This window comes from Neltuma alba, unplaced genomic scaffold (assembly GCF_004799145.2).
Source record: "Neltuma alba isolate B1F8T4 unplaced genomic scaffold, ASM479914v2 tig00010087_pilon, whole genome shotgun sequence".
NCBI classification, from domain to species: Eukaryota; Viridiplantae; Streptophyta; class Magnoliopsida; order Fabales; family Fabaceae; genus Neltuma; species Neltuma alba.
Window position 1 is genome coordinate 225,198 of NW_021635044.1, and position 142,402 is coordinate 367,599.

General features: G+C 34.5%; 2 protein-coding genes and 2 pseudogenes across 5 annotated transcripts; all 4 read left to right on the forward strand.

Moving 5' to 3' along the window:
- The first annotated feature begins 47,506 nt into the window (after positions 1-47,506).
- LOC114754137 (diphthine--ammonia ligase) lies at positions 47,507-77,800 on the forward strand. Of its 3 annotated transcripts, none has more exons than XM_028942898.1 (13): positions 47,507-47,712; positions 48,496-48,589; positions 48,707-48,778; positions 49,466-49,545; positions 52,624-52,849; positions 52,958-52,990; positions 53,323-53,405; positions 53,496-53,568; positions 73,219-73,546; positions 73,649-73,980; positions 75,250-75,587; positions 76,094-76,448; positions 77,264-77,414. In XM_028942898.1, the coding sequence occupies exons 2-13, from the start codon at positions 48,512-48,514 to the stop codon at positions 77,360-77,362; spliced, it is 2,097 nt and encodes a 698-aa protein (XP_028798731.1). In that variant the 5' UTR covers positions 47,507-47,712; positions 48,496-48,511; the 3' UTR covers positions 77,363-77,414. The 3 variants fall into 3 exon arrangements, with proteins under 3 accessions (XP_028798731.1, XP_028798730.1, XP_028798732.1); XM_028942897.1 differs by having other exon boundaries at positions 47,510-47,712; positions 77,269-77,800; XM_028942899.1 differs by lacking the exon at positions 47,507-47,712 and having other exon boundaries at positions 48,544-48,589; positions 49,466-49,571; positions 77,269-77,800.
- An 11,856-nt stretch (positions 77,801-89,656) lies between these two features.
- LOC114754164 (pre-mRNA-processing factor 17 pseudogene) lies at positions 89,657-93,132 on the forward strand (annotated as a pseudogene).
- Positions 92,740-96,488, forward strand: LOC114754165 (proteasome subunit beta type-2-A-like; annotated as a pseudogene).
- Positions 96,489-103,845: 7,357 nt separating this feature from the next.
- LOC114754162 (chaperone protein ClpB4, mitochondrial) lies at positions 103,846-111,478 on the forward strand. Of its 2 annotated transcripts, XR_003741123.1 has the most exons (11): positions 103,846-104,259; positions 105,587-105,805; positions 105,880-106,117; positions 106,574-106,769; positions 107,576-107,630; positions 108,329-108,479; positions 108,712-109,020; positions 109,172-109,437; positions 109,518-110,447; positions 110,886-111,327; positions 111,401-111,460. XR_003741123.1 is itself a non-coding variant. In XM_028942927.1 (10 exons), exons 1-10 carry the CDS (start codon positions 103,963-103,965, stop codon positions 111,192-111,194), a joined length of 2,970 nt encoding a protein of 989 aa, XP_028798760.1. In that variant the 5' UTR covers positions 103,846-103,962; the 3' UTR covers positions 111,195-111,478. The 2 variants fall into 2 exon arrangements, 1 of the variants encoding a protein (XP_028798760.1); XM_028942927.1 differs by having other exon boundaries at positions 110,886-111,478.
- Positions 111,479-142,402: the final 30,924 nt, after the last annotated feature.

The window sequence follows — 142,402 nt, forward strand, 5'->3', positions numbered from 1 at the left end:
GTTGCTATGATAGTTTTGTGGGTATTAATTTAATAGGGATAGTGTTAAATGGCTTCGGATGGTGAAAATGATAGACTCGACGGTGGTCCCAATCTTGAGTTTTTGTCAAAGTTGGAAGCTTTAATTACCGAGTTTAATGCTACGAAGAAAGCAATATAAGCTACAAAAGCACATCTTTGGGAGGGTCATGAATCAATTTCTGCGTCAATCTTAACATGTATATCATCGAATGTGTACAGGGGGATTGAGTTGGGTGAGTCGAAGAAGGACAGAGCCAGGGTATCTTCTATTGACAGGGTTGGTGACATAAGAAAGGGTGATAATAATGAAGTTGAGCAAAATGGGGGAAAGGGCAAAGTTAAGTGTGTTGTTCAAGTGTCAGATGATGAGTTAGAGGAGATGGATTAGAATAAGGGGGTATGTTCTTATTAGAGTTTGATAGATGAAAATGATGAGAACCACAAAAAGGTATATGAAGAAAATTGGGAAGAGATTGAGAGGGAGGAGTGGGAATGTCAGGCGTATTTGAGGAAATGTGAGGAGGAAGATAGAAATACAGAACATCGTCTTGTAATTGAGGCATGGCATGATAATAGAGAAAATGATGGCTTGAGTAGAGGAAGTGAGGTGGAGGGGGAACATAATGAAGATGAGATTGATGGGGAATGCACTGATAGTGAGGATGAGAGGGACGATTTTGATGGTGAGGATGAAGACTTTTGCCTGAGAAGAGAAGATGTGTTAGTGGATGAAGGTGGCGAGGACACCGAACTTGAAGATGAGGAATTGGGCCTAGTTTATTGGCTTCCAGAAGAAGTTATGGCCCATGAAGAACGGACTAGTGACAATATGAGGCTTTTTTTCATGCTAGATCAAACTTATGCTAACTAGGCCAAATTGTTAAAATCAATTGATAGGCATGTAATCAAATTGGCAGTGAAGATTTAGCTTGTTAAAAGTGAGCCATTTAAAGTAAAGGCTTGGTACGAGGAGGGTTGCCCTTTTGTCTTCTATGCTTCGAAAGATGGGTTAAACCTTGGGCTACTACTAAAGACACTTTGCTTGGAGCACAGATGGGTAAGGCTTTTCAAGAACTCCAGGGTTAGAGTGAAGTGGTTAAATTTACACTTCAAGAGGAAGGTGCAGGAGATGTAACAATATAAGGCATTTGACATGAATAAAGATGTTGAGGATGAGTACAAGCTTTATATTAGCATATTTAAATGCAAAAGGGCAGAGAGACTGATTATGCAAGACATAGAGGGCAGTTATGTGGATGAATTTAACAACCTTGAAGCATATTGTCAAGAGTTGAGGACTTTGAACCTTGGATATGATGTGTCAATTGAGATAAGCAAGGAAGCTTTAAAGAATAGGAAAAGAGTGTTTATGAAACTCTATGTGCACTTTAACACCTCAAAGGTTAAGGTTTTATGGTTTCTTTTGTAACATCCAAAGTTTTAGGCCTAGAAGTACCAGTAATAGCCTGAATTAGATAGGCTATCAGACCCCTGTGAGCAGAAGTCCCAAAGACGAGAAAGGAAGTTAAAGCAGTTTCAGGGACTAAACTGCAAAGAAAAAGTTTTCAGGGGCTCGAGTATAATTAAGGTTAGAGGCTCCAGTAAAGTCTCGAAGGCCCAAAAAGAGAAAAGAGGCTAGATACCGGCCAATGGGTAAGTTAGAAACCTCAAAGAGATGGTTCTATGAGGTTAGGCTTAAGCAGGGGTAAAACCGTAAATTCAAAAAGTTATAACCAGCAAGGGTAAAAATGGAAGAGTACACAGAGAATTCCAAGAAAAATCCTAGAAAGTGGGAAATAATATTCTAAGACTCTTCTATGAAGAGAAAAGATGAAAATACCCCTGAGGCAGCTTAAATGGAATTTATGAGGTTGTGACCGGTAAAAAGTATACCGTTTGAGGTAATTATTTGAAATAGCAAGAGACCTCAAAAGTGTATACAAAAATGAGGTTAAATGGTTGAAAGGTTGTACTAATTTATAAAATTAGTCCCGCAACCAAAAGACCAGTGGAGTGGCTTTAATAAATTAAAGAGCCGGTTTTGCCGATAAAAGGGTATTTTGGTAAATAAATTTTTATGCAAGGTTTAAAGGAAGTGTTATGGCCTAAGAAAATTCATAGATATTCTCTAGAATTAAAGGGAATTTATAAAGCAGACAGAATAATTTTCTGAGCTCGAAAGGCCATAAAGAAAGCCGGAGTAAAAGTGCACCAATAAAGTATTAATCAGAGTCTTGCACTTTACTTGGGCCACAAGTCGCCACTTGTCAAGCCTTTAATGGATGGTAATTAAAGCTTTCCAAGTGTCAAGCTACCAATGGAGAGGATCTTGACTTTGGAATTTAATTACATTATGATTTAAGTTAATTAAGAGGGAGGATTAAGATTAAGTAGGCTAATGACACTTGGCATAACATTAATGATGGTTGGTGCGATATTTTGAACACATTAATGAGCTCATCTCTCCCCTAAATCAGATGGTAATTTCGTGCAAGGCATGAAGAGAGGGAAAAAGAGAGAGTTTTGAGGGAAAACCAAGAGAAAGGCATCAACTTTGGTCATACAATCAAGGTTCAAGGTGAGTTCTTGGCTCTAGATGTGTTCTTGCCTTGGTTTCTTTCTCTTTTATGGTTGAAAATATGTCTTCTCTCCCTTTTGATGGCTGGTCGAAATGGTTGATGAGTGGGGAAGGGAATTTGGTTGTTAGATCTTGCTAGAACACCTCAAAGTATGGTACATCCAAGTGGATCTATGTGAAAATTGGAAGAATTACGTGCTGATTTGATGGCTTTTTCGAATTAGTTACTGTTCATATCTGGTTCTGAAATTTGGCATGCTTAAAGTACACTCTATGAGCTTTAAATCCATGGGTAGAACACTTTATTTGGATATGTGTACGATTTATGGTGATTTTTCAAAGTTAGGGTTTGAAATCTGGAAACAGTGTTGAACTTTTGGGAGATTGTCGAGTTCCGTACAATTCTGGTACTGTTCTGAGTAGAATTGGTTCCTGAAACTATTTTTCTTTTAAATTTAACTTAATTAGATTTCAGTGAGACTTGGAAGCACTCAATTTGGAGTTTTCTAGATTTAATTATGAATTTTCAAAGTTGAGCAAAAATTCTGGAGATTCTGCGTGAACAGTACCCGCGAACCAAAATTTCCAGATTTGGTATTCTTGAATCTAAAGCCATCTAAAGTGGTCCTAATTGATAGAAAATAGATCATAAGGATGTAAAATGATAAGATTTATATTAGAAAAGTTAGAAAGAAAACCCTAAGACTAAGAGAAAGGGGTTGAGGTTCAAGAAAGCTAGTCTTGAACTTTATGTAATCTAATGGTCCTAATGGATTGTGTCATCATTATGGTTATGTTTAGGACCTTTGGAACATCCAAGAGGATGTTTAGTGATGTTGATCGAATGCCCACATGGTTGGAAAGTCAAGGGAGTCAAAGGAAAAGTAAGAGGAAAGCTTGAGGTGCAAGGTAGTGAACTTACCCTTTATGTGCTTGACATGGTATGCTTATGTGTTGGTTTGTATTTGTTGTTTGAATGATGTTGTGACATGATGATTGTTGCTGGAAATGCTGTTTTTAATATGTTCCCATGGCCATGCATTTTTATACCAAGCATAAAGCATGATGGCATGTCACTAGGTAACTTAAGTTTATGAAAAACTACATACCATACACTAGCATCTATCTTGTGCATGTATGTGGTAATGTTTGCTACTGAGATTCCCCCGAATCTCACCCCCTCCCTAACCAACCATTTAGGTGAATCAATGATGGGCACTAATGGCATGAGAAGCAAGGAGAAGAAGTGGAGAATTATTAAGGCAAATGAATGATATTATTATTCAATGTATAATTCTCCTATGCTGTAAATTATGTTATGAATGCCATTACTTCAATGTATATGCTTAGGATGTTTATGGCATGAATGAAAGTATATGAGTATGAATGAGAAAGATTAAGCCCATGCTATGTATGTCAAAGAAATAAAAAGAATTAAAGTAAGGAGATATTAAAGGATAAAACGTAGGTTCTGAAGCAGTTAGTGTTGAGCTTCAGTTTGACCTACCAAATGAATGAGTTAAATCACGAGATTTGGTAGACCTATAGTGCACATCCCAAGCTTCAAAATGAGTGGTAAATCACCTCATTTGGATGTGTATACGAAGAGATATGAATTTTCAAAGTTAAGGCGCAGAATCTGGAAAGTCCAGATTTTACCAAATGAATAGTAATTTTTAATCCAATAAACTGTACGTTTTCAGTGAGGATGAGTTCAGTTGAATATTTTTCCCTCAAAGAGCATTGAAAGAGCTTTCCGTAGAATTTTGGAACACCTCCATACGATATTTTTAGAATTAGTTATGATTTTTCAAAGTTAGACCTGTAATCTGAAAACTGGACAGTGAACAGTAATTTTCCGAAAATTAACGTCAGAATTGAAATTTTTAAGCTTAAGACCATCCAAAGTGGTCTGGAATGGTTCTAAATGAATGCTAAGGTATTATATAAGTAAGGTGTGACATCTTTTGTCTATTTTTGCTCTATACTTATTTCTTCAAAGTTAAATACTTTTTTGCTAAGATTTGTTAGTTTTCTGTTTGTTAGATTGGCTAGAAGCAAGGATTAGGTCAATAATAAGAGTAGATGGCACATTTCTTAAGGAAAATGTGTCACACCTTACTATTATATTGTCTTAAGTTCCTTTCAAAATCATTTTTGACCACATTGGATGGTCTTGGGCTCTCTTTTTTCCACAAAAACGCTAATTTTCGGATTTTTACTGTTCATCGGGTAAAAATCCAGTTTTTTCTGGCCCAACTTCAAAAATTCATAACTTATTCTACAAAAATCCAATTTGGATGATTAAAAATTTTACTTAAAGCTCTTTAAATCCTTTTTCAAGGAAAAATAATCTCATTGCCCAATTCCTTATGATAAAGCGTCAGGTTTTTTAGAAGAGCAACACTGTCCATTTGCCAAAAACCCTGATTCTCAGATTCTGACTATTATCTTTGAAAAATCATTATAAATCGTATAGTAGGCCATTTTTAACGTATTAGCTATCAAATTGAAGCTCAGGATGTTATCTTTCATCATGCCAAATTTCATGATTAAAAAAGTTTGGGAGCATAATCAAAAAGTCACGTGAACCAGTCAGTGTCAGTGTGCTTCCAGCACTGTTAGTTTAATATTTACATAACCAAAATGAGCTCACGAATTTTTGTGGCTAAACCCCACAAATTAGCCTTCAATCTGCAGCTTCCCCTTGGAGGATTCAGGTCCTAAAATGTTACATTATTTTTGAGGGATGAGATTTTTGAAAATCTCAGTAGCAAATTAACCAACTATAACACCAAGCAAGCATCATTATTATGCATGATCATATTAGCTACTATTGGTGAACTAACATGCTTATCATTTGGCAAACTCAAACATGCAAAGGCCAAAGCAAGATACTAAAAAGAGCAGCCACATAACAATCAAGAAAGCTGAACCACAATAATAGTAATTAACCATACAATAATCAACAATGCTAGTTAGTGGTAGTAGCTAGGTTTAACTTACTACCTTGCTCCAAAAGTCTTAGCTTTTCTTCCTTCTCCTCTTTCCCTTGACAAATATCAAACCCTAACCATATAATCCATCAACAAAGGCAGCCATAATCATTATCCAACCATGAAAAAGCAAGAACATACATCAAAATGATTTTTAAACCATAAAGCTCCCTCCTTTGTTCACTACTTTTAGACTTGGTTCTCTTTAACTCTAAAAATCACACATTGACCTAACCCTACATGGTTTTTCATGTAGATTCCAAAAATGGGCTTAGATTTATGAAAATAAAACTGCTTCTTCTGGCAACAAACTGACTGAACCACTAGAGGTTTTGACCCAAAATTTTCAGCTTTGCTTTTAAACTTCCAACACTTGTTTCTTTTTAGTCTACCCTACACCATTTCTCATTTTAACCATCATGGAAGCCTTAAAACAATGAAAAACTCATCCTAGGGTCCAGTTCGCCTCTTGGCCGACAAGAACTCTCACAACAACAACCATGAAAAAATGCTTTAAAACCACTTAAACTCACTTGCAAACACTAGAACCTAGCTTGTATAGTTGTGTCTTAGCAAGTGTAAAAACCAAAACTCCTTTCCCCTTTTTTAACAACCAGTTCGGTCCACATTAAGAGAGGAAAGAGACAGATTTTAAACAATAAAAATGAAAGAAAACAAAGTAAGAACACCTTTAGAACCAAGATCTAACCTTGAAACCTTGCTTGGATGATCAAAGGTGCTTGCTTTCTTCTTGTTTCCTCTCAAACTCTCTCTTTTTCTCTATTTTTCTCCCTTGGATGAAATGTAGGTCTGAAAATGGGGAGAGAAGAGCTGATTAATGGCTCAAAATATCTCAACCACCCTCTTTCATGATAATCCAAGTGTCGTTACCCTACTAAGTCTTGATTCCTCTTTCCTAATTAACATAATTCCAAATGAAATTAATTATTAAAGTCAAAATCCTCTCCATTTATGGAATGACACTTGGCTAATTCAAATATTCTTCTTCAAGAGCTTGACACATGGCTCAATAGGATCCCTTGGATTTGCAAGACACCAATCTTGCTTTATCGGTATATTTAGGCTCTGAGTTTAACTTCTTTTCTATAATTACAGTAGCTTAGCCTCTGTAATTATTTTTTGTCAGATTCTTAATTTATTCTTCTCATTATTATCTTCCCAAATTTCCCTCTTTGTCTCAAAATTAAGTTCCTAATAATTAAATATAAAGGAAAATTAATTTCCTTCTCTTTAGGGATTTTTCCACTTTTCACATTTATTTGGAAAAATCTTGGGCACTTGAGGGTCTTCATTTAATTCTATAATTTCTTATAATTCCTTGGGATCTCATAGGAATTTTCTTGGAATTTTATTCCTCTTAAAATATTTATTTGGAATTTTCCAAATAAAATCCCTTAATTAGCCTAAATCACCCTTAAATTCTCTTATAATTTCTCTAAGGGTAATTTAGTCATAAAACTAACTTTATAATTTCATATAACCCTCAAAGGATATTATCCCTATTTTTTCTTATTTACATTTGACCAATTTTCCTTAATTAGTCAATTTCCTATAATTGGCTTGGAAAATTACTGTAATTATTTTCCACCAAAATCCTTTGACTTTTCCTTATCATTTTTTAATCCTCAATAATTTAAGAATATTTCTTATCTCTAATTACCATAATGCTGGATGTGAAAAAATGCGAGAGGGATCATGCTCACTACTGGACTTGATGTTGATGATCCCTTGTAGCCAATAGCTTTTGCAACCACTCAAAAGGAAAATACTGCGAATTGGAGATGGTTCTTTCAGTGGTTGAAGAAATCACTAGACCTTGGAAATAGAGAGTGTGACAATTATGTCAGGCATGCAAAAGATCTGTTTTTTTTAAAAATATTTTTGTGTGTAATTTTATTACTTTAATTTTTGTATACTTTATTTTTTTTGGGAAGAAATCACTAGATCTTTAATCTGCGATATGATTACTTTATTTATTTTTTTGAAACAACGTGGTTTAATAATGTTTGTAATTGATGCAGGGATTGAATGTTAATATGTCGAATGTGTCACTAAATGTAGAGTATAGATTATGTGCTAAGCAAATCTATGCAAATTGAAGCAAGAGATGGAGATGGGGTCTTTTTGAGGTCTTTTTTTGCTTGTGCCTAGAGCACTTTTGAGGGCTAATTTAGGGACAACCTTGAGACATTAGGAGCTCTACGTAAAGATGTAGCAACAATTATTTGTCTTACCCTGTCTAATCATTGGTAAGAGTTTATTTCAGTACTCGATGCCTATCTTAGATTATTCACAACAACTGTAGTCAAAGTCTAAATGCTTAGATAGATGACTTTAGATATTTGCGTATAATCAAAATGAAAAATAGTATTAGGGTGAATTGATGAATAAATGGGCTGAGACTGATAGGAATTTAGATAGGTGGAAAGGAAACTTAAGTACAAGGTGGGTGTCTTTGTATGAGGACAATAAGCTTTTTCTCATTGGTGTGCAGAGTGTATTTTAATAGGGATGACATATATGAGGTAATTGACGGTAATGATAGGCACATCGTGTTTATTAAATAGGAAGCAGTGCACGTGTAGAGCGTGTGATCTCATTTTCCATGTCACCGTTCCATTTGTGCAATCTTTAACGGCGGATTTGATCCATTGATGTTTGTATCTTGATATTGCCAAAAGGATGCATACCTAGCTAGTTAAAGGATGAAATTTTAACATGCTAGAGAGAAAATTTTTTGGCCAATTGATAGGTTTTAACTAATAGAACCTCAGCCAATTTAAAATTATTACATTACATACATATAATATATGTGTGGGTGAATGTATTATTTAATAAAAGATTATATTTCTATTAATCATTTTATATCTAAACTTACTTTTCAATTAATCATCTAAATAAGTTTTAGTTTCTCAAATTGATTTTTTTTATTATAAAAGTTAATCCAAACATCAATCATATTATACTAACTTTTACCCTGACTTGAGTTTGTAAAAGGTAGATGGAATAAAAGTCACTTTTTCCCTCGCTCACCCAAACATACTACCCCCGGTCCTTAATATAATAGTTAGTTTGACTTTTAATTAGGTCTCAAATATAAGATTCTAATCTACTTTGTCTATCATATTTATCTAATTTTTCAAAATAGTTATTATAGTAGTTGCATATCTTAAAGATTCCATCAAATAGTAATTATAACTAGTAAACATGATTAGCAAGGGTATTTTAAGAAAGACAACACCTAATTATTCCAAATAACTAACTTAATAAACTTTTTAAATCTACTCAAATTAATTAACTATCTCGTATATTAAGAACTTAGAGGTCATACCTTATATCATTCATCTCTCATACATGCTAAGATTCCCATTGCATTGAAGCTCAACAAAGGTCCACAAAAGTGCCAACAAAATACATACATCATTCTACTTTCAATACGAAAATGTTAATTCCTGATTTATCAAACATCCTTCCATTTACCCTCTTTAGCATGTGTCTGGAAGTGTAACAGTTTAAAAGGATCATGAAATAAGCCCGTGGATTGAAATTCACAAATTTGATTCTCGGGTTACTATTCATTGGTAAATTTCAAATTTTTTGTCCAACTTTGAAAATTCAAAACTAATTATAAAAAAATTATATTGAGGTGATCTATGAAACATCCTGAGTTTTATCGGGTTTTAATAACTTCTTTTGGTTGATTTTGAGGATAGATTAGTGATTTAATATTGATCTTAGTGTTTGGGTTGGAATTGAGGTATGTTGGAGGAATAGGTGAATAGACCCCTCTCAGGGTTTGTTCGCCGCGGCGAACCGGGAGTTCCAGGGGGGATGTCTTTTCGGAAAGGTTTGGCCGCGGTGAAGTTGTGACAACCGTTCTTTTAAAACCCATTTAGATCAAAATTTTCAATTTATTCAAACGATTAACCATGATAGAAAAGAAGAAACCTTAAAATTTTAAAATCGCTATCATGGTTAAAAGAAATAAACTTATAATAAGAGTAACATTGATCGTTACCTTGGGCCTTGGACTTCCAAAGTCCAGAAATATCATTCAACCATTAGCCCAAACCAAACTTATATTTTCAACATACGAACTGATAAATCAGTTTAATATAAACTATAGAGCTCATTAGTCAAAAGTCAACACTTTCAAAAGAGCGTTACACGCAGAGTCTAAAATGTCTCGGGCCTCCTCACTGCCCTATCATACCAGATAGTAGTAATTAAGAGTATTATTTTACAACATGATAGTAGATGAGCCCTATGTGGCAATATATAACAAGTCAGCACATACAACAAAAGCAGGGAGGCTATACAAGCTATAACAGCACACTATGCCTCCGGAGCCTTCCCTGATGGGCCACCACCTGAACTATCGCCTGAAAATGTTAAACCACGGGGTGAGACCAACGCCTCAGTAACCAACTTTCCAACTCATCATACATACTAACACGTGCTCGTGAGGTGTCAAGTGGGATATTTATTAATTCTCGAGAACTAATGATATATCCATAGAAATATAATTTCAATAATCCAAACCCTCACTATGGGGGCCAACACACAAGCCACATAAGTCTATCCCTCACTCTGGGGGATCAATCAACCATATGGGCCTATCCCTCACTTTGGGGGACGACTAAGAAGCCACAAAGGCCTATCCCTCACTATGGGGGACGAAAGAAGAAGCCAATCAATGTGCACCAATGGTGGCCTTACCACGTGGTAGGATAGGACTCAATCCAAAATTCAAATAACAACCAATCATTCACAATATAATAAAAATGTCTCAATCTTTTCTCAGTATAATTCATAAGATATAAATCATATATCTTTTCCAAACTTCTCAATCACAATTCCAAAAAATCCCACAAGACAATTTTCATAACTCAAAAGATATAACATATCTACTCAAGTTTCAAATATCAAACATTATTCTAAAAATAGCAAAATACTCACAAACAACATATTAGCACATATAACAAGTGGAAAGTGGTTACCTCTCGCCAAAGCAATACTAAGGATTACCACAAGGTCAATCCTTTGCTCAACCAATAATTAATCTACACAATTAATATAACCACATATTAATATAAACTAATTAATTAATTAATTAAACTTCTCTATATTATTTAAATTTCTGATTTAATTAAATTTTTACTTTAAAATCCCTCAACTCTCATAACTCAAAAATTATTAAGTATTTTAGAAACAACTTAAAATTTCTAACAAGCCAAAATATTTATTTACCACCTCCAAATTATTTATCTTAATAAAAAGGATTTTCCAACAATTTCTAAATATAAAATTATTATGTTATAAATTCTAAAAACTCTCTTTTTCAGTTTAAAATTCAAAATCAAACTCTCAAAAATTTAATAATACTTCAAATATTTATAACTAAATAATCTAATCAAAACTTTAATGGCACAACTACCATATATATATATATATATTTTTCCATAAATAATAGACTTTTTAGCTACAATAATTATTTTAAAACCTCCAGTCACCCAATAAATAAAACTAAACCGATTAAAACCTCAATAATATATCAAACAATCCAAATAAATTGCTTAACTTGAATTTAATCGGTAAAAATATAATATAAATCATATATGACCGATTTTTCAACTAGAAAAATTAATTTAAATACTAAAAACCAACAAATGGACAAATCTAACCGATTAAAATTAACAACTCATTCACTTCTAAATTTCTATAGTCATCTTTTGTCAAAACTCAATACTTATATCATATATAAGTCTCAAAATTTTCTCTAATCACTAGGGTAATACTACTATTAGGAAGCATAAAATATATATGAAATATTTATGAAGAAATTTTGATGAAAAGAGATAATTTCATGTACCTAAAATATCTTCAAAGCTTGCCCTCTGCTTCACCGGTATGATTCTCTCGCTCACACACACTTCCTCTCTCTCTCTCCCTCTCTCTTGCTCCTTCTTGCGCCTGCCGTGGAGGGGAAATGGGTTGTGGGGGGTATTTAACACCCCCACACAATTATTGGGGGAGGGGTTTGTTTTTCAAACCCAACCCCAAATTTCCACCCCCCTCCAACTTTCCACCGAAATATCGGTGGAAAGTTGGACTTTTGTTTTTTTTTTTATAATAACATATTATTATATTATATTATAATATATTATATTATATTTTTCAATTACTTTTTTTTTGAATGTTTTTTTAAAGGATATTACAATTCTCCCCACCTAATAAGAATTTTGTCCCCAAAATTCAAACAACTACACACAAGAAATAAAGACAAAAGTAACTCAAAGTGCTTACTAAGAAAACAGGTAAGGGTACTCATAACGCATCTGTTCCTCTGTCTCCCAAGTAGCATCACCGGGACTCATGCCCTTCCAAAAGACTTTAACAAGACAGATAGTTTTGTTCCTCAATTGCTTGTCCTTAAAGTCCAAAATCCGCTCTGGTTCTGTTGGTAGGTCAAATTATCTCGCAACTCGACCTCTTCGGGTTCAATAACATGAGACGGATCAGGTTGATACTTTTTCAACTGTGACACGTGGAACACGTCATGTAAACTGGAAAGATGTGGCGGCAGCGCAATTCGATATGCAACAGGTCCAATCCGCTCCAAAATCTCATAAGGACCCATAAATCTGGGTGTAAGCTTCTTGGCTTTGATGGATCTACCAACACCAGTGACAGGCGAAACCTTTAGAAACACATGATCACCCACTTCAAATTCTAAAGGTCTCCTTCGACGATCCGCATAACTCTTCTGTCGACTTTGGGCCATCAATAACTTCTGCTTGATCAGCTCAATCTTTCTGGTTGTGATGTCCACTAAATCTGGGCCAATAATTGTTCTTTCACTTAATTCAGTCCAACAAAGTGGAGATCTACATTTCCTCCCGTATAAAGCCTCATATGGTGCCATCTGAATGCTAGTGTGATAGCTGTTGTTATAGGCAAACTCAGCTAATGACAAGTGAGTGTCCCAACTACCCTTTAGCTCTATAGCGCAAGCCCTCAACATGTCCTCGAGAGTCTGAATCGTCCTCTCAGTCTGTCCATCAGTCTGAGGATGATAAGCAGTACTAAACTTGAGCTTGGTGCCCATGGCTTCATGTAATGACTGCCAGAAGTTCGATGTAAATCTCGGGTCCCTATCTGAAATGATAGACTCCGGCACTCCATGAAGTCGAACAATCTCATCTATATACAGCTTTGTCAATCGTTCTAAAGAGTAAGTACTCTTGATAGGCAGGAAGTGCGCTGACTTAGTCAATCTATCTACAATTACCCATATCACATCATAGCCAGCCGGGGTTCTTGGCATACCAGTAATGAAATCCATAGAAATGCTGTCCCATTTCCATTAGGGAATATCGAGATTCCTTAATAGTCCTGGAGGTCTCTGATGTTCTATCTTGACCTTTTGACATGTCAGACACTTCAGCACAAAATCTGTGACATCCCTCTTCATTTTTGGCCACCAGTAGTTCTTTTTCAAGTCTTGGTACATCTTGGTTATCCCTGGGTGTATTGTGTAATTACTTCGATGCGCCTCTTCTAGAATAGTCCTTTTGATTTCCTCATTATTAGGGACACAAATCCTCTTCTTGTACCTCAGGATTCCTTCTTCACCAATTTCATAATCAGGGACACCATGGGTCTCCACTTCCTCTCGGATGCTTAGTAACCGGTCATCCTCCATCTGTGCAACCTTCAAGTCTCGAAAGAACTCATAATCACCCAAAATTGATTGTAGAGTGGCTGGAGCCTCATGCACTACTTGGAGATCTCTCAATCTCTCTAAGCAGTAGTGTTCCTCCAAACTCATGTGAAACACATGCACCGTTTTCCTACTCAAAGCGTCTGCAACCACATTGGCTTTACCCGGATGATACTTAAGCTCAAAGTCATAGTCCTTGATGAATTCCATCCACCGGCGTTGTCTATTATTTAGTTCCTTCTGATCTATTAAATACTTCAGGCTCTTGTGATCGCTGAAGACTTCAAACTGTGATCCATATAAGTAGTGCCTCCAGATCTTCAATGCAAAAACCACCGCCGCTAATTCCAAGTCATGTGTAGGATAATTTTCCTCATGTGGCCTTAATTGCCTAGATGCATAGGCAACCACCTTTCCTTCCTGCATCAGGACACACCCTAAACCCTTAAGTGAAGCATCAGTGTAAAGGGTGTACGGTTTACTAGGATCTGGAATAGTCAACACTGGAGCCGTGGTCAACTTAGCCTTCAGTTCTTGGAAAGCCGCCTCACACTTTTCACTCCAGATAAACGGTTGGTCTTTCTTGGTCAACTTAGTTAGAGGCATGGCGATTTGAGAAAATCCCTTGATGAATCTTCGGTAATACCCAGCTAAGCCCACGAAACTTCTTACCTCCGTCACAGATTTTGGTGTTTGCCATTTCAATACGGCATCGACCTTGCTAGGATCAACAGCTACTCCCTCGGCAGATACTACATGGCCTAAGAACTTCACTTCTCTAAGCCAGAACTCGCACTTGCTTAACTTAGCATATAACTGATGATCCCTCAATATTCGCAATGCAATGTGAAGATGCTCTCGGTGTTCTTCCTCATTCTTAGAGTATATCAGGATATCATCTATAAACACCACAATAAACTTGTCCAAGTACGGCCTAAAGATCCAGTTCATATAGTCCATAAACACCGCTGGAGCATTCGTCAAACCAAAAGGCATTACTAGAAACTCGTAATGTCCGTATCTGGTACGAAAGGCCGTCTTTGGGATGTCCTCTGCTCTAACTTTTAATTGATGATATCCCGACCTTAAGTCAATCTTGGAAAACACCGCTGACCCCATTAATTGATCTAGCAAGTCATCAATCCTAGGCAAAGGATATTTATTCTTGATAGTCACTTTGTTCAACTGCCTGTAATCTATACACAATCTCAAGCTCCCATCCTTCTTTCTCACAAACAGTACTGGTGATCCCCATGGTGAGACACTTGGTCTAATAAATCCTTTTTCAAGTAACTCTTCGATTTGCTTTTTCAGTTCTGCCAATTCAAAAGGTGACATTCTGTACGGTGCTTTAGAAATTGGAGCTGTCCCTGGTACTAGCTCAATGGAGAATTCAACTTCCCTTTCAGGAGGTAAACCGGATATTTCCTCAGGAAATACCTCAGGAAACTCCTTTACTACCTCAATTTGGTCTATACCAACTTCTTTATCCGTACTAACGGAAAAGAAAACAGCATACGCCTGACAACCCTTCTGAATACACTTAGTTGCTTGAGTAGCAGACAACCACAAACGACCATTAATAGCCTCAACTATCGTAGTGCACAAAGGAAGAGTTACTATCTTCCTTTTGCAATCCAGAATGGCATTATTTGCTGATAGCCAATCCATACCAATAATCACGTCAATACCCTTGAGGGGTAGACAAATCAAATCAATCACAGACTCACGATTCTCAAATTTAAGCACAAGACTTAAACACGCCTGTGTGGTTAACACAGTGGCTCCCGCTGGAGTTGACACTTTCAACATGTAAGACAAATCATGCATGGGAAATTTAAACTTTTGAGCACATTCCGCAGCAATAAAAGAATGAGTGGCACCAGAATCAAACAACACAGGTATATTATGTCCTTGAAGAGAGACAGTACCTCTAATCAGATTAGGAGACATACCAGCTTCCTCTCTAGTCAAAGCAAAAACTCTCCTTGGCACCGTGGATCTGAAACTAGGAGTTTGCTGCTGCATCTCTGGACAATTGCGAGCTATATGTCCAAACTTATGGCATCTGTAGCATTCCCAACACTGTCCTGGGTGATTTCTCCCACATCTCATGCAAGGACCACTAACACTTGGTGTAGATCTAGCAGGCTCATGGTGGACACTCCGATCTTCCCCTATACGACTCCCCTGAGCCTGTCTCCTTTGCATAAAGCCTCCACGGGCTGAATTCTTCTGATTCTGGCTCTTGCCTCTGCTTGAGTTACTTGAGCTCCCATAACTGTAGTTATTCTTTTTATTGATTCCTCCCATTGGCCTCATAAAACCGGAGAATCTACCCTGGTTATCCCGACGTCGGCTCTCCTCTGCCTCTCGAGTTCTGCGAGCTGTCATCCTGAGTTTCGTGCAGGCATCCTCGAAACTCTTAAACTCATATAAGGCCATTTGCTGCTTCAACTCTGGCCTCGCCCGTTCTATCAATTGTCGAGCCATCCACTCTGGGTTATCATTATGCTGCAGATAGGTAACATGCTTGGAGAGGTCAATATACTTAGCAATAAACTCATCCTCATGCATGTTCTCTTGTCGAAGAGCATAAAAAGCTGTTTCTTTTTCTTGTCTCATGGCTGGAGGAAAGTAGTGATCAAAGAACATCTGTTTGAATTCGTCCAAGAATCCCGAGTCATCTATGCCGCTTACGCTCCTCCACCACCTTTTAGCTCGGTCCCTCAGTAAAACTACCGCTGCTTGTACCTTTTGGTAGGTATTACAGCCACAAGCTTTAAATATTGTCTCCATGTCATCTATCCAAGCCTCAGCTTTGTCAAGATCCATACCCCCATCAAACGTCTTTGGGTGATGCCGCTCTATGTCCTTCCATACGCTTTTAAGGTTCACCGCTGCTTCTTTTCCTGGTCACCTTTGTGAACTACTCTCTTCTCTGGTTCCTTCAATAGAACCCCTGTGGGTGACAGAATTTCCCACCGACGGTCTAGGAAGCCCATTCCCTTCAAACTCTTCCACAGCTTTCTTGACTCTTAAATCTTCCTCCATCTTTCTTACTCTCTCATCTACCACCGTAACTACCACTTCCCTTAACTATTGCAGTAAAGTCTCCTGGTTAAACTGCAGAGGATTCGGTGGTTGATTAGGTGGGTTTGTGGATTCATCTCCACCTTGATCAGTTTGTCGGGATCGCGTCCGTACCATCCTCCCCACCTAAGGATGGAACCCACCAAAAGAAACACAAAGTAAGGACAAACACAGACACAAAGTAACAGGGAAGGTTATGTGAGATTATTATATATTGCCACTAAATGCAATGCAATGCAACCCACTTCACAGAATCTTTAGCTCTGATACCAAATTGCGACAACCGTTCTTTTAAAACCCATTTAGATCAAAATTTTCAATTTATTCAAACGATTAACCATGATAGAAAAGAAGAAACCTTAAAATTTTAAAATCGCTATCATGGTTAAAAGAAATAAACTTATAATAAGAGTAACATTGATCGTTACCTTGGGCCTTGGACTTTCAAAGTCCAGAAATATCATTCAACCATTAGCCCAAACCAAACTTATATTTTCAACATACGAACTGATAAATCAGTTTAATATAAACTATAGAGCTCATTAGTCAAAAGTCATCACTTTCAAAAGAGCGTTACACGCAGAGTCTAAAATGTCTCGGGCCTCCTCACTGCCCTATCATACCAGATAGTAGTAATTAAGAGTATTATTTTACAACATGATAGTAGATGAGCCCTATGTGGCAATATATAACAAGTCAGCACATACAACAAAAGCAGGGAGGCTATACAAGCTATAACAGCACACTATGCCTCCGGAGCCTTCCCTGATGGGCCACCACCTGAACTATCGCCTGAAAATGTTAAACCACGGGGTGAGACCAACGCCTCAGTAACCAACTTTCCAACTCATCATACATACTAACACGTGCTCGTGAGGTGTCAAGTGGGATATTTATTAATTCTCGAGAACTAATGATATATCCATAGAAATATAATTTCAATAATCCAAACCCTCACTATGGGGGCCAACACACAAGCCACATAAGTCTATCCCTCACTTTGGGGGATCAATCAACCATATGGGCCTATCCCTCACTTTGAGGGACGACTAAGAAGCCACAAAGGCCTATCCCTCACTATGGGGGACGAAAGAAGAAGCCAATCAATGTGCACCAATGGTGGCCTTACCACGTGGTAGGATGGGACTCAATCCAAAATTCAAATAACAACCAATCATTCACAATATAATAAAAATGTCTCAATCTTTTCTCAGTATAATTCATAAGATATAAATCATATATCTTTTCCAAACTTCTCAATCACAATTCCAAAAAATCCCACAAGACAATTTTCATAACTCAAAAGATATAACATATCTACTCAAGTTTCAAATATCAAACATTATTCTAAAAATAGCAAAATACTCACAAACAACATATTAGCACATATAACAAGTGGAAAGTGGTTACCTCTCGCCAAAGCAATACTAAGAATTACCACAAGGTCAATCATTTGCTCAACCAATAATTAATCTACACAATTAATATAACCACATATTAATATAAACTAATTAATTAATTAATTAAACTTCTCTATATTATTTAAATTTCTGATTTAATTAAATTTTACTTTAAAATCCCTCAACTCTCATAACTCAAAAATTATTAAGTATTTTAGAAACAACTTAAAATTTCTAACAAGCCAAAATATTTATTTACCACCTCCAAATTATTTATCTTAATAAAAAGGATTTTCCAACAATTTCTAAATATAAAATTATTATGTTATAAATTCTAAAAACTCTCTTTTTCAGTTTAAAATTCAAAATCAAACTCTCAAAAATTTAATAATACTTCAAATATTTATAACTAAATAATCTAATCAAAACTTTAATGGCACAACTACCATATATATATATATATTTTTCCATAAATAATAGACTTTTTAGCTACAATAATTATTTTAAAACCTCCAGTCACCCAATAAATAAAACTAAACCAATTAAAACCTCAATAATATATCAAACAATCCAAATAAATTGCTTAACTTGAATTTAATCGGTAAAAATATAATATAAATCATATATGACCGATTTTTCAACTAGAAAAATTAATTTAAATACTAAAAACCAACAAATGGACAAATCTAACCGATTAAAATTAACAACTCATTCACTTTTAAATTTCTATAGTCATCTTTTATCAAAACTCAATACTTATATCATATATAAGTCTCAAAATTTTCTCTAATCACTAGGGTAATACTACTATTAGGAAGCATAAAATATATATGAAATATTTATGAAGAAATTTTGATGAAAAGAGATAATTTCATGTACCTAAAATATTTTCAAAGCTTGCCCTCTGCTTCACCGGTATGATTCTCTCGCTCACACACACTTCCTCTCTCTCTCTCCCTCTCTCTTGCTCCTTCTTGCGCCTGCCGTGGAGGGGAAATGGGTTGTGGGGGGTATTTAACACCCCCACACAATTATTGGGGGAGGGGTTTGTTTTTCAAACCCAACCCCAAATTTCCACCCCCTCCAACTTTCCACCGAAATATCGGTGGAAAGTTGGACTTTTGTTTTTTTTTTATAATAACATATTATTATATTATATTATAATATATTATATTATATTTTTCAATTACTTTTTTTTTGAATTTTTTTTAAAGGATATTACAGAAGTTGTTCAAGTGAGCGAGGTTTTCCTCTCAGGAAGGTCTCGCCGCGGCGAAGTTAGGGCATGCCGTGACGAAGTTTTTTTGGGCGAGTAAGAGTTTCCTCTCGGGAAGCTTTCGTCGCGGCGAAGTCAGGTTTTCAGGCAAGTAATCCCTCTTAGGATTAGTTTGCCGTGGCGAAGTTATGGGTTCGTCGCGGCGAAGGGGGTCGAATCTATATAGTAGCGGGAAGGGGTCAGATGTGTGAAAATTAGAAAATCTGAAGGAAGAGACAGAGGCTCTGCTAGGGTTTCGAATTTTTGGCTTCGAGGGGGCATTTCTAAGGATCCATTACCTCATGTAAGTGATTTTAACCTCTAATCTACTTTCTTTCTTAGAATTTCTGAGGATTTATGGTGAAACCCTAGACTTCTCTAGGTTGTGATGGAATTGAAATTTTTGACTGATTGCTTTGTGTTAGTCTAAATATTTAATCGATGTAGTTTTCTTAGATTTAAAGAACTTTGAGTTTTTGAAGTTAGGGTTTATGAAAATGGGAGATTTGTGATTGAGGATGATAATGTGGAGGTTGATTTTGAGTTTTGTGATTTGGGTTATGTTAAGGAGGGTTAAATTGGATGTTTAATCAGTTTAGAATGTTGTTAAGACTTCAATTGTGCAAATGGGATGTTTGGGTGTTGAACTCCTATAGTGGGTCCTTGAGGTTATGAGTTTTAATTTATGTTTGGAAAGGAATTAAGGTTTTAATGGATTTTTATGACCTTGGAGTGTTGCCTTGATAGTTATACCCTTTTTAGTTGGGTAGAGTTTTGATTGGAGCTAGGAATTTTATGTCCCCAAGTGTTATTTTGGCCACATTATTAGTTGAAAGCTAATACATGAAGGTTGTGTGTTTGTGTGCTTGTGTAGACTGGTTGTGAGCCTAGTTGGTGCACAGGGCCGTGTTGTTGGTTTGTTATTCTTTGCTCAGACGAGAGGTAACCACTTTCCAATCCTTTGTACATGCTTTTGTGGTATTGTGAGTGGATTTATGTTTTGTGCTCCGAGTAACAACTGTGTTCAAAGTGTATGTTGTATATAGAAAAGGAAAACCGTCTTGTGGGGTTTAAATTGATATTGATTGAACCTGGATCTTGTGAAAGATAGGCCACTGAAAGAAGTTAATTGTGAAATGATCATTTACTCTTTGATTACGGTTTGAGCATGATGCATGAATTGGGAATTGGTAAAAGTTTTGATTGTTACTGCCACGTGGTAAGGCCTCCATTAATCCATGATGGTTGGCTCTTTATGTCCCCCATAGTGAGGGATAGGCCTTTTGGCTCCCTATGTCCCCCAGAGTGAGGGATAGGCCTTTTATGGCTCCTTACGTCCCCCATAGTGAGGGATAGGTCGGGTTCGGCTCTTGAAAATCCCCCAAAATGAGGGATATGGTTGATGGGATTGCATCATTGCACTTGCATGACTTGTTGTGGCTATCATTTATAATATTACTTGTGAACTGCCCCACTTGACATCTCACAGCACCTATTTAGTTGTACCTTGAATTGGAAAGGCTGGTTACTGGGACGTTGTCTCACCCCGTGGTTTAAAATGTTTCCAAGTGAAGGTTCTGGGCGTGTGTCATCGGGAAGAGACGCAAATGCTTGAGCTTGGTTAGCTTTAGGCTTCTAGCCCTTGTATATGTATAGCTAGTTGCATATTGCCACCTTTAGGGCCCTTTTTGAAGCATTTTGATTACCCGGCCTTATTGTAAACTGGAGGGAATGTTGTCTCCTTATTTTGGTTGGCTGGAAGCCAATTCTAGTGTCTTATGAAACTTTGATTTATTTTGTTGGAAACCTTTTGGATGGGTTGATGTTGATGTCTTTTATTACCCGAGCCGGAGGCTCGAAGGCCCAGTGGATGTTAATGAATGATTTTAGTTGCATGCAATGGAGTTTGAGTTTGAACCGAGTTTAAATGTTAATTTCTAAAATTATGCAATTTCTTTCTACTATAGTAGTATGTTGTAACAGCTTTCCTTTTCTACCATAGTAGTGATTTTATAACGAGTTTATAATGTTTTGAGGTTAAGGGTTTTACAATCTAAGTCTCCATTTAAAGACCTTTCAATTATATAAAGGAAAAAAATATAGATCTAAACTTAACCCTTTTCAATTAGTACAGTTAATTCGTATGAGTTTACTATTCATTTGGTATAATATGTACTTTCTAGTTTCTCTGCTCTAATTTTAAACAGTCATAACTCTCAGTACACGTATTTATTTTAAGTGATCTACCACTTGCTTTAAAACTCATGATGTGTACTTTAAGCATACCAAATTTCATAAGCAAATTCTATTGTTTTCCTCATTTTCACTTTGTCAAAAATTCATCACTCATTTAAGGATAATTTATCCCCCTTACTTATATTAGTAATTCATAATTATTTCTTGCATACATATAATCATTCCAACACTGTATAATTATTTCTCATACATTATTATATTCAATCTCACATATCACCATCATTATTTATCATCACATAACATTAATGGCATATTCATATCATATATTGACATACAAATTGTATAATGTAATACAATACATTTCTTCAATTGTTTTCCTCTTTTCCTTTCTTTCACTTTATACATCCTCTTGCTTGCTCATTAACACCTATTAGGATTGGTTAAGGGAGATTGAGATTTGGAAGAGTCTTGGTAGTAAACAATTACCCATATGTAGTGCTTGGTGGATGGCATGCTTAGTTACATGCTTTCATGCTTTAATGCTTATAAAACGACATGCATTAATGCTTAATGTTTCATTCACACATGGCCATAAAATATTGAAGAAACAAAGCAACATTCAATCTTTCATATTCCAAATCATTACCAAGCAATGTCGACACAAAAGCATACATATCAAACACACAATAAGAGTAAGTTCACTACTTTTTGTCTTTAAGCTTTCTCTTGCTCCATTTGCTTCCAACGATCAAGGTTGCTTGATCAATATTTCCATTTCTCTTTCTTAATGTCTCATGACCCTAAATACATCAATACACATTAATAACTAATTTATTAGGAATACAAAAATCATTAACAACCCTTACTTTCAAACTTGAGTCCTCTTTAACCTTAACTTTTCACTTTCTTATTCTTAATTTCTAAGTCAATTATATTGACTATTTCCTACTCAATTTTTCATGAGAAATTCAAATATGAGCTCGGATGTAACAAAATCTAACTAATTCTCTTTGAATCTCACTTGGCCGAGGGGTTAGGAATCCAAAATTTTCATTTTCAATTCTAATGCTTCCAAACTTATCTCCTCACTTGTACCCCACACAATTTTCATTCTAAACTCATTGAAAGTATCAAAATCATCAAAAACCAATCCTAACCTCAAGAGCTAGCCCGGGCCAAAATATAACCCTAGGTATATAATGATGAAATCTTTCACAAATCATCTTAAAATCACTTGATTCTTATTCCTTTTAAACCTTTAAACATAATTATAGCATCAATCAATCTTTTTCATAGTTTAAAAATCATTGAATAGCATCTTAACTTAGGGTTTCAAGTTTTCAAAATCCATCAAAACCATAACTAAGCTCAACATGACAAATAGCAAGATAAACTACATTAAAAACCGTAAACATACCTTATCTTGATCTTGCATGGTTTTCCTTGCTCTTTCTCTTTTCCTTCTTTCCATCATATTTTCGGCCTCTTCCCCCTCTTCTCTTGTGTTGGTCAAAAAACTCTTGCAAATGGGAAAAATTTACCTTATGGTAATCCTTTAATTGTACCATTTACTTTTACCATGGACAATTGTATAAATCTTACTTCATTTCCCTTGTGATTTGGCCACATAAACCCTCTTAGGTGACCCTATTATTTAATGCCCAAGCCACCTCATGGGATAAGTCATATGCCACCTATCACATATGTGTGCCAAACATAACATTTTATTATATAATTCCATCCTTTCAAACTTGACCCTTAAACAAATGTATTATTTCATCCATGTCCCCTCATCAAATTTTCATAAGGATAGGGAGCAAAATAAAGAAAAATTCGTGCATGACCATACCCTTGGCTATTCCTCTACCTATTTTATGATTTTACGTCATATTGGGTATTTTTTTCAGGTCCTGACTTATCCAGTAATCCTGGGACATGTTTTGGCACCCTTTCTTCACAACAATTAACCTCACATGACATTGTATAACATGCCCACTCTTTCTTTTGTTATTTCATTAAAACATTTAATAATATTTATTTTAAAGTAACTTAACCAAATTCTCTTTATCGATCCATAACTTTGGGAATTTGTCTCTGGGTATCAATACTAATTTTTCATCATGGAAAATTTCTCTAATTTTTCTCAAGTCAAAAGTCAACCCATAGATGATTTATTTTGACTTTTCCTGAATGGAGTCTAAATAGGCTTTAAATTCTACTAAAGTCAACCTCTTTGATCATTTTTAAAACCTATGATAATTCTTTAACTATTTATTCACTATTTACCTCCAATTATCTGAGGTCTTCTTCAATTTTAAATAACTCTGCTTAAGCTAATATTCATAATTAGCCAAACTCTGGGGATTTTCATTGTAACATACTACTTAAAAAAATCATAATAAAAAATATAGAAATAAAATATTATGTTATTATTATTAAATTAAGTTTTTTAAATTAAAAAAAACAACAAGCTTTTCCACTGATTTCGGTGGAAAAGCTGGAGCATTTATTAAGAAGGAAGAAATTTTGGGTGGAGAGAGTATTTAATTGAGAAAGGAAAAATGGGAGAAGGGGTAGTTGAAAGATGGACGGAGATAAAATATAAAAGAGAGCGCAGAAGAGAAAGAGAGAGTGGAAGGCAGAAAGGGAGAGCATGAGAGAAACAGAAGTGTTAGCATTTTGAAGGGTAATACAAGCTTTGAAAATCATCTAGGTATATCAAAATACTTCTTTTTATCATATTTTCTTTATGAATATTTCCTATATATTTAGAACTTTATATTATTAATATCATTATAATGTTTAGAGAATTTTATAGTTTGGGTATGGAGTAAGTATTGAATTTTGACAATATATGGCCATAGTTTGTAGAAATTTAAAGATATATTATTAAGAAATTTTAATCAGTTTATATTTGTTCAATGATTATTTTGAAAATTTTAAACTAAGATTTTAATTGAAAAATTTATTATTTAAGACTTATAAAATGTTTTTACCAATTAAATTTAAGTTAAAAAAATTTATTTGGGTTATTTAATATATTATTGAGATTTTAATCAGTTTGAAGGGGTGTTTGGATAAAAACTAAACTATGGTTTCAGAAGTGCTTTTACGGATTACGTAGTAAATATGTGGAGGATATTACCTCGTTTTACGGAAAAGTGCTTCTGAAACCACGGTTTTGAGAATGCCAAACACCCCCTGAATATTGCATAGTTTAAAGATATTTTTTTTGAAATAATTTTTTAAAACTTGAAGAATTGTAAATTGAGATTTTTATAAAAAATTAAGGTTTATTTATACTTCAAAGAAGTCGTTTGGCTTAGGAAAAATTTTAAATGAGACTATAATAAATAATTGAGATTTTAATATAAAATATTTATATTTTAGGTAATAAATATATTTATTTAAGTTATTAAATTTAAATAGTTTTATATGGAAATTTTGTTTTCAAAATAATATTGTATCTATTATAAATAGTTTGATATGTGGGAGTTAATATGTTTATATAATTTTGGTTTAAAGAGTAGTCTTAGAATTTTAGTGTTGTTTTAGAATAGTTTTGAATTATACATTAATAAATATTTATATGCAATTTTGTAGTTAAATATCCTTTTTTTAACCCCTCATAGTACGCATTTAAAAGTGTTATGGTTCAAGTAATTTATGTAACAAGCCTGTAGATTGAAAATTTGGAATTGGTTCTCAGGTTATTGTTCACTGGTTAAATTCCAGATTTTCAGTCTAACTTTGAAAAATCATAACTAATTATAAAAAAATTGTATTGAGGTGATTCAAAATTCTATTTGAAATTCTTTCAGTTTTCTATAGGGAAAAAACTAAGAATGGACTCAATCCTTGCTAGTTCGTACAATTTATTCGTTGAAATTTACTGTTTATTTGGTAAACATTGCTCTTTCTAGTTTCTCTGCCCCAACCTTGATCAAGCATAAATCTTAGTACATATATCTATTTTAAGTGATCTACCACTTTTTTTAAAGCTCAGAATGTGTACTTTAACCATATCAAATTTCATAGGTAGAATCAACTGTTTACCTCACTTACACTTTGTCACTATTTTGTGATTCACTTAGGGATAACTTATCCCTCTTATTTGCATTAATGATTCACAATTCATTTTTTCCATACATAATACTATTCTATTTATACATTAACCATTCCCGTACATTATCTCATTTAGTTATACATGTCAATATCATTGTACATAAATGCATACTATCCACAACATATTTATGAATATATCATCATAACATATTACATAGCATAATGTAATATTTATTTCTATCTTCTTCTCTTCATTCTTGCACCTCCACTTCTTGGTTTCTTCTCCCATGGTCTTTGCACCTATTGTGATTGGTTAAGAGAGAGTGAGATTTATGAATCTCAGTAGCAAATATTACCACATACATGTACAAGATAGACACTAATGTATGGTATGTAATTTTCTATAGACTTAGGTTAACTAGTGACATGCCTTCATACTTTATGCTTGGTATAAAAATACATGGCCATGCAAACATATTAAGAACAGCATTCTCAGCAACAATTGTCATGTCTCATCATCATATAGTCAACATATACAAACCAACATATAAGCATATCACATCAAACACATAAAGGGTAAGTTCACTATCTTGCACCATAAGTTTTCTGTTGTTCTTCAACTTGCTCCTTAAGCTTCCCAACCATGTAGCTTTCAGTCAACCACATCCAAACCTTCTCTTGGATGTCTTAAGGTCCTAATCACAACTATAAGGGTCACATTACTCACTAGGACTAAGAACTACACAATGTGGAAGACTTATGTCCTTAAACTTAATCTCTTTTCCTTAATTTATAATTTAGTGTTCTAACTTTGTAAAATTTGTTTCCTTTGGACAATCCTATATAATTTTGCCTAAGGAATCCAAATATGAGCTTAGATTCATAAAATACAGCTCCTTCTCCGGGTTCTAGGCCAAAACCGAAATCTACCACTTAAATTCTAGTTTTGATTATAATGCTTTTGATTATAATGAAGTTGGAAAACTTCATCCTTTTATCTTGTTCCTACACAATTTTTCATTCTAAATCTATTGGAAGCCTTAGAATCAACAAAATCATATCCTAGACACAAGAACAAGTCAAGCCATGGCATCCTCTTTGGTTCCAAAGTCATGTAATTTAATTAATACAAAGCTAGAACCACTTGAATCCCACTCCATGCTATCCCTTAAACATAGATCTAACATTAATTTCATCTTTTTCTAATTTTATAAATTTCATGTAGCATATCCCCTAAGGGTTTTAAGCTCTCAAAAATCATTAAAATCCATAACCAAGCTCAACAACAACAAAATAGTGAAAACTACATCAAAAAAACCATGAATATACTTTGTTTTAGAGCTTAATCTTGCATGAGATCACTTAACCTTTCTCTCCCCTTCTTCTTTCTCTCTCTAAAATTCATTTTGTAAGAGTTTTTCCAAGGTTTCAAGAGCCTTGGACGAAATGAGGGGAGGAGAGGGGGTATATATAGACTTTGTGAACAAATCCTACCTGTTGATCATGAAATTGCAAGATTAAATCTTGGCCATTCATTTTTTTCTTCTTTGTCTTGTGGTGACAAGTGTCCTCATAACCAAGGTTTAAAAACCCGGACTAATTAGTGAACCAAATGAGACACTGGTTTAAGGGTTAATGGGTTAGATCGGAATCAAACCGATAGTAATTAAAATAATTTAATTTAATTAAAATGTATAAAAATATTTATATTTTAATTATATAATACATAGTTTTTAATAAGGATATATTTAGAAAATATTTATCTATAAATTTTTTCTTTTTTTGTTGTTTTTCTCCTTCTCTCTTCCTCTTTCTTCTCTCCCCCACGTGAGCACCCTCATTCCAGCATTCCCATCAATCTTTTCTATTTTCTCTTTCCTCCTTTAACACTGAACACAACTGACATGGTCTCATTTAATTTCTCCCCAAAACACGCATCATTAGACCTCTTTTTTCTCTTATTTCTCTCTCTTCCTCACTTCCTCTCTCCACGCCTCATTCATCTCTCTCTATATTATCTTCCTCATTTTCTTCCCCGTCTTCAGTCTTCCGTGAGCAGAGGGAGAGCACGAGCTTCTTCGGCGAGAAAGAAGGTAAGAAAATAACCGGCAACCCGCCTAACCTAGCGGGTTTCCCGGTTTTAAGCAGTTTTTCCCGAGTTAGTACGGGCTGATCGGAAGGCTGGTTTACATACCAAACTAGACCGGACTAAATGCCAATTTGCCGGTTTCCTGCTTAAACTGAATGGTACGGTCTGGTTTTTTATACTCTGCTCATGACATCATGCTTGCCTCATCATGCTTACATCATCAAGCCACATGTCTTGCATCTAACCGTACACGTGTCTTGCATCCAACCGTACACGTGTCTCTTCCATCTAACTATACACGTGTCTCTGCCAACTAACTATACACTTGTCTCTTCCATGTCCCTTCATCATTTTGGCATTAAAATAATGAGGAAATTAATGGAAAATTCATGCAAAACATAGCCCCTAGGTATTCCTCCATTTATCTTGCTATTCTACATCGTATCGGATACTTTTTCGGGTCCCGACTTTTCCGAGACTACTGGAACATGTTCTAAGACCATTCTCTCACCTCAAATAAGTCCATATGGCATTATATAACATGCCTAAAGAGGAAGTGATGCTCTTCCTTTGTTCTCTCATTAAAATAATTAATAATATTTATTTTTGAGTGAAATTGACCGAATTCTTTCTACCGGTCCACGACTCCGAGAATCTTTCTCTAGGTACCAATACTATTTATTCATCACAGAGAATTTTTCTAATTTTTCTTAAGTCAAAAGTCAATCTCTAGATAGTTTACTTTGACTTTCCTTAGATAGTGTATAAATAGGCTTTAAGTTCTATTAAATCCAACTTCTTCGATTTTTGGGGACGGAATTATTTTTAAAACCTATGATAACTCCTCAAGTATTTTTTCCTCATTTTCTTCCAATTATTTGAGGCCTCCTTATATTTTAAATAATTCAATTTTCGCTAATACTCAAAATTAGTCAAAACCCTAGGAATTCTACAAATTCCTTTCAGGGGTATTTTCATCATTTTTAATCTCATACAAGCCTTTGGACCTCATTTCTATTTTTTTGGAATTTTTTTGAAGTATTTAGGCCCACTTTCCATCACTGCCTCTTTTCGGCTTGAAACTTTCCAAATTTGCGCTTTAGATCCTCGCTTGAGTTTAACCTCAGGAATCCTCTTACTAAGGTTTCTAGTACAATCTTTAATCCTTAATTACCTCAAATCCTTATACTGGACCCCTAAACTTCCCATATAGGCCTTAACATGTCGTTTCTCATTTTCTAAATTTTTTCTGGGATTTTCGGGCACAATTTTCATTTTTGCCCTTATCAGCCTGAAACTTTGCAAAATTATGATTTTGCCCTTAATTTGGCTTAACCCCATAATTCACCTCATTGATGCCTCTAACATAACCTTTCGCCTACATTCATCTCCATTTCTCATTCCTGGCCCTTCAGACTTCGCTAGAGTCTCTAACTTTCTCTTTTCTCAGTCTCAGAAAACTTTTCTTGTGCAATTTAATCCTTAGGAATCCCTCTATTCCTCCAAGAAACCTTTGGGACCTCTGCCAAAAAGGGTCTAGTAGTCTGCCTATTTCAGATTAATTTTGGTACTTCTAGACCTAAAATTTGGGATGTTACATGTGGACTTTTGAAAATTTTAGAGTAATCATTGTGTGAATATTTGTGAGCTAAAGAGTAACAGATAACTCTAAAAATTCTTTCATGTATATGTGATTGTGTATGATTATATTGTGGATTTACTAGTTTTTATATCATATTAAAATATGTGTATATATTATGAGTTTTCATAAATGTTTTAATATATTACTTTATTTTGTTAAGATTTATTGCTATTAGTTATGATTAATATTTAAATATATTGATAGCTATTAAATTATAATGAGTTGTTGTTAGTTGGTACAAAATTTTTATCGTTATCTTATTTTAATAATATATTTGAGGACATGCTTCTGATGTAATATTTATGCATTGTTGGGCTAAGGATAGAAAGAGATTTGCATGGATATAAAATTGCCATGTGGTATGCCATCACTCGGTGCACAATGGATAAAACTTGTTAGGGCCCCTTCTTTCATGTTTTCCTTTGGCTGGGAATTCATTGGAGCCGTAGGACATGTGACATCTCCTTATTTTTATTTTCAAAGGAGGAGAGCCATAGTCTGAACTTAAGCTCTATATCTTTGGCCAGATATATCTCAAGTATTAGTGAGCTTGGAATAATGCAGTAAAATGGATTAATTCCTATTGGACTATGTGTTAGCTTATGGCTCCAATCAGCAGTATAAGGGTGGACAGTGATATAAGGGAAGATGCATATTGCATTATTTTTGGATATATTGGAAAATGATGTTGGTATATTGTTGAATTAAAAATGAAATTGACTTGAATGTATAAATCTGTGATTTTCATACGATATATATATACATACACATATAATCGGATTTTTGCTTGTCATATATGATTTGTTTGTATATGTTAGCATTTTAGTAGTTACTGAGATGTTAGATCTCATCCCTCATATTAACATTTTCAGGTGAAAGATTTAGTAGGAATCTAGAGAAGGCACTGATAGAGTGAACTGTGAAGGCTCTGTGTTCCTCAAGCACATGCTATGTTATATTTTTATTTTCCATGACCATAAGACTTTAATGGTTAATTTTGTTATGTTAGAAAAATATTTTGAAATTATGATTTATTTTAAATGCTAAAAATACATATGTACTTTTAAATGAACTGTTTTTATCGTGTATATGGATATAATTATGTGAGATGTTACATTCATCAATTTGCTTCAATGGTATTTTCATCATTTTCACCCTCACACGGACCTCAGAACCTCATTTCCCTTTCTTTTTTTTAGAATTTTTTGGTATACTTTCCATCACTACCCTTTTTGCCCAAACTTTCTAAATTTATGATTAGATTCTTGCTCAAATTTATCCTTAGGAATCATTTCACTAAGGTTCTCAGCACAATCTTTGGCCATTAATGATCTCCAATTCCTAAAGAATGGTGGCCAAGGTCGAGTTTTGGGGCTTAAAACCTAGAATTTTTTAGCTTAGTTGAGCTGTGTGTTTTACTGTCAGTGACTGCCTAAAAATTTTACGCCGCGGCCAAGTTTTTCTCTATTTGAGTTGGGCTGCAGCCAAAATAGAATGCGTCGTAGCTCATTTTGCCTCTGGAAAATTTTGCTCTTTCAGCTCAAATGAAGAGTTTTACCCATAATTTGGAGTTTATTTGTTTTCTTTTATCACCATAGTGTAATTCTAAAGCAAACTTTATTCTTAAATACTTCTATAAGCTTTCCAAGTGGCTTGACATAATCACTCTTAATGCCAAAATATACCTTGCAAAAGTGACAAACTTTATAAGCTCAAAAATAACAAGGATAAATGCCAAAATATGAACAAATACATCTAAGAGTGCATAAAACTTAAAGAAAAAGTGATGAAATGACATGAAATTCTAGAGATTGACAAGAAGGAAGAATTATTAAATTCTTTATTGGCTTCTAAGCTGGGAGTTAAGGGTATAAAGGCTACGAATGATATTAAGAGTGAGGTCGAAGAAGATTAGGAGGAGGAAAAGGAGGTATGTGATAGGGCATATTAGGAGAGAAGAGAAGCTTATTTAGAAACTGTAAAAGTTGATTCTGAAGAGAGGAACATATATTTTTAGGAGTAATTAAGTGGGAATGATGATCATAGTGATATAGGGGAACCTATAAATATTAATGTGATTGAAATAGGGCATGGTAATAGGAAAATGATTTTCCAGTTGAGTGAAGAGAAAGAGGAATTGTTGGAGTCTTATAGTAAAGATAAGGATTTTTGCCTAAGAGATAACGAGGTGTTAGTGGATAAGGGAGATGATGATAGTAGGCATGAACAGGAGGATTTGATGAATGAATTGAACCAGAGTACTAGTGACGGGCATGAAGCAAAAGTGAGAGACCAAGAAGTAATTGGGTCTAAAAAAGATGCTATGTTTTATGTTAAGGACAACTCATGTCAATAAAGAGGACTTGCTGTTTGTATATGACAGTATGCAAGTAACGTTAAAGTAAAAGTAAGACTCATTAAGAGCAAGCCCTTAAGAGCAAAGGCTATTTGTGAGAAAGAATGTGTTTTTTTGTTATATACATCAAAGGATGGGTTGAATCCAGGGCTACTCTTGAAGACTTAGGTTTTGGAACACAGATGTAGCAGAATTTTTAAGAACCCTAAGGCCACAATGAAGTGGGTTGCTTCATTTTTCAAAAGGAATGTGCAGGAAATACCATAATACAAGGTTGGTGACAAAATGATCTAAAACAAGACTTAAGGCTAAATGCGAGTATTTACAAGTGCAAAAAGGCTAAAAGATTAATTATGCAGCAAATGGAAGGCAACTATATAGATAAGTTTAAGAACTTGAAAGCATATTATAATGAATTGAGGACTTTGAATCCTGGCTTGGATATGTCTACTGAGCTAAGCAAGGATGCGATGAAAAATAGAAAGGTATTCAACTATATGTATGTGTGTTTCAATGCTTTAAAGGCGAGAACTTTACTATATTTAGTTAACATTTTATTCTTTAATGTCATGATTAGCATGAAATGAACAATTTTCTTTTGCTTGCAATATGTAGACTAATTGGAAAATAGGATGCAGGCCCATTATAGGAGTGGGTGGCACCTTTCTAAAAGGAAATTCGAGAGGAATCTTGCTCATAGTAACAGGATTATATATTGATAACTATCTCTATCTTATTGTTTTCAAAGTCACACAGAAAGAAAACACAATTAATTAGGTGTGGTTTTTCTAATAGCTAGGCAAATCTATGGATTTGTGGAATGGAAATCGTATCACTCTTATATCAGATATGCAAATAGTTTAATTTTATATTTATTACTTAATATACCTATGATTTCTTATTTACCTGTTCATAATTTTTTCTTCAATTCTAGAAGGGGGTGGAATGTGGTGACATCTAAAATGCTACGAAAGGTTAAGCATAGCATATGTGCTAAGCACATCTATGAAAATTAATTCAAGATATAGAGAGGAGGTGAATTGAAGAGGAAATTTTTCACATGTCCATGAACTATGTTTAAAGAGTGGTTCAAGGAAAATTTGAAAGCATTTGGAGGACTAAAACACAAAAGCAACATATGCAACTATCTCATATCTTGTTCAGTGCTAGGTAAGGGCGTACTTTAATGCTCGGTGCTGTTCATGGATGGTCGACAATAACTTGAGTGGGAGTTTGAACATTTAGTTAGATGAGCATAAGTATTTTCTGATTATTAGAACAATTAATGGAATAAGATTGAAATTAATGCAAAAGTAGGCAATAAGTGAAAAGCAATGTTGATAGGTATAGAGGGAAGTTTAGCTTAAAGTGTGTAGCATTGTTTGAAGTTAACATAGACTTGTCAAGCTCATGTAGATTGTTTTTCTATAGTGATGATGGCTATGAGGTGTGTTGAGGTGATGATAGGCATATTGTCTTCATTAATAGGAGATAATGCTCTGACTTAAAAAAAAACAGAGATAATACACGTGTAAAGTTTGAGATTGGACTAGCATTCCATGCCAACATGTCATTTTTGCTCTATACTAGGCTAAGACAAATCCATTGATAATAATCTCCAGGCTTTACTATAGTGAGACTGATGTATCCCTATTTTATAATATATTTTTATATACAATTAAGAGATTTTATAATCTTTAAAGGGGTTTATAATGCAATAGATACTCATAATTTGAATTAAGAAAATTATATAAATTAATTGTTCAAAAGTGCATTTTTTATTGTATTTTTATAATTTCCCTTTTGAAAGGTCTCTTAACTTTACTTCTAGGGAATATTCCACTGAACAAAACATGGACCCCATGGAAACTACATTTGTGGTGGACACTTGGAATTAAGAGAAAATTTTCCAATTATCTAATTGAAAATTATCCAAAATATCTTACCAAAATATATCTTACCTTCCACCATAAATTAAAGAGTTTGAATAATTAATTTCTTTTATGAATAATTCTTTTATTGTATTTTGAATTTGAATAAATATTTTATTCACATTTTTCATTTAATTTCATGCCATATCTACCATATATCCATATATCCATTACCCATTTAATTTTCCAAATATCCACATTATCTTTATTCCTAAACCTAACCCTAATTCATCCTCCCGCCATATCTTTATTCAAATTTGAAATAGTATCCTTTTATCCAATATCATTTAAATCCAAAAGCTCTTCCTTTTGGTTGCCATGAAGATCACACCAAATCAAGAGACTTTAACTTCAAGTTTTATGTTTTGATTTCAAAATAAAATCCTTTTCCTCAAAGGCAAGAGATCAACAAGATTAAAGATAAAAAAAGATATAAAAATCAAGTTAGAAGTTTCAAGGGTTTTCTCATTCAATTAGGACGGATTTAAAAGCTATAAAAAGAGATTAAGCGAGCCTTAAAGAAGCAACAAAGCCATCTACACTACATAAGCACAAGCATACACTTGGCTTTCTCTTTGTGTCTAGTTGTTTCACCGTCTTCTTCTTATTTTCTTTTATTAATATGGTGTCATCTAGCCATGTATGTGGCTAGTCTTCTTTGTTCCAAAGATCAAGATGACATGGTTTGAGTTCCTATTTACATTAGGGAGTTTATTAGTTTTCATATTTCAATTCATGAGTACATTGCTTTCATGAATTTCCTAGGTTAGGATTCTATTTTTATGGATTGTTATAAAATTTGTATTTCAATTGAATAATTATGTTTTGAAGTTTTCAATAAATATATTTTTAGTTTCCTCATGGTTCTATGAGTGTTTATCTTTATAGATTTCTGTTTTGATTGGCACAAGTAGTCCATGCTCTGGGGTTTTTAATATATAACTGTTTAATTGAATTCACAAACTAAGTGGTTTTTAATTGATTAATTAAAAGATAATTATAAGTTAGATCTCTGGGTATAATTGTTAATTAGTTAATCATAACCTAGATGTTATTTAGGGTTTTCTTTTGACTTAGTAATTATTTTATATAAACTATTCATCCTTTTAAACCATGGTAGCCATGCATCAATATTCTTGGGAAGTGCATCATTCTGGTAAATTCTTCATTCTTTTCTACTTTCTTTTAATTTTTGTTCTTTTCCCTTTTTCTCAATTTATTTTCCTAAAAAATCAAATGACTTTCTTTCCTACTCTTTCCTTCTCTACATCACATTTTTTTAATTAAAAAAGTTTTCAAAATTTTAACGAAGCTTCTCATAGAGAAAGACGACCTAAGTTGACCTCTACACTTATAATTATATTTCATTAAACATTTCACATAACAAGAAAAGGGTAAATTCGTCTATATATAACATTTTCCCTTCCTTCTCCTTATGAACCAAACAGAATAAGATTAAAATTACTTCCTTCCCCTTCCTTTTATTAAAACCCCTCTCATTCATTTCTCTTTCATTCTCTCTATTAAAATCCCTCCCTCTTTTCCCCTAAGTTGAACCAAACAAACTCGTGTGTTTGACTCAACTAAGGGAAGAGGAGGAAGGATTTTAATGGAGGGGAGGGGAGGGGAGGGGAGGGGAGGGGAGGGGAGGGGTTTTAATGGAAGAAAATGAAGGAAACAGATTTTAATGTTATCTTGTTTAGTTCAAGAGGGGAAAGGAGGAAACGTATTTTTATATAGGTAATTTTATCCTTATTAATTTTTATAAGATAAAATATTTTTGTATGTATTTTAATATGCTTACTAATTTCATTAATATGTTTTTTAAATATCTTTCACCTCTCTAAAAATATGATAAATTATAAAATTGAGTAGGAGAAAACTATTTCAATAAAATAAGAAAAATTAGATTACAGAATTTTAATTTCAAAATCAAATTTTCAAATAAAAATTGTAATTTGTTCATAAACAAAGCTGATTCTAGATTAAAAGATTTTGTATTCAAATTTGCTTTCTCAAGCATAAGTATGTTGCTTACAGACAAATTGAAAGAGTTGGTGGCATCATCCTCCTTAACCAGCATAAGGAGATTTTTGGTCTTTTTTCATATATCTTTCTTGCAATTTAATATCATTTTCACAATTCTTCATTCATCTCCAAAAGGCATTTAGTTGCGCATTGCATATCAGTGTTAGAATCAATAATAGCATACAATGATTTAGGAGTCTTCTTGTTGATATTACAAATTCTCCAAGTCGAAGAGAATGAAAAGAAAAAATAGGTTATAGTCATATGGATAAATTTGGGATATTAAAAAAAATAACATGGACAATTTTAGTTAGAATTGGTTGATTATTTTGCTCCCCAATAAAAAAAATCTTGATTTTGTAGGGAGAAGGAGGAATGGAGGGGAGCGAAAAAAACACAAGATTTTTTTTCCTCCCTTCCCTTTCATTTTTCCTAACTAGACACACCTTTTCCCCTCTTTTCCATTCCCTCCCCTTTCTTGAAAAAAATCCCAGCCAACCAAAGGGTAAATGCTATTAAAATTGTCTCATATTATTAACCCCTTTTTGGTTAAATGTATGGTGGTCCAGTAGTTGAAGATTATTTGTAGGGTATAATTTTTTTGTCAATGCAATGATGGCCCAGTTGTACTTTATTGCTGTGGTGTACGTCATATCAATAAGAAAAATAACTAGCATCTTATTTTTTTATATGATATATGTTTCAATAAAATAAAAAATCATTTGCCTCTTATATTTGAAAGCCAATGCAAAACTATGAAATTCAATTTAATTGGTAGAGTTGTGATATTCTATACAGTATAGGTTTCTAATACAAATGCAATAAAAACTTAATACTTGCAATATAATGGAAAATTCACACTGCAAATTAACAGAAATTAATACTATGAATTTTTCATTTTTGTTGTAACATTATCATTGCAATCCTAAGTCTCTTTTCTATCTTCTTCTCACCAACAAATGTAGCAAGCTTTGCTTCAATATTTGGACCCAATCTTTCATCATCGCTATATCTTCTCTACCTCATATTCTCATCATACAACCCATTAACATAGCCAAACAACTCATTTATCACTTCTGTCGACTTTTCACCCTTGTAAATAACCCTGTTATTCTATATCAAAATCACAACGAGGCATTTACTTTAATTACAAAAAAAAAAGTGAAATGCTTACCTCTAGACAACGAAAGCACCGCTACCCAAGTTAAGCTTCATCTGTGAAGTACATGGAAGAACCACTAACCCACAAACAACATAGCCTCATCGGATTCTCATACTCATCCTCTCAATCATGATGTCTCACACAAACAATCCTTCTTCTGCTTCCACTAGTTGAAGATGCTATTGAGACCCCTATTGCTATTGTCTCTTTTAGACCATCAAGTTGCGAATAACTTGCGGAATGATTTGGTGGGGATTGGTAAGGATATAAGTGCTCATTGTTAATGCTTCTAACCCAATGAAAGATAAAGAATTATGTTTCCAATCCAAAAACTGTTCAATGGCTTGCCAACATGGAAGCAACCTGGAGTATTACCAACCACTCATCCCACATAGCAAATGTTCATTAGGGTCTCTGTCTGCTCAGGGTGACATTGCTACATTTTGTAAAGTTTCAAGGTAACATTACTCCAAATAAAATTTTCAAATACTCACAACTTCTCAGTGAAAACTTTTGGGGTAAAAATAGATCTTAACCCTTTATGGAATTAAATGATCAAATTAAAACATATTATAAAATTCAAAGACTAAAGACATATATTTTGCTAAAAAAATTATATTGTGAGAATCATGAAGAGTGTTTAAAGGATCCTTCATGAAGGGAGGAGATAATGTCCTTGATTTAAGGAATCAAATTTATTCCCTTTGTAATGTTTTGAAAAGACTGGTTTGAAAAGCTGGATTAAATCAATGCAGTCATTAATATAATTAGAACAAGTTAAAAATAATTCATTGACTGGATATAGAACAAGCAAAAGACCAATTACATTTGTTAAAATTTATATAATTCACTTCCTTTTGCATTAAATCAACTATATCAAACTGCCATTTTCAAAATTAGAGTGCTTTCAAATAGTCCTCAAGGTTTGTTATCTCAAATTTGTTCCAGTAGAGGATTTCTAATTGCCATAAGAACATGTATAACATTATTTTAGTTAAATTTTATCTAGTTACACACACACTTTTTTACCTTGTGCTTTGGTCATTGGCATCTATGATTCTGTGTAAACAATGTGAAACAATAATTAGACAAGGTGAAGGTCAACAAATGGTTAAGTAGCTTGTACATATAGGGTGAGTTTTAATTGTGATTGCTCTATTTATTATTGGCTCTATGTGAAATATGACTTTTTTTTGCATGAAAATATACAACTTTGTATCTATAGTTCAAGACTAAAGGAACCTTGTACACTTGAGGAACATACACATGTGTTGAGATAGGACATTTAGTAATACTAATATATCTTGCTTTACTGTCTTGGTTTTAAACTAATTCAAGGAAGAAGTTTATAATGAACCCATAGGAAAAAAAGCTTGAAAGATTATTTAAAAGAATATCTAAGTTAATTACAAGTGTATGACAAGGTAAGAAGTTAGGGGATAAAAAAAGAAATCCTAGAAGCTGCAAGAAGTGGATATCTCAATACAATAAAAACCAAATTTGTTATGAGAGGATGTGAAATGATTGGGAAATTTGTGTAAATTTTCTCTCCTACACCTTTATGTTATTTTCTACTTGTAAGTTTTCTTTTCATCACTCTTAATCTGGTTATGTTTAATCATTTTTTGTACTAATAATACTTCCCTTTAACATTATGTGTTTGAACATTGAGACCATTGGGGAAGGATTTTTCTCTCTAAGGAGTTCTTTCTATCTTAAAGGTTCTTTGGAACTCATAGGGTATCATACCTTTGGTTTCTTACTTTTCTCAGTTTTCCTTTCAGTTTCAACCTAGTTTCTCTTTCTTTTTTTGCTCTTGTATAACTTGGTTATTTGGTTCCTTCTATAGTTGGTGTTCTTTTTCTTGGGAATGTTTTTTTTAAGACTTATAAAATGCGTCTTCTAGCTTGTGATAATACTCATTTTTCTTTTTGCCAAAATCACTTTTTTTTTGGGTCAATGTTGCAAGTTATAAAATTCCAGTCCTTAATTTTCATATTATTGTCATATTAAAGGTTTTATTAGAGTGGTTCAAAATGTTGATGATAAGTTAGTTCTATGTTTTGAACATTGTTAAGAACAAATTGCTACACTAAGTTAGGGAGTATGGACATTATAAAGCTTTTCTATTGCAGTATATGATTGGCTTCTTAAAACTTTGATGGATTCTGTTAGCTTTCCAAAGGCTTATATATGAATTAAATTCTATGGAATTCCATTTGATTGCTACTGATGGGTTAGGCTATTCTGTCAAGAAATCTTTAAGTCTTTAGAACCTAAAAGGTTTCACTGGTTTTCAAGTAAGCATACGTGGTAAGGATAATTCTAAACAAGATGGCCAAAGTCCTCAAATTACCACACGGAAGCATAAAATTGAGGGCAATGAGATCATGCTTTCTTCAAAGAGAAATAAGCGTTAATGTAATGATGTTTTTTTGAGAAATTTGGTTCATTGCGTGCGGATGATATCATCCTCCATGGTAACTTTCTTTTTAATTTGGTTAATTAAGAATTGTTATAAGTTGATACCTATATTTCATTGCCTAACTCTGCACTATTGGGATGCCACAAGACTCAGTTCCCCTTTCATGCATGAACACATAATACTACTTGGAAGAATTTTCTTGAGAAGAGAGCAAGAATTTTTAGGTACCAATACTTAAAATATAAATATAGGGGTGATCAAAGGTTTCATGCAAATATGAAGTTCAACTATTCTTCTCTCTCTTTAATGGAAACTCGGCACTTTCATCATTTTTGTGAAGTCCAATTCTGTTAATGGCTTCACCTTTGGCTTGATGACGCTCGTTATGTACTTTGGATTGCTATCAGAAACCTCATGGTGATGCTAGAGCATGATGTTATAGAGGGTAGGACCGGACCAATTGCCATTAAAAGAAACTATGTTTGTCCTAGTTTACTTTATTGGTTTTAAGGCAGTATCTTTGGACTCATTAGATATATTGTGTTTTTAGGCTGTTTAATCTTGTTAAGCCATGATAGGAGGAGCTTAATACTGATGATAATAATATTTTCATACCCACCAATCACTATATTGACTAACTGAGAGAGTTGTATTGTGATATTCACATCCCTTATCCTATCAAACTCAACAACCTCTACTTTTTCACAATTAATGTACAGACACCTGCATGGATGTTTTTGCTTTGATTAGTCTGATAGATTCATTTGGTTTGGGAGGACCATTTGAACGCCATCTAATGGACCTTGCTCAAACTAGTTTTAGTCTTCTCAATTCCAAGGGTTTTGTTTCTCAGGTGTGCTTCTATAAAGCAAGAGAAAAGCATGCACAAGAGAATGGAGAAGCTTCATTGGGATCCCTAGGTTTCTTCAAGCTTTGCGCCAAACAAGCTTAAGTAGAGGAGATATGATTCTTTGGCACTACTCCAAGCACAAAATGGGTAGTGCTATGCTTATGGTTACAATTAGTAGGTTATTCATTTATGGTTTTAATTGTGAAGTGTTGTTTATTTCTCTATTTGGGTAGAAGCATAAAGTTTTGTAATGTTTTTCTTTTTGGTTTAGTTCCCTAGTTATTTATCGAAAGATTCTCAATTTGAGCTATGTCTCTGGTATGCTTCTCTTCATAACATGAGTTACTGCCTTTGTCTCAATCATTGCAATGGTGATTGCCTCTATTAATTCCCATGGGAGCCTATTTTGAAAACTTGAATTCGGTTTGTTCAAAAGGATGAGTAACTCAACTTCTCACCCTTACATGTCAATGATCAACTTGTTCAAGTGTGGATTTGTGAGTGCACAATAGCTTAGTGCTTATATTGGGGTGTTTGTGTATTTCTATTTGGCTAGTTGTACTTCTTTTGGTTTTCTTTTCTTATAACTTTGGGTCAGCCTATCAATTTGATGTATTTGGGCTTTGGTCAAACTGACCAAGCTTAATATGTCATGAAACATCCTTTTATTTATCCCTTTTTGTACGCATCCAACAACATTGCAGTTCAAACAGAATATAAAATAAGCATATAGATTGAAAATTTGAAATTTGATTCTCGGGTTACTATTCACTAGTAAATTCTAAATTTTCAGTCCAACTTTAAAAATTTATAACTAATTCTAGAAAAATAATATTAAGGTGATTCAAGCCTTTATTTAATACTCTTTCAATTTTCTACAAAAAAAATATATAAATATGGACTTAAACCTTCTCAATCTATACATTTAATTCGTCAAAGTTTACTATTCATTTGGTTAAATAATACCTTTCTAGATTCTCTATCCTAACTTTGAGCAATCATATTTTTTAGCCCACACATATATTTTAAGTAACCCACCACTTGTTTTAAAGCTTAGGATGTGTATTAACTGTTCATTCAACTTTCATCAGTAGATTCATTCGTTTACCATACTTTTGCTTTATCTCATATTCATTGCTCATAATGGGGAAATTTATCCCCTTATTGCAATTAGCATACTAAAATTAAACTTAATCGTGCATGCAACCATTTCCACATTTTATGTAACATCCCAAATTTTGGCTTATAGATACAAATAATAGCACAAAGAAAGGATGATTACCAAGTCCAATGCAATGAAAGTCCAGAAGATTCCTCGAAAGGAAAAAAGAGATTTTCTAAGGGCAAATGTGTAAAACAATAGTGTTTGGGAACTAAAGAATGATGAAATGGAAACAATTAAGGGTCGGAGGTTATGCCAGAAACTTATAAGTGATGGTTCTGAAGGTTAGGCCTAATGAGGGACCAAATTACAAAGAAACGATTCCTAGGCTAAGTAGGAACCTAATTATAAATAATAAAAGTTCTGGTCAACCAATGCTTAGAATTAGCAAAAATGGTCCAAATGACTTAGAAAAATTCCAGAAAAATGAGAATAGGATCCCAGAGTCGATATAAGGCTAGAAATGACGGAAATGCCCTGAAGTCATTCTAGGGTTTTGGACAATTTGAGATAGTAACTTAAATTAAATTATGTAAGCTATGAGACGGCCTCAAATAATCAGGAAAAACTGGGGAACAATAGTTGAGGAATTTACACAGATTGTAAAATTAATTCTGTCCCCAGAAATTGACAAGGTTAGCTTTAATTAAATTTAAAGCCTATTTATACCCTACCCAAGGAAAGTCAAAATAGCTGTCTAGAGTTTGACTCTTGACTCGAGAAAAATTAGAGGAATTTCCCGTGATGAAAGGAAAAGAATAAAACCCAGAGACAGATTAACGGAGTTACGAGCTGATAGAAAGAATTCAGAGAAGGTAACCTCGATTAAGTATTATTTAATAATATTTCTGGGAAAATGAAAAATAAAATATCTAAAGACCATCATGATAGCGCTGAGTCAGCATGCTGAGTTACCAAATGCAATCATGACACCTACGAGTCATCATGCTGAGTCACCAAATGCAATCATGACACCTACGAGTCATCATGCTGAGTCACCAAATGCAATCATGACACTTACGAGTCATCATGCTGAGTCAGCAGAAGATCTTTATAGATAGCATAAAAATCAAAATGTAGTACGGGAATATTTTAGACAATCCTTTGTCTACCCGTTATAATGAAATCTCTACTGCGTGACTCAGTAAGGTTAAGTAGCCTGTCCGTATAGCTAATTATTTTCATCTATACTCCTCTAAGATGGTGCCATATATGTCCTTAATTAAGATGAGACAATGGTGTTAGAACATGTTCCAGTGGTACCAGGTCAGTCAGGACTTAAAAAAGTACCCGATACGGTGCAGAATGGCAAAATAGGTAGAGTAATGCCTAAGGGCTATATTTTACATGAATTTTATATTAATTTTCTCCTTATTTTAATGTCAAAATGATGAAGGAATGTGGAAGAGACAAGTGTATGGTTAGATGGGAAAAGAAGGTATTATGTGTACGGTTGGATGCAAGACACATGTACGATCGGATACAAGACACATGTGCGGTTGGATTAAAGACATGTGGCTTGATGATGTAAGCATGATGTCATCAAGATGAGGTAAGCATGGTATAATAGGACACGTGTCATCACAACATAAAAAGAGAAAATGGACGGTCCAGATCAAGCCACGTATTTTTAAGATTAACGGTCGAGATTCGGTCTTGTTTTCTATAAATACCCCTCTCCTCCCTCTCATTTCGTCCTAAGCCATAGAAACCTTAGGGAAGTTCTTGCAAAATGGTTTCTAGAGAGAGAAAGAAGAGGGAGAAAGAAAGGCCAAGTGATTCCAAGCCAAATCAAGCTCTAAAACAAGGTATGTGTGTTGTTTTTGATGTAGTTTCTACCTTTCTTGTTATTTTTGAGCTGGTGGTTGGTTTGATTGGATTTTTGATGATTGAAATCTTATGGGGAGGTGCTGCACAAAATTTATTGGAATAGGAGAAGATGATATGGATGTTAAAAGCATGTTTAAAGGCTTGGAAACAATAAGAATCAAGTGGTTCTGTGTTGATTTTGTAAGAAATCCAACTTTCCCTTAGTTTGTGATTCTGTTCGGCCTTGACTGTTTTCAATGGTTAGGATTGGATTTTGATTGTTTTGAGCTTGGAAATAGATTCTACATGCAAAATTATATGGGATTAGTATGTGGAAATAATTTTAGGAAGGTTGAAATTAAAACTCAAAAGTTAAAGTTCAAGTATGTTCAAGAAAGAATCAAGTAGAGATAAGTTGATGACTTGATTCTAATAATTGTTTTGCATCATTTATTGATGTGTTTAGGACATTGGAACATCCAAGAGGATGTTTAATGGTGTTGACCGAAAATCTATAGGGTTGGAAAGACAAGGGAATCAAAGGAAAAGCAAGAGGAAAGCTATGTTACAAGGTAGTAAACTTACCTATATTATGTGCTTGATATGTATGCTTGCATGATGTGGTTGTGTTGTCATGATGTGACTAAGCTATGATGAGATGTTTGCAAGTTTATGTTATGTTTTGCCTTGGCAATATGTTATGGAAGCATGAAATGCTTTAGCTTACTTTCCATGGTATTTATGTGTTAATGTTATAACATGTCATGCATGTGCATTGTATTTTGCATGCTTATGAGTAGTGTTTGCTACTGAGATTCTCCTGAATCTCACCCCTCCCTAACCAACTATTTAAGTCAATCAATGGTGGGCAATAATGGCATGAGAGGCAAGGAGAAGAAAGTGGAGGATTATTGATGTTAACGAATGATGTTATTATTCAATGTATAATTCTCCTATTATGTAATTATGTTATGGATGCCAATGATGCCATGTATTTAATTACAATGTTTGTGGGATGAATAGAAATGTATGAGGATGATTGGGAAAGTGTAAACCCAATTTATGTTTGTCTCCCATTTAAACAATTAACACAGGGACAAAAACTTTTGTTATAAGCATTCCTTTTAATAAATTCAATAAATTCTTCTACCCTATTCTCATACTCCTTAGATGTTCTCAAAGCATTATCCAACTACGATCCATTTTGTTAATATATAAGTAATTCTAAATAATTTAATTTAATTCAAGACTAAAATCAACAAATAAAGAACATAAATGAAAACCTTTAACAAGAAATTAAATATTATCTAATATTCCCTCCGTTCCTTATTATAAGAGACAAATAACCGAAGTACATTGATCAAAAAAACAGTTAAAATTAGTTAAGAACAATTAATGTGTAAAAAGTATAATTTGTTTTCCAAAAATGCCCTCATTAATAAGGAAAGAGAGCATGAGAGAGAATAATTAAAATATTAAAAGAAAGAGAAGTGGGAGGGAGAGAGAGTGTTAGTTGGAGATAATAAATATGGGTAAAATAGAAAATCAACACAAAAAAGTAGAGACAACTTTTAAGTGTCTCTTATATATAGAAACATACCATAAGCATCAAATGTCTCTTATAATAAGGAACGGAGGGAGTATTAAACATTTTATAAACAAAGAAATAAATTTTATTAATTACATAGTTAGTATTTTAACATAAAGATTTTACAAGAATTTTTTTTGCAATAAATAAAAGATGTATTTTTCTATTTAAACTCACCAATTTATTTAATCTAATCATTATTAATTGTTTCTAGAGCAAATTCATATAATTCATACAGCCATTTCATCAAACACCTTAACTACTACAACAAAATATTTAAAAACACTCCTTCATAATTAATGGATATAATGAAAACCAAAAACTAAATAATATAAAATCAAAAACTCAATTCCATTCAATTAGTTATACATCTGCATTTCATCAAAAATCTAAATTACAATACAATCACAAGCCTCCCAATTCCAACAGGTTTATCAAACAGCAACATATACATGATCAATTCATCCTTAAAAAGATATCTAACTTACCTATGAAGTGAAGAATGAAAAATGAGGGAGTGTTGTAGACTACCCACAGTGAGCTTGCTAGAAACATAGAAAGAAACAAAATGTGAGTAAAAAAAAAAAGAGAGGAAAAAATATGAAATGAAGAGGGGAATCGACCTTTAATTGGAAAAAAGGGAGCTGCCGTGTCGAGGGGAGCAGCTGAAGGGTGGGAGGAATGTTGGGGGAGGGTGGACATGGGGGTGTTAGGCGTGGGTGGGGTGGGGTGGGGTGGGGTGGGGTGAAGGGGGGGAGTTGTTACGAGGGGAGGGGACACTGGGTTGGGGGGACACCGGGGGGGTCTGGGGGTGGGGTTACAGGGATAAGGGTGGGACACGGTCAAGGGTAGGGGGACCAGGGGGACCACGAGGGGGCTAAAGGTGGGCGTGGTGTGGGCGTTGGGGGGGAGGAGAGATGGAAAATGGGGGGTATTAAGAGAGGTGTGGGGGTAGGGGAAATGGAAATGGGGGCACTAAGAGAGAGGTGAGGGCCAAGTTGGGGGGGTTTAGAGAAGGAGGTGGTGGGTCGAAAGAGGGAGAAGAGTACTTCTCAAAGGAGTTGAAGGCGGGCTAAGCCAAACAAGAGTTTGGTGGGCCCAAAATGGGGCCCATATTTGTTTGGTCTGTTAGATCAGATGAATATGGTTGTCTGACCAGACAAAAATGGAGGCACAAACACGTCTGTTTTAGCCCAATAGACGAGTATGGGTCCCTATATTCATCTGTTTTCAATTTCAGACAAAAATAGGAGATGAAAATAGACCTTTTTGTAGTAGTGTGTTATGAAACTAGAAGAAATAAGAAGATTAGAGAGTGGAAAGAAAAAAAAGAGATAGAGAAGACAGTGACCTTTTTTCTCATTCACTTTGTTTTATGGTATAAATACCTTATGCATGGTCTCTAGTTATAGGCTTCCAAACATTGAAGTCCTATACTAAGGTTGTAAAGGAATAAAGAACATCATAATAGTATTAACAATGAGAAACTCTTCTCAAGTTATTCATTGGGAAGGTTATGTAGTTTATGACACTTGAAGGTGAGGAATGCCATGAGAATTATAAGGGTTGGAGGTTATGGCCATCCACTAATACAATATTCATAATAAAAACAACTTTTTCTTTTAGAAAATATCCCCGTCAACCAATAGGAAGGTAATAATAATTTTCTTTTAAAAAAATCTACAATATCCATGTGGACCAATCATAAAGCTGCTACAAGGTTTATAAGTTATATAGATTGATTTTGACTATTTTTTTTAATTAGTCAAAATTCTTATAATTAGTCAATTTACTAAAAATTTCTTAAAATTCATTCTAGAAGTATTTTCATTATTTTTAACCTTAAATGGGTCTTTATACCTCATTTCCAGTTTTATGGGATTTTTCTAAATTTTTTTAGCATACTTTCCTTCATTATCCTTTCCAACCCAAAACTTTTTTTAATTATAATTAGGTCCCTGCTAGGATTTAGTCCTAAGAACCATCTAATTGAGGTCTCTATTATAATCTCTGACTTCTATTCATCCTCATTTATCATATTAGGCTCTTTGAGATTTTATTGGAATCTCTATTTTTCTTGTTTCTTGCTATCAGAAAACTTTTATTTCACAGTTTAGTTTCTGGGAATCCTTTTGTCCTTTTAGGGAACTTCTAGAACTTTTGCCAAAAAGATTTTGGTAGCCTGCTCATCTTAGATTATTTCTTATACTTCTAGGCCCAAATTCGAAATGTTATATGTCGACCTTTTCATTGTATTCATTTTCCTTGGTTGAATAAATTTAACTTTATATCAAAAGAAGAACATTGAAACCATTGAGGTTTGTTCCACACACATTCAGAATGGTTGATTTGAGCCTTACAAATTTAGATTTACTAAAACCCTTCTTCAAATAAGGTTAATGAATTGCAATTTGTTACTTTTCCTTTTCACTTCTCTTTACTATCATTTTTAATTAAGCTTGTTTCTAGTTTTTGTTTTTTTCTTCTTGTTTTTTTATTTTTGAATAAGAGCTTGTTTCTAGTTTGTAATAAACTAAACAGCGGGTATTAGGTCATAGTAAAATGGGTAAAAATAAAATTTTAGTATCAAATCTATCCAATATTCGATTCAAAAGAGCTTGGATTGCTTCTTCTTCTTTAAATATTTAAGAACAATGTTTGAATATTGTTTTTTTATTATTAAAGAATAATAATATGATATTCTATAAAAAATGTTTTGTAATAGAAAAATATCATCCCTTGTATAGGAAACAAAAAAAATATCATCCTAGCTTAAATAAAATTATTTTTTGTTAACAGCTTAAATAAAATTATAAAACCCTATTAAAGACATGTTAGACGAAAATATTACCATTTCGATAGCTAGTTCTTAGGTATTTTTTATTTTTAATTTGTAAAATAAATTGTGAATAAAGGAAAAGGAGGAAAATAACGAATAAATAATAAATATTAAATATTAAATGAATAAATAAATAAAAAGAACAAAACAAAAAAACTGTTATTAGTATTTTTTTAATAATTACGTTTTTATTTAACACTTCGCATAACAATTTTCTCAAACAGGAAGGACGAGGAGGATAAGAAAAAAAGGAAAAAAAGGGGAGTGAGAAAAAAAGGGAAAAAAATCCAACGTCGTCGTCTCATCGTCCGCAATCTCTCGTCACTCCTGTTTTCTCTTCCGCCCATATTGCCGCCGCTGGGCTTCCTCTCCACGACGCCTCTCCTCCTCGTCCTCTACTGCCAGGCGAACCAAGTTCTTCCAACTACTCATTCCCATACGCTGTACCGCACTCCCATTTCTGCTTCAACCAAAGTTCCAATAGGTAAGCTTGTTTATTGCCAAGACATCTCTATTTTCTTCTGTATATTGTCATGGTTGATTTGTCTTTTGAATAACGAGATTCAGCTCAATGATGCCACGACTACTCTGGTGAATTTTCGCTGTGTTGCTTCTTTGTTATTTTGGTTTATGAGGGTGAATTTAGGACATACATATTTTACGGTTTCGCCCTCTGCAAACCATCAGTCGATTTACCCTTACTACTACAAACATTTAGGTTGCACACTTTACTGGTGAGATTATTTTGACGTTATATTGATGAGTTTTACTGTAGAAATACTTTTTCAGTTGTTGGAAGCCGATGGGGTATTGATTTATAAATATTTGGGGTATGCTATACTTGTCTTTTCTACTTTATGATGCATTCTAATAACATTTCATGATGTGAATAATTGTGTTTGTTTGTGTGTGTGTGTGTGTGTTTCAATCAATATTCAGTGAAATATTTTTACCAACTTGCAAGTTACTGTTTTTCCCTTCGCATGTTATTTTTTTTAAAATAATAATGTGTATCTTTTTTTATACATAATACCCATATATTCTGGCGCGTTATTATAATTTAAGTAGAATCATCTAATCAATAACATTTTTGGTTAAATGATTTATCTATTCTTTTGAAATTCTAATGGCTGGTCGTGGTTTTAATAGTCCACTATATTATTCTTCTTCCCTTAAACCCAACATATTCCGTTGCAATTACCTATCTTGCCATGACCCCAAAACTCACCTTTTATCCTGTTTTTTGCCCCTCTTTTCGTTGCAACAGAAAGTTGGTCACAAATATGAAGGTGGTAGCACTTATTAGCGGTGGGAAGGACAGTTGTTACGCCATGATGGAGTGTATTAAACATGGCCATGAGGTTTTTATTTTAAAGATTTGAACATGAAAATTTGCTCTTTTATTCACTTAGTTTCTGGCCTTAATTATCATTACTTTTTTCTCCTCGGTACCTGGCTCATTGCTGGTACTGCAATAGATTGTTGCATTGGCAAATTTGATGCCTGATGATGGTTCTGTGGACGAGCTAGATAGCTACATGTATCAAACTGTAAGCCTTTTTTGCCTTTTCCTCTTTGCTTACCACACAAAACAATTCTAAGATCGGATACATTTAATAGAGTTGAAAGAATTCTATTAATAAAGAAAAGAAGAGAAAAACAGAGAAAATATAACTTTCTTTAGCGCTTTGAGCTTCAAAATATGCCTTTAAGAACTAGTGTCCTGAATGTACAATAGTCTTAGGAGCAATCAATCATAGAGTTAGAAAGTTGCCTTTCGAAAGTTATAACTATATTTCTTATTCCACAAGGTTAGATTTTATATAGTATTTTTTCCAAAACTCTCGGATAAGCTTAGCTATTGCTGTTATAACTTATTGTACTATTTTTATTAGCATTGTTTTGGATTTATAATGGGGTTATATTGTAATAGGTATTCAGAGTGTAGGGTGGCTTAGGAATTATATAACAATGATAAGAGGATTAAGAATTTGTTGGGCTGAACTGAAGATTAGGAAGTGGAAAGTTGAAATTTTTCCTGTGCTGTCTAGAAATTTTTTTTTCTATCTGAGCATTGTGCTCTTTGATGTCATTGTGCTGATTATAAAATAAATTACACTGATCTATTACACTAGTCTGAGCATCATCTCAAGATTTTGTGGACATTTGTTTACTGCTTGTGTGTATTTTCCTTGCACATGTGATAATGAGGATGGGCTACTTAATGTTTACTTCAGGTTGGTCACCAAATAATCATCAGCTATGCAGAATGCATGGGATTGCCATTGTTCCGAAGGCGAATAAAAGGATCCACAAGGCAAGCCTTATCATTGAAATATTGTGGTAAAACTAGTGATTTTATTTTTAGGAAGATATAATGTTCAAGTTTTCTAGGAGTAGGAGAAGAATGACCTCTTAACATATGATATTTGAATTTGGTATTAATTTTCTTTTAATGTTAGATTCCTGTATGGTTGTGGGGAATTTGCTGTGCGTTGCTATAGTGATATTATCTCATCCTGCGTGTGTCTGAACTACTGTGAAATATTCCTCCGGTCCTAAATATAAGACCCATTTATGACACTACAAAATGGGTCTTATATTTAGGACTGGAGGAGTATTACTTTTTGATATTTGATTAATCTTTATAGTTTTACTTGTATTTATTTTATTAGTAGATAGCAATTTAGGCGTTTCTCTTTAACTTTGAATAGCTGGATTGGTCATTGAACTACAATAGGGAGAAGTTCATCTTTTGGTGGTAGTTATTTCTTTTAAATTTATATTTATTCAAAATTATAAATATATATGTTGAGAAACCCTGTTAAACTATGACGTCTAATGGTTTAGAATTTTATTATTATCTAGTATGAAGTTATTATTGCATAGGGGCTTTCATTATTTATTATCTTTACTTTTAAGTGTATCTTGTAGTTTATCTCAATCTACTGAGTATTTTTGTAGTTGTTGAGGAGGAGTTAAAATGGGGATGGGTCTCACGTCTGTAAGAGTTCCTTGCGTGTGTGACAGTGCAAGCCTTCCCATTCACCCTATTTTATACTAAATTGTACTTGGCCTCAAAGCCAGTTTAGAGAGTGGAGTTGACATTTAATATCCTGTTTTTCGGGTTGAAGATTGGAGCTTCTACCACTTCTCCAGGGGAACTTAGGCCCCTTTGGCATAGCTCTAGTCTCCTTCTCTGGCCCTTTTTCCAACTTTTCTACCCTGTCTCAGCTACAAGCTTCATCGCTCTCATTCATACTTTCTAGTGGCACAAGGGAGATGTGACCTTGCGACCTTGCTATTAGAATTATTACTCCAAACTTGTGTGGAACATGAGTTGCATCTCCAACATCCCCATATGTGGGCAATGATAGCCTTTAGTATCTATGCATCTGTTATTGGTAGACTTGTTGCTTTCCTCAGAAAGGGACAACTTACCTTCTTAATATCTTCTTTGACCTTTAACATGAATTGTATTGCTTTGCAATAATCATGAAGTAGCTTTTCCAGTATATTTTTTATTTCAGTGCTTCGTCATGTATATTTTTGCTTTTCTTGGTTTCTGCATCCTTCTTGTCACTGTAATCTATATCTCAAAAGTTGAACTTCTTTGGCCTCTCTTGTTATCATGAGGTGCTTTCTTCTAGTTGTGCATTATTCCTACTGCTTGCTGTGCATCATAGTGGCAGTTCTTTTCTCTAATTGGACGTGGCTCTGATTGAACCTTCTTGATGATATTGCTATTCAGATCTTGCCTATATACGTTTTCCTTTTTTTTGCTGAACTTCTTGCCAGCAAACCTTTCTTGATGGTGTGAAATATTCCCGATTCTTGCAAACTGTGTTGTGACTCTTTGTTCCTTCTTTTCTAGTTCTGTGTTTTCTTGTTCACTTTTGGTCTGCTTTCTGACTAAAAAGTTAACATGATGCCTATAGAACTTTTGTCATCAAAGTGGAGTGTTGAGCTGACTCTACTATCAGCCAGTTTCTGTTATTAACTTGTCATGATTATCTAGTTCCTTTATTAGTTTGTCAATAGGGCCTTATTTATAACAAGCCGAACATTGAATAATCTTTAGCTTGAGAGGTATGTTGAGAAATCCTATTAAAGTGGATCGCAGTGGAATAGTTCTTGGGAATTTACTATTATTTAGACTCCAAGTTTATAATCATCAAGTGTCTTATGTTCTAGAGTCCTAATTATCATTATCACTATCTAGTGAATCACTATTCTTTAAGTGTTATTATAAAAAAAGGAAAATAAAGAGGGGGATGCCATGTGGATGTAAAACTTTTCATTCACTATAATTATGCTTTCTTCCTCAACTTTGTATAATATATAGCATTTTACAATCAAGTTAATGATATGAAACCGGCAAAAAATTTTGCACATAATAAATTTTATACATCAATGCAATTTTTACTTAGATATGTTTAATATTAAAAAACTTTTTAGTAATGCAGATAATCTGGCAGCTTTTTAAAGTGCCATGTCAATCGTGCTTTGAAAAGCTGGCTGATTTATTGACATCTCAGAATTGAACTGGACCTGGGTCAGATAGCTGTTGAACCAGCCAGTCTGGTTGTATAATGTTAAAAAGGCTGTTATCATTTATGTTCTCTGGTGGGATCCTCCAAATTGGGTAGAGAAAATAAGGAAGAAAAGTCTATATTAAGTTATGAGATTGGGATCTAACCTCAAATTAATAAAGATGTGGGAAAATCTTTAGTAGATGAGCTAGGATCTTAACTCATTAAACCAATAAAGCCTAAGGAGAATCTCCAATGATAAATACCGATATTGAATTAATTTCCAGATGATTTTTTCACGTATTGAGCCTCTATATTTATAGACAGAAGAATAACCATGACTCCCTAAAATTTAGGCCCGCTAATGCATGATTCAGGAAAGATATTAGTTTTAATAAAAATATATAAAATAAAATATTGACTCAGTAAATAATCCTAATTCTAACAGACTCCTCGTGCTCCTAAACTTGTGCTGCACTTAAACTAACCAGTAAAACCGCTAATAAACCCACTAAAATAAACATTAATAAAATAGAATCAGGTTAATTTAATTCCACACATTCGTTGCACGTTGGTTCTCATTATACAGTAAACTAATTTTAAAACAAATGAGAAAAGAAAAACTGGAACATTGTACTCATTGTCTGCTCATACATCTATTTTAGAGGCTGTGATATGTAGTATCAAGTGTGGGTGGGCCGATAACTTTTGAATCAAAGATATCTCCAACTTTGCATATAACTTCATTTTTCTTAAGGCTGAATGTTATTTAAAATTTAAAATTGGATTCTCCAAGCCTCCTGAAATATTTGGATTTACTTAATTATATGATGCTTAATCTAAACGTGATATTTTGTGGATAGGCATCATGAGCTTGGATACAGGCCAACTCTGGGTGATGAAGTTGAAGACATGTTTATTTTGTTAAGTGAAGTGAAAAGACAGATACCCTCAGTAACAGCAGTTTCCTCTGGAGCCATTGCATCTGACTATCAGAGGTTGCGGGTGGAAAGTGTTTGTTCAAGGTTAGGCCTTGTTTCTCTGGCATACTTGTGGAAACAAGATCAATCACTGCTTCTCCAGGAAATGGTAAATTGTGTTATGGCAATGTAATGTTACACATGCAAGTATTCATTTATGTATATAAATATGCTTTATTTTTTCATATAACTGTAACTACATTTTTGTTTTGATCAGATTGCTAATGGAATCGTGGCTGTAATAGTGAAGGTATAACTTCCTGGTTAGCTCTGCTTCTAAAGTTTCATCTTCCTTCTTAAAGGGGAGGCAATTACTGCATTCTTCCCATTATGGTACTTGTCAGCTACTTAGGGAGATCTTAAATTCTTTTGATTTTATGGAACATGACAATGTTCCAAGTGTAATACTACCATATAGTAACATCTAAGTCATGCTGGTTTTGGCTTCTGTTGTATGGTAGCCACTTATATTAGTGATATGCGGCCTAGAAAAGAAAACAAAACCCTTTCCATCTAATTTTTAAAGTTACTTTTATATCATAACAGTCATTCTGGACCTTGATGCTTTATTTGCATTACTAGGTTGCTGCCATGGGTTTGGACCCTGCAAAGCATCTGGGCAGAGAAATAACCTTCTTGAATTCATATTTGCATAAATTGAAAGAGTATGTCAGAGTTCGCCACAATTGTGAAATTGTTCTCTGAGGTCTTTTTATGTTTTTGTTTTGAGACTCTCTCTTCTTTGTCTTTTGCAGGTTGTATGGAATTAATGTTTGTGGGGAAGGAGGGGAATATGAAACATTAACACTTGATTGCCCACTCTTTATTGTAAGTTCATGGCAAACCTCTTTTGATAGAATGAGAGTAGTTGAGCCATTTGACACTGTCTGCTACCCTTTTCTTCTCTTGTCCATTAGAATCCACTGTACAGTTATGGAGTCTATGTTGTGAATCTAATGCTGTTACTAAGATATTAGTTGGAGCTTTCATTCTCAAATGCATTTTGTAGGAAAGTGGGCCTGCTGCCAAAAGCCCCCTAATCAGTGTTTAACCTAACCTCCTAGAATCTCCTAGCATTAAATAGATGTATCTCTTGTAACAGTCAGATTATGACAAAATCTAAATATTATCATTATTTCCTTATCTTTAGGAGGAATTTAGGAGATGTGATCAGATTTACATTAATTAGGTTTATTCTTTATACCCTATATATTATATAAACCCTCATTCAGTGAAATATACAGTGTACTATTTAGAAAATTACATGGTGTCAGAGCCTTAATCGAAACCCTACTCTATGTCCTTTAAGCAGGGAACAAAAAACTGAACTGAACCGGCTGGTTCAATTGGAAAACTGGTGAACCGGCTAGTGGTCCAGTTTGGTTTAATCACTAAACTGGCTACAAATTGAACCAGTGGCAAACTGGTCAAACTGCGGGTAAACCAGTGAAATCGGTAAAAACTGATGTGAACTGATTTAGATAATTATATTGTTATTGATGCTATTTTTTCCCATTCAACTCCTCATATCTCAGTCATTATGAATTTGAATGAATTTTAATGATGATTTTGGTATCAATAATTATTAATTTTAGTTATTAAGGAATTATAAAGATCAAAATTCTCAATATTATTATACCTTGTTATTGTTACAATCAAACTATTGTATTTTCTTGTATTTTGTTATTAGTGATTATTATTGTTGTTGTATTTTGTTAGTTTTAATTAAATTATATTATTTTAATATGACGAGTTTGTTTTCGGTTGGACCTCGGTCTGATCCACTGACCTGTACACCACTACCTTAATCAGTTTAATGTTCGATCCGGTTTTTTATTCCTTTCTTTTAAGGCTGTAATTATGCAGTTGTGTATCTTTGCTGCTGATGGTAGCAGCACAACGCCATCAGGGTTGGCATTGCAAGGGGTTGTACTCACCGATGCCTTCTGCCAAATTCCAAATACCCATCGATTAGATGGGAATAGTTATCTCCACTGGTCCTGCTATGTTCTCATGTTCGTTTGGGGTCGCAATAAGGAACGATATCTCACTGGAACTCCACCTCCGCCAGCATCTACAAACCCTCAGTTTGCTAGTTGGTGTGCAGAGAATAACCTGGTCATGGCTTGGCTTGTCAGCTCCATGGCAGTCGATATTGGCGAGAACTACCTCCTTGCCACTATTACTGAATAATTTTATGCCACTGCAAAGTTATTTTATTCCAGAACAGAGGTTCAATATTTATAGGAATGATCCCTAGGTTTAGCAGATTCTAGGATCAACCTATTGATTACACAATCAGCTGGAAATCAGCCCAAAATGAGTAATTTAAAATTCAAACAGATCTGCCGAGATCCTAGGAGAGAAATCAGGTAAAGATCCTCTGAATTAAAGGCAAGAAATGATAAATATAGACAAAGATCATAGTAGCATCAGCACTCCCCCTCAAGTTGGCGAATAGATGTCTATCATTCCCAGCTTGCTTCTAAGCTCTTCAAACTGTGACCTTGCTAATGCTTTAGTGAAGATATCTCCCACTTGGCAGTGTGATGGTACATGAGTTAATTCAATAATTCCTGTGTCCTCCTTTTCCTTTATGAAGTACTTGTCAATATCAACATGCTTGGTTTGTTCATGATGAATCGGGTTCCTTACCATTGCTATGGCAGACATACTATCACATCTTAATCTTATAGGTGTAGTTGGTGTGAATTTCAGCTCTCTTAGCACTCTCAGTATCCACAATCCTTCACATACCCCATGAGCAACAGCACGCAACTCAGCTTCTGCGCTGCTCCTAGAAACAACACTTTGTTTCTTACTTCTCCATGTTACTAGGTTCCCCCATAGCATGGTACAATACCTAGAGGTGGACCTCCTATCAGGGAGAAATCCACCATGATTAGCATCTGTATAAACAATTATTTCTCGAGATGTGCCTTTGGCAAAATAGAGTCCTCGTCCTGGAGTCATTTTCAGATAATGTAGAATCCTGTATATTGCATTCATGTGTTCCTCTAGGGGCTCATTAGTGAATCTGCTCACAACTCCAACAGCATAGCTTATATCAGGACGTGTATGAGAGAGATAGAGTAGTTTTCCTACCAATTTGTTATACCTTCCAGCATCAACAGGTACTGGTTCCTTTTTTGGTTTTGCTTTCTTCTAATGGTCTTTTGTTGTGGTTCCTCCATCTTCCTCATCCTCTTCTTTGCTGTCAAGTTTGCAAGGAGGCTCCATTGGTGTTTCCACTGGTTTTGCACCCAGCATTCTGGTTTCTTTCAATAAGTCTAAAGTATATTTCCTTTGTGAGACAAAGATTCCATCACGAGATTATGCTACCTCCATCCCCAAAAAATACCTGAGGCCACCTAGGTCTTTTACTTCAAACTCTTTCTCTAGGGATCTCTTAAGCTTGGCTACTTCTTTTGTATCATCACCAGTCATAATGATATCATCAACATATACAATTAGGATAGTTACCTGAGTGTTTCACAAATAGTGTGCGATCTGCCTGGCATTGAGAGAATCCCACATTCTTTACAGCCTTTGTAAATCTCTCAAACCATGCCCTAGGAGACTGTTTGAGGCCATAGAGTGATTTGTAGAGTCTACACGCTATTCCGGGAATATTATGTTCTGCCAAACCTTGAGGAACATCCATGTATACTTCTTCTAGGTCTCCGTTTAAGAAGGCATTTTTCATATCAAGTTGATGTAGTGGCCAATCCAAATTTGTTGCTAGAGACAAGAGTATTCTGATTGTGTTTAGTTTGGCAACAGGGGCAAAAGTTTCCTGATAGTCAATGCCGTAGGTCTAAGAGTATCCTTTTGCCACTAACCGGGCTTTGTACTTATTTATGGTCCCATCAAGGTTGTACTTCTTTGTGAACACCCACTTGCATCCTACTGTCTTCTTTCCTATAGGTAAGTTTGTGATCTTCCAAGTCTGGTTTTTTCTTAGGGCCTTTAGTTCTTCCTCAATGGCCCCTTTCCGGTTGGAATCAGATATGGCATCTTGGAAGGTGGTAGGGAGCTGTTCGTTTGCTAAACGAGTCACAAAACTGTGCATAGAGGGTGATAGACGATTATATGACACAAAGTTACTTATAGGATGTTTAGTGCAAGATCTTACTCCCTTTCTCAATGCAATAGGCCATCCAAGATCACTTGGACTTGTAGTTGAGGTTGATTCTTGGTACTGCTTAGTCCTAGAGGGTACTTCACTGCTGTTTTGTGTAGTTCCAGCACCTGTTTCTTCTTGTTCTGAGACATTTTGACCTGCCTCTCCATTTCCAGAGTCTGACTCCTCACTTTCCAACTCCACATTGTCTCGGCCATCATTATTGGAACCTGTTTCAGGTGTGTCCAGATCTAAATTGGGTGGTATTGGCTCAGTTTGAGGTTGACTGGCTTGGGATGGAGAGGTAGGTGTAAGTTGCTCATGTGTAGGTGTAAGTTGCTCTTGTGTCTCATGATCAAGTAGGGAAAACTCTCATTCTTCCTCACTCTCCCCCTGAATGGGTGTTTTGGAGTAGTAGGCTTGAGTTTCATCAAAGGTTACATTCATTGAGATAAGGTATTTTTTCTGGGTTGGAGAGTAACATTTATAGCCCTTTTGGGTGGAGGAATAGCCAAGAAAAATACATTTAATCGCCCGAGGGTCAAGTTTGCTGCCATGGTCATTGTGGACATAAGCTATACAACCAAACACTATTTCAAGGATATGGGTGAGTATATGCGAATTAGGGTAGGTTTTGGATAGAGTCTGAATTGGTGTATGGAAGTTCAATGTTTTTGAGGGTAGGTGATTTATTAGGTCTGTGGTAGTGAGAGGAGCTTCCTCCCAGTAGATTTTTGGCACATTATTAGTCATCATTATAGCTCGGGTAATTTCAAGAAGGTGGCGGTTCTTTCTTTCGGCTGTTCCATTTTGCCGTGGTGTGTTTACACAACTTGTTTGGTGCACAATACCATGCTGTTTAAGGTAAGTTTGGAGGTGAGTGTTCAGATATTCCCTCCGATTGTCACTCCGAAGAACCTTCATGGAAGTGTCAAACTGTGTTTTAATCATTTTGTGGAAGTTTATGATGATTTGAGTGAGATCAGATTTGTCTTTCATAAGGAAAACCCATGTAACTCGTGTGTGATCATCTATTAGAGTGACAAACCACTTGGCTTTTGTTAGAGTTGGGATACGGGCAGGGCCCCAGATGTCACTATGCACAAGAGAGAAAGGATGAGTATACTGATGTGAATGAGCCTTGTAATTGTTCTTGGTGTGTTTAGAGAGTTGGCAGATTTCACGAGAATTAGAAAGGAAATTTTTATTGATGGAATTTGGGAACAATCTGGACATATATTTAAAACTAGGATGGCCTAACCTATAGTGCCATAACAATGCTTCATTATTGGAAAGTTGAGTTGCTGGATTTTTTTCTGCTGCATATGTCCTGGAATGTACCCAATTTTGCTCACTTGAGTGGTGGTCTATGCAGTAAAGCCCCTCCAGTAACCTAGCTGTGCCAATCCTCTTCCCCAACTCCAAGTCCTGAAACAAGCATTGAGTGGCAGAAAAATTAATGTCATAGCATTGTGAAACAGTAGCTTTGCTCACAGAGATTAAATTGCATTTTAAATCAGGGGCATAGAGAACATTTTTAAGTATCACATCACTGAATAGGCACACCTCACCAATCCCATGAACTTTAATAAATTTACCATCTGCTACCTTTATGAACATAAGGAATTCACATGGTTTAACATTTCGAAGGAGGTTAATATTACCAGCCATATGATCAGTGGCTCCAGAGTCTACAATCCACTTTTGATCATAGTGAACATTTGCTTTAAGGGCTAGGACAACATTACCTGTATAAGCTACATTACCAGTGGTTATCAATTCCTCCTTGGTGTTGTGTTTCTCGAGCAATTTTCTGAGGAAGTCCAGCTCCTCTTTGCTCAGGTTTCCCTTTGATTCATCTCTAGAGTCTAAGCTTGCTGCATGAGCACGTGTTTTAGGTTTCCCTTTCCCCTTTTGGTTTGGTGGTTTGCCATGTAATTTCCAGCAAATATCCTGGGTATGTCCAGGTTTTTGACAGTGCTCATACCATTTTCCATTCTTCTTGCCCTTGGTTACAAGAGCACTTGATTCAGCTTCAATGATTGCTGGTTGCCTTGAACCATTGAGCTTCTTTCGACTCTTCTTGTTTTGCCATGAAAAACACTTCTCGTAGGCTAGGCAGTCTCTCTTGGCTCATGATTCGCCCTCTTATCTCATCATAGGAGGATGGTAATCCGAGGAGGAACTTGTAAATCCTCTTCTCCTCTTTTATCTTGGCATATAGTTTGGCGTCTGAAGTGCATGACCACTCATATGTATCATACTGGTCTAGCTGCTGCCACAGAGTAACCAAGTTAGTCCAATATTCTGTCATATTTAAATTACCTTTATTGAGTCTGTCCAGGTTTGCTTCTCTTTCCAGAATTGCAGCATGATTGTTTAAGGAGGTGAACATATCTCGTGCTGCTTCCCAGACCTCTCGAGCAGACTTGAACAGGGTGAAGCTAGTGCTGATCTCTGTGGTCATTGAATTGACCAACCATGATTGAATCATTGAGTCTTCGGCCTCCCAGGTATTGTACTTTGGGTCCTTCGTGTCCGGCTTCGCTGTCACACCATTCAGGTACCCAAATTTGCCCTTTCCAGTAACATAAAGGCGAACTCCCGCTGCCCACTGTAGGTAGCTTTGTCCGTTTAAGTGGTGAATAGTGATATGTGACGATGTGGCATCACTTGGCGCTTGGTGGTTCACCGGCGTTGTTGATGTATTGTGCGCCGATGGGTGTGAACCACCCTAGCCTTCACCGTCCAGCCCAAAACCGAACCGGATCATTTGTGCTCTGATACCATGAATAATTTTATGCCACTACAAAGTTATTTTATTCCAGAACATAGGTTCAATATTTATAGGAATGATCCCTAGGTTTAGCAGATTCTAGGATCAACCTATTGATTATACAATCAGCTGGAAATCAGCCCAAAATGAGTAATTTAAAATTCAAACAGATTTGCTGAGATCCTAGGAGAGAAATCAAGTAAAGATCCTCTGAATTAAAGGCAATAAATGATAAATATAGACAAAGATCATAGTGGCGTCAACAATTACCAAAGAAATCTGGGACTTCGTCAAAGCCACCTATTCTGTTATAGAAAACACTGTTGTCTTGTTTCAAGTCAAATGCCGACTCCATGGTTTGGTAAATGGTGAACAGATTGTCACTTATTAGTGTACTGCTCTAATAAAACTTTGGCAGCAAATAGACCTCTATGAGGTCCATGAATGGCCGGGTACTGCTACGGCCGTGCACTACAAAAAATTAGTGGACCAAGAACACTATTACAAGTTTTTGCTTGGACTCGATGACTCCTATGAGGATGTTCGCGCTAGAATTATTAGTCTCAAGCATGTCCCATCTTTGCTTGAAGCCTTTAATACTGTCAAATTTGAAGAAAGCAGGAAGGTACTCACTGACCCCTCTATTGTTCCTACTGACTCTTCTGCTTTTGCTGTCCATGGTTCTCAAAGTGACACAAAAGCCAAAAAAACCTTGCAAGTGGTGTGATTACTGCCGCAAAAATGGTCATACTTGAGAAGTGTGTTAGAAGCTACATGGCAAGCCTCCCAACAATAAACAGAAAGGCAAATATGGAAGTGAGGCTTGTTTGTTGGATCTTCTTCTCCTGTCCCAGAACCTATGAGCCATGATGAGTTATTGCTCCAGCACAAACTTTTGGATAAACATCTCATTCTTACCCATGCTAGTGAGACTTCTACCCCCTCTGTCACTTTAGTTGTGCAGGTACTGTCCTCACCCATGTCTTTAGTAGTGTAACTGTTTCTAAAAATCTTTGGGTCATTGACTTTGGTGGTACTCACCATATTACTAGTTTTAAGGAACTGTTCACCGAATTTCATAAATATTCTGATCATAAAACTATGGAAGTTTTTAATGGCCAGTTTGCTGAAGTTCAATTGTTGATCAACTACACTGTCTTATTACTTTTGACAATACTGGCTGTGGTTTTTGGGACTTAGCATTAGGGAAGAGGATTGGCACTGCTAAAGTGTGGAATGGGCTTTGTCATATCCAAGGCACTTCCCCAAATAAATCAATTTGCACTGTTACTTTATATGCTGACTCTTGATGAAATGATGTTGCGGCAATCTAGGTTACGCCACCCTAGTTTCCACCATATGCAAATTTTATTTCCAAATATTAAGAAGAAATCTATTGATAAATTTCATTGTGATACCTATTATTTGGCAAAACAAGTTTGTAGTCCCTATCCTAGTCACCCCTGTACCCCTCACCCTTTTGATCTTATACATAGTGATGTTTGGGGTCCTTCAAAATTTGAAACTATTTCCAAGGCTTGCTGGTTTGTCACCTTTATCGACAATCATACAAGATTAACTTGGGTTTTTCTCATGAAAAATAAATCTGAAGTTTTCTTTGTTTTTAAGCAATTCTATGCCTTCATTAAAAACCAATTTCGCACAACTATTCAAATCTTGAGAACAGATAATGGGAAAGAATATTTAAATTCTTCTTGTACAAATTTTTTGGTGTTTAATGGTATTCATCATCAAACTTCATGTCTTTATTCTCCACAGTAGAATGGGGTCTTTGAAAGAAAAAATAGATATCTCCTTGAAGTAGCTAGAGCACTTATGTTTGAAAGGAATGTTCCTAATGGTTTTTGGGGAGATACTATCTTAATCACTGCTCATTTAATAAATAGAATGCCTTCCAAAGTTTTTGAAATTATTTGTGGTAACAGCTCTTGATGTATTCCATTTATAGAAATGTGTTACATGTATATAGGAAAAGGAAGAGAATCAGATTTGATCTAATCCTTAAACTCCTACAATCTCGATGAGAATAATTAGGAATAAATTACAATAAAACTCAATCAATCCTAGCATGATTCTAAGAGATAACAGTCCTATATATAAAAGGAAAACTAGGTTAGCTGGTCATACTTCCAACACTCCCCCTCAAGCTAGTGAATATATGTTAATCATTCCTAGCTTGCCTATGAAAGTTTTAAATTTTTCTTGAGTAAGAGACTTAGTCATGACATCTACAATCTGGTGCATGGAAGGAAGATAGGATAGATCTATCATCTTAGCTTGTAGCTTTTCCTTAATAAAGTGACAGTTAATCTCCATATACTTCGTACGATCATGATGTACAGGATTGTTTGCTATTTTAATAGCCGAAATATTATCGCACCAAACCTTAATAGGATTATTATTTCCAATATGTAGTTTCTTCAACAACCTGACCAACCACATCCCTTCACAAATCCCTAGAGGTAATGCTCTATATTTAGATTCATCAAAACTTCGAGATATTACTGGTTGTTTCTTGCTTCTCAAGTCACTGGATTACCCTATATATAGGAGCAATACCCTGTAGTGGATCTCCTATCAATTTTGGAGCCTCCTTAATCTGCATCGGTAAACAACTCGATGCTTCTAGTGTCCTTTTTTGCAAAGAATAATCCTTCCCTTGGGGTTTTTTTTAATAAATCTGAGAATCCTGCAGACAGCTGTTATATGTTCTTCCTTAAGGGCTACTTGAGAATTGACTCACTACACTGACTGGACAGCATATGTTAGGCCTTGTGTGAGACAAGTAAATTAGTTTTCCCACTAGCCTTTGATATATTTCCTTATTTACTGCTGTGCCATCAAGTCTAATAGTCAATTTTTTATTGAGATCCATTGGAGCATTTGCAGGTTTGGCTCCAAGCATCCCTATCTCCTTTAATAGGTCTATGGTGTATTTGCGTTGAGACATACTAATTACCTGACGTGTACGCACCACTTCCATGCCCAACAAATATCTTAGGAACCCAAGGTCTTTTATTTCAAATTCAGTTGCTAAGTTTTTTTTCAACCTTGCAATCTCTTTGGTATCATTTCCTGTCAACACTATATCATCAACGTAAACAATAAGAGTAGTTATTTTGTCTCTATAATGCTCAGTAAACAAAGTGTGATCTGCTTGGCTTTGTTTGTATCAAACGTTCAAACCACGTCCTAGGTGTTTGCTTTAGTCCATACAAAGACTTGTAGAGCCCACAAACCTCGTGGGAGTTGTTGAAAATTCTCAAACCCAATGAGATCTCTATGTATACCTCCTTTTCAAGATTGCCATTTAGAAAGGCGTTTTTAACATCTAGTTAGTGAAGAGGCCAATCTAGGTCAGCTACCAATGAAAGTATGACCTTTATGGTGTTGAGTTTGGCAATAGGAGCAAAAGTTTCTTGATAATCAATGCTATAAGTTTGAGTAAATCTTCTATTCGCTAAATGAGCCTTATATTTGTCACACTATTATCAGGATTGTACTTGATAGTAAAAACCCATTTACTACTCATCATAGTTTTATCCTTAGGCAAATCAACAATCTTGCAGGTCTTATTTTTATATAGAGCTCTTAGCTCCTCCTCTATGGCCTGTTTCCAGTTAGGATGAGCAATGGCTTCTCTAAAATTCTTTGGAATAGGCTCTCTTTCAACATTTACAACGAAGGTCTTTAGGTTTGGAGATAATTTCTCATAGGAAATATGCCTAGCAATGGGATGCTGAGTGTAACTCCTCTTTCCCTTCCATAAGGCAATTGGCCAAGGTAAATCCTCAAGGCTTGCCTCGAGCGCAAATTCATGGTTTTGCATTGGTGATAGAGTAGGCTCATCACTATTGTGCTGTTGTTCTAGTGATTTTTCAGGCCCTTCCATTGTAGTTTCGGATAATTCTGGATTATAGAGAGGGGCTCAAAAGGGTTGGTATCTTGAAAAATAGATCTGGATGGTTGATGGTTAGCACTTTTGGGCTGGTTTCTGCAGTATTTTCATGCTGTTCAAATTGGGGTTGAGAAGAAATAGTGTTAGGAGATGATAGATTGGGTGCAGTGGAATTAGGTGGGATTTGTGATCTTTGTGGTCCATTTAAATGCTGTCCAGATTGAGAAATACTGTGATGATCAATATTAGTTCCATAAACAAACCATTCACTCACACCATTCTCCTCCTGAATGGTTGTTTAGTGAAAATAAGGTTGGTGTTCAATAAATTTTACATTTAGAGTGACATACACCTTATTTGTAGCAGGACAAAGACACTTATACCCCTTTTGACCACAAGAATAACCTAAAAACACAGTTTTGATGTCTTTATGATCCAATTTGCCTCCTTCTTCATTAAAAACATAAGTTGTACACCCAAATATCTTGAGACAGTGTGTTAAATAAAGGTGAATTGGGATAAGTTTTTTGAAAAATTTAAAGAGGAGTATTAAATTTCAAAACCTTTGATGGCATTCGGTTTATTAGATAAGCCGAGGTTAGAATAGCATCACCCCAAAACTTGCCTGGTACATGACTTTCAAACATTATGGCCCTTGCTACCTCAAGAATATGCTTATTTTTTTTTTTCAAAAATACTATTTTGTTAGGGTGTTCGAACACGAGAAATTTGACGGTGGATGCCATGTTCTTCGAAAAAGGTTTTAAAAGATGTGTTTAGGTATTCTTTGCCATCGTCACTGTGAAGCACCTTTATTGAGGCTTGAAACTGATTTTGAACAAACTAGTTGCCAAAAAAAAAAATTTCAACAACAAATCCTTCAAATTAATGGAACATTAATGACAAAGCGAATATCATGAAAAATAGTTCAACAATGCAAATAAATATTTTGGAATAGTGTTGGAACTTGAAATTGTAGAGGATACAATTGGAAGTGAATCCTCTTCTGCACAAACTGAGATGGCAAGCATTTACTTCCCACATGAAGAAGACAATTAATTAGTTGTCAAACATGGTGCACTAAGCTACGAAACTGCTATACAAGGCATGAGTAGTGGGTGTTGCTAACAATTCCATAAGCTGCTACAATAAACACTTGTCCATGTGATGATTAATAATTGGTCAAAACAACGTTGGGCTATGCTTCTCAAACAGATGGTGAATCCCAATTTGTGTTTTTAAAGAGCTATAATAAAGAAGTTTTTTAAACAATGACTTGTAAAAAAATCCTGAAATGATTTGAATTTTATTTTTAAACTCAAGTGCATTTACATATATAAAATTAATCCCAATCATCAATCCTTAATTCCCAATTCTTCTCAAGTATTTCTCTGAGTAACAAATCCGTTCATATACTGCACATCAATACAAGAAATCTAATTCAAAAGAAAAAAATTCCACATCTGATCAGTACAAATATTGCTCTCATGGTAGAAGATTTTGTGTTATAGTGTTACGAATGATATACTGTTACATAGGGCTCACAAAGCAACTCTGCCTTTGCTCTTATGACTGAATTTTATGGATTACATGAAACAAATACCAAGAAAGATGCATAGTTGAGGATTTTCTAGACAATATCCCTCAATTGAATCAACACTCTATAGCAACCCTATTTGGTATATTTCCATCCCAATATTGAGCGACATTTTGAACACAATCTATACAAAGTCCAACAACTATGCATATGCAATCCAAAAACTTTAAAGCAAAAAATGAAAAAGCCCAAAAAATGAAATCTGCATAAAGCCAACCCCATCAGATTTAGTATGAAATAAGAAACTACGGTTATGAAACATCCACCTAAGCTGAAGAAAATTAGGATTTTTTTCCCACAATATCTGTTAATGATGGGAGGAACAGAAGGATTAACACATTAAAGCTATTATATTTATAAAGCCCATAAGATTGTGTTCCTTATTGATTGACATACTATCATGTGTAGCTTCCATAAAACAATACCTCCTTCGCTCTTTTCAACAATAAAGATATGTCATGCATCATCCATATCCCTAATAAGATTTTGTGCAAAACATCACTCTGTATTATGAGGAGCAATGGATTGTGAAATATGTAGTACAATACTATATGTAAATGATGTCACCATAGCGGAACTCAAACATACTGATAAAATACATGAATAAGGCCTTAACTATATCCAATTGATAAAATCATCATCGTCCCTGCAATTCCTGTAAAAGATGAAGATTTCTACTATGCAAAACAATGTTATCATGCCTCATTAATGAATGATAAAGCAAATAAGCTAACATCACCGGTTTTCTGTTATGACCTTCGAACTATTGGTTCATACCCATTGGTTAAAGTAAAATTAGGGTGGGACACTACTAGTGCTAACTGCTAACGACATCTTTTGCACAACACATACAAATTGATTATTTTATTCAATCAACAATTCGCCCCTTCCCAATCAAAATGAATAGATACATACAGTTCGTTAAAGATCTAAATCACATGAATAATACCTCTCAATTTGTGTACCCAATTGTTGATTATTTAATTGAATCCTATTGATCTTTTCCTGACTTGTTTATTCAAAATTATTTAATTTCTCATTACCATCTTTATTGAATAACAAAAAATAATATAAAAAGCATAGATAATAACTTCCATCCTAAAAATTATTATGTCTAATACTCATCGTATTTCAAGAAGAATAAGATTTTATTTTTATATAAAAAGAATATGATTTTATTAACTTCCATGAATTTACAACCCACATGTTCTTATATTAGTATGCTTATCACATTGCATAGACACTAATAATGTACAGTCAGATCAAATCATTTTGACATGAGTATACAGTGGGCACAAAAGTTAACTTATAATACTCCTAATTTCCTCTACATGTAGTGAAGTAGGCCGATCAAATTTTTCTTTTGCTTTTGCTTCAACTCATACTACTAACATGTTCCTTGTCTCGGAACTCTGCTTCAGGCTACAATCTTTTGAACTAATAGAACTCAGTCACATTTTCAAATTATCCAAATTATTTAGCTTCTGCATGACACAAATTCAGACTTTAAAAGTTAATCAAACCATTAATTAAAACTACATTACAACATGCACAAGCAATGACACAAACAATTACCCCCGACAATATTCACCAACCAATATTTACTTACCATAAACAAAGCATGTGAATAAATACTCTATAAATTAAAAAGAATACACCAACATAGAAATTTATGCCAATATAACTAACTTGTTCATTACTGTAGTGCTTGTAGTAAGTTCAAAGTAACAAAAGGATAAAGTTAAATCATCCTCTTGGTGTTCTTTGAGTGCAAAAGGATAAAACCAATAATACTTTTGTTAAATCAAATCAAATTGTCAATTCTCAGTATTCAACAATCACAAATATTTCCTACTTAAATCCATCTACATGACATACCTCATCCATACATTTAACCCCCTTTATCAGATAGCAGAATCAAAATCTTATCCACATTATCAAATGCCCAAGTTTCATAATCAAAATCAAATAATCAAATAATAGGTATAAAAATCAAAATTTGAAATTGAAAAGGGAAAAGAAAAGTGGATATAATTCCATAGTTGATAGATTATCAAACATATAGCCTTCATTCTCCCTAAAAACAGACCGGCGGCGGCTTTTGCTCTCAAACATGAAAGGACATCACGGATTACTTGTGTTTTTTTTTATTATACTACTTGATGCTAAACCCCATCCATAGCATATGTATAACTTACAAAAAAAACCAAGCCATATAAAACACACTGTAAAACAACAACAATAATAGTAACAACACCAGCAAAACCCACTAATTATGAATCATCTTGTTCAGACGAGTCCTGTGGTCATCTTCTTACTATGAAAAAATGAAGGGGTTACATCCTTGATGGTTCCTCTTTATTGCTGCATCACCACCATCATCTATGCATCCCAGTTGCTACCTCCCCACTGCCATCGACAAAGAATGAAAAGGGATCGAAAGAAATACAGTCCAAAATCACCTAATGCAAGTAATATTCGGTCTCTTAGGAGAGAAGGAAAGGAAATAAAAAAGATCATGAGAGGGAGAGATTGTAAAAATTTAAGAACTTTAAAATAGAAGAATTTCTAAGAGATATCTTGCCTCAATAGTTGGCGGCATGCAAGCTATTCACAGAAGAAGACAGCGAAGGCAGAGAACACGAAGTTAGTTGTGAAATTTGAAAGGTTGCAACTGAAAGGAGAAGAAATCAAAGGGAGGAAAATGCACACATATGCGGCTGAAAAGAAGAACAAAAGGGACGACAAGATGGCTGTAGCAATGTACAGAACAGAGGAAGAAGATCTCAACGATTATGGCACACAAGAGTCAATCCCAATACCTATCGGTACTACAATAAAGAATGAAGAGAGTGGGAGGAGTTACGAGGGACTCCTCTAAAACCCACACGATGTTGATCCAAATAGGGAGAGAGAAGAGAATGTAGCAACCATGACAACCATAGCGACGGAGTGAGCTTGCATGCACACCGGCGACGACAAAAGGAAGAGCCACAACTTGAGCAGGGGAGGAAATGAAGTTGCCAGAAAATTAGCTCTCCCCTCTTGTTTTTGTGTTCTGCGAAGAAAATAATGAAATGCGAGAGAAAGAAACATAGATGGAATTTGAATTTTGAATTTGAATCTGAACAGGAAAAAGATTAAAATCATCCATAGGTCATAGAAGAGGGTCGAAAGTATAGAGAGGAGGCACGGAGCCCAGCACGCTGAGTCCTAATTGCTAAATTAAGCCTCTACTATGCATATTGACAGTGATATAGAGCATACATGTTTAAGTTATATGGATTTAAAATTTTTTTTGAAAATGTCAAAAACCTCATATTTCTGTCTCATTAGAAAAACCCAAGTGAACCGAGTATGATCATTAATAAAAGTTATAAATCATTTGGCTTTGGAGTTAGTTTCAAACTTTGATGGACCCTAATCATCACTATGTATAAGAAAGAAGGGTTGTGTGGTTTTGTAGGAATGAGATGAATAGGAGTTTCTGACTTGTTTGGCTAGAAGACAAGTTTCACAATGGAAATCAGAAATTATTTTATTATCAATACTGCGAAATTTAAATTGCATGTAACGGAGACTAGGGTGGCATAACTTAGAGTACCACAACTTGATATCTTTATTTGTCAAAGCAGAAAAAACAGCTTGAGGTTTATTTGGCAGTGATCCCTGAAGATAGTAGAGCCCGTTTCATACCTCAGCATTACCAATCATCTTTCTCAAGGTCAAGTCCTGAAAATTACAGCAATATTTGTGAAATATTACTAAGCAATTTATTTGAGTAGCAACCTTTTTGATAGATAACAGGTTGCATTTAATATCAAGGACAAAACGAACATCTCTTAAAACAATATTCTTAGATATTGTGATAGTTCCAAACCTCATTACTTTTGCATATTGTCCATTTGCCATCTCAACAATTTCATGTATTGAAATTTCAGGAAATTCATAAAACAATTCTTTGTAACCTAAAATATGATCAGTTGCTCCAGAATCCACTACCCAAATATTTTTGGGTTTAGTCTTACCACTAAGAGCACGAGTAAGGGCTATACCTGCTTGTACCAATGTGACCGAGAGGGTAGTTTTCTCACTCATTTTTGCAGGGCTATACCTTAGGACTAGGAGCTCTTTAGTGGTTAAGATTTCACTCTCTGATTCTGTAGTACCAACCATCAATCCTTTTTCTATTTCAGATTAGAAGGCTTGCCATGTAGTTTCCAGCATTTATCCTTGACATGTCCACCCTTGTTGCAGTGGTCACACCATCGCTCTTACTTCTTTCCTTTTGAGTTTCCACGAACAGCCAAAGTTGAGATCTCAGGTGTAGAGGTGACATTCTGGGTCAGCAACTTTGGGTTTTCTTCATGCTTTATCAAGTTGAATGCCTCTTCTAGGGATGGAAAAGGTTGCATACTCATAATGTGACCCTTTATATCTTCAAAGGTGTCATTTAGACCAACTAAGAACTTGTAGCACCTTTCATGGTCAACAATCTTCTTATAGTATAGTTCATCCTTGGTGCAAGCCCATTCATAAACCTCATAAAGATCATTTGTTGCTACAATTTCACCAGTACAGTATAATATTGAGTCACAATTTTATCTTCTTGAATTAAATTTCAAAGAAGACGGTTTACGCGTATCACAGCCACTATATTTTCCCTTGCTGAGTAGGTCATTCTTGCTGAATCCCATATTTCTTTGGCTGATGGTGCAAGTAGATAGCTTTCACTAATTTCTGTCATCATGGAGTTCACCAACCGGGTCATCACCATGGTGTTCTTGGCTCTCCAAGCTGCATATTAGGTACTGTCAGAACCTGGAAGTACTTGATCCAGTCAAATACTGCTCTTTATTCTTTCCTCGAACAAGCATCAACACACTCTAAGACCACTCTGGATAATTTTTGTCATTGAGGTGATGAGTGATTAATACTGTCGAAAGAGAATCTGACGCTGCAATGAGCGTCCCTTGGAACAATGGAGAATTTGTACCAAGGCCTCCTCCTGTTGAACCCGAGCCATGCCCTCGTGAGGTCTCATAGTCCAATGGTGGAGTAGGGTTTCCACCATCAGTGTTGAAGGCTCTTGATTGGCCCATTAGAGCTGATTTGAATGCCATTGATCATTAGACCTATGCTCTGATACCATGAAATTATTTGTGGTAACATCTCTTGATGTATTTCATTGATAGAAACGTGTTACATATATATAGGAAAAAGAAGAGAATTAGATCTGATCTGATCTGTTAAACTCCTCCTATAATCTTGGTGAGAATAATCAAGAATAAATTACAATAAAACTCAATAAATCCTAGCATGATTCTAGGAGATAATGATCCTATCTATGAAAGAAAAACTAGGTCAGCTGCTCATACTTTCAACAATTTTAAACTTTCAAACCCCGCTAACAACAACTTCTTGCTTTTTATCTAAATTCATCCCTTGTTACCTCTCTCTTTCAAAGAGGATTTTTGGGTGCATTGTTTTTATCTACAACGAACATGGTGGGAAACTGGATCCTAGAGCCATTAAATATACTTTTTTGGGCTACTCTTCAAACCAAAAAGGGTATAAATGCTATTCTTCTCTTACAAATAAATTTTATATTACTATGAACATTAAGTTTGTAGAAAACATGCCATATTACCCCAAGTCATCCTCTCAGAGGGAGAACCAGAGAAGTGACTGGATAATTTGTGATCATTCTAGCAGACAGACTATCTTCTTAAACAACCTAGACCTTACGGACCTCAAATCCCTCCTAAAGAACCTACAAAACCAACCAACACCTCCCAGAACACTGCTGAACAAACTTCAAACAATGCTAAAACTACCCTAACCAGATCTGCCATTCATGATACAAATCCCTTTAAACCTCTAAATTCTGTTCATGATCAGATTATGTCAGAAACTATGATAGACAACCTGTTAATGTTACAGAACAACAAAACAGCGAAAACAAACCCATTACTACACCCACACAGCACCATGACTCAACTACTGAGCCAAGTCTTGAAGACCTCCATTGGCTTATCGCTCTAAGGAAAGGAAAGAGAAGCTACACTCAACACCCCATCAATAAGTATTTGTTTTATAGTGAGCTTTCTCTTCACCTTTAAACTTTTGTAGCCGATGTAGAAAGTGTGAAAATTCCTAAAAGCTTCAATGAGGCTATTTCAGACTCCAATTGGAAGCAAGCTATTAAGGAAGAACTAAGAGCCTTACATAAAAATGGAACTTGGAAAATTACAAGACTGCCAAAAGGTAAATCAATAGTAAGTAGCAAATGGGTATTCATTATGAAATATAATCCAAATGGAAGTATAAACAAATATAAAGCACGCTTAGTAGCTAGGTGATTTACTCAAACCTATGGAATGGATTATCAAGAGACCTTTGCACCTTAAGCAAAGATTAATACTATAAATGTTCTCTTATCCCTTGCCTGCAAATTTAAATTGGCCTTTACACCAACTTGATATTAAAAATGTTTTTCTTAATGATGATCTAGAAGAGGTTTATATGGCAATTCCCCTAGGGATGAGAAATCCAAAAATAGTAGGGAAAGTGTGCAGATTGTATAAGTCTTTGTATGAATTAAAATAGTCTCCAAGAGCTTGGTTGGAAAAATTCTCTCAAGCTGTTAAAGGGCAAGGCTATAAGCAATACCAAGCAGATGACACATTATTTATTAAACACTATGGTGACAGACTGACTGTACTCATTGTATATGTTGATGATATAATATTGATAGGTAATGATGAGAATGAAATTGCAAAGCTAAAGGAAAGTCTAGCAACCAAATTTGAGATTAAGGACCTCTTGGTCAGTTAAGGTATTTCCTTGGCATGGAAGCGGCTCGGACGAAAAGAGGGATAGGTGTATCTCAACAAAAATATACACTAGACCTTCTAAGAGAAATAGGGATGTTGGATGCACGACCTGCTAACACTCCTATAGGCTAGATCAAAAGTTGACAATCAAGCCGAATGGAGAAGCAGTAAACAAGGAAAGATATCGAAGGCTAGTAGGAAAACTCATCTATTTGTCCTATACATGGCCTGATATTTACTTCCAGGTTAGTGTGTTTAGTTAGTTCTCAAGTAACCCTCAAAAGGAACACTTGACAATAGTCTACAAAATCCTAAGAAATCTGAAGACAATACCAAGACAAGAGTTATTTTTGCAAAAAGAGATTCCAAAATAATTGAGCTCTTTACAGATGCCGATTGGGCATGATCAAAACAGGATAGACGGTCTACTATTAGCTATTGCTCATATGTATGCGGAAACCTGGTCACTTGGAGGAGCAAGAAGCAACTAGTTGTTTCAAGAAGTTTAGCGGAATCAAAATACAGGGCCCTAGCCCTAGGTATTTGTGAAGGAATACGGCTTGTAAGACTTCTTAAGGAATTAAGAACTGAGGACACCACACCAATAAAAGTTTGTTGTGATAACATCTCCACAATAAAAATTACCAACAATCCCATACATCATGATCGTACAAAACATGTGGAGATAAATCGTCATTTCATTAAGGAAAAGACTGACAAGAAGATAATTGAACCTTGCTACTTACCCTCAAGAAATCAAATTGCAGATGTGATGACAAAGTCCCTAACTCAAGAGATGTTTGAAGGCCTTAGAAAGAGGGGGAGTGTGGGAAAGTGAGCCTGCTGCCAAACGCCCACTAATGAGTGTTTAACCAAACCTCCTAGAATCTCTTAGCAGTAAATAGGTGTATCTCTCGTAATTGTCAAATTGTGACAAAATCTGACTATTATCATTATTCCCTTGTCTTTAGGAGGAATTTAGGGGATGTGATCATATTTGCATTAATTAGGTTTATTCTTTTTACCCTATATATTATGTAAACCCTCATTCAGTGAAATATACAGTGTACTATTCAGAAAATTACATATTTGATACAAGTGATTTTGAGAATTTGAACTTCTTTTAATTTCCTCAAAAAATTTGATGACTACTTGTTTTGTTTTAAATTTATGTTAATTATTTTCTGCAAATTTCTTTGGTCAGTGATATGATTTTTAAAATTTCAGAATGCTCGCATTATGCTTGATGAATATCAAGTTGTGATGCACTCTTCAGATTCCATTGCTCCAGTTGGAATACTTCACCCCTCAGCATTCCATTTGGAGAACAAGGCAGATGCTCAACCTTTAAGGCCACAAGACAATGAACACAAGATGGAGAAACTAGGAAATGTGTTTGAAGTGCATGGTTGCCCTGAAAGACGTGAGGCCTCATGCGGGCCTATAGATGATGTTGCTGGTCTAATTGATGGCTCAAAGCATAAATTTCGATTTTCAAGAACCAAAAACAAGAGTGCATTCTCCATGTGTTGTTGGTTGCAAGATTCATGCAGTGGTCTTAATTCGTAATCTTTTCAATGATTTCAGTAGTCTGTTCCACTTCTACTTTAATTTGTTTTTCTGATAAAAGTAATGTTGGCTAATTTCATTGGAGCAGGTTTGCAGGAAGATCTTGTGGCTGTTCTAGGGAGAATTGAATCACAATTACGGAGTTTTGGTTTTGGCTGGGAGAATGTCCTCTATGTTCATCTTTACATTGATGATATGACTCAGTTTTCCATGGCGAATGATACCTATGTGAAGTTCATAACACATGAAAATTGCCCTTTTGGCGTCCCATCCCGTAGTACAGTTGAAATGCCTTTACTGCGTGTGGGTCTGGGTAGGGCATTTGTTGAAGTTCTGGTGACAAAAAATCAAACTAAAAGGGTTTTACATGTGCAGAGCATTTCCTGTTGGGCACCTAGTTGCATTGGGCCATACAGCCAGGTAATAGTAGTTCTCAGCAGCTCAAGCATGTATTGAAAAACAGCAGGAATGTATGGGTTTATTTCTTTGTAGCATATTGATGCAACACATACTCACACACCTTTGAACTAATGCAAACTGAAATGATTTTAGTGAAGAGGATAGAAAAACAGAGTGAATATGGGAGAGAGGGCGAAGCAGAACTGAGGGAAATGAGGGGGGAACATAGAGAGAAATGAGGGAGGGCGTGGTAGATGCAGAGAGAGAGGGAGATGGCACATAGTAATTATCATTCATCCAAAAGTCTGTCTTTTACAAATGACAGCAAAGTATTTATAGAAGGAGATTTTCTCCTCAAGAAGTAAGCCACTTTTCCTTCCTATGAAGCAAGCTACTAAAGTAACAAGCAGTAAATGTTGACTTTCAAAAAGCTGTAACAAGATAATCTGAAGTTTCTTTCATACTAAGAAAACTAAATATAAGATAGAAAATTCAAAAGGAAAATCATCTTCTGCAATAAAATGATAATTACTATGTGATATCTCCCTCTTTCTCTGCGTCTACCACCTCCTCCCTTATTTCTCTCTATGTTCCCCCCTCATTTCCCTCTGTTCTGCTTTGCCCTCTCTCCCATATTCACTCTGTTTTTCTATCCTCTTCACTAAAATCATTTCAGTTTGCATTAGTTCAAAGGTGTGTGAGTATGTGTTGCATCTTAAAATTGAGTATTAGGACAACTGAAAATAGTTAAAGCATAACAGCTGTTAAAATATTCCGGCTCCGGGCCTATATGTGGCATGCTTATGTTCCTATGCAGTGGCTGAACTGCTGAAGCATCACAATTCATTAGGAGAGATTAGAGAATGCAATTGTGTGTGTAAGCATGTGTGTGTGAAGTTTTCCTTGCAATTTTCATTGACCCCTCAATATCAGGACTGCTGTTTCTCTGTTTGCTGGACTCCGCTTAATTTAAGTTAGATAAATGTCTGCCTTGTTGATTATTTGAATCCTTCAAACATGGATTTTTTTTTTTTTTTGGCTTCATCTTTGATGATTTTGAGGGTGACAGGACTTGAAAGTTAAAGCTAATTTGTAGATGCTCTTGTTTATATATATAAATATATATATATAGGACATTGAATCACAATTTATCATTTAAATAATTTAGACACACTGAAAAGTTATGGCTTTGCTTACTTGTCTCCTTCATATTTTATTTTGTGATTGATATTATCACATCTTAAAATGTTTTCTCATGCAACTTCAATTCTTTCTAATTCTTTTGGTTAGGCAACCTTGCATGAAGGTATACTTCAGATGGCCGGGCAGCTGGGGCTTGACCCGCCTACAATGAACCTTTGTAGTGGAGGCCCAAGTGCTGAACTGGAACAAGCACTTAAAAACAGTGAGGCAGTGTCAAAGTGCTTTAAATGTTCAATTTCAACATCTGCAATTGCATTTGTTATTTACTGTTCTAAACGCGTCTCATCATTGGAGAAACATGAACTTATGGAGAAACAGGAAACTGTCCTCAGGGAGATGAAGATTTCCCCTTCGAGGGAAGGGAACATGCATAAAGCATTAAATCCCATTTTCCTTTATGTCCTTGTTCCTGATCTTCCCAAGAGGTACATAATCCTGTCACTCTCAGGTTTGGGGGAATTTTTGTTTTTGGTTTGGAGAGGAATGCATGCATTTTCACTGGCTTATCTTTGGTGCTTGGCACAAGGTCTCTTTTAGTGAGAACCTGTTATTCGATGAGGAAAGAGACTGGTCATCACTTTGGGTTTCTGCCACAGTGTATTGTTTTGAGCTTTTCATAAATTGTTTTTAGGAATTCTTACCCTCTTGCTAGTTATGGATTCTTCTCATCCTAATAAGTTTTACTCTTATACTAAGAAAGAAAGCTGCTTATGATTTAAGGTTTTTTTTGTGTGTCTTGTACTAGCTTGGTGTTCTCAATATCATTGAATTGTATAGCTTGAAGCTTAAGTATAATCCGTATCTGGTCTTATACTCTAATTAATTCCTTGAATACGGAGTGGGTCTGGAGAATGGACTATCCATTGAATTCTTGTGCCATCAACATCACGTAATCCATGCATTTAGTTGGTTTCACTGTCTGACTTTGCAGAGCTCATGTAGAAGTAAAGCCTATTCTTTATGTTGAAGATGACACAGAGGCAACAATTGAGAATTTAAGCGAAAGATTTGGTTTAAATACAGAGAGTTATTGGGGTTTCAAGCATGAGGGATGGCAGGATTCTTGCATTCAGAAATGTATGGTTCGTGGAAGGATATGCGCGCTTATATTGTCTATTACAAGCGAGACGGCTGTGAAGATATGTTCAGAATCTCTTCCGGTTGATTATGACAATGATGGTCAAGTTTCTGTCTCTAAGGCGCATATGGAAAAAATTTCGAAGTTCTTGGTCTATATACTTGACAAAGCTATGACAGACAATGCTTTCACCTGGGAGGATATCATGGTAACATACCAGTTAAAACTTGATTCTTTCACCCTCCTGACCTCCTGATCATATTTTAAAGTTAAACATTGTGTTTGCTTACTGAACTATACTTGCTCCTTAAAATCTTCTCTATTTTTATGACTACAGGCATATGGATATTATGATTATCCGGTACAAGTTATTTACATTTAAAAGATTTGGTGCATCCTTCACATGACAATTGGAATATACATCCATAGGAATAGTTGATTTAGCAGAAGAGGCTAAGAGCATCAGCAAACTATATGATAGGAACACTACATTTTACCCCCCTGAACTCGGGCTTAATAACGAAGCCAGTACATACTTCAATATGATAATTATTTTCCTGAAATGTAACAAAATACTGCACATTACCCCCTCCACCCAAAAAAATAAAAAACAAGAACAAAAGAAAAAAAAGAAAGAAAAGGTAAAATTAAAAACGCCAGACACTGTTTTAGGAGGTATTTTTTGTTTTTTCATTTCAAATTTCAGGGAGGAGTTTTACTGTGGGTTTAAGCTGACATGCTAAGTTTGCAATCAGGCATTACATTAAGGAAAACATCTACTTTATTTGAAGAATTAGGGTGGGGTCTCAAGAAAAGAAAATAACTACCAAAAAGTCCTAATGACAAGTTAAAAGTTGTTATTCCCTACTCTAAAACTTGTGATTACAAGCTGCTCAGCTATTATTGGGATTTTTTAGTTATTATGTTTCTTTCTTGGGATTTCATTCCAATTCTCTCTACTTTATTCTCCTCCCTCCTCTCCCATCCGAGTCGTGGTCTTAAAATCTATCATATCCTTGCTAGTGCAGAATTTACGCTTCTACATCCCAGCAAGCCTTGAGGTGTCCATGGAGGAAATGGCAGCCTTGTTCAACGAAGCACTTTCAGAACTTGCCGAAATGAGTAAGAAGGCTATTATAAGTGGGGATGAGCCTATTTTCAACATAGTTCCTGTGATAGGTGCTGGAAGGTCGGCTTCATCAATGGATGATGTTGTAACTTGTGAACTGCTAGCTAGGAAATCCTGAGTCCATGTGCTTGCTTTCTGGCCAAAAGTGTCATTCATCTCATTGTTGCAGTTGAGGGGAGCTTGGACTGCAAAGGAAGAGGGTTTGTTTGGTATGCGGTTTTCCAGCTCCCTTGTAAACTGTGTTGTCCTGCTGGCGGGCATTCTCTCTCTTTTTGCTACGTTTAATTTAAAGTTAGTTTAAGGATGTTATGAATATACATGTATCTATGATGCAATATATTTAATTATTTTCATTGATTTCTTTTTTTTCTGCTGGAAATTGTCGTGGATTTCACTAAGTAGAAATATAATACTATCTTCAATTTTTAATATAAGAGCTTATTTATTTTTTTATGGTAGTATTTGTAATAATGGTAATTCTAACTAATACGCTTAATTAACAAAGATATTTTAAAAAAGATGATACTTATTTATTACAAATAACTAACTTAACTAATTTCATTAATATACTCAAATTAGTTAACTAATTTTTATATTAAGGATCGGAGATAATAGATGGATATGTATTTTTATGTGAAAAGTTCTTTAAAACAGAAAAATGAGAAGATGTGTGTGTAATCTTATGGATGTCATTTGACTGATGAATGATGATAGTAACCAGCTTATCGTGGGTTTGTTGCGCGAGGCAAGAAACGATATGAGATAATGGGGCATGAAAGTTTTGCTGTGAATTTTTCAAATTTTAACACAAGAGATTGCAAAAAAATCTTTTAAATTGTTATATGTAGAGTCTGCCAAAAAAGTCAGGCTCAGGTTGGCAGGTGCAGGGTATTCCAGTTCACATTGTTTTGAGCCCACTCCATCATAGGCCAGCTTGCTTTTGTTTTCCTCATGTAATTTTTAATATAGTTAAAATATTTTAACTATCAAATTCCACATGAACAATTGAATATTGTCTTATTCATATCATTCACTTTATATATTTGTGACTATGTGTGTAGTTATATAAAAATCATCGTCTATCTTTTATTTTTCATTTTTTTGTTGTATTATTATAAAAGTCTTTATAAAATTATATAAATATGTGATACTTATATATATACACATAAAATATCTACTTAATTAATTTGGATTAAAAAACTAGTTAAATTAATTATTTATAAAAAAATATTAAAAACATCTTCTTAAATTATAAATTAATCTTCACATTATTTTATTATAACTTACTATTCAAATTCAAGATTCTACGCCTAATTTTAACATTTCAAACTAAGCCTAACCCATATCAATAATAATTTTTTTATTAAAAAAAAAGGAAGAAAAATTGATGCAGGCTTGGTCTAGCACAAAATGCGGGCTCCTTCAGCCTGCACCACCACGGGTTGGTCTATATCCACACTGTCAGTCCGTTTTACCACCTCTAGTTATACTAACATTTATAATTTGATATTGACATATAAAAAATTTACAAGTGATATTCCTAATTTTAACATAGAAGATGAACAAAATTAATTTAAGTAATGCGCATAAAGATTTCACACTCATCTTTCATAATTTCTTTTTAACATTTCAAGTGTTATATGGGCCTTGATCCGTATTGAAATTTGAAACGTTTTCGTTTTAAAGTGTTATTAAATTAATATTGGCCCCGAATTGTCATTCCTCCTAAAGCAATGCGTAATTGATAAGTATTGGTATTTCTATTGTTAAAGATTGTTACTTTTGATTCAACCATTATAAATATGTGTGTGTGTGTATTTTAGATGTTGGTAATTTTTTTATTTTGCTAGGAAATTATTTTTTTAGGGTGAAATAGCATATGATGTTATTTCCTACTAGTATTCAATACTTAAACGCATTTATGGTACATCTAACATGATGTTATTTTCCTGATGCATGCATCCAACACTTTCTAATATTATTTTCCAGTTATGTATAATATTCTAATCTTATTTATGATTTAGGATGCTAGATGTAAATGAAAAATAAGATTAAAATGTTGGAAATATAAAAAAAAATTAGGATGCAAGATTTTTTTTACTTTAGCTAAAATATATTTTCAAATGTTTGTATATATCATTATCACGCTAAAGTTACACAAAATATTGCTGGTCTCAACCCAATCAAAGAACAATTAACTTCAACCTTTTTTTTTTTTTGGGGTATCGACATGTGTTGTTAAATCACTCCACCCAAGAAAAATAGCACATGAAATTCTCAATTTGTTGATCTTTATTTTAAATTCTTCTAATTTAATCATCTGCGCTGGCAACTCCTTGGATCATTATACGGTTGAAGATAGATGGAGTTGAACAAATTTGGTTACTGACAAGTCATCTTAATTAGAGCTAGGGTGAGTTTTGGTCTCCTATTTAGAAAATGAAGTTACTTTATAAGCAGCACCTCTTTATTTGAAAACTTCTAAATAAAGCTTTGCTATCTTTTGGTATCTTGAAGTATCATCATTAATGTTTTTGGTTTATAGTGTCTTTTGGAAGTGTTATGGAAAAAACCTGGGAGTATCGGTCTATCTTTTGTCCCATAACTAAAGCAATTTGGTTTAGAGGTATGTCGATAAAGCTTTTACGTTTTACTTTTGATGCTTTCATTATTTGGATCAAGCAAATTCTCTTATTCAACTTTGTAAAGATAATCGCCTTCACATTGCTCATAGCATCATCCATCTTCTCAACACTATTTGGATGAAAAGAAATTTGGTTCTTCATCAAGAGATGAGATTTCATTAATTTCAACTATTCAAGAATTTAAGTTTGTCAGCTCTTTTTCTGAACTTGCTTTTAAGAATTGCTATAGTGTTAAATCAGTTAACAAATGTACTCGATCTAACAAGGACCTTTAATACTTAGCCGTAATGGATGGGATGTCCTTTTTAAATATAAGAGGAAGATAATTCATTATTGCCAGCCAGTAACTTGTTATTATGGTCAATGTAAAGTCACTTTTTAAAATCAAAAAGTTACTCACCCTAAAATTTTTTAAATCATTACTAGGATAGAAAAGAGAAACAGTTAAATGAAACTACCATAGTAGAAAAAATTCAACTATTTTTAAAAGAAAATCTATGATAGAAAAGAAGCGATTGATAACTTAGAAAGTCGATGCATTATTTTTTTTTTTTTGAGAAATATGGCCAATGCAAATATTGAGTTCCATTCTAATTCTCTCCAAGCTACGCTTTATTAGATTAATTAAATATGGTGTCATCACCCCTCACTGGAGTCTCCTCTTCAAGTGCGTCTTGCATTCGCCAGCTCTTTCTTCTAATGTTTCATTTGTTACCTGGCAATAAATTATTTCTTATTTATAAATTTTTTTTCTTACAGTATTGATGTAATTTCTAAAAAAAGTTTTATTTCTTTTAATATTACTAGTATAATTATCTGACCCTTTGTAATAATTAAACCTTTTTAAATTCTCTTTTTTAATATATCATTTTGTCCTGGTTAAAAAGAAGTTAATACCGTTACAACTATGATATGTGAAATATTATTAATGATATAATATAATTATGAAGTGTTTTTTTGCCAACAAATTATAATATAATATAATTGTTGTGCTCTCCCAGTCCTTAATGTAAGAACTAATTGTTAAGTTGATTTTGATTTTAAATGTATGACCTATATCTTATATTTATCAATTGTTTTTAAGTTACCCTTATTGATACCTTTTTCCATCATAATCAAGTAGGAGAGAGAATGAGGATATCAAAGAAGATAATTATAGTATTTTAGGAAAAACATGTTATATTTTTTATAATTAACTAATTTATCTAATTTTTTTAATCTAATCAAATTAGTTAAATAGATTTTATATTAACGATCAAGGAGTAATTATATTAGACAAAAAAATACATATACTACTTTTAATCCTTAATATAATAGTTAGTTTGACATTTAATTTGATCCTAAATATAAGATCCTAATTCACTTTATCTCTCATATTTATCCATTTTTCTCAATATAGTCTTTGTAGTAATCGCAGATGTTAAAAGTTTTATCAAATAGTAATTTTAGCTAATATATATTATTGGTAAAAATAATTTAGAAAAGACAGCACCTACTTATGAAAAATAATTAATTTAACTAATTTTTTAATCTGTTTAAATTAATCAATTAGAATAGTACTACTTCCGGTCCTTAATATAAAAGCTAGTTGACTAATTTGAGTAAATTAAGAAAACTAGTTAAGTTAGTTATTTGTAATAAATATGTGTTGTCTTCTCCAAAATATCCTTGTTAATCAAGTATATTTGCTAGAACAACTATTATTATAAAAACTATTTGGGAAAAAATAGATAAATATGAAAGACAAAATAGATTGAGATCTTATAATTAGAATCAAAATAAAAATCAAACAAGTTCTTATATTAAAAATAGAATGGAGGTAATAGTAAGTTGTACATGAGAAAAATCAAAAAATATATCCCGGATCTTTTGATAAATGACGTTGCTTCTTATACGAGAAAGGAAAAATTAATATGTGAGTCTTTATAGTTTTATTAAATCTTGAATTAGGTCCTTTCAATTTTTTTTTATCTAACTCCTTATTTTGGATTTCTCCTCCGGTATTCCAGGGAAATAGGCATTTTTCAGCCGTGACAACGTCCCCAGACTAATCCGGATCGAAGGCTTGCAAGGAACCTTTCGGTCGGCGTCCTCTGGCCCCTCAGGGTGCTGCATTCTCACAGCTCGAACTCGAGACCTGTGGTTAAGCTAGGACAGCCCCAGCCAGCTGACCTAACCCCTCGGGGTTTATCTAACTCCTTATTGTTTGCATAGTTTTAATCTTAATCCTTCTGCCATACATCATTAGGGGCGGTCAGGTGTTGTCACGGCTTCTTCAGGTCACTTTCTCCTATTCTCCTCCCTCATCTTCTCTCTCCCTCCCTTCCCCACTCAGGCGAATACAATTATCTCTATGAAAGTCCATGCACTCTCGCCCCCACTATTGTATTTATCAGTGAAAGCTAATAATGCCCTTCTCGTCTTCCTCCACTTTTGCCAAGCTTGCCTCCCATGGTGATTGATAAATCCTCCTCCATTCTCAATAGAGAGAAGGACAAAGAAGGTAACAGTACTACCATGCCCACAGTTCCAGTAACAAGACAAATCATACCCCCCAAACATCTCAAAAAAAGCCAACCCCACAATTAAAAAAATTCCAATTCTCCTTCCATATTTTCTCTGCAATATATACTCAAATCCGTCCTCATTGCATCCTCCAGCCCCCTCTCTCAATCATGCGTACTGTTTCATATGCTTCACCAACTGCAGAACATGCAAAATGTAGAAGACTAAGAAGCCATCTTGGTTGTCCCATTCAAGAAGTAAATCTAAACCCGAGCATCCCTTCCATAATCAAGTTCATTTGCTGCAAATCAACCATTTCATCTCTTCTTCTGTCTACTGTATGGCATTGACTCTGCAAGAATGGAGGAGAAAGAGAAGGGTGTTATTATAGGAAGTGAGAAAGAATTAAAGACGATGATGGTAGAGAGAGTGAGAGAGAGCACATGAACTGGGTGAGAGATAAAGGTGTTTGACTTAGCGGCAGAGGGAGGGAAAGGGAAGCTGAGGGAGGAGATGACGGCACCTAACGGTGTTACAATAGAAGGATTAAATTAAAAACTATGCAAACTATGAGGAGTTGATTAAAAAAAAACTGTAAATGTTATAAATATTATATATATGTGGATGTCCATAACCCTTGATTTTTAGGATTTTTCATAGGATTCTTGATCTTTGAATGTCTCAAACCCATAACCCCCCAATAAATGATTTTAGAGGAGTTTTTCATGTTTATTGTTATTATTCCCTTGTTCATTTTTTTGTAACTCTTGGATTAGACTTTTATAGTTTGGACCTATAAATAGAAGCTATATACAAGGTATTTGTACCTATATGTGTATGAGAAATACTCCTTGTTTTCTCTCTTAATTCTTGTTTTGTTATTCTCTTTCTACTCTCTTTCTTATTTTCATAACATGTTATCAGTACGAGTTTGCTCTGAAGATTTGAGGTATGCCTTTTGTAAATTAATGTATTTTTATAGTATATGATAATAATCTCTATTAACTTTCTCTTACTCAATCATTCTTTTTATCCTTTTATCATGTGTAATTTTGATTTTCTATATATTTGCTATATATTATGTTATTTATTAATTTATTCCTTCTATACATTTTAATTCTATTATCTTCCCATTGTGATATTGTGTTATTTATTTTATTTATTTTTTAATACTTCGTGTTCTATTGTTTGTTTACATATATCTGTTTGGTTTATATTATGTCATTTTATATCTATCACAGTATTATATATATGATTATATAATGTTATTTATATTTGATTACGAATTTGCATTTATTTAATTTATTTTATTATAGTATTATTTTAATCTTATTTTATTGAATGGATAGAAGCCGTAATACTTTTGATCTTGTTATTAGATGACTAGAAGTCATATTACTTTTGCAATTGTTCTTCTGTAAGGACACTATGGGTACCTTTAAATGGCATGACAAGAAAAATCTATGGCACTTTGATGATCTAATGGTGACAAAAATTAAAGCCTTGAAGGCTACATGATGACAAATATCAAAGCCTTGAAGGCTAATGGTTCAAATATCAAATGGCATAAAAAAAACTTTATTTGAAAGATTTTTACTATAGTCCTAAAAACTAATATTTGAAAAAAATTGATTATGTGCTATTGAAAGCAAAGAACATGTCTGTAAGAGTGATAAAGAGCATGACTACATTGTACTGTTGGAGTTACTAATTGAAGAGCAATAATCTTTGGTCTTAGCTATTGAACTATAATTAAAGAGATATTGATACCCCTATAGTCAAAAACAGTTATGAGCAAATGTTATAATATGACCAGAAGTCATATTGACAAATATATGTACCAATCCATTAAAAGTAAATGTTAAAATTAGTTATGAAATTAAAAGATCAGCCATATAGACAAATATATGTACCAATCCATTAAAAGTAAATGTTAAAATTGGTTATGATATTAAAAGACCAGGAGATATTATAAAAAGTATTAAACAAATCATGATACCCAAAGCAATGTGTTATGAAGAAATATGCTCAAAGTAGTTAAAGTTGAAAAATATAATTATAAGCCTAGAAGACTATATCCAGAAGATTGATTGGTAAAAATATATTATTATAAGTATTTGATATTGAGATATCGATAATAAATATTCCAAGAGTGGTGTGAAACAAAATATACCAAAAAGTAGTTATTGGTCATTTTGAAATATTAATTTATTTATTTTACCAATTTATTTTTATATTAATAGAATAACCTAAAAGATGGTCATATTATAATATTGATATTTTATTGTGCTATTTGTATGCAAATTAAAGAAATGATATATTATTCATATCTTGTTCATTTATATCCTATTCATATCATCTTATTTAATATTAGTTTGATTGATTTATTATGATTTATTGATAATAAATTTTATTATTAGCATTTGAAGTTATTTTGAATTTGACTAAATAAGAAATTAGTTGAGAAAGAAAAATTAAGCATTCATATATGTACATATTTTTTTAAATGACATATTTTGAGTATTGCAAATTAAATAAATAATATATATTAATGTTAAGAAATTTTAACAATAAGTTAAATTTTACACTTTATTCTCAAAAAGTTTATTTTAAAAGATCTTCTACATTTGTGTTTTTTTTTAATTATATGAGTTTGTTTATGAGAATAAATTAAGCACATGCAAATAATAATTATAGTTTAAAATATTATGATTGTTGGATTAATTCAAATATTATTTAATTCTTTAAGTTCATACATTTTGAAAAAGTATAAAAGAAAATTGTATATCTACAATTAAATTATTTTTTGTTGTGACATTTGAAAGAAAAAATCATATATTTATGTCACATTTGAATTGAGCGAATGGAAAGTTATTTAACTTTATAAGAAAATTTATTATAAATATTTGATATTAATTTTGATTGCTTGGACAAAATCATCTTTGCAATATATGTAAATTCTATATATATTACAAGTTAAACTTATGATACTTATAACTATTTATTATTATATATTACGATGTTATTAAGATGAATTTGTCTCCTTATTCTTCTCAAATTACATAGTTCCTGAAGAACTATATGTAAAAATATTAATATAGTTCATGAAGAACTAATACATATTTTTCTTTATGGGTAGATAAAGAATTAATGGTAAAAAATATGACTTATTGATCTATATTAGAACTTCGGTTTTTAAAGAGTCTGAAAAGTAATAGCCTAATCGAATTAAAATCCATAATTATATATAAACTAGGAAGTACTTGGACTTCCAAGTGATAGAAGTTATTAGCCTATTATATGCTAGTCACTGTTTTTGAAATACATGAATAAGGAAAACATGTTTTTATGACTCACACTTGAGGGGGAAACTATTGAAATACAAGTGTGAGTTGATGTTGGATAGAGCTGTACTAATATGAGAAACTTGTTACAGTAAACCAGAAGTTTACTTGCCCAATTAAAGTATAGTTGGGGTGGCTTGTTTGATTATAATAAATAATATATATGATGTAACAAATTATTGATGATTATGTATCGACATTCATTGAAGAACCAAAAGATTCTTTATGAATAGCCAACATATTATATGATCCAAGAATTTATATGCTACTTATTCTTCATAAAAAATTGATTAAGTTGATATAACTAATTATGATGTAGAATGGATCTTTACATTTCTGGAAATATATCAAATTTAGAGATATAGGCCCATACAAATAGCATATAAACCATGCAAGTATTCAATAAATTTGATAGATGTATCTATAATATAGTTATATGTGTTATTATTAGGTTGCAGCGTAAATTTTGCAAGACTAATTGAGTAAATCATTATATATGTTGAGTGCACATTTCCAGAAAAGTGTGATCCAAAAAATTTATATAGCAAATACCAGTGAATTTATATCTTAGCTTTTGAATGATTATCCTATATTTATTAGAAAATTGCTGAAAAGCCTACTTAATAGAATGATCTAGTAGAATAATTTATTATAGCCTCCAGAAGTAGCTAGATCAATACTTTTGAGAACAAGATCTTCATTTCAATGTTGGTATATTTGATTTGACATTTTATAGCACTTATACATATCAAGCCAACAAATTCTTCCAATAAAAATTAGCTTTTGGTCAAGAGCCTAATATTTTTATTTTAAAAGTTTAAATGTGCAATATTTATTACTATCAGCCCACCACAATGCACATAAATGAATATTAAAAAAAAAGTTGGGATATATGTTGAGAAAGAATCTCTTTCTTGTCTCTAAATAAAATAAAAGGATGTTTCTAAATGAAATAAATGAATTTAGGGGACTTATATGGTATGATCAATGAATTGTTATTCGACAAAGTTTTTTCAATATGAATAAAGTTTTCCCAACATGAAGGGGAGAGATTGAGTAGCTGGAAAAAATAACATATAGAATGCATTATTATTATCAAGTATAGATCCTCAGATATATGATGGTATGAACCAGAAGTTCATCAAAGAATACATTCATGAGATATTATAAAATATCTGCCAAATGCTATTACTGACCTAATTAAGTGAGTATTACTAAATCTCATATTCCAGCTAAAAATACTTCAATTAATATAAATAAAAGTGAGACATGCCTGAAGTATGAGGGATTAATTGATTCCAATATAATTATATTGGATTAAAAGGAGCATGAAATTTAGAAGTCATATTAAGAAGGCATGCGCTCTAGAGGAGTGCCAAGATATAACTTATTGAAAAAAAAAGCTCCAAAAGAGGTTCAGGTACTTGAAAAGTAATGAAGAGATCTCAATAAGTTATGTCACAAGAGGAAAAATGGAACAAAAAAGATAAAGTTGTCGACAATGTTTTTTATAATAATATCACGTGATTTTAAAAAAAATCTTATATGAAGATAGAAATTTGGCCAAAAGCAAAAGGAAAAGAGAAAAGATACAATGGAAATATAATTATTATTTTAATATGTGAAAATTATGGACATACAGTTCAAACACATTAAATACAAAGTTATTACGTGACATATGAATATTTCTGTGAAAATAAAGCATTTTACAAAGGTCCAATGATTATGATTAGGCATAATATTTTGTGGTTGATGCAATAATTTTTGCATATATTACTAGTTTGACAGTATATGAAAAATAAAATATGCATTTGTTAGATATCGTTATAGCTTATGTATGTGGCTCACTAAATAATGAAGTTTACATTAGAATTTTTTAAGAATTTAAAATGCCAGAAGCATATATATGTATATGTGTGTGTGTGTGTGTGTGTGTGTGTAGAGAGAGAGAGAGAAGAAAAGCATCCAATATTTGAAATATTATGTTGATTAAGATAATTTGAGTATACATATTTAGCTCAGAAAAATGTTTTAGAAAATAAATAATTTTGTATCTTACTTGACGCGTAGATCAAATTATTGAATGCATCAATGATTGCAAAATAATTGATTTTTGTTATGATAATTTTGTTTGCAAAATATATTCAACTAAATAGACTAGAAGTCCCATATATTTATTCTATAATAATATTTACATATATTATCAATATTATGGTAAAGATAAGTTTCTACAGGTATGCATGTGAATAACGAAACTAAGATTGAATATGTAGTTCTATAAAATTATTACGTGATATCATTTTGTTTAAATTAAATTAATCATGTCAAAGCAAGATATATTATAGTATTTTTCAGAATAACCTTTCTTTGCAGTTTTCTTAGTGCAAGTGAAGAATATATTGATAATTCCACATATCTAGAAGATATGTTAGAGGAATACATTTCAATATAATTTAATGATGACATACTGTGCATAGTTCAACTAAAAAGAAGATATCTTGAAAAAGCATTGGACAACTTGAGAAATTAGTATACTCTCTTATGATAAAATGATAGAGAGTAATGCTGTTGACAGGGGGAGTAAAAGTGATATTGTCATTAGGGGGAGTAAAGATCATGCTATACTCTTTTCCCTTAGCAAGGGTTTTAACGAGATAGCTTTAATATATATTGTGTATTCTTTTTTCTTTACTAGGTTTTTTTTGTCCCAATAGGTTTTTCTTAGTAAGGTAAAAAATGAGGCATGATATTTGTTCTGGACATCCAAGGAGAAATGTTATAAATGTTGTATATATGTGAATGTCCATAGCCCTAACTCGTAGGATTCTTGATTTTTGAATGTCTCAAACCTATAACCCCCAATGAATGACTTTAGAGGAGTTTTTCATGTTTATTGTCATTATTCCTTTATTCATTTCTTTGTAACTTTTGGATTAGACTTTTATGGTTGGGGGCTATAAATAGAAGCTATATATAAGATATTTGTACCCATATATGTGTATGAGAAATACTCTTTGTTTTCTTTCTTAATTCTTATTTTCTTGTTTTGCTACTCTCTTTCTATTCTCTTTCTTATTTTCATAAGTAAAGACTTAGGGGGTGTTTGGATGAGGCAAAACCATGGTTTGTAGAATAGCTTCTGGAGAATAGATTTTGGAGAGAATAGATTTTGAAAGAATAGATTTTCTGGAAAAGTGATTCTGATAAAGTGAGAGTGTTTGGATAATTATTGTCAGAAGTGCTTTTTGATATGTAGAAATTACTAAAAAGGACATAAGTTTAAATGATAATTACATATAATATATATTTCATAATATATGTTTATTTGAAATAATAATAAAATTAATAATATATATTTTGACAATATAATAAATATGACATAAATAATATAAATAATAAGAAATTAGTGTGTATATATATTAATAAAATAAATAAATATGTTTTTAATATATATTTCATAATATATAGTACACCCCCCAGCTTGCTGAATGATTCCCCCCCGCGTGCTTGTTCCCTTCGTAGAATTGTCCCTCCGCCAGCTTATTTGAAACCAAGGTTTTGTTGGGCAAAACCAAGGTTTTGCCTAAAACCTTGGTTTTAAAAAAAATGGGGGTGTTTGACAAATTTTTTGTCAAACCATGGTTTGGTAAACCAAACCATGGTTTGGCAAAAAAGCCAAACACCCCCTTAATTCAACATTTAATAAAACTACTAGAACTGGCAAATTAATTTTTGCTGCGAGAAAAAACCACCTTGGGGGCAAAAAATGAGAAAACGCGAGACGGAACAAAATTGAAATTTCACAACAGGATCGGTCTGGAATCTGGATTCTGGTCGTACAAAGAGAGGTCTAGGGCTTGTGAGCAGGGAGCAGAAATCGGTGAAGAAGAGAGACGTAGGAGCAGCGACGAAGGAAATCGGCGGACGGCTTGGTGTCAACGAAGTGTCAGGCTTTAAAGGAGAAGAAAGCTTTGGTAATCTTCACTTAATCTTCCCCTTCTCCATACACTGTTTCTGTTCTATTTCTTCCTTCTTCTGCTGCTCCTCCTCCTCTAATTACAAATAAAGCATAAAAAAATGTACCAAAGACTTTCAATATTATCAGTCAGCACGGGAAGCTTTTGGGAAAAAATATGGTATTAAAGAAAGTATCGGAAACTTTGAATCCTCTTATCTCAGCAACACTGATTATATAATGTCACCAACTGTTCAAAAACATTTAGAGAATTAAAGCCCAAAGCAGAGGATTAATTAAGTTCCTTATTTTATTGAGTTCCCCTTCAGTTTCGCAAGAGCTTATGTTTATGAATTCCGGCGTCTTAATAAGCACATCTTTGTGCTTGGATGAATAATTCTTCAAAGTCATCCTGCTTGTGGCACGTGGATTGATCTGAACTCCTACATTCTATGAATTCTCATACGTCTCTGATTAGTAATCCGGGGACAAGTTCTTTCTTAAATCAATTCCAACAATTTGCCCCTTTCAGTTTTTTTTGAGTCTGTGAGGGTGTTGTTATCCACTTTTAAGGTTCTTCCAAAACGATTTTCCATCCCCCTGAGAGTTTCTTTATCATTCCACTGTATTGGAATCTTTGCAAGATGAACCTGAAGAGCTATTTTACCCATGGTGTTTGCATTAGGATTTAAATTGGGTTACCTGCTCTGTACCAGGTTGCAATGGTCAAAGATCACCGGTGGTCCTCCGTTGAGAATATTCTGGTAGCCTGCAGGATTATTCGTTCTCTCGATGTAAATTGTAAACGACATCAATCAATTCAAAATCCTTTAGATTCTACGTCTTTGCCAACCTGGCTTTGAGAGACCGTCGATTAAGTTTAATGCCAAGAGTAGTAGTAACTAGAGCATTCTTCCGAGGCCGACAGAGATTACTCCATTCTTCATTAGAAATAGGAACCATAGGATAATGTTCCATGACCTTCTTGGCTTCTTCTGAAAGTGACCTTTCCTTTTCAATTTCTTCCATATGCATTTCATCTAGGTGATAGGTATCAGTTGCTTCTCTGGTTCCATAGCACCTGTTGTAACCAATTGGAGAATCTTAATAAGATATTGGTGCCTTGATATCTTTGATTTCACTAATCAGATTGTTGTCATTGACTTTTGATGTTTCTTCCTTTGAGTTATCAGTGTGAACTTCCATAGGTTGATCAGACTCTGTAGCATTTGACTTTTAAATATTTCTAGTAATGAGATATTCTTCTTCCTTTGAAGCAGGAGGATCGGAGTTATCTGGAGCTTTTTGAACAGCAGTAAATATCATGATGCAGCAAGAGAAGAAATCGGAAGAAGCATGAGGATAAGGAGAAATCAGAAGGAACAGCAAGGGAATTAGCAGATCTCACTAGAGGGACTTGAGAGAAGCTGGAGCGTCTTGCTTACTAGCTTGTGTTCTATACTCCTTGAACTTCTTCATAACTTGCAGTTCAAGTTGATTCTCCCAACTGCATTTGTACCTCCCATTCTTCCATCACCAACACCTAAATGGACCTTCTTCAGAACTATGCAGATCAAAACGATGACGGTTCAGCCGAATCTGATAACCAACAAAACCCCAAGTCCTCCCCAGAATCCTCCCCTCCCCGCCTTCTTCCCCCCAAATCTGCTGCTCCCAAGGTTGACGACACTATGCTTGCCCTCACTGTCAGTCAAGCCAAGCAAACCCTTTCAAAACCCATCGACCCCACTCAGCATGTCGTCCCATTCAACCCCACCTACGACCAGCTATGGGCACCTCTTCAAGGCCCTGCCCATCCATATGCAAAGGACGGCATTGCCCAAGGTATGCGCAATCACAAGCTGGGTTTTGTGGAAGACGCCTCTGTTGAGCCCTTCGTCTTTGATGAGCAGTATAATACTTTCTACAAGTTTGGCTATGCTGCTGATCCGTCAGCCTCCGCTGGATATAATTATGTTGGGGACTTGGAGTCCCTGCAGAAGAATGATGGGGTTTCAGTTTACAACATACCACAGCATGAACAGAAGAGGAGGAAGCTTGAAAAGAAAAAAGAATCAGCTGACAATGAGGATACAGAGGGAGATGATGTTGACACAATTGAGGTTGATAACCCAGCCACTGATACATGGTTACTGAAGAATAAGAAGAGCCCATGGGCAGGTAAAAAGGAAGGGTTGCAAACTGAATTAACTGAGGAGCAGAAGAAATATGCAGAAGAGTATGCCAAGAAGAAAGGAGAAGAAAAGAGTGGATTTGGAGGTGAGAAAGGAGAGGTTGTTAAAGATAAGAGTACTTTTCACGGGAAGGAAGAAAGAGATTACCAGGGTAGGTCTTGGATTGCACCTCCTAAGGATGCAAAGGCCAGTAATGATCATTGTTATATTCCCAAAAGGCTTGTACATACATGGAGTGGGCACACCAAGGGCGTATCTGCTATTCGGTTCTTCCCCAAGTATGGGCATTTGATTCTGTCAGCAAGTATGGATACAAAGGTGAAGATTTGGGATGTGTTCAATTCTGGTAAATGTATGAGAACGTATATGGGCCATTCCAAAGCAGTAAGAGATATTTGTTTCAGTAATGATGGGACTAAGTTTTTGAGTGCTGGTTATGATAAAAATATCAAGTATTGGGATACGGAGACAGGTCAAGTGATATCAACTTTCTCAACTGGGAAAATCCCTTATGTGGTCAAGCTTAATCCTGATGAAGATAAGCAGAATGTTTTGTTGGCTGGTATGAGTGATAAGAAGATTGTTCAGTGGGATATGAATACTGGGCAAATAACCCAAGAGTATGATCAGCATTTGGGAGCTGTGAATACCATCACATTTGTTGATAACAACAGGAGATTTGTTACTTCCAGTGATGACAAGTCTCTCCGAGTATGGGAATTTGGCATTCCTGTGGTTATTAAGTACATTAGCGAACCACACATGCACTCTATGCCATCCATTTCCCTTCATCCTAACTCCAATTGGCTTGCTGCACAAAGCTTGGATAATCAGATCCTTATCTATAGCACCAGGGAGAAGTTCCAGCTTAACAAGAAGAAGAGGTTCGCTGGACACATTGTTGCTGGGTATGCATGTCAGGTGAATTTTTCCCCAGATGGGCGCTTTGTCATATCTGGAGATGGGGAGGGTAAGTGTTGGTTCTGGGATTGGAAGAGTTGCAAAGTATTCAGGACTCTTAAGTGTCATGAAGGTGTTTGCATTGGATGTGAATGGCACCCGTTGGAACAAAGTAAGGTAGCAACATGTGGCTGGGATGGATTGATAAAATATTGGTAAGTAAATTTTCTTGCTAAGTCATATTTGATTTAGGAATCTGGTGCATATTTATTTAGCTATGTTATTGTTGCTCCGTGTTTGCTGAATTGATGTGAGGATGTGCCTATTACTTTGTGGCCAACTTGATGAATTTTTCATATATGCAATTCTTTTTCTTGACTGGACACTATCTTTCTTATAGAGTTCATCACATCTGTCCTTACCACCTTAAGTAATATCTTATTATTGAGTTCGTAGTTTTTTCAAATTGTCATTCAAAGATAGTGTAAAAAGAAGTGTTGGGTGAGGGTGGGGCCTAGGATTAAAGCTTTTAGTAGAATTGTAATTAGGAATGAGAGAGAAAGAGGGAGAAAGAAGGAGAATGAGAGAGAAGATCGAGAAGAACAGAGAAGAGAAGAGAAGAGACGCACAGAGAGAGAGAGACATGTGAGAGAGGTAGAGAGAAAACTCTATTCGATCCACCTATTACTATTCACGATTCCAAATACAACTTACCCGGTCCCCTTTATTTATAAGCCTAAGTACTAATCAACTAACTCTGGCAAACTAACTTACTTTTATTACAATTACATATCATTCTATAACCCTCTTTTGCTTAGTTTACTTTTTTACATACTTAATGCTCTTGAGAGGGTCAACAAGAGGATAATATTATGGAAGTTGTCTAGGAACCTCTCTGTTGAAGAGATCTTAGCATGAAGCCTTGCTAAATGCATTGAGAATCTTGCCCTTGTTAATTTGTTATTGTTATAGATAATTCTGTATGACGGTTTTTTTTTTTCCCATTCTGAGATGCATGAAGTCTAGAAATGGTTATGTCCCCAAAACATGAGGTGCTGTATACCTGTTCCTCCAAGTCCAAGCACTACTTTGACAACAGCCTGAGTGCTGAAATCCTGGTTGTTATAAAACTACCTACGTCATTTCAAAATTTCACTGTTAAGATTTTGGAAGCGTTTGTGGAGTCATGCACAACAGTAGGCTTGTATTCAGTTTCATCATTGTGGAGTAGGAGCCCTTTATTTTATACAATTTAGGGTTAGATTTTGAGGCTACTGACAAGTATTTGCTGCGCATTGGTAGTAGCAATGCTGAGAATATTTATGTAGGCATCTACTTATATACATGGCTTGAGATAGAATAGGTATGCATGTAGCTTTGTTATGTTCTACTATTGCTTTGAATCGTTAGAAGAGCAGAGTTTAGGTTGGAAGGATGTTGATTATAAAGCCATTAGATAGAGAAATTTCAACATCCTGGATGTAGGGTATATATAAAAATGGGCCTTTCTGGCTCATTGGTCTTCGTATGCTGGTAGTGTTGGTTACTTGGTTATACAAGTTGTACAATACATATTGAAGTCAACAGATTTCATGAGTATCTTATATATGAACCCTGAGTCTCTCAATTCAAAATGGAGCGTCTTTCAGTGTTCTGTTCAAAGAAATTAATCCCATTAAATGCATAAAAAGAAAGATCATCTGGAGCATCTGCTAATTGCTGGTCACCACACAACAACAGCAGGCTTTTGCAATGTGCAAGAAATGACTTGTGAACCTATGAATACTTTCGGTTTTATAGATATAGAGATGTAGATATCTGATGATTAACGGCTAGGCTGTTTCATTCACCGGTAATTCAATTAAATTAGGCTTTTTTGAATTTTAATTCTATTGAATTTATGTGGTTAGATTTCTTGTAAATATACATACTGTTATCCTTTAATATTTACATTTCTACCAATGTCATTCTTTATGATTATGATTAGGCTGCATTAGATAGATGAATGCGTATACTTTAGCAACTCTCCAGAACGTGAATACGGAATTATTTATAAAGCTTAGTGTGTTATATTTTGGTTTGCAGGGACTAGTTTCATTCGGAGTTAGTTTGCAGAAGCAGAGTAGACAGAATCATCGGCTGAAGGTGAGAGGGAAGAAACAGCCACTGACATTGAATTCAAATGTTGGCATCATGTATTTTGGTTTTCAAATTTGTAGCCCTTGGTGCTAAAGAAGTAAATTTCTTTGCAAGATGCATTTTTTGGACTGGATTTTTATATTACAAAAAAGCTTATATGCAGTAACTTATCTCCTACTTTCATTTTCTCGATTAGAAGTAAAGAATATTAATAAAATTGTGAGTATATAATTTTAACAGCTCAATATCATATAAGTAATTTTTTTGAATTTTTCTTATTGAAATGCCTAATAGAAAAGATGCAAGATAATGTATCTAATTATAGTGGTTTATATCAACCCATATGAGTGATAGTTAGATTAGCATGACATTTAGCATTACCCAATATACATGGCTTGTACCTCCCATGGGAAATGCACTCCTGGATGGAGTCGATAATTATTTGTGCTTACAAATCAATGGAACATTTTGTTGGCCCTAGCTTTGATAGCATATGGTAATTATTATATAACTTTCTTTTTATGGGCCGTGCTCTGGTGCAAGTTCCTGATTTTCTTCTATAAATCTTTTAACGGAATAATAGTATTCTGCGATTCACCTTCCCCCAGCCCCCGCTCCCGGGGGGGGGGGCTAGTGGAGGACTTGTATGACTCAAATCTTGCTGTTGGTATCTGTTGCAAGTCTTGTTTTGTCCTTTAAACCACCCGTTAATGTCTAGGATCTGAAAATCTTGATTGGATTTCTGAGAATCATAGAATCATAGCCACTTCAAGCATTGATAATATTCTTTTCTTCAATATGATACCCAACTTCCTTGCACAAAATGTCATAACTTGCTTGTTGAGAGCTATGGTCATTCTTGCTTGCGTAGGAATAGTTTAGGGAAAGCATCTTTAGCTAATTGTAATTTTATGCATATTAAGTCCACATATTGTCAAAAAGTGATTAAGTACAAGGGTGCTTGCAGTAATCTGTGCTTTTGTATTTGGTGTTCATATGGTCATCGTTGTGTTGTATATAAAATTGATTTCTGTGTGGCTTTGGATTGCTTCAGAACCCATACTTTGTGAACATCCTTCTTGCTGGTTATGACAAAGAAAGAGGCCCATGGCTCTGCTATGTTGATTATCTTGCTTCACTTCACAAGGCTGACAGCCAAAGCGGCCTCTGGTTATTGCTTGTATGATGGAAGAAGCAGTTGATTTGGTTGATAAATGCATTTATAAGATCCAAACTGGTTGCGGCTTCTCCTAACTTGGTCGTGAGGATCTTTGACAAAGATGGAGCAAGGGAGGAGGCATATATGCATGGCGTCAATCAAATTTTGGTCTGTGAATACCTAAGAGGTGCATCTTTTGTTCTTTTATTTAGTGTAAGTACGATTCATGAAATGAGAGTGAGTGTACATTAATAAGATGAATTTATGTCCTGTTTAATATGGTTGAAGTAAGTTTTGAAGGAAGTGGGAGATAGAACAATAATCATGGGGGTTGGGTGGGGTTGGGGGGGGGGGGGGACAAAAAACCATTTTTGTGGATACTGAAGGAATCGGGTTTCATATGGTCATGGAAAGCATTACGTGCTGGAATTTGCCAAATTATTACTCTCGCCAAACAATTTCTTTCAGGTGAACAATGTTTTAACATTGAAATATTGTTTTTTTTAATTAATAATGGTATTTTAAAAATTTATGAGAATAAACTATACACTCATTCCTTAAAATTATGAGTTATGCTATTTAGGATTTATTATTAAAGAACGTATCACTTTTTCCCTTCAGAGATAATATCAAACCTAAAAATATTATGATATTAAAAAATTTTATTATGATTTTTTCAAAGCACGTGTTTTTACAAACTTAGGTAATTACTTGTTCCTTAAGCCGAGTGTTGAATTTAAATTTTTAGGCTCTTATTATTTTCATAAAACAACGTGATTGTTGAAATATAAACTCAGTTTGTTGAAATATAAATTCAGTGGTGGATACCGAGATGGAAGTTTGTTAAATATAAGAATTAGTTAAAAATTTAATGTGATCATAAGTATATGATTTTAATTTATTTTGTTTCATATTTATTTATTTATTTATTAAAGTAGTTCTCATGATGATTATACATATTAAATGATTTTTATTTTAATTCACATAATTAACAAAAATATTTTCAAAAATAATGTCTATTTATTAAAAATAACTAATTTAATTAGTTTTTTTAATATTTACAAATTAGTATTTAACTTTTATATTAAGCACCAAAGACAAAAATTTTATGATGTTATTAATTCAGTTACAAAAAAATCTTTCACGACTATAATAAGTTTTTAAAAACAAGATTAAGATCAAATCTTAAATATTATTTTTATATTTATTAATATTGACTTTCTAGGATCTATTATGGACCTTCCATTACGCGAAACGATGAAACAGTTTCTATTTGAAAGTCTTCGGGATTTGACAGGGTGATTTCAAAATTTGCGATTAAGGCTGCGTTTGGATGGCCAAGCAAACCATGGTTTGGAAGCTGAAACCATGGTTTGCAACTGAAGTCATCCATTATATAATTATCATATTAACTTATACCCTTTTTGGTCATTTCTACATGTAAAAAGCACTTCTGGTAATAACTATCCAAACACTCTCACTTCTCAGAATCACTTTTTCTCAGAATCTATTCTCCACAAATCTATTCTCCAGAATCACTTTTTCAAACCACGGTTTGAAGTCATCCAAACACACCCTAAATAATAGAAGATAGTAATGGACTAATGGTGTAGAATAATAGAAATTGATAATACGAAGACAAAGAATACAAACAACAGAATTAAAAAGACAGTGAGTAAGGAGGGAATGTGAGAAACTCTTTGTTAAATTTGCAAAATTCCAAAACAGTCATAATGATTAAATTGGAATTTTAAATTGATGAATTTACAATGTTATCATTTAATTTTTTTTCCTTTAAAAAACCTCAAGTTATCTTCATTGGCCAGCTGGCTGTCAACAACTAGTGTCAGAGCTTCAGTCAGCCACCGATATCAGAGCTCCAGTGACTATTGCCAGTGTTCCATTGGCCGGCACTTCTTTTTTTGGATTTTTTCAACATTTCTAACATGATTAACAACTTACATAACAATATTTACCATGTGTTTTCAAGGTTTTTAAATTAAGTTTTTTTTTCAACATTTGTAACGTAGTTGACAACTCTTATAATAATATTCACAACTCTATTAACATCATTTACCACATGTTTTCTAGGTTTTAAAATGGGAAAATGACAGAAAAAGGATTGTTGAAATTTGAAATGACAAAATGAGTATGCAAATAACTGAAATGACCAAATGGACATAGGGTATCAATTTGGAATTTTTTCAATTCAGTAGAAAGACTAAAATGCCCTGAACCTCTCTGAAGATATGAACCGGAAGAAAACAATAATTTACCAGAAGAGAGAGAGGCTGAGAGGACGAAGCTAGAGTAAGGGTCGAAATCTGGAAAGAGGGAAAAAGTAAGCAATTTTTCCGTTAAAACGCTGGTATCACCCGATTTCTTGACTCGCTTTGTTGCTGCATGCTCGAATGGGATGGGTCTGTGAGTGTAGAGGGTTTGGATGAAGAATTTGACCAGGGCAAGAGAGTGACGCGTCGGGAATGGAAAAATGGTGACAAACAGTAAGCATGAGGTGGTCAGTGTTGTTAAATTCATTAGTGAAATTGTAAAATCCTATATTTAAGTTGTCACTGGAGTCAGTGGGTGTGTGTATTTTTTGGGTGTTTCGAAAGATAAATGAAATTGATTATTGGGGAACTAAAATATTGATTTATGCTTCTTTGTTGCAGGTTAGCAGGCTTTGATGACATCTGACATTGGGTCTAACATTGAGGAGTAATTTTTTTGGTGTAAATAGAATAACTTTTGAACCCTTAATTTTTTTGGGAGAATAGTTGATAGAGAGGTTATCCTTTTTGTAAATGATGTTAACTGGGTAGGATATGTTTGTAATCTGAATGACAAGGAAACATTGGGTGGTGGTTTAATCTTAATGTTAACTTGTCATTTGAATACAAGTTATGTAACTTCTGTCATAAACGTACTGGTTTTTGGTAAATCTTATCACTTCAGTAGTCAATTACATTATACATGTAGTAAAGTCTGAATGTTAATATAAACATATTATGATGTTTTTCAGGTGCACTTGTATGCTATTTTGTCAACACATTTTTACCATTTGCTTAATTCCTCTAAGGGAGATGGTGGAAGTTGCTAATGGGCATGACCGGAGTGGTTAATTTGATTACAAATGCTGTTATTCACATTACAAATGTTGTTATTATCATTATCGGGGTAGTAAAATTGGCTGAAAATAGATGTTATTTGGGTTTGAAAGAAATGAGTTAACAAATGGCAATAGCGAGATAGTAACTCTTATTGCAAAAGTTGTAATTCACGTTATAAATATTATCATTATCATTATTATGGTAGTAAAATTGGCTCCAAATGCATGTTAAATTCATTTCACATTAACCAGTTGCAAATAATAATAGCGAAATTGTAACTCTCATTACGAAAGTTGTAATTCACGTTACAAATTTTGTCATTATCATTATCAGGAGTGTGAAATTAGCTCCAAATATATATTACTTGGGTTTGAAATAAACGAGTTGCAAATGGCAATAGCGAGATGATAACTCTCATTACAAAAATTGTAATTCATATTACAAATGTTGTCATTATTATTATCGGAGTAGTGAAATTGGCTCCAAATACATGTTACTTTGGTTTAAAATAAACGAGTTGCCAATGGCAATACGGAAGTGGTCACTTTCATTACGAATGTTGTTAATCCCATTACGTGTGTAGTGAAATTTGGGTCCAAATAGATGTAATTTGGGGTACAAATAATTGAGTTGCAAATGCCATGACAGAAGTTACAACTTTCATTATGCATGCTGTAATTATCATTACTTGTTTAGTGAAATTATTCCAAAAAAGATTTAAATTAAGCCAACAAATATCATAACTTACAACCTACAACCATAAGTCAAGTATTTTGACAATATCTGAACACTACTTTCACAAATACTATATGTTTAATTTATGTAATCTTTACTATTATCACAAATGCTGTCTTTTGGTCAGTGTGGTGGTTTCATTTGATAAAAATAAGCTCAATGCTTTGTCATGTCTTGAATTAAGGTCATGATTCACTAGTCACCACACGAATGCATAATTCAGTAACTTGAAATTGATTTTTCAGCTCCTACTTTGAGCTCACAGGCTGTAAAACAATCTGATTCAAACAGCACAATCATAATTCAACACTTAGAGACATAAATCATTATGTCCAAATCAGTTTTTAATCTCTAGCTCTTCAATCCTCAAACCAACAGTTTTTTTTTAAAAAAGAAAGGAAAATCAGTTTTATGCCTCGATACTTTAATTTCACAAGCATCAATTCACAAGCAATAACCCACATACTCATATATACACAAATATTTTACAAGTATTGAATTAGCTTTTAACCTTCAAAACATTTCAACTAGCAGTAATATATAATCTGTAAATTATTTTCACTTTCAGAACATGCTAATATATAATTCAGATTCATTAAACAATCTCTGAACACCATTATATTAGCTTCTAAATTTCCAAAACTTGAATCCCGCAACCTCAAGCATCAATAGCCCCAGCAGCAATGAACACACATGCTTGTAAGATGACATGCCATAGCTACTCACTACCCTGATAATGATAATAACAACATTTGTAATGTGAATAACAACATTTGTAATCAAATTAACCACTCCAGTCATGTCCATTGGCAACTTCCGCCATCTCTCTTGGAGGAATTAAGCAAATGGTAAAATGTGTTGACAAAATAGCATACAAGTGCACCTGAAAAACATCATAATATGTTTATATTAACATTCAGACTTTACTACATGTATAATGTAATTGACTACTGAAGTGATAAGATTTACCAAAAACCAGTACGTTTATGACAGAAGTTACATAACTTGTATTCAAATGACAAGTTAACATTAAGATTAAACCACCACCCAATGTTTCCTTGTCATTCAGATTACAAACATATCCTACCCAGTTAACATCATTTACAAAAAGGATAACCTCTCTATTAACTATTCTCCCAAAAAAATTAAGGGTTCAAAAGTTATTCTATTTACACCAAAAAAATTACTCCTCAATGTTAGACCCAATGTCAGATGTCATCAAAGCCTGCTAACCTGCAACAAAGAAGCATAAATCAATATTTTAGTTCCCCAATAATCAATTTCATTTATCTTTTGAAACACCCAAAAAATACACACACCCACTGATTCCAGTGACAACTTAAATATAGGATTTTACAATTTCACTAATGAATTTAACAACACTGACCACCTCATGTTTACTGTTTGTCACCATTTTTCCATTCCCGACGCGTCACTCTCTTGCCCTGGTCAAATTCTTCATCCAAACCCTCTACACTCACAGACCCATCCCATTTGAGCATGCAGCAACAAAGCGAGTCAAGAAATCGGGTGATACCAACGTTTTAACGGAAAAATTGCTTACCTTTTCCCTCTTTCCAGATTTCGACCCTTGCTCTAGCTTCGTCCTCTCAGCCTCTCTCTCTTCTGGTAAATTATTGTTTTCTTCCGGTTCATATCTTCAGAGAGGTTCAGGGCATTTTAGTCTTTCTACCGAATTGACAAAATTCCAGATTGATACCCCATGCCCATTTGGTCGTTTCAGTTATTTGCATACCCATTTTGTCATTTCAAATTTCAACAGTCATTTTTCTGTCATTTTCCTTTTTAAAATTGTGCCTTTTTGAATATCTATAATATGATTACCAACTCTTATAATGATATCTACGACTCCATTAACACTTTTAATCACTTTATATGATAGGTTTTTAAATTGAAAAGTTAGTACACGCCTGACATTAGATTTTTGAATATTGTTATAAAAGTTGGCAATCATGTTACAAATATTAAAAAGAAATCCAATTTAAAAACTTAAAAAACACGTGATTAATGACATCAATAGTTGTGATTATGAATATTGTTATAAGAGTTGTTAATCACATTATAGATTGTAAAAATTTCAAATTGAAAACATGAAAAACATGTGATCAATAACATTAATGGAGTTGTGAATATTGTGATAGGAGTTGTTAATTATGTTACGAATATTTTAAATTCCAAAGAAAGAAGTTGTTGTTTGCTAGCTCGTTGAGCTTTAGCATCAGTCATCAGCAGCCGTTAGCCAATGGAGCGGTGAAGGTGACTTGAACTTTTTTTCTTTTTTTTTTTAAAATAAGCAACATCGTGAATTCACCATTTTAAAATTCCAATTTAGTCTTATGACTAATTTAAAAATTTTCAAATTTAGATGACCTTTTAGGGTTTTGAAAATTTAACTATCATTTTTTTAAAATTTTTCCTTAATCAAATACAATTGAAATACTAGCATAGTTTTATCAAATACATGTATGAAACAACGGACATATAGTATTATAATATTCATAACACTCCTCCGTAAACATATACTCCTCCGGTTCTTAATATAAGACCTATTTAACTAATTTGATTAGATTAAAGAAGTTAGGTAAGTTAATTAATTATAAAAAATATGATATGTTTTTTCTAAAATACCATAATGATTGTTTTTAATATCCTTCCTCCCTCTTTTATTTGATTATGGTTGAGAGAGTATTTATAGGGGTAATTTAGAAAAAATTGATAAATATAAGAATAGGTCTTATATTTAGGATCAAAATCAACTCAACAATTAGGTCCTATATTAAGGACAAGAAGAGTATTATATATCATGTTTCAATCTGATCAAGTGGTTTCAGATTCAAACCTTTTGTTGCGTTTGACTTAGTTGTAGGGATTCTTTCAACATCCTTGTGTTGCATGAGGTTTGGTGCATGAAGTGGAGTAGCCAAAGATTCAGATTTTCAGGTTAACAATTTGTCCCCATCCTCTTAGAATCCTATTTCTCTTTTCTTCTCAAAATCCACTCTTCACCCTAGATTAAAAAACAGATGGTTTAGATATAATATTTTATAAAATATTATTAAAATATACATAAATAATTTAAACTATTAAAAATTAATATGGACAATTTATACCTATAGTACAACAAATTTAATTTATAAAATATTTTAATAATAGTTTTGTAAAATATTACATCTGAACTATTCATTTATAAAGAGATTATGAGAACAAAAGGAGAAAAAAGATTATGAGAAGATCCAAATTTAGATTGTAGTCACTTTTTGACCCGGTTAGTCTATATACTGCCAATCACCATGCAAGGGGTTCCTTTTTTCTTTTTTTAGATACATGTATTTTTTTATTAGAAGTAATCTTATTCGAGGTATTATTGGGTACTAAATGAGAAGATCTAAATCCAGGTTGCAATCATTTTTTGGTCTGGTTTGTCTATATATTGCCAATCACCATGTTAGGAGCTCTCTCTCTCTCTGCTTTTTTTTTTTTCCTTTCCTGCTAGACACATAATTCTCTTATTAAAAATAATTATATTCAAGACTTTATTAGATATTAAATGCTAGAGAAAATTTAAATCTTGGTTTGTCATGTTACAAGAGAATAATACTAACTCCTTTCACGTTAGGGGCTCTTTGTCCCTTGTTCTTGCTATTTGTTCTTTCATTTCGGCCCAAAGAAATAGCCTTCTCTTCCATTTTATCATCTTAGATCCATTATTTGTCTTCAGCCCAAGAGGAGGTTTACGACTCTCCTTCCCGGATATTCTGCCAGCTTCGTTTTGCCCCTTCCCCAAGTTTCCAGACAATATTTCTTTTCAGGAGCCGTGTGTGAAATTCGCGGGAGAATAATCCTTGATCGTTGTACCATCCTGGCTCAGTGCTCATTTCGTTGTTAATGGCAACCCGAAGAAATTTAAGACTAAGCAAACCCGCTTATGCTGTCATAAACGCGTCTAGGACCTCTCACAATTCTCCTTATCATTCTCGCTCCGCACTTGGTCCCCGTGAACGTGTTTTATCAGGCTGCCCTTCTACTTTAGCAAAGTCAAATGCTCAGAATTTCTTGTCTCAGGCTCAGATCACCGATAGAGCTGCACAGACTAATGCAGCCTCTGCCCAGTTTCTAACTTACTCTTTCACCCGCCAGTTCCACTCTTCTAATCCCTCGTACCGCTCCGCTGCCACAACTCAGGTTTTTATATCTGTTTCTCGTATTGATTAAACTTATATTAAAATTGGTAACTATCTGCCAAGTGAAGGGATTTGATCAGTCTGCATTGGTTTCATATTTTCCTGTTGGGTGATTTAAACTCTTTTTATTCGGGTGACTTTGCTAACCAGAGAATGTCAGCTTGATGCCTGTTGGCAATTCATTATATTACAATTCCGTTTTAGTTCAAGTGACAAAAATTGAATTAGTGGACTCAGCAGTTTGTGTGGATAATGTAGACTGTCACATTTCTCCCTCGTAAACTCGCTGTTTTTTTTATCCGAGTTATTCTTTCACGAAGCCTTTTATCAACTCTTTCCTCGTAGGATTGCTGAATCTTTATCGAGTAAGTTGTTTGTAGTCTTCATTGAACTGTTAGTGTACATTTGGACACTCGAGGGATTTCTTCTCACAAGACTTAAAAAGGGTTTGGAAGGAAAAATAAAGCTAAGTATATGTGGGAATTTACAGTCTTTTAGGTGTTACAGCGGCTTTGGTCGGAGAGCAACACTCTTAGCTTTGTTGGCATATTTTTCATTTGAGATGTGTGAAAAATAATATTTTATGGCTTCTGCTTTTTGTTCTACTCATGGATTATAATTCCAAGAGTGACTGGGCTGCTTCGGGTGATTATGGGGCCCGCAGAGATATCTTTCCTTATTAAGTTTTCTACGAAAGGATTGCTTATCCTCCTGATTTGTATCTTTTGCTTTGGGTGGTTATAATGTCTATTGTAATATGTGTTTCTAATATTTTGTTAGGAGGATTGTTTATCATCATGTTATTTCGTTTCTTTTTCCTTCCTCAGTAAAATGTAGTTTTCTAGTACAAAAACAGAAAGAAAGTCGGTAACTGTATTTTGAGCCCACTTGCAATCCCCTCTGTTGGTTTTTATACCTATATATAAAATTGAATGTGTTGAACGTTGTTTTCATATAATTGAGACCACTAAAACTGTCTGTTTTATGACTTAAGCTGTTAAGCCACCTGAAAGAATTAGGAAATTCAGGACAAGTTCTTCTTTGCTCTTCTTGGACCGATTATTAGCTGAAAGTAACTTTTTCATGAAATCCAATATTCCATCAATTAGCACACACTAGAGAATATAAGCCAAACGGTACTTTGTTATTTGTTGATTACTTTAATTTCTGGATCATGGCTCATGAGATGTAGCTAAACTTTTTTTAACTAAGAAAAATGATCATGGATTGTTTAAAAAGGTATGTTAATCTATGCGCTTATCCAACAAATGGAATGAGTGTGATTTTACACATTTTGCAAGTTAATGTGCTTTCTATCTTGTGTTTAGATTACCCCAGCAGAGTTCACAGAGCTTGCATGGGAGGGTATTATTGGTGCTATTGATGCTGCACGAGGTAGCAAACAACAAGTTGTGGAGTCTGAGCATCTAATGAAAGCCTTATTGGAGCAAAAAGATGGTCTAGCCCGACGAATATTTACCAAGGCAGAACTGGACAACACATCAGTTTTGCAGGCTACAGACGACTTCATATCTCAGCAACCAAAGGTGTGTTTCTGGTCATGGATGTTTGCAGCTATTGCAGAAAGCCCTACATCTAAATCTTGAATTTCATTTGATAGGTAACAGGTGACACAAGTGGACCAGTGATGGGTTCATACCTTGTTTCTCTCTTGGAAAATGCAAGAAAGCACAGGAAAGAAATGAAGGATGAATATGTTTCTGTTGAGCATTTTTTGTTGGCATTTCTATCGGATAAGAGGTTTGGGCAACAATTATTCAAGAACCTTAACATTAGTGAGAAAAGTTTGAAAGATGCTATCCAGGCTGTTCGTGGAAGTCAAAGAGTGACTGACCAAAGTAGGATATGTTTTGTTGATTGAAAAATAATTGTTTTTATGACACTAAGCCACTGCCAAATTTAGTATAAGAATAGGAACTTTGTTTGAATGACTGAAAAATAGTTCTAGTGTTGAATACATGCTTTCATCTAGTTATAATTGAAATGGGAGAAATGACCAAGCAGCAATTAAAAAATTGGTGGTACGATGGATATGTAGGTTTCAATTTTTTATTGGTCTGCATATATTTGTGGAGTATGTTCATTATTTACATCCCTGATTCTTGAGAAACTTACAAGTTATGAAGCAAGTCCTAATTCTCCTACTTTTACCAAAGTCTTCTCTTTCTTTCATTCATTGAGACTTTTTATTTTAACTTACTTTCAATGCTTATATGCTTATCAGTTTGTTTGTCCATCTTTTGTTTTGTTAGTCTCTAATGGCCTATTTATTTTTGATTGCCAATGTGATGCAGATCCTGAGGGAAAATATGAGGCGCTAGACAAATATGGAAATGACTTGACTGAACTTGCTAGGCGTGGCAAACTTGATCCTGTCATAGGTCGAGATGATGAAATTCGGCGTTGTATTCAGATACTGTCAAGAAGAACAAAAAATAACCCTGTAATTATCGGCGAACCTGGTGTTGGGAAAACTGCAATTGCTGAAGGGTTTGTCTAATCTCCTTTTATATAGGCTTTACATGTTCACCATAAAATGCCAGTTTGTTTGTTATCCGTATTTCTTTTTTATGAGTTAGGTCTATTAATCTTTCTGTGTTGATCTTGAGTACATTACAAGTAGTTATCTTCTTTTTATTGTAACAAAGCTCATCTGTTCTATATGAGTTCTTAATATTTCTATTTTATACATTCCTTGTATGCGTTTTAGTACAGTTTTGGCTTTTTAAACAAAAAATCTTTCCAAGCATTGAAGTATGCGAGGTGAATTAAGGATGTTATGATAGCATGAAGCTCATGCATTGTGTAAATGAATTTAGAATAATTTTGGATGAATAATTGTTCCCAAAAACAGTTGGTTCACATTCTAATGTATCTCATTTGTCTAGATAATTTGCCATTGGAAACTAAGTCAAGCTTCTGGATCAAGGCATGAATCCTTGAACAATGTGTATGCTAAAAGCTTTGATCTAGCCATTATATCTTAATATTGTTTAGAGGCCATGAGCTTGGCATGGGAATGCATCTAATGTTGCATGTTCACATCCATGATGTATTTATGGAACAGGTTGTGGGAGTCACGCTGCTTTTGAAACATTTGGTCTAAAAATTGAGCATGTGGTGCAATTCAAATATCTTTAATAGATCAGAATTTAAGTTTAACAACCTAATGTTGTTCTGACTTTTGTGGGGTTAATGTTTAATTGTTGGCTTTGCGATTTTTATTGAATTAGTTATGTACTCATTTCCTACATTTTATTGGACTAAAACAGTTCAATTTGTGCATCTCCTTGCAGATTAGCTCAAAGGATAGTGCGTGGAGATGTTCCTGAACCATTGTTGAACCGAAAGGTTGAACTTTGTTTTCTTCCCCTGGCTATGAAGTGATAATGGAATTCTGGCTGAAAAGAAGATAATGGAATTGGGCTTGCAATGGATTGCTTTTTATGTTGTTGCTTCTCCATCTAGGCCTTGCTTACTAAATCACATCAAGCAACGACATTAGCTGTAACACCTTGTAGCATCATACTCTCCTCACTGATTTTTTTCCCTTACAATTTAATTTTTTATTTGAAATGCTAGCATCTGACTTTCTAACTTATGATTATAGGCTGGAGAAGGGTGTCTAGGTAAGTATTTCCTCCAGCTTTGCCCTATAATTAGGACCAGAGGGAGTATGTCTATAGGATGAACAAGGGGATTTCCTAGTTCTAGAATATGCTTCAGCAAGCTTCACTCAGTTATAAGAAGACAAATAGTATGGGTGTTTAACTGAATACTCTCTTTGATCATACTTCCTTTTCAAAATATTCAATTCAACGTATAATCCGTGAATGTTTTCTTTTGAAAATGTCTTCCTATGATTGAAAATATTTCAATATGAGGCCATTTTAATCATTTTGAGACTTTTTTCTATCCATTAATGACGCCTTATGGCATGGGTTACATCATATCATTACTTGTTTTTCTACTGGTTTGAAATGCGAAGCCATGCTATTTTCGTTTGAATTTACTTACAATGTTATCTTTTGATGTTTGGTGTTGCATAGTTGATCTCCCTTGATATGGGTTCATTGGTTGCTGGTGCCAAGTTTCGTGGAGACTTTGAGGAAAGGTTGAAAGCTGTTCTTAAGGAAGTTACGGCTTCAAATGGGCAAATAATTTTATTTATTGATGAGATTCATACTGTTGTTGGTGCAGGTTGGTTACCTTGCTCTTGTGAAGTTTATGATTACTTCTTGACTCTAGGGATATGCTATTTTTCTTATTTACAGATCTCATACCCCTCATCTTGATTTCCTATTATCGTTGTTGTTTGTTATAATTTCAAACTAGCTCAGGTTGTGATTGTTTCCAACAAAGCATTCTAGATTAAAATAATTGTTTTTCTTTTCTAGTTTTGTTTATTCTGTGATCATTTGTTTACTAATAGGGGCTACAAGTGGTGCAATGGATGCTGGAAACTTATTGAAGCCGATGCTTGGGCGAGGCGAACTTCGATGTATTGGAGCAACTACACTAAATGAATACAGAAAGTACATTGAGAAGGATCCTGCACTCGAGCGTAGGTTTCAACAAGTGTTCTGTGGCCAACCCTCTGTTGGAGACACCATATCCATTCTTCGTGGTTTACGTGAACGTTATGAGTTGCATCATGGGGTAAAAATATCAGATAGCGCACTTGTATCAGCGGCCATTCTTGCAGATAGATATATAACAGAGCGTTTTCTGCCTGACAAAGGTCCGTGGTAATATTGTTGATTGAAAGAAAAGGTTTAGAGTTTGGAATTTTTATCTTGTAGTATGGAATCACTTCCAGTTGATTATTGTAGGCTTGGAAATTTTTTTTTTTCCTTCCTGCTTCTAATAAATCATTAGCTTCTTGTTTTCAGCCATTGATCTTGTTGATGAAGCTGCTGCAAAGCTAAAGATGGAGATTACATCAAAGCCAATTGAGTTGGATGAGATAGATAGAGCTATCCTTAAGTTGGAGATGGAAAAATTGTCTCTGAAAAATGACACTGATAAAGCATCCAAAGAAAGATTAAGTAAGCTTGAAAATGATTTGAGTTCACTTAAACAGAAGCAAAGAGAATTAGCAGAACAATGGGATCGTGAAAAGGCCTTGATGAATCGTATAAGATCAATTAAAGAAGAGGTAATGTTCAGTTCATTTGACATTATTAACTAAACTATTTTATTTGTAATACTGGGTTATACTGTTTAAATCACATGTAGATTGATAGAGTTAACCTAGAGATGGATGCTGCCTGGCGTGAGCAAGATCTTAATCGAGCTGCAGAGCTTAAATATGGAACTCTAGTATCCCTTCAGCGCCAATTAGAGCAATCTGAAAAGAATCTAGCAGACTTCCAAAATTCTGGACAATCCTTGCTTCGGGAAGAGGTCACTGATCTTGATATTGCTGAGATTGTGAGTAAATGGACTGGCATACCATTATCAAACCTCCAGCAGACAGAGAGAGAAAAGTTGGTCTCGTTGGAACAAGTTCTGCATAAGAGGGTAGTTGGACAGGATATTGCTGTAAAATCTGTGGCTGACGCCATCAGACGTTCGAGGGCAGGTTTGTCTGACCCAAATCGTCCAATTGCAAGCTTCATGTTCATGGGTCCAACTGGTGTTGGCAAAACTGAGCTTGCAAAAGCTTTGGCTGGTTACCTCTTTAACACAGAAAATGCTCTTATTAGAATTGATATGAGTGAGTATATGGAGAAACATGCAGTTTCACGTTTGGTTGGGGCTCCCCCTGGTTATGTTGGTTATGAAGAAGGTGGACAGCTAACTGAAGTTGTTCGTAGAAGGCCTTATTCAGTGGTACTTTTTGACGAAATAGAGAAGGCTCATCATGATGTCTTCAACATTTTGTTGCAATTGTTGGATGATGGAAGGATTACTGATTCCCAAGGAAGAACTGTTAGCTTCACAAATTGTGTTGTGATAATGACTTCGAACATTGGGTCTCATTATATACTTGAAACTCTTCGGAGTACAAAAGGTGACAGAAATGCTTTTTATGATCAGATGAAAAGACAGGTCATTGAGTTGGCTCGGCAAACATTCCGTCCTGAGTTCATGAATCGTATTGATGAATATATTGTTTTTCAGCCTTTGGATTCCCAGCAGATCAGCAAAATAGTTGAGCTTCAGGTAATTTTCCTATGAGTCAAAGTCACCCCAAATGTTCACACACACCCACACAAATTTAAAATATCAAATTTCCTTGATTAGGAAGCCAAAGATACGGTCAATCTAACCTTGCTTTCTAACAAACAAAATTATCTTCTACTTCTGAGATTGGATAGGTAGTTTTTAATGATTTTTCCTATTGAATAATCTACGAAAGAAGTATATGGTACTGTGAGCATCTTCAAGTAATGTAAATTCAAAGTACAGTTGCATGGTTCGAGTAGATTATTCCTAGATCAATCTAAGGGCTACGGTACCCTACGCAGTGTCTATATTCTTCATATTGAGCCCCTAAAATTACAAGGGTTAGCTGTTTTGGAACTCCCAAGAGTGTAATAATTGTCATCCCCATTTATTTTTATTGTTAGAGTTATGAGTTTATGTTTTTGTCTGTGACAGATGGAACGGGTCAAGGACAGGCTCAAGCAAAAGAAAATAGATCTTCATTACACAAAAGAAGCTACGGAACTTCTGAGTGTATTGGGTTTTGATCCAAATTTTGGAGCAAGACCAGTCAAAAGAGTTATACAGCAGTTGGTTGAGAATGAAATTGCAATGGGAGTTCTAAGGGGAGATTTTAAAGAAGAGGACTCCATTGTTGTGGATGCCGATGTGACTCTGACTGCCGCTGACCTACCGCCCCAAAAGAAACTGCTTATCAAGAAATTGGAGAACCCTACTGCGGATGCTATGGTTGCAAATGATTAGTGTTTCCCCCTCTGAGCCCCTTGCTCCCATGTTTATGACTAACAAAATTGTGATCAAGGAATTTTGGGACTGGGATAAGCCCAAAGATTAAAGTGTACTAAGATAAGGATTTTAGTTTTCAGGCTTATTAAAGGTCTGTTTGTTTGTCCGTCTAATTTTAAGTTTTGTTTTATCATTATTTGGAAATAGAACTTTAAATTTGTTAGGTTGATAATGCTCCTTTAAAAATTAATATATCAATAGGTACACCACAAGTTATAGCAAAATAAGCTATTTATGTGCTATGAATAGTGTGGTTTATTTTTTAAATTTTATATATTGTACCCTATTGACTTGGAGATAATATGAAATATGTTTCTTGTTTTATTCACATTGAGAATGAGAAAATATATACACAAGGGAGGAGCCTAGGTATTAATGGCTCATTATTAGGAGATAATATCGTATCATATCTAATCTGATCCTATGCTATCATATCTGATTTCCTATACTAATTACAATGATATTTCATATCTTTACACTCCCCCTCAAGTTGGAGCATAGATGTCAATCATACCCAACTTGTTACAAAGATAGTTAACCCGAACCCCATTTAAAGCTTTAGTGAGGAGGTCACCCAGCTGATCACTGGATCTCACATGTCCTGTTGAAATGAAGTTTTCCTTGAGCTTATCCCGAACAAAATGACAGTCAATCTCGATGTGTTTTGTGCGTTCATGGAACACCGAATTAGATGCTATGTGTAAAGCTGCTTTATTGTCACACCATAGTTTTGCTGGTAATGAGGTTTTAAGACCGACCTCCTTCAATAATTGATATATCCAGACTATCTCACACACAGATTGTGCCATAGCTCTATATTCTGCCTCTGCACTTGACCGTGACACCACATTTTGCTTCTTGCTCCTCCAAGATACCAAGTTTCCTCCCACAAAGACGCAATATCCTGTAGTGGATCTTCTAGTGGCTTTTGAACCACCATGATCAGCATCACAAAAACACTCAATATCTGTGTGACCATGATTTCTGTATAATATCCCGCGGCCTGGGGACCCTTTCAAGTAATGAAGTACATGTTCTAAGGCTTCCCATTGTCTGATAGTAGGTGAGACCATAAACTGGCTAAGTACACTGACTGGATAGGTGATATCAGGACGGGTCACAGTCAGATAATTCAATTTTCCAATCAATCTGCGATACCTTTCCGGATTCTCAAACGGTTTGCTCTTAGCAGCATCAATGGGATCCTCAACTGGTATGCTCCCATCAGCATCAAGCAATGGATTATAAACCATAGGAAAACTGTTTGGTGCAGCCCCCAGCTTCCCCGTTTCCTTTAACAGGTCGAGGACATACTTCCTCTGTGTCAATAGTATGCCTTTCTTACTTCTCAAGACCTCAATTCCGAGGAAGTACTTCAATGGACCCAGATCTTTTGTCTGAAAGTGAGAATTAAGAAAGGATTTGAGTGATGAGATTCCTGAGGAATTGCTCCCTGTAATCACAATATCGTCTACATACACAACTAATAGAATTATGCCGATGTCTGTTCTCTGATAGAACACAGAGTGATCACACTTGCTTTGACACATGCCAAATTTCTGCACAACAGTACTAAACCTGTCGAACCATGCTCGGGGACTCTGTTTCAGGCCATATAAGGATCTCTTGAGATGACATACTTTCCCACGCTCCCCCTGAGCAACAAAGCCTGGCGGTTGCTCCATGTAAACTTCCTCAAGAAGGTCACCATGCAAGAAGGCATTTTTGATATCCAACTGATGGAGATCCCAGCCATAAGTGGCTGCCATAGAAATGAAGAGACGAACAGAGGAAAGTTTTGCGACAGGGGAGAAAGTCTCTGAATAATCTACACCATAGGTCTGAGCATAGCCTTTAGCAACCAAGCGAGCTTTAAGGCGATCAAGAGAACCATCAGCACGGGTTTTAGGGGTGAAGACCCATTTACACCCAATAGCCTTCTTCCCAGCTGGTAAATCAACTAAAGCCCAAGTGCTAGCCTGGTCAAGGGCCGCCATCTCCTCCTCCATAGCTGCACGCCAACCCGGGTGGGCCAAGGCTTCATGAAGGGTCTTAGGCACGGAGACAGAATCTAAGGAAGAAACAAAGGCACGAGAAACAGGGGAGAGGTGGCTATATGAAACAAATGAAGAAATAGGATGGGTGCAAGTACGTGTACCTTTGCGAAGAGCAATGGGCAAGTCAAGGGAAGGGTCTGGTTCAGGAACCGGAGGTGTCTCAGGTGTCGGCTCAGGATGCAAGATACTCAACTCAGGATCTGATGACGAAGCAGATAATGGAGGAGCAGAACCTGGTGCAGTAACAAGGGTTTCCTTGGAACGTCTTGTGTAAACATGAGACACAGGTGGTTGTGCAGGAGGCTGAGCAGGAGCCGGAACCGGAGGTGGTGGAGTTGATAGTGGGACAACAGGATATACTAGAAGGTCATCCTCTTCCGCAGAGGGAGGAGGTACAGGAGAAGTGGAAGGAGAAAAATATGGAACGGATTCCTGAAAGGTGACATCTGCAGAAACAAGATAACGATTAAGAGGAGGAGAGAAACATCGGTAGCCCTTTTGAACCCGAGAGTAACCAAGGAAGACACACTTAAGAGACTTTGGATCTAATTTAGAGACAGAGGGTCGCACATCTCGGACAAAGCAAACGCACCCGAAAATCCTAGGATCAATGGGAAACAAAGGTTTGGAAGGAAAAAGAGTAGTGTAGGGAATGGCACCATCAAGAACGGAAGAAGGCATGCGATTAATGAGGAAGCAAGCGGTGGAGACAGCATCAGCCCAGAAAGGTTTTGGAACCTTCATGTGAAACAAAAGTGCTCGTGCCACCTCGAGGAGGTGACGATTTTTACGTTCGGCAACACCATTTTGAGCTGGTGTATCAACACAAGAGGATTGATGGAGGATGCCATTTTGAAGCATGTAGGACTGGAATGAAGCAGAGAAGTATTCTTTGGCGTTATCACTTCGTAGGGTACCAATGGAAGAATTAAATTGATTCTTAATCTCAGCAGAGAAGGCACAAAAATGAGAAAATAATTCGGAACGATTTTTCATTAAATATAACCAAGTTGTTCGGGAATAATCATCAACAAACGTAACAAAGTATTTGAAACCAGCAGTTGACACAGTAGGACACGGACCCCAAACATCAGAATGAACTAACTCAAAAGGGGATGAAACCCGTTTATTGACTCGAGAGACTAATGGAAGACGATGATGTTTAGCAAACTGACACGACTCACAATCTAAAGATGACAAATATTGAAAATGAGGATAAATCCTTTTTAAAGAAGACAAAGACAAGTGACCCAAACGACAATGTGCTTCAAAGGGAGTGACACCACCGGTACAAGCTACTGCATGCGAACCCTGCTCGTCAAGGAAATAGTGTCCACCAGATTCATAGCCCCTACCAATAATCTTCTTCGTCAAAAGATCCTGTATCAAGCAATGATCAGGAAAGAGTGAGACCCAACAATTTAATTGGCGAGTAAGTTTACTAGGGGAAAGCAGGTTAAATGCAAGGTCAGGGACATCTAGCACAGATGACAAGGGAATGGAAGGGGTAGGTTTAATAGTGCCAGATCCAACTACTCGGGAATGGGAGCCATTAGCAATAGTGATAGTTGAAGGATTGGCGTAAGAATTATAAGTGGAGAAGAGATGGCGGTTACCTGTCATGTGGTCAGTAGCACCAGAATCTATGATCCATTTGGAGGAAGAAGAGACAAGAGCAGTAGCCTCATTACCTGTAGCAGCAGGAGCACTCACGGATGATGTGGAGGATTTTAATTGGGCATATTCATCAGCAGAGATCGTGACCGTGTCCTTAGCTAGCGTTGCCACATGTGCAGAATTATTACGTTGCTGCTTATTTTGCAGCTTACGACACGTACGCTTCGTATGGCCCGGTTCTTTGCAGTAGTAGCATATCACTCCACTCGACTCTGGAGTCGCTCCCCCTTGCCTTGAATTGCCACGGTTAGTCGTCCCACGACTATCATTTGGGCCTCGACCGATTAGTGCACTAACAGGAGCAGTGGTAGGCAGTGATGAAAGATTCTCGGTCCTCATTAGACGGGAGAACACCTCCTGAAGGGTAGGAATCTCAGATCCAGACAGAATTTGAGAGTGAACAGCCTCATACTCAGGCGGGAGACCAGTAAGGAAACTCATGATGGCCATGTGTTCTCGTTGAGCTTGTTGAGCCTTCAGATCAGTAGTTAAAGGCATTAGGACATTCAGTTCTTCATACATTCGTTTGAAGTCCATAAAGTAGGCCTTGAGAGGACGATCCTGCTTTTCTGCACGATAGAACGCTTTGCAAACCTCATAAACACGAGAGATGTTGCCCTTCCCTGAGTATAAAAATTCTAAATAATTCATCAGTTCTTTAACAAATTCACAGTGAGTAACAGAGGGAATAATCTCACTGTCGATAGAGTTGCGGATTTGTAAGAACAGTCGTGCATCATCCCGCAACCATGATTGACGAGAGTCATTTTCCGGGGGATCGTCAGTTAAGTGACCCTCTTTCTCAATGCTTCGCAAGTAGATACGAATAGTCTTACTCCAATCCAGATAATTTGTCCAATTCAATTTGTGTTCAGTAATCTTAACGACTACTGGAACCACTTCAGAAGTAACTGTAGACTTAGTATCACCCATGAGGAATCAACAGAGAGGGTGAACAAAAAGAAAGATTCAAATAGTGACAAAAAAGAAATGAGAAACCACAAATAGTCACACCAGGGACCAACTAACAATCTCCAAACGTAGCCTTGAAACAGATCAATGACCAGAGGCAAGAAAACAGATCTGAATCTCAAACAGAATGCAACAACGTTGCCTCACAAGACCCAAACACTCCGGATCAAGACAAAGAGAGCGACCCAGATCTGAGACTCACCAGGGATGCGCCGGAAAATGGGAGACGAAGTCAAAAAACCGCTCAGACGTCGGAAAACAGGGCGGCGCGTGGACGAACAGTGACGGCGCGTGAAGACTGAGGCGGCGCGTGAGGCTCACGCGCTGCTCGGACGGCGGCGATATTTCGGGGTTCGGCCGGTCGGAACCTCGCAATCCTCCCTGGCCGGCGCGTGCTCCGTTCAGAGGCCAAATAAAGAAGCCCTAATGATGGGCACGAATCTGGACGGCAGGAACAGTGTGTGTACGGCGCAGCAATGTTTAAACAGAGGGAAATTACTCTTATACAGACCGCTCTGATACCATATTGACTTGGAGATAATATGAAATATGTTTCTTGTTTTATTCACATTGAGAATGAGAAAATATATACACAAGGGAGGAGCCTAGGTATTAATGGCTCATTATTAGGAGATAATATCGTATCATATCTAATCTGATCCTATGCTATCATATCTGATTTCCTATACTAATTACAATGATATTTCATATCTTTACATACCCAAAAAAAAATTTACTATTTAGTTGTTTATAGGAAAGTTTAAGATACGTTAGCGTTATATATAAACGCAAATGCTAAGAGAACAAGAAGCATGTGAACCATTTTGTGCAGGTTCTCATATTAACTTGTGAGAGTAGCCTTGTTACCAGAAAAAGAGAGAGTGACAGAGTATATTCATTCGACAAATAGGAAATAAGGATAGGTTAAGCATATAACCCCTTGGCCACATCATCAATCACACTCTCTCTCCTCTAACTAACTCTCAGGTAGTGTGCCCCTGAACCAGTATTATTTACCGTAGTACCCTCTATAGGATTTATCATATATCAAGCCTCTTCATGGACTATTTGTTCACAACATCGGTGCCCGGCTTTCGAGGGAAAGGTTGAGATTTGGAATCCTTGGTCGGCAGAGAAGTGCAAAAAAATTGTGGCAAGTATATCAAAATGATGTAGCGCATTGGCTTGAAAGTCGAGGTGGTTGACTGAGCGCAGAGATTGAGTTGTTTGTAGGCAGCTATGAAATTCTTAAGTACAGGCATGGTTCTCTCACAACCTAGAGTTAAGGTTTCTCTCTCTCTCTCTCTCTCTCTCTCTGTTTTTTCTTTTTCCTCTGAGCCCCTTGCTCCCATGTTTAGGACTAACAAAATTGTGATCAAGAAATTTTGGGAGTGGGATAAGCTCAAAAGTTAAGGTGTACTAAGATAAGGATTTCAGTTTTCAGCTTATTAAAGTTCTGTTTGTTTGTTTGTTTGTCACTACTTGGAAATAGAACTTTAAATTTGTTAGGTTGATAACGTGCCTTTAAACATTAATATATTGATATCAATAGGTACGCCAAAAGTTATAGCAAATTGAGTTAATTTACGTGCCATGAATAGTGTGATTTATTTTTTGAATTTTACATAATGTACAAAAAAAATTACTATTTAGTTGTTTATAGGAAAGTTTGCTCGGAGCAAGAATTGAAGATATGTTAGCATTATATAGCACATCACCTTGAAAGTCGAGGTTGTTGACTGAGTTTGAGATTGTCAAGTATATTTCAGCGGGAAATAACCAAGTCTCACGTGTTGAGCTCTGTTAGGGTTTATGTGTGGCCCTTATTCTCAGCTTTGATTCTGGGCAATCTCTCACTGCAACCTCCATGGCAAAGTACCTCTTTTGTTGATTAATGGTATTTCAGTGTTTCAAATGCCGCCTATCAGATTTGGTGACTTTTGGGCTCGATCCTTCAACTTGCTTTGCAATCCCCAAGAAAATTTTCGCTTGGCTTTCTTATCCATTTTCTCTCTTATTTTTTTCCTTCTTTGAGGCATTTTTGTTCACCGATGCTGTTGATTTATTTTGTTCGTGTTTTGACATAGCGTTCATGCTCCTCTTTTTATTGGATGCTAGTTGTAATTGGATGATGGTAAATGCATTTGGATTGAAAGTCAATATGAGAGAATTTCTAGAACTTGTTGGCATCATGGGCGAATGGGGCACATTATTTATGATTGTAGCTTGACTTCTTTTCATGTGCAGGAAGGCATGGATAAAGTTAAATTTTCAAGGGCTATGGATGTCAATTTGACCATGAATCACTATCTTCTTTATTTAAAGAGCCTAAGTTTGGGGAAAATGCAAGGAATTCTACCAAGATATGCAGTTGCAATGATGTATTTATTGTCAAAGACTTTAATCCTTTGAAATTTTTTTACAACTCCCCTCTATTTTCACAAACAATTGATTATCTCAGGAGTATAAAGTCTTCTCACTTTGATAAAAATCAACAGATGTGAAAGCTAATTCTTGTTAGATTTAAGGTTTTGATGATAACAAATTAAGAAATATGTGTTTTAGTAAGTTGATCGATCACCTGATTGATCAAGTAGTTATCGATCACTTGATAGATAACATTCCTGTGCAAACAAGTAAATTAGTAGAAATATTAATCGATAACTTGATAGATAATGTTTTGATCGATTATCCTTAACACAGTTGTGTATAGAAGCCTGCAGAAAATTATTGATCAATTGATCGATAATCTAATGATCGAATAATTGTCAGATATTGGGACACAAGTCTGGTAAATATTTATCGATCACATGATCGATAAATAAGTCATCGATGAGAAGACAGATAAATAGTAAAGCTCTCTATTCACTTCATATTTTGTCTTAATTACCATTTATTGATCACATTATCGATAAAAGGTTTTTCGATAACTTGTTCTGTCATTGCTTCATAACCTACCTGTTTATCGTTTTGCTCAAGTATGCTGACAAAGTTTTTTATCGATCAGTAGTTTATCGATCAAATGATCAATCATCATTATCTTGTTGTGTTATTGTGTTAAGTTATCCTTTTTGATCACTTGATCGATAATCTAATTATCGATGAAATGATTGATCATCCAATCTTTTGAAATTTTTTTTTTTACATAACATGATCAATCAAATTCTTTCCTGGTTTTGCGAAATAAATCTTTCAGATATTATTTTATCGATCACCTGATCGATCAATCTTTAATCGATCATCTATTCGAAAAATTATACAGTCTGTGTTTTCACATAGAATACTTTTCTCGTTCTTTTTATCAATCAATTTATCCATCACCTATTTATCAATAAAGTATTCGATCATTATTCCTTGAAAATCTATTTCTACCTCACTCAGCTTTATTGATAACATGATTGATCAAATAGTTTTTGATCACTTGATCGATCATTGACTTATTTCAATTAAACATCAACCAGTTACAGTGATACTCAAAATATGTTTATTATTTCTCTTCAAGCTTTTTTCAGCTTTCTTGGTTATCTTAATTCTCTATTTTAAGGAATTCAAAATAGAAAGTTAACTTGAGATTATTCTTTACATGTTTTTCTGAAGTTATCCTTTTCACTTTTCGATCACTTGATCGATCAATGGTTAATCCATCACTTGATCGATAAATATAGTTACCTATTTCAAAAGCTCTCTATTTGAATAATTGATAACTTGACCGATCAATCAGTCATCGATCATGACTTCGATCAAGGATGTCCAGTTCTTGTTCAATACATTTAGTAACTGATTGATTCTACTTTCAAACTATGAATGTTCATTTTTATCATTTGATCAGTTATGCTCCTGAGTTTTACTCTGCAAGAAAAACTTATTAGATTGAAGTATTATTACAAATTACGAAGAAGAACTCAACAGTTATCCAATGGTTGTTTAGTAGCCTGTAACCTACTATGTTAGAAGCATTAATGGGGAAAACCGTTGCAACTGGGAAAACACGCAACCGAACTCTCAACGGTTATAAGCTCTTCCGTCTAATAGTTATTAAACATCTGCAACTATAAAAGGCGCGAAGAAGCATTGAATGTGAGAATTGAATACGCGAGCTACTTTCTGCTAATAATTTACTGTTGCATTCAATACTTTGTTCTTGCTTATACTGAGCTTTAGTGTTTCTAATTTATTTACTCTGCGAGAGAGCTCTATCTATCATCTTCAATTACTTTCTGAGTGAAACTCAAGAGTGTGAACTCTTAAGTGGGATTGTAACCTTGCGATAGTGAGGGGGAGTGATTGAGCGAATCAATTGCTGTACTGCGGTACCAAGAGCCCGATTAATCTTGGAACTTAGTGAAATACTCAGAGGTGTTCTGAGGACTGGACGTAGGTCAAGTGGTTGAGATCGAACCAGTATAAATTCTGTGTCTACTCTCTACGGTGAATTCACTCTAACTTATACTCTCTATTTCTGTTTAGCTTACTGTTTTAATACGCAAGATTTTTATAACTCACCCAATTCACCCTCATCTTGGGTGAGACTGCCACTAACAATACTAACTTGAATGAAGATAATATACTTTGTGGAAGAAATGATAATCAATTTAAGGCAACTCATGAAGAGAGGAGATTTCAAGACCTTTCATTTGAGTCTTTAGATAAGGAAGACATTCATCAACATATTACTTTTTTGAGAAAGCGGACAAGTAAATTGAATCAAATTGAATGCTTGAGTCTAGTCAAGAAGTTAAAGGTACAAATTTCAAGTGTTATGATTTTGAATATTAGCTCACTCATTCGGATTCCTTCTATCACTCTGATGAAGTTATTGCAAATGTTTTTGGCAATGGCTTTAATATACATGATTTCAACTCTACTACCTAGATTGACTTTACTAAACCCTCCCTTCAAGAACTCACTATCTGAAAAAGGTAGTTAAAAGTGGCACTTAACATTGAAGTAGTCAAGAAAAGATTGAACACTTTAGCTTCTTCTTTCAACTCTGCTAAAAGAGCTCAAGATGCTGCCCAGGGAAAGCTTTCCCAGCAATTATGAGCGTTATTAGTTGGAGTTGTTGAGGAAGACTATGGCAGTTCATCATTGAAAGCAACTAGTAAGCAAACATTAACCTAATTTTGTGTATCTTTCTGAAACAAAGATTGATCTCCACTCTGCTTGCACAGGTATTATTCCTTTAGGCTACTTTGGTTTTTCATGCTTATCTACCTGTATAAATCTTTTTGTCCAATATCTAAATGAGGCAAATCTAACACAAGTTACTCAAAATGGACTTGCCTTTACTTGGACCAACAGTAGGAAAGGGGAAGCCAATGTAATGGAGAAGATCGATATGGCTTTTTGTAATTCTCAATGATTACAAACCTTTCCTTCTTCCTCTGTGAATACTCTTCCATTGGTAGCCTCAGTTCATAGTCCTCTTTTGTTGTCTACAAAGAATCAAATAGTTGAAAGGAAAACAAGGAAATTGAAAATTACTAGATCAATTTTTCACAATGCTCATAAATTGTACAATATGGTTGGTCTCAGACAAAGCATGGCTCTTCATCTTTTTAGGTTCATGGGAAACTAAGTAACACCCTCACTTCATTATTAACTTGGAGCAAGCAAAACATTGGTAATCTTGCTCTTAGAATTTCTCAAGCAGAGAAGCTTTTTCAAGATATCTTTTTTTTTTTTGGTGACATTCTTTAGATTTCTTCTTTTTTGAATGCTAAACATGATCTTGAGTTTCTTTATGATTATGAGGCAAGCTACTAGTCTCAAAGAGCTAAGTTGAAGTAGGCAGTTGAAGATGAAAGTGTTGGCGCTAAACCCTAATGGGCCTATGGGTTGAAACCCTAGGTTATTCCTAGGTTTTATTATTAGTCGCACTTTTAGGACTGTTAGGATCTGATTCTGTAATTTGAAATTCCTGATTTCTAGGCTAGATTATTTCCTAAGATTTCCTATTCAGTATCCCGAATATCTCTCACTTGACTAAGGGACTTTTATCTATTTAATCTGCTGTATTCTTTGATTATTATGCAATGGAATAATATTAAATAGAGTTTTTCCAGCTTCATGGTATCAAAGCCATGATAGAATTTGGCTTTGGGTTAAATGCCAATGGCCAAGAGCCTCCAAACCAACCTGTAATTAACATTCCAGGCATAGTGTCAACAGCAATCATGATTGGAACACAACCCTCATCTGATACAAATCCAGTTTCAATTACAATCCACAAGCTGAATAGAAAAAATTACATACAATGAGCCAATAGTGTTCGATGATTTGTAATGGGTAGAGGCAAGTACGACTATTTAACAGGTTCAGTAAAGAAACCAGAAGCTACCGATCTCAAATTCACAACTTAGGAGACAAAAAACTCTATGGTACAGGCCTGGCTAATCAATTCTATGACCACCAAAATTAGCTACCATTTTTCCTTCTTTCAAACAACCTAAGAGGTATGGGAGGTAGCTAGAGATATGTTCACCTCACTCAAAAACAAATCAGCTATCCTAGAGATAGAGAGTTTCCTCCATAATTTCAAAAAAGGTAACCTCTCTGTCACTGAATATTATACTAACCTGTTTGTTAAATGGCAACAACTAGATATATATGATGCATATGAGTGGAAGTGCCTTGGGGATGTAGCCATATATGAGAAAATAAAGGAAGAAAAGAGGGTTTTCAAGTTCCTATCGGGCCTAGACACAACTTATGATGATATGAAAGGTAGAATCATGAGCCTCCAAATATTACCCTCTTTGCGTGAAGTATTTTTCACAATAAGAAGTGAAGAAAGTCGCAAGAAGCTGACTTCCAGCAATCCAGTAAATGTGGTAGAACAGCAACCACATGCTCTCCTATCAAAGGAAGGCTCAAGGGACGATGACAAGCCTAGACAAGAAAGATGGTGTGATCATTGCAAAAAGAAAGGGCATACAAAGGACGTGTGTTGGAAGTTGCATGGTAAACCTAAAAGAGGAAGATGAGAGCAAAGGGTATCCTGGAGCAGTAGAAAACACCACTGAAATTGAAACTGAATTAAACAAAAAAGAGGTAGAGCTACTCAAAAGAATCCTTGAAAAACATGAGCCTCAAGGAAAGAAAGATTCATCAGGATATATTGCTCATACAGGTAAAGCAATTCTATCCCTAAAAACTGATGTACATCATAAGGAATTATGGATTGTTGATTCATAAGCAACCGATCACATGACTGGTAATTCAGATTTACTCATAGATATAAGGCCTTATACTATGAACATCTTTATTTTGGTAGCAAATGGAAAAGCTATTAAATTTGAAGGCTTTGGTACTGTCAGAATAAATGAGAAGTTAATATTATATGATGTGTTTTATGCTCCAGAATTGAAGTGTAGTCTAATTCCTATTCGAACTATTACAAAAGATCATGAATGTGATGTATATTTCTTTGCCTTTAAATGTATTTTTCAGGATCTGGTGTTAAAGGAGATGATTGGCATAGCTAAGTTTCTTGAAGGTCTCTATTGCTTGGAAACAAGTCAGCCAAAGGAGAAGCAATTTCTGTCCAATGTCCAGTCTTTTTCTGCTGTTTCTTCAAATAAAGAGATGTTGTTATGGCATTATAGGTTAGGCCACCCCAATTTCCACTACATGTCAAAACTGTTTCCTCAATTCAATAAAAATTCTCCTTTGTCTTGTGAAATTTGTCAATTAGTGAAGCATACTAGAATCACTTGCAAAAATCATCCTCACAAATTTTTCCATCCATTTAATATTATTCATAGTGATATTTGGGGCCCTACGCGTGTTGCTTCATTATCCCATGCAAAATGGTTTGTGACATTTATTGATGACCATGCTCGTGTTACTTGGGTGTACCTCATGAAAGACAAATCAGAACTTGTACCCACCTTTATCAAGTTTCACAAAATGATTTCCACATAATTTCAAACTAACATATGTATACTAAGGAGTGACAATGGGAGGGAATACACAAGCAATACCCTTCAAACTTACCTGAGAGGCCATGGTATCATCCACCAAACCAGTTGTATAAACACTCCCTAACAAAATGGGACTGTTGAGCCAAGAAACAGACACTTACTTGAAGTCACATGTGTTATAATGATTGCCTACGGTGTACCTAGCCTCTACTAGGAAGAAGCTATTCTTACCGCTACACACCTCATTAATAGAATGCCCTCAAAAGTTCTGAATTTTCAAACTCCTATGAATTACTCCTCAAGTCCTACCCAAATACTTCCATAGTAACTCATATTCCATTGAAAACCTTTAGATGTACAGCCTATGTTCATAATTCCACCGGCAAAAAACTTGATCCTAGAGCCATAAAGTACATTTTCCTTATTTATTCCTCCTCTCAAAAGGGGTATAAATGCTCTATCCTCTAAACATTCTTTGTCACCATGGACGTCTCTTTCAATGAAAACCAAGCCTACTATACCACTCCTCCCATTCAAGGGGAGAACAATAGTGAATGGGAGTTCCTACATCATCCAAACCAATTTGAAACCAGTGAAAACAAACCCTAAAATGGACCAGAACTTGAAATTAGAGGTGATAACAGAACCCTAAATAAACTAGAACCAGAAACTAGACCTCAACCTAACCTAAAACATGAAACCATCCCACATATCATTATCCCTATCTCTGAACTCGAAAGCCAAAACTCACCAAGAAGCCCAAACAGATTCAAAACAGAGCCTGGAGTCTCTTGCAGTCCTACCTTTAGTCCTAAAACATCTAACAGCAAAGAAATTGAAGAGATAGAAGAAGAAAAAGAAGGAGGAGGAGGAGGAGGAGGAGGAGGAGAATCCATACAGATTCCAGGAAATAGAGGCTCTTCTAGTCCAAGGCAAGGTTAATAGTTACCTCCAACTGTAGAGCCTAATGATCTTGGGTGGCTTATTGCTCTAAGAAAGGGGGTAACGCAGTGTACTCCTCATCCTATGAGTAACTTTATTTCCTATGGTAATCTCTCAGCTTGTATGAAAATCTTTGTTACCAGGATTGATGAGGAAAACATTCCTCTAACGTTCGAAGAAGCATACAGAGATCCCAGATGGCAAGCAGCCATAAATGAAGAATTGAAAGCATTGTCTAAGAGCCAAACCTGGACTGTTGAAAGATTACCTAAAGGTAAAAAAGCAGTTGGATGTAAATGGGTGTTTACCATCAAGTATAATGCTAACGAAACCATCAACAAGTTCAAAGCTTGTTTGGTGGCCAAGGACTGTTCTCAAATTCAAGGGATTAACTATCAAGAAACATTTGCCCCCATAGTGAAATTGAATATTATAAGGACTTTATTATCCTTGGCCACAAATCTTGAGTGGCCGTTATATCAGCTTGATGTGAAGAATGCTTTTTTGAATGGAGATCTTGAAGAAGTGTATATGAGAATTCTTGAAGGAATTGCAGAATTTGGAACTCAAGGTATGGCTTGTAAACTGGACAAACCTCTCTACGGACTAAAGCAGTCTCTTAGGGCTTGGTTTGAATGTTTCACTAAGATTATAAGAAGCTCAGGCTACACACAATGTCAAGCAGATGACACTTTGTTTGTAAAACACTCAGGGTCTAAAATCTCAATCCTAACTGTGTATGTTGATGATATAGTAATGACAAGAGATAACCTTGAGGAATTGAGGCAACTAAAGAATGCACTGGCAACAACCTTTGAGGTAAAAGACCTTGGAAACCTTTGGTACTTCTTGGGAATGGAAATTGCTAGATCAAAGGAAGGCATTTTTGTATCCCAATAAAAGTATGCTTTGGACTTACTCAAAGAGACTGGAATGTTGGGAGCTAAACCTTCTCCCATACCTATGGATCCATCAATCAACCTGGAGCATAAGAAGGATAGGGTACCTGTAGATGCAGAAAGGCACAAGCGACTAGTAGGGAAGCTCATCTATCCCTCTCATACTAGACCAAACATCAATTATGCTGTAGGATTGGTTAGTCAATTCTCATCACAACCACAAGAACAACATATGGAAGTAATATACACCATTCTGAAGTATCTAAAAATGACACTAGGAAGAGGCACTTTCTTTGCTAAGGAAACATCTCAGGATGTTATAGTTTACATTGAAGTAGACCATGGAAGAGATAAAGAGAACAAAAGATCTATAGGAGGTTACTTCACATCTGTATGGGGTAATTTAGTGACATGGCGAAGCAAGAAACAAACAGTAGTGTTTAGAAGTAGTACTGAAGTAGAACTCAAAGCTCTTGCAAATGGAGTCTGTGAAGGAATATGGTTACTTAGGGCTCTAAAAGAATTGAAGATTGATATGAAGTCACCTATTCAATTACGGTGTGATAGCAAATCTACATTACAGATGGTTCACAATCGTGTGCACCATGACAGGACTAAACATGTTGATATTGATAGGCACTTTATAAAGGAGAAGACTGAATCAAGGGTGATTAATCTATCTCACATTCAAACACATTTATAGGTGGCTAATATTCTTACTAAACCACTAGATAGAAGCAAGTTCGAGTTCTTCAGAAGCAAGCTGGGTATGAAGGATATCTATCTGCCAGCTTGAGGGGGAGTGTTCGCGCTAAGCCCTAATGGGCCTCTAGGCTGAAACCCTAGGTTATTCATAGGTTTTATTGTCTGCCACAATTTTAGGACTGTTAGGATCTGATTCTGTAATTTGAAATTTGAATTCTTTTTCCTGATGTCTAGGCTAGATTATTTCCTAAGATTTCCTATTCAGTATCCTGAATATCTCTCACCTGATTGAGGGGCTTTTATCTATTTAGTCTGCTGTATTCTTTGATTATTATGCAATGGAATAATATCAAGTAAAATTTTTCCACCTTTAGAAAGAAACATAAATTATTTTGTGATATAGTTAACAAAAGAGTTATAGCCAATTACGTACATAACCTTCAAGGGTAGGATGGTGATTGGCTTTGTGATGAGCAAGATCTTTTGATTATGACTCTTCAATATTTTCAGGACATCTATCAAGATCTTTTGGCTCTTTCACTTGATTACTTCACTAGACAACTTTCACAACTACCAATGCCTTTGCTATTAGTCTCAAATTTTGATGCTCTCATGCAACCTATAACATCGTTGGAAATCAAAGAAGCACTCTTTAGCTTACCCAAGGATAGTGTTCTAGGAACTTATGGATTCAATACTAGATTCTTTCAATCTTTTTAGGATCTTCTAAAAGATGATCTCTTTTCCGTGTTGCTTTATTTCTAGAATATAGAACACGTTTTGAGAAGCTTTAATAAAACCCAGATATAAGTCTATGTAATGTGATATACAAGATTGTCTCTAAAGTCTTGAGTAATAGGCTTAAAAGGGTTCTAGAATCTGTTATAGCACCAAATCAATGCTCTTTTCTAAAAGGAAGACTCATCTCAGATAATATACTCCTTGCTTCATACCTTATTTCCTAAATTCATAATGCTAGGCCCGGTCACAGAACGATTCCTGCTATCGAAATTGATTTCTTTGAAGCTTTTGATAAGCTTTCATGGAACTTTATTCATACTATTTTGAAAGTTATGAACTTCTCATAAAATTGGATTTCTCTCATTATGGACTGTATCACCTCGGTTACCTATCAAATTCAATTTAATGAAAAACTCACTTTTGTTATCATTCCCAACAGAGGAATTAGGCAAAGTAATCCTCTTTCACCTTACCTATATATACTCTCTGCAAACATTCTCTACTATATGATGACTCAACTCTAAAATTTCAGACATTGGAAAGGCATCAAGATATCTCAGAGGGCTAAGGAAATTTTCCACTTGCTTTATGTAGATGATTCCCTCCTCTTTATGGAATGTGACCTAGTGAATCTTTTTCCAACTAAGCTTGTTCTTAATATGTATGGGCTCTGGTCTGGTCAGCTTTGTAATAGCTCCAAATCTTTCATTATTTTTAGCCCCATTATCTCTCATATGGATAAAATTAGATTTTCTGAACTCATGGGTTTCATTTTTCTTCTCAACATGGCAAGTATTTAGGCACTTTGATAGATCTAGGGAGGAACTAGTCTCAAATATATCATCAAGCAATAAATTTGGTTGAAAGCATAATTAATACTTGGCACCCTAAACTTCTCTCCCAGGCTACACAGCTTACCTTAATTAAATCTATCCTTGTCTCGGTCAATATCCACATTCTTTCTTGCACTAAACTTCATTCTTATGTTTGTGAGAGTAGTGATGCTAGTTTTGCAAGGCCTTTTTAGGGGTCTTCTACCGACAAAAGAAAGACTCATTTCTTGAAAAGAGATAAACTTTTCCAACCAATTAACAAGGGTGGTCTAGTTCTGCGGCCAATAAGGTTAGTTAGTCAAGCACTTCTTGCAAAACAAGTTTGGCAAGTGATTAATTTGGAAGATCCTTACTTGTAACAACCACCCTAATTACAATACAATTACTGTTTCATAACAAATGATTAAATCTTTAATTGCTATTATAATAGAAAAGAATTGAACAAAACCTTTAACTAATAACTACAGTAAAAAAAAGATAAATCATATATTTAAAAATTATCATAGTTATGAAAGATTTTACTAATGACTTTAGAAAAGTCAATCATGACAGTAAGGGATTATTAAACTTTAATTTACAAAACCTATCACGATTATTAAAAGAATAACTCGCTTCAACAATGCGAACTATGATAGAGAATGATAGATATTAGTCCATCATGATTAGTAAGAGTTGAACCCATGACTTACCATTCACATATCATGCAAATAGTATGATAATTGGGCTTTGGCCATTTTCAAGTTCCAATAAAATGGTTCAGCAGTAGGCCCAATATCATTTCCCATGAATTTAATCTCATTCACCATAATACATATCTTTAGTAGTAATATCATTTTCGTATAATTTCATAATTTTCACAAAAAAGTTTACAAATGTGAATCCACAATCAAAATTCATAGTTTAGAATCTATAGCCTTAGGCCTCCTTTAGTAGCACTCCACCAAGGTACAAGAAAAAAAAAAACCAATCATGCAAATCTCAAAGTAAAAATGAGCCCTAGATGGTAATATATAGAGTTAGTGCATAAATAACTGGAAAAGAAGGGTTTAAAAGGCATAATGCAAAACTAGAAATCTAGCCTTCCCTGAACATAACTCATTAGGAAACTTACCTAAAAAATAATAATAAACCATGGGATGAGTCAATCACCCAAATAACCACAATTCCAATTTACCAAGTATACAGAGAATGATTACAAGATAGTTAAGTGGACAAAATATAAATTCATATAACATATAGTATAAATAGTTTTATAGAAATAATATAGAATAATTCAAGATGTCATTTGCAAGCATGAAACTCTATCAACCATCCTTATAACCTCATTCTAACCTCCAACAAAACTCATGGACTAACGACATATAATAAGATTTGTCTTTTTAACAAGACTACACCAAGCTCTCCAATAATGAGGCGTAACTCGACCAAAAGTTACAGAGCTCACTCCAAACCATGAGTTCCCTTTTTTTGGAATACAAAAAGATATCATGTCCCTTGCAATCACTAGACACCAAATGGCATCTATACTACGTGGTGCGAAAGAATCAAGCCTCCCACAATCACATCTTAGCACAATCTAGTACATTTCATATGCATTTCAACAGTTCAATCTCATACAATCTAGTATTCATAAATCATTCTCATATTCAATTCTCAATATTATTCATCATCAACAGTAATATCTCAAGATAAATAATTCATGCCCACTTAATTAACAAATTTATCAAAGTATAAATTTCATATTTTTATTTCACACTTTTCATACATAAAACACTATAACATATGTTGATAATACTTAATGATATTAATATATGCTTATAATCGCATCAACAAGCATACAAGGTAAATTAAAAAGTAATTACCTTAATAACTTGTCACAAGAACCAAACTTGGAAATAACCAAGTCCAGGAAGTTCAACCAAGTCACTCTACATAATAAGTATAATTATACATTTAATAAAAATGCTAACACAATGATATATATATATATATATAGATATAAATTCAAATCAATTTCTTCAAAAACTCTAAATTCACTCCCACCACTCAATTTCGCCATCTTCATTATATCTCTAATGCCAATAACTTTATTTCACTCATTAAAATTCCTTCCAATCATCCCCAAAAATTTGCTCATTTTAATCCTTAGGAAAAAAAAATCCCATATATCAACTACTCCTCAAATAATCATTAGAATTACATTTCTTTCTTCCATAGATTATTTCTCACTTATTAGAAACACTAGCCTACAACTAGCACCTCAATTTCTTCAAAACTCTAAAATTTTCATATTTAAAGTTTTAGTGAAATCATAAATATTCACATTCACATTCCATCATAAACCTTAATTATAACCCATTCAATCATCAATATAAACTCCATTAGACAATAATAAATTATAAAATTTGAATTCAAAAGCCTCATCATTATAAATCAAATTTTTGAACCAACCCCTAAATTAAATTTCTCCAAATAAACCATTCAAGTCAAAATCTAAATCATACCACTCTTATTCTAACATCATTAGCTTCTTTAAGAATTAAATCTTCAGTTGGAACACTCACCCTAATATATATAATTTTTCTGTTAAAACCCTAAAATTAAAGAAAAGAAGCTTAGAAATAAAATAAAAATGACTTTCACAAATATCCTTGGATGAGACCAAATAATTCCCTTCTTCCTCTCACTTTCAATCTCTTTCTATCTCTCACTCTCACTCTCACTCTCACTCTCAAATAGCACAGGTCAAAGAGGAAGGGAGGTGCTGGAAGAAAGAAGAAAACAGCAAAAAAGAAACCAAAAGACATCATGAAGTTTGAAATGGGAGCGTCATTTTAATGAATAGTGGGGGAAATCACGTGATCCCCACTACTTCTAGGGGTGAGCAAAACTGAACTGAAACTAGAAATTTTGTTGAACCAAACTCAATTTGGTTTTTTTCGGTTCAGTTAATTCAGTTTTTGATTTTTATTCAGTTTTTATTTATGAGTTATTCAGTTTTCGGTTTTTGGTGCAGTTAGTATAAAATTTTTTTAGTTTTAACCGGAAAATTGAAATTAAAAAAAAAAAAGGCCTTCATGCTATATGTCTTATTGTCTCCCCAAAGCCCAAGTCCAATATATAACAATTATTTTAAAAGAAAAGTGGCTAGCTGCATCTTTATTCAAAAAGAGACAAATTTGGCTACCCTAGCTCCTAGGCTCCTAGCTAATATCAAGAAATCAAAATGATGGAGAAGCACCATCCACCCTCTAACATCTCCCCCTGTCAGCACCCAAAAATCTCTCCACTATCATCTCCCTTCTCACATAAATCACAGCATGTCACATGATGGGTGAGAGAGGAATTAGAACGAACACTTTTGGATAGAATGGTGGTAGATCGAAGTGAAGGTAAGGCATAGTCCACTAGCCATCATCATCCTCGCCCTCTAGTGTTCACTTGACATTGTCGGCTTGTCGTCACTTATGCTTTCTATCCTCAAAAGCTTCAGGTGACGGGTGGCCTTCTTTTTGTTCATCCATCACTCTTATTCTTTTCAAGCTTTTCTCCATTTGTTTGGAACCATGAGGACTTTACTTTATTTGAATTTGGGAAATGAGACCTTCTTATTTCTGATTCATTGTTGGGTACTCGAGCCTACATTGATCATACCACACTCCAAGGAGTTGGTGGTTCCTATTATTAATTGAAATATAAAAACCAAATTTTGTGTATATATTAACTTGCGTTGTGTTTCCTCTCCCTTCAATAAAATCGAGCCCTTCATTTTTCCTCGTAATTTTTCTTGTTTTGTGACAAATTGCAAGGAGGAATATGAGTGATAGCACTCATCTAAGTTGTTTATACTTTGTATTATGCTTCTTTTATCCTATTCCTATTAAGTATTGAGGCTATTCAGTTTGTGTTTTGCATAAGTTTTATTTTTTGAAAATAATAAAATTATAATTCGATTGAAAAGTCCCAAAAAAAAAAGCCCTAAACCGATCAAAAACTGAAAACCAAACCAAAATATTTCGGTTAATTCAATTCGGTTATTTGCTAATGTTTGGTTTTGGTTCGGTGTCTAAGATATGTAGATTTTGGTTATTCGGTTAGTTTGGTTTGTAGAGTTAACCGAATCGAATAACCGATTACACAGCCCTAACTACTCCTTTGTTTAATATTTAATTTTTGACAAAACTTTTTTTTTCTAAATAATAAGAGGGGACATGAGGGGAACTACCCTCTCCCCCAAGAGACAGTGGGTGGCTATATAATATTATAATATATATTAATTTATTTTAATATTATGTTTTTATAATTATTAATTTTTTATAACTTTTTCCATAATTCTCATCAAAGCAACAAAAGTGTTCTATTTTTTCACACTTTTTAGGTATTATGAAAGAGACACTAATGGAAGTCTTTACACATACAACTATTTGAATTTTCAGAACACTTGTGCTTTATGGCCTAAATATGAGGTCAGATAATAAAGAAATTAAGACAAACTTTAACTAAACTTAATGAACCAGATATTGGTAAAGATTTTACAGGTCTCTCTCTTGGCCTTTTTCCTCTTAGTCCTCTCAGTTCTCCACAATTTGCTACAAGTTCATTAACTCTCACGTTACAAGAATTCCAAAGAAACTTTGTTTTACAAGCCATCACACCCCTAGTTCTTGTAGGAGAATCTCAAGATCCCAATCAGATAAGTTCACAGTCCTATCCAAGCCAAGGCATCTTCTAACCTCCCTAACCAATCTCCAATTTCCTCAGCTAGAATTACCACCTGATCAAGTTCCAAAAGAAGACTACAAGACTAATAAGGAATAAAAAAGTGATCACTCTGAATACATTGGTTATGATAGAGATTACACTAATCTCAACACAGATCACAAGCCTACCTACAAACACTACTTACGCAGCAAAGATTCCTTTATCATCATGTTTGCCATGCCATCTACTTTATGTCATATTAGGTTTGCTTTAAGTATAAGTGTGATGTGTGCTTTTGCTTTTGTATAGTTGTCACTTTAACTTTGCGTACTTTTGCTTTTGCCAGAAATCTTTACTTTTATAAAGTAGACTTGTATTATTAAGTGTAATAATTCAAGTTTGTCTTCTAGTCAGTCCAAAAGTCCATATAAACAAGCCTCTGTTCTTTTGAAGAGGCATTAAGTATTGTAATCACTTCCTATGAATGAAAATATGTTTTCCATAACATCTCTCTAAACTTTCTCTCTTTCTGAAAGCTTGTTCTATCTGTCTCAAAGATTCAAGTATGTTTTACACTTGCCTCGCATGAGGATCCTATGTATCAGAAAGAATCTGACGATGATCCTCTGAGATTATCTATTTTAGTTTAGGAGTCTTTAATTTTGAGTATTACAGGTTGAGGTTCTAATGTGGTCTGTGTGCTAGTAGGTCTCCTAGAGCATATGAGACTCAGTCTAGAGAATTACATGCCTTACCATGTCAAAGTCATTTCAAATGACTCTCCAAGCCTTACACAAACCACATTGTGACCTCAACATGTAATATTCTAGACTAAAGACTCTTCAACTAAAAGAGATCATCTCACAAGATCATGGTCAGATTCTTCCTCATCCACAGGATCCTCATACGAGGCAAGTGTAGAACATGCTTGAATCTTTGAGATAGATAGAACAAGCTTTCAGTTGATTCGTTTTGCTTAAATAATTTTTTTTATAATATCTAAATCATTTTAATGTTAATTTGCACATACTTTTATTTAAATCTCATTTAATTTTATTAATTTTCTCCTTCAATTTTCAATCATATTTTATTCTTTCCTCAATTTTTTTTTCAAATTTCAAAAAATGAATCTAATTCGCTCTAAGCCTCAAATTAATTAATAAATCATATTCTAATGTACTTAAATTCCAAGAACAAAATCTTGTGATGATACATTACTTGCCTCCTTTTGAAGATGAAATATGTTGATTTTGACTCTCCTTTTATGATCAAATTACTTTTTAATTCACCTTGGATTTGGAAAGGCATTACTAAGTAGTATGAGTTAATCACCTGAAGGTTAAAATGGAAGATAGGTGATGATATGATTGTCCAATGGTGGCCCATGCAACAAAATGAACAACACCTAATGATTAATAAGAAGGTGACAGACCTTATAATGCACGTCTCTTCTAGTTGGAATCTAGTGAATTGGAATGGCCAACTAATCAATACCATTTATAGCTTGGACATTGCTAGGCAAATCATGGCCTTACCTACCTTACTTTTAAACTTGCCTGATAACTTATTTGGTCGGGTAAGCTCTTAGGTAAATATCTTGTTAAGGATGGCATGAAGATTATCTAGACCTTCTTGGCTGGTTTGAATTTAGTTTCTTTAGACTTTTGGCATCTCTTATGGAAATTAAAACTACCTTTTAAATAGCTGCTCTTTATCTAGAAATTATTCAATCGAGCATTGCCATCCTCTAATATTTTAAAAATCCATCATCTTGATAATTGTACATTATGTCAATTTGGATGTGATGAGGAAGAAACTTTAAAGCATGCTTTCTTTTATTATCTTTTTGCTACGGCCATTTGGTATGGCCGCTTCTCTCTTCGACCAAATTTTGACAACTTTGAAGGCTTTAAGACTTGGCTTATATCTACATTTCTCACACTTTAAATAGATAGTTATGAACATCTTATTTGTGGTATCATTTGTCTGTTACATGCCATTTGGAGGAAAAGAAATAGATATCTCCATGAAGGTAAAAAGGATTCTCCTTTGTCTATAATACAAGAAGTACTAAGTGTTAGCTCATTTGCTTCTCATGCCTTTAATACTTGTGACATCCTAGATTATAGGCCTAGAAGCCCACAAAGTAGCCTAAAGAAGGTAGGTTACCAAGCCCTTCTGAGTAGAAGTTTCTAAGGTGTGAAAAGAAGCTAAAACGAAGATACAGACTAAACTGCAAAGTAAAAGTTTCAGGGGCTGAAATGTAATCAAAGTTAGGGACTTCAGTAAAGTATCATGAACCTAGAAAGGAAAAAGAGGTTAGATAAAAGCCAAATGTTAAATTAGAAGCCTCAAAGAGATGTTTTATGAGGTCGAGCCCAAGTAGGGGTAAAACTATAAATTTAGAAAGGTACAGGCCAATAGGGGTAAAAATAGAAAGTATACAAAAAAATTCAGAAAAATCTCAAAAAATAGGAATAATATTTTAAGACTCTTTTGTGAAGAGAAATGATGAAAACACCCCTGAGGTAATTAAATTGAGTTTATAAGATTATGATTGGTAAAAAGTACACTCTTTGAGGTAATTATTTAAAATAAAAAGAGACCTAAAAAATATATGCAAAAATAAGGTTAAATGGTTGAATGGTTATACTAATTTATAAAATTAGTCTTGCTCCCAGAAGGCTAGTGGAATGAATTTAATAAAATATAAAGCCGATTATGCTGATAAAAGGGTATTTTAGTAAATGATTTTTATGCAAGGCTTACAGAAAGTGTTATGGCCTAAGAAAATTTATAAATATTCTGTAGAATTAAAAGGAATTTATGGAGTAGACAAAAGAATTTTCTGAGCTCCAAAAGGCCATTAAGAAAGTCAGATAAATATAAGGTAAGTAAATTAGAAGGAAACTTGGAGATTGCGTTTAATCAAATGGCTAAGATTCATTCTCCCTTCCTTTCCACTAGATTTTTGACACCTAGCACTTCTAGAAGGATGATGCAATGATGATGTAAAAGTCCACTTGAAGTTCCAAGTTTGTCCTTACACTTTCTACTAGCTCCCAAGGGCATTTTGGTCCATTCAATGCCAAGTTTTGGCTATAAATAGAACCTCTCCCCCCTCTTGCAAGACTTGATTTTCAGCCAACTAAGGGGAAACTCTTGCAATTTTATTTCTTGAAGGACAATCAAGAGAAAACTACCACTTTTGATCAATCAAGCTTGGATACAAGGTTAGCAAGATGTTTTACCTTGTTTATTGTTTTGTATTCTTGAGTTTGGCGGTTGAAAAATGTTATTTCCCTTAAGGGGAGGTGCTGGCCAAAATTGGTTAGAGATAGGGAAGGAAGTTTTGATGTTATATCTAGTTAAAACACATTGATTTGAGGTTGTTTCAAGTGGATCTATGTTAAAATTAGAAAAATTATATGATATGGTTGTTGGGTATAGTGTTCAGCCAAACCAGGTAAGGCACCCTAGGATGTGATTTTGATGATTCTAATGCTTTCAATGGGTTTAGAATGGAAAATGGTGTAGGATAAACCTAAAGAACAAGCATTGGAAGCATTGGAATTAAAGTTGGAATTTTTGGATTTCATAAACCTCTATTCGGCCAACACTAGTCATTGGGGAAGGAGTTTTCTTTTCATAAATCTAAGCTTATATTTATATTTCTTGGGTAAAATTGTGTAGGATTGGTCTAAGAGAATAATTTTTACAAAGCTAGAACATTAATCCAAAAATTAAGAGAAAGGGTTAAGTTCAAGAAAGTTAGTCTTGAACTTTATGTAATTTCTTGGTCCTAATGGATTGTGTGATCAATATAATTACGTTTAGGACCTTGAAATATCTAAGAGGATGTTTGATGATGTTGAGCAAAAGTTAACATGGTTGGGAAGTCAAGGAAGTCAAAGGAAAAGTAAGAAGAAAGCTTGAATGCAAAGTAGTGAACTTATCTATTGTCATTGCTTGATATTGTATGCTTGTGTGTTGCTATGTAAATGTTATTTGAATGTTATTGTGACATGATTTGATTGCTTTAATTGTTATTTATGATGAGTGGATTATGTCTCCATGGCCATGCATTAAGAAGGTAGCTTCAAGCATGCTAATATGTCACTAATTAACAAGAGAATAAGCAAGTTGCATGTAGTGCATTATCATCCATCTAGCATGATTAATATGATATTGTTTGCTACTGAGATTCTCTCAAATATCATCCCTCTCTAACCAACTATTTAGATCAATCAATGATTGGCAATAATGGTATGAGAAGGAAGGAGAAGAAAATGGAGAATATTGATATTAATAAATGAAATTCATGTTCAATGTATAATTCTCCTACTTTGTAAATTATATTTTTGGATGCCAATGATGCGATGTAATTAATTAGAATGTCTACGACATGAATGAAAATGTATAAGAATGAATGGGAAAGAGTAAGCCCAAGTTATGTATGCCAAATTAATAAAAAATATTAATGTAAGAAAAGGTAAAGAGAAAAACGTAGGTTCTGGAGCCTTTGAGCTCAGTTTGACCTATCAATTGAACGAATTAAGCCACAAAATTTGATAGACTTATAGTACACATACCAATATTAAAAATAAGAAATAGATCACCTCAATTAGATGTGTATACAAGGAGATATAAATTTTTAAAGTTGAGGCACAGAATCTGAAAGTCCCAGAATTTACCAAATGAATAGTAAACTTTAATAAATAAACTATACTAATTGGTAAGAGATAAGTTCAGTTTGATATTTTTTTGTTAAAGAGCATTCAAAGATCTTTCCATAGAATTTTGGAATACCTCAATACAATGTTTTTTAGAATTAGTTATGATTTTTCAAAGTTGAACCTATAACCTGAAAATTGCACAGTGAACAATATTTTTTCGTAAATAAGTGTCCAGTTACGTTTTTATGAGCTTAAGGCCATCCAAAGTGGTCTGAAATGGTCCTAAATGGACTCTAAGGTATTGTATAAGTAAGGTGTGACAATACTAATACAGCTTAACCCAGTTCACAGCATAAACCTTTCCATGGGACATCCCCATTCAGTTATTCCCATGCATGATTGAGATATCCTTTTATATAAATATAGGAGAGCTTATCATCATTACTATCATGGTATAATATGCTATCAGCAAAAGCCTCTCAAGGAATTTCTTTGTTGTCACAAGACTTTAGCTTCCAAATGCCTCAAGGCTTATTTGTTTTGGATAAAGCAAACTTTTTTTTTTTGCTGAATCAAAATAGGCCTTCTATGGGCATTCATTGTGTCAACAAGAGATTTCCCCAATTTCTTGGTTGCATTACCTGAGCCATATCCATCACTTGGTAGGAAATTCTTATTCTTATTCATAATTATTCTTTTTATAATTTGTCTGTTATTACCAAACCTTGCTTCCTTTATGTTAATTCTAGTTCAATAGATTTTGGCTTTGATTCAAAAAAAGGTCGATGCTGTGGAATATAGTACATTTATCTCTCTGCTTTATTATGAGTTAGTTATAACTCATTTTCACATAGTAAGAAATGTATTAAATTGATCATGTTTTAAAAATATTTGTTATTAAAAGTTTTCTCTTTATATATTTATGGATTATTTTCTCCTTTTTTCCCTTTTGTTTACAACGAGAATGAAATAAGGCTAAAATTAGAAAACAACCTTAAAATCAACTTATATTTAGAATTAAAAAATTTTCCCACTAGATGGCTCAGTCTTGTCAGATGGCATAAGTGGATGTGGAGGTACTGTTTGGAGCAGTCACGACCAATGGCTAGTAGGATTTAGTTGTAAGCTTACTTCTGTGGCACTAGCGATTACTGAACTACTTGGCATAATTCATGGTCTACACCTTTATTGGGACAGAGGCTATCAGAATATAGTGATATATACGTACTAAGTTGAAGCCTTGTCTATGCTTTGTAGGGGATACGAACAGACACATCCTTTTAAAGATATTGTTGATGATGTTAGACTCTTACTCCATAGGGACTGGAAGGTTATGCCACATCTTCTTTTTAGGGAGTTAATCCCTATTGTTGATAATCTAGCTAAGCTCTCATATGCCATAGAGATCAACTTTTATATCCTAAATCAACAGCCCCATATTGTAGAAGGGGAGGTTGAGAGGGGTTAATAGGGCTTGTTTGTACTAGTGCTTTTGCAAGGAACTCAATCTTTAATTCAAAAAAAAAAAGGATCAAAACCCTAATAGCGTTGGTCCCTTTTAAAGGCTCTAGTTGTTCATGTTGCACACCGCGGAGCCTACTTTTCTATCTACTTATTTATATGCACAAACACAAACATAATAGTTATTTGATTTTGAGGCCCTTTTAATTTGAAATTTAAAATACACCTATAAAATCACCTATATAATTTAACTTGATAATTGCATTAAAAATGTAAATCAGAAAGGCGACTAATAGGGACAAATTAAAGCATATTTGAAAAAAAATTAAAAGCTTGCTATTCATTAATCAGTAATTCCCTAAAACATACCCATAAAATATTTAAAATAAGGAAGGTATTAAATAAAAAATACATAAAAATAAATTCATAAGAAAATTAAAATTTTTTGCTATGATATCAAAATTGCTTTCATGGCATGTTGTGGGAGTTGCATTTTGAAATGACTTTTCCCTAACACCAAAAATTTTGAAATAGTTTAAGGGATTAACCATGGTAGAAAAAGAATTAGATCAGAGTATTAAACGCTACTATGGTTATAAAGAGTTTGACTTATCCAAAAGCTCCCATAGATTCACAAGAACACGATTACGACTCAAGGCACAAGTATCACCCACTAACCCATCACTTGCACTAATAACCACAAGACTTAGGGTACAAGAACAATAAGGACTAAGCCTAGCCTACAAGTTTCATACCTACTTAAACTCAAACAGTTTCAAAATTATAACAATCATCAATAAGATAAAAGTTCTTTCTAAAAAGGGGATACATGTGGATCCACAAGGTTCATATATAAGAAATTTTATGGCCTTCAGCCATTAAGTAAATATCCATCAAATACAGTAATCCAACAGTAGAAAGGAGATAGTTAGGTATGCAATTACAAAAACATGGGCCCTATCATGGGAAAATACACAATTGTTATGAATCCAAGCCATGAGAAGTCTACTAGGCTATGCATACCTAAGTCTCTAGCTGCTTCCCTTCATGATGACCCAAATCGAAAGATTCTCCTGAAAAGAGAAAGATTAATGGGGTAAGACATAAAGTCCCAATAACTAAAGATCACTTTATAATATATACAAATAAGATGGTAAATAGGTGAAGTAATAAATTCTATAATTACATGAACGACATAGTTCATGCAAATATAAAGATAATGCCCCAACCCTCTACCAGTCTCCTCCTTATAGCTCTGAGATATGGACCCCAACCTTCAGAGAGCGAACTACCAGACCAAAGGTCTTCTACTCCCTTTAAGACATGAATAGGCTATGGTACAAGAAGTGTCTACCTATGAGCTTATTCCCAATGCCAGGCTAAGGAGAAAGGAAGAACCACATAGGCCTAATAACAAGGCCACATACTTGATCATACTATTAACATGATATACAGGCTTCAAGAACAGTTATCCTGCATATATAATCCCATCCTCCACGTGTATGATCCCTATGCATATATATAACATAGTGCACATAATAATAAAAGCATTTTCATCACATAGGGCACAATCCAAAACATTCACTACAGACAGACATCCCAAGAAGCTTTCAAGGCAATACAATTCATACAACAATGTCAAAATACTTCTTACTTCACTAAGATATGATATACAAGAAAAATACTTATTTTTCCTTCATAAACATAATATTTGTAATTGAAAAGAGTTTAAAACAATTTAGAAAACCTTACAATCTATAGTAAGCATATAAAGAAAAGTAACATTGATTATCTCAACTCTAAGCTTTGTACTTGACTTGAATACAAGACATTACTCCACAAGTCGGGACACATACTAATTTACATTACCATGTAGATTATAGTCTAACACAAGTAACAATTAAACACAAATCTCAAAGACCTTAAGCCTCACATCCCACCACAAGTCCCACAATTTAACATTCCAACCACAGCCAAAATCCTCAATCCAAAAGGTTGTAGTCATTAATTTTTCCACCCAATTAACTCATTAGGTTCCTTAATCAATCCTCGATGACAATCATTCAATCAATCCTCAAGTCACACACTTAGAATTTTCACCTCTAACATACCCAGTATTTAAAAACGATCAATATCAAGAATCTAAACTAATTAAAACTCTTATCTATCCTTAATAAACAAAATTGAATCAATAAAACACCATTTATTTACCATTGTACCAAAACTCAACAAATCCCACCCAAAATCAAACCATAACCTTCAAATCTCATATAAATCAAAATCCGACAAAATTAAACCAATTAAACAACTTATCTAACCCAAATAAATCTAAGGAACATAAAAGATTCGGCCAAAAACCCAAAGCTTTTAAAATCCTCAAGAACCTAAAAAAATCCCAACTTTTAAATACAGAAAAATCTAATAGAAAAAAAAGGTAAAAAACAAGTTAGAATCACTTATTTAAAGGTTTGGAAGCTCAAAAATACTCCAAAGGGCTAAAAATATAAACATTAGTAGAGCTCCTTTATTTTTCCTCCCTTCTCCTTTTGTTTTTTGCATTTCTGATGCTGGCTTTTATCAATGTTTTCACGTGTTTGTTGTAGCGAACTACACAGATAAGCCAAAAATTTCAAAATTCAAGTACGTTCACCATGGTGAACTTAACCTTTTGTCGCCACGAACTACACCAAAGCTAACAAGTCTCCTATATGATCTTCGCTGTGCACGAAGCCATAGTAAAGAACACAAAGAGCATCCTCCCTCTCTTTTGTGTTGTCCACCATGGCAAATAACTCCTCTTATTACAGTAAAATACATAAAGAGCCATAATTGCCTTGGAAAAGCCTCTAGCTTACCCTCTTTTACCATGCCAATCTTAAATGACCCTTAACACACCTTAAGATTAGATTACAATCAAGCTTAATTACCTCTAAATTCTTGATTAAAACCAGGATGTTACACATTCATTCTTTCTCAGTTAGGCTATTCATGTGGCACACTATAGAGCTAGCTTTGATTCAACTCCATTATATGACCTCCCCCTAAATATAAAATCTAATTTGTAGTACAATTTGTGTATTATGTTTAAAATTGGATGCAGTGCGTATATACATTGGAGTTATTTGATTATTAAGCTTTTCATAATTTGAGATTTAAAATACACTTTCCTATGATTTTATTTGATAACTATCATCAAGAACACGAATGACAGGAAATTAAAGTATATGTGAAAAAAATTAAAATTTTAATATTATTTAATTTAATAATTCCCTAAAAATTGCATCATCAATATATAAAATAATGAATGTCCTAAATTTAAAATAGATAAATTAAAGGGAGGATCCTGATGAAATCCATAAATCAAAATTTAGGTAAACACTTTTAACAAATTTCAAATCAAGTCGAAGTCTAATTAGGAATTTCTGAATGTTATTAAATAACAAGAATGCCTTCTTTTTCATTTGGTGAAAATACGGAGCTCAAGCCCAATTTATGGCTGTAAAATTTGGACCTGGGAAGAAAATTCCCATAAAGTCCCTTACAAGTATTGACTGACATCACGAGGAGTTGTCTCAAA

Bases quoted from the DNA above. Each gene is read 5' to 3' on its own strand.
- LOC114754137 (XM_028942897.1), top strand. From the start codon at position 48,512: ATGAAGGTGGTAGCACTTATTAGCGGTGGGAAGGACAGTTGTTACGCC. The intron at 52,850-52,957 runs GTAAATTGTGTT...TGTTTTGATCAG, and splicing joins CACTGCTTCTCCAGGAAATG to ATTGCTAATGGAATCGTGGC. The intron at 76,449-77,268 runs GTAACATACCAG...TTGCTAGTGCAG, and splicing joins TCACCTGGGAGGATATCATG to AATTTACGCTTCTACATCCC.
- LOC114754162 (XM_028942927.1), top strand. From the start codon at position 103,963: ATGGCAACCCGAAGAAATTTAAGACTAAGCAAACCCGCTTATGCTGTC. The intron at 106,118-106,573 runs GTAGGATATGTT...AATGTGATGCAG, and splicing joins TCAAAGAGTGACTGACCAAA to ATCCTGAGGGAAAATATGAG. The intron at 106,770-107,575 runs GTTTGTCTAATC...ATCTCCTTGCAG, and splicing joins AAAACTGCAATTGCTGAAGG to ATTAGCTCAAAGGATAGTGC.